At 37.6% G+C, this 121,896-nt stretch overlaps 1 long non-coding RNA gene across 4 annotated transcripts; it reads left to right on the forward strand.

Moving 5' to 3' along the window:
• Positions 1 to 77,639: 77,639 nt before the first annotated feature.
• Positions 77,640 to 117,452, forward strand: LOC122241362. 4 transcript variants are annotated; one of them, XR_006221455.1, is made up of 7 exons: positions 79,006 to 79,156; positions 84,694 to 84,761; positions 87,951 to 88,031; positions 104,879 to 105,114; positions 109,257 to 109,340; positions 116,905 to 116,993; positions 117,103 to 117,452. It is a non-coding gene; the product is annotated as an uncharacterized LOC122241362 (long non-coding RNA). The 4 variants fall into 4 exon arrangements; XR_006221457.1 differs by lacking the exon at positions 116,905 to 116,993; XR_006221454.1 differs by lacking the exons at positions 116,905 to 116,993; positions 117,103 to 117,452 and having other exon boundaries at positions 109,257 to 109,540.
• Positions 117,453 to 121,896: the final 4,444 nt, after the last annotated feature.

Genomic DNA, 121,896 nt, shown 5'->3' on the forward strand with positions numbered 1-121,896 from the left:
ACAGCAAACTGGAATTTGGGCCCCATCCTTAGGAGGTTCCACAGTGATTCATGCATTTCAGCTTGTTCTTGGTTGTCTTGATCTGATTTTTCTATTGTACTGTGTTGGTCAGCTTTGCTGCGCTAATAAGCATCCCCTTCATGACAGTGGCTTGAACATCAAACATGTGTTTTCATTCACATTACATGTATGTTTCTGGAAAGCTCATTTGGGCTCTACATGTCTCCTCATTCTGGGACCCAAGCTGATGAAATAGCTCCTAAGTGGAAACACAAATTTCCTCTTAAATATTCTGCTCCAATATGACATTTAGCAGGTCTCTTCATATTCTATTGCTCAAAATATGTCTTAAAGCCAAATCCAAAATCACAGAGGCAGGATTAATGACTTTTCCCACAAAATGAATTAAAAGTTTTATAGAAAAGGAAGGAGTGAATGATAGTAAATTATAATTCAACACACCACAGTATTATAAGAGGTGTGAATCTTAATTTTCAAACTCAAGTGTGCAAGAAATATAATTTTCTTTAACATCTCCAATAAAATGTCATCTTTATCTTTAAGCCTCCAGCCACTGAGCTAAGAAGACTTAATCAGTTTTTTCTGGTTCTTCCTATTCTGATCCCACTCCAGATTAAGCTCCAGTCCTTAATCTTACACTATGCCAAGGTTTTAGGCAGACTATAGGCCTCATTCATTTGTGCATCTAGGATGTGGCTGAGTCATCAGGTGTATAGGACTCCTTCAGGTTTTTCAGCTCTTGGCAACTTAAAAAAATTTTTTTTAAATATTTATTTATTTATTTTGAGAGAGAGAGATCAGGGGAGGGGCAAAGAGAGGGAGAGAGAGAATCTTAAGCAGGATCCGTGTTGTCAGCATGGAGCCCTGTGCAGGCCTTGATCTCACAAACCATGAGATCATGACCTGAACCGAAATCAAGAGTCGGACACTTAACCAACTGAGTCACCCAGGTGCCCTATCCTTTGGCAAATTTTACGTCAAACTTTGGGCATGGGTATTTTGTGAATTTGCCTACGGCCCTGCTTACCTAGACACACCATGAAAGCATTTCATCCCCAGGGTCTTGCCATCATCATCATTGGTTTCTTTCAAGAAACAAGGTGCAAGCCATTCTTCTCCCAGATCCAATGAAATGTTCAGTTCTTGCAGCACCCCTGAAACTGCTCGAACGTTAAGTTGAACAAAAATCAAAATGGCGGCACTAAGGCTTTCCCGAGGCTCGGTTTTAAACTAAGTAACATTTTTCCTCTCTTCTGCAAACCTTACCCTTCCCTTTTTAGACTTCTGTTTCAGGAACCTGATACCACCTTAAAGACACAAGGAACAAGGCTGTCAGTGCATACACAACTCCTTTAGAAATTCGGCTAGATCCTATATTTCCCTATAACCCACCCTAGCCCTTGGGTGGGGTTGGGGTGGTGAGGATTGCCTCAGCCTGCTGCAGCCTCCATTGTCCTGCAAAGCAATAAAGCTATTGTTCCTTTTTTATCCCAAACTCTGTCTTCACGTTCTATTTTGGTTTCAAAACACAGAGGTACGCTTTCAACACCACCACCTGTATCTTTGGTCTAGAAGTAAATACAGGTTACCCCTGCCTTCCGATCCACAGGTTTCTTTGTTTCTGTCTTAGTCTGGATTCTTTCAGGATCAGACCTTGAAACGAAGACGTAAATTCAAGGAGTTTATTGGGAAGTGTGGAAAACACTAGCGGGTATGACGGAGAAACAGAATACAGGAAAAAGAAGACGGTAGTGTACATGCTGTTAAGCCCATGGAAGATTGGAGTTTCATCTTACATGGAAATGCTGACAAAAAAGTATTCCACCTGAGGAGGAGAGAGGGAACTGTGGTATTTATCCACTAACTGGAGAGATTCGGTGATATGCTTAGAAGTGAAAGGGAAACCCACAGCTAAACCAATGACTCTCAAGGGCTCCTGGGGCAGGCTGATTTCTCTGTTGATTCCTCCTCTGTGGATCAGTAAGGCTTCCAGTATTCTGGGGAAGCAAGCCTTAGGGGGCAGAGATGCAGATTCGGCAGTTCCTATGTAACAGGATTCCCTCACGAGTCGTGACACCGAGGCCTTTCTCTCCAGGAAGCAGCTTTATTCATGCCAGCACGGCTCAGTTGGGTCTGTACCCAAAGAACTGAGCCCCAAATGCCATGTAGTGTAGTTTTTTATACATTTTCTACTTCTTTGTCTCCCATATATGGTAACACACAAACATGAAGTCTGATTATGTGGTCTCTTGTTACAAGGTCCTGAGGGATGTTGTCATGTATGCATATAGCTAGGTTGCCTTGAGGTTTTTTTTTTTTTTTTCTTTCCTTAAGGTGGGGACCCTACTATACCTAGTCAACTAAAGTTCCTTCCAAGGGTGAAGGATAAGGACAGGAAAAATACTTCTGGCACAGCTTGCGGGACCTTCTTTTCAAACCTTGGGAAAGCCATTTTTCTTCCTCTTTTGGACTGAGACCATCTACCTACAGTCACAAACTCTCCTTGTTTTGGCCTTAGGCTTTTGTCAGTAAAACAAGGCAGATTCATAAGCTAATTTCTTTTATTGTCCAGCTGCTTCCTCCCCCCCCCCCCCCCCCCCCCCCCCCGCCAATCCTCACCCCAAGGCCACCCTCCAATCCTTAGACGTCCACCCTGGGAAAAGAAAAGGGATGTACCTGAGTAAGAAAGACAGAATGAAAGACACAGAACAAAAAGTATAGGTTGGGGCGCCAGGGTGGCTCAGTCAGTTAAGCATCAGGATTCGGCTCAGATCTTGCAATTCTGTGAGTTCAAGCCCCACATCAAGCTCTCTGCTGTCAGCATGGAGCCAGCTTTGGATCCTCTGTCTTCCTCTTTCTGCCCTTCTCCCACTTGCAAGTGCACTCACTCTATCAAAAGTAAATAAACATTAAAGAAAAAAAGTAATATAGGTGAACATCTCAAAGTTGTATGTTGTTGTCATCTTATACCTCTGCAGAGTTATAATGTGGGAGAGTTAAGTCTTTGGTGGACTGATTGCTAATAGCCACCTAGTTTCTCAGTGGCTTCGCACAACACAGATCTATTTCTTGTTCACAGAACAATCTGTTGCAAGTCTTGTGGGGGCCCAGGTGGTGAAGACTGTGCACCAGGCAGTCACTCAAGGACCCGGGCCCATCCCATCTGGTGATTCTATCTCTAGGTGCTCATAGGTATCTCTAGTCATTTTTAAATTGTGAAAGAATATGGAGGATGATGCCTGGGAGACTTTTAAGGACAAATATGAATTGGAGTTCATTATTTCGGCCTACATTCTATTGGTTGAACTTCGGTCATAAGGCTGCCTGGGAAATCCAGTTTATCTAAATATTTAAGGGAAAAGGGGAGACACAACAGTAAGTGACAAGGCAATCTTTGTCATGGTGTGCAAAATAATTTAAGAGAAAAAGCATGAACTAGGGATATGAAGATATTATTTGTATTTATTCACTCACTATCTCTGTGACTCCCAACCTAGTTACTTCATCTGTAGCCCTCACCTATTGACCTGTACAACAGTGACAATCATATGTGTCCTGCTTTAGACTCAAAGGGGCATCAGATATCACTGAGTTTGGCATCTTTCTCTAAGTCTACACTTAGAGAAATGTAAGTGTCTACACCAGACACTAAGCAATGTCTGGTGTAGAAGGGCCTTGGGGTCTGCATTTTATAATTATTCCAAGTAGTTCTCTATACAAAAGTTGGAGATCCACTGACTTTGTTTAAAACTTTTCATTTTGCAGCTAAAGAAATCATAGCTCAGAGCAATGTAGGAGAACTCATCAGACAGTTCTAGTTAGTATAGACTAAAGCTGAAATCCCTGAGTTACTATCCAATGTTTTTTTTCCTTTTTTTTTTTCCTAAACCACTCTATCCGGTGAAGATATTTTTGAGGATCAGATCGCATAATGAATGTAAACACATTTCCTTTGAACTATAACTCATCGTATTGAAAACGTTACTTAATTTTGTAGCCAGTGGTCAGAAAACACCCTCTTTAGTGTTTATCTAGTTTTTGAAAATATTATTCAGCATTTATGAAAGATTAGAAACAATATGTGGCAACATTGGTTTCATTCTTGAACTTTAGAATTTACCTATTATTTTTAAACAATTGTTTCATTTCTAAAATGTGCTCTAGACCGAGGCAGCCATGCTCGGATGTGTTTCTGTATGTCTGGTATCCACCTCCAGCTCATCTTAACCAGGCCCTGTCTATCCAAATTGTGGGCTTGCTTAGAATTCCTACAACACCTGCCTCTGTCTGTTGCTGGTCTTAAGTGGGCAACCTGCCATTCAGTAAAACATCCTGGGCTTAATATGGCTGCCCATCCCTTCCTTGGGGCCAAAGTGTTTTGGTGTTTTCTTTTTTCTACTTTTTATGGTACATAAAAAAGGTGTTTCCTTCTACCTCTTCCCCAGAAGCAGTGCATTTCTGCCTGGGTGTTAGAAGCTGCAGGTCAGAGGGTCTGCTGCTCCCCATCCCAGTGGTGGATGGCTTTTCCTTCCTACTAGCAGTGGGTCTAGTGAAGTAAGAAAGGCTTTGTGCCTGTTCCATAGCAGCTGCTGATTGTCTCTGACATACAGCATCTTTTGCTTTCATCTGGAGTCTTGTGAACACTTAATGGAGTCCCATGGACTTATGATAAAGTATGAATTTTCCTTCATACTTTAGTATGGGATTCCTAGCTATTTCAAGCTATATTCTAGTTTATAGTTGGCCTTCAACAATTCATTAAAATTTTAACTTCTTGGACCTATTGTATGGCCTCCACCTTTCCCATTCAGGTGAAATTCGTGTGTGTGTGTGTGTGTGCCTCCTTTGAGGAGTTGTCACTCTGGAATTCAGTTTGCTTGGTTGTTTCATGAACTCAGCTCTCTCTGATGGACTTAGGGAAAATTATAGTTTTGTAGATTATCCAGACTTTTTGTGTTATTAATGTGAGATCAATATTCTCTTTGGCTGAGCACATGCAAAATTCCCCTTATATCCTGTATTATTTAATTGTGGTATTTAGTTGTCTGAATGGCTCTGGAAACCATTTGGTTCGAGGAAACTATAGAATACACGTATATGTATCATGACCAGTTATGAATCTAAAAAGTCATCACTGTGGCTTGTTCAGAAAGACTGCCCATTCCTTCTCACCATCCTAGGCCTACACAGGAGTTCTATTCTAAACCAGACCAATCCTAGTCTAAACCAGACCATTGCACATCATTGCAAATCTCTGGGCTTAGTGATCTGCTCTGGAGCTGTAGGGTCTAATTGTATAATCTGGGCTCAGGGAAGTGAATTGTGGCCTGCCTAGCTTTGCAATATACTAGGTTCTAATTTTTGAAGCTTATACAGACATGCCCCAGATCAAGTCTGGTTTCTTTTAGGCCCAAAATAGCCTTTGTAGTAATGGGGTACTTCATATGATGTTGCCTAAGTCTTAAAGATATAAAAGAATTGACTCATTAAATGTGCAAACCATAGCGAGCACCCACAGACCCAGCATGAGACTTGGACTAGACGTAAGCTGGTGGGTCACAAGACTATGGCATTAGCAGGCAGCCACAAGGTGGTCTATGACTCCTAATGAATGCTGTTGGGCCTATTATGCCCCCAAATGACATAATTCCTTACAGAAAAGGAAAGGGGTGTTCGGCCTGAGCCCTTGACTTTACCATATGATCTTTTGTAGTCTCAGTGTTCTCATCTGTAAAGTGGGAATGATAATGGTAATAACACTTATCTTCTAATGTTATACGAAGATTAAATGAGTTAGTTCATGTGAAACATTTATGAGAGTACTTAGCATATGTTAAGCCTTCAATAAGTAAAATTTGGTGTCAAGCACAATGCTAATAATTATTCCTTAAGATTTGACATTTTCTAGTTTCCCATAGCTTGCTTTACTGCTATATTCTTTCTGCTTTCCGATCTACTATAAGGACACAACTCTTCAATTTCTGCACCTTTTTTTATCCTAAGTAATTTTTAAAAAGAAATTTCAAAAACAATTATCTATGAAGTTATTGACAACTAGATTTATTGTTCACTATTCGGTTTAAATCCTTGCTAAGACTGTTACCAAGAAAGTGAGTAGTGAAAATTGCATAATTTCGAAGGAAGTGGAATGAGGTATACTTCCTATAGCAAATATACATTATTTGTTTCATTTCAGTTGAAAATATCTCCTTTAAAGAATAGTCTATGAATCTCTTTTAAATAATGAGATACTTTATAAGCCAAGACAGACAAAATATATTAATTTAAAAGCGATTTTATCAAACAGTAAAATCTGTTAAACTGCATAGTATTAAAATCAGATACTACTATAGCTGGAAGCTATATAGATGCTAACATTTTAGCTAAGAAAGAAAAGAAAAGAAACATTTGTGTCAGGTAAGTAATAAATGAATTATAAATGAATGTTGAATAATAAGGATAGCAAAACACTTTCTGATACACAAAATATAGTTGCAAACACTTTTTGCTATTTCCTAAAATGACGTCCTGGCCAAAAATATTGCTGATCACTACTCTTGTGTCTCTGAAATTTTCTTAGGAATTTTTGGCGTTATTAACACAACAGAATTCAAGGCCATACAACTGGATCATTTCTGGAATGAGTGAAACCACTTGGTAATTTCATACAATTCAATGACCGATCATTTGTTCCTTCATTCATTTATCAAACAAGTCCTATGTGAAAGTTATGGGCACTGTGTTAAGGGTATAAAAAGAGGACTGAGATGCATTCCAAGGAATGATCTCACACAAATAATGGGCGCACCAGCAAAGGAGTGAAGCATCAACAAAAAAACACAGGAAGTGTGGTAAGAATTTGAATGGTTCAGAAATACACACAAGTTTCTATTGAGAGATAGGAGCACACTGAATTAATTTAATTATCAGAGCTGAATATTTTATTTCTTTCAGTTATAAAGCCAGTCTATTTTTATAACTGCCCTCTAAACATGAATTAGACAATAAGACTGAAAAATAGACTTCTTATAAATGGACAATGGAGAAAAGGAGGTAAACTTTTTGGTGAAGATCCTGTCTCCACAATTCCCAGTTAAGAGACAACATTATGAAAAACTGGGAGATCTTTTAAAACTAGGGTTTCCTTTCAGTATCCTTAGATGGCTTTGTAAAAAAAAAAAGAAAAAGAAAAGAAAAAAAAAAAAAGCTTGGTCCTACATTAGTGAACATAGAAAATTGAGATTCTTTTGTAAGATCTGGAACTGCTGTATAAGATAATAGTAAATGTATTTTACTTTTTAAATATTTCCAGCGAAGGTTTTCATGAGCTTCATGTGTAATAATAACCATGCAAAGAATGCATTTTAGTGAAACAAGAAACAACTCAACTCTTGGGATTGTTTCAGTAGCCAGTGAGAGGAACCTGCGTTCAAAAGTCACGGGAATTTAGGCTGAGAAAATGCTGCTTGTCACACATTTAAAATGCACACAACAGCAAAGGAAGTTGAAGGAAATTTAAGAGTTGAGGTTTGAAACAACGAAGGTTGTGTTTGATCACAACGAAGGCATAGAGTATGAACCAGACTTTTTCAGTCGTTGAAACACTAGACAAGGAGAGGCCTGGGATCTTTAAATTTGCAAAAGTAGATTGTTTCAAGAAATGCTGTGTTTTGAGACAAATTTAATCAGGAATGTTTAACTGGCAGAAATATTTTTACTTCTATTAATGTATTTAGAGATATTGAAATCCAAATTTGAGTTGCATCCTTTCTTGCTTGGATATTTGCTCTTAATTAAAACACTTTCTATCCCTTAATCCGTTCTATCCTTTAGCTTTTTTGCTATATATGAAGTTCTAAATCACGTAGAATTAGTGAGAATGTAAACTGCCTTTTATAATGGCTTTATTTTCATATTATTAAAATCTTATTAAAATGTAGAAATGTTAAAATATTAAGTGACTGTAATATGTGCTGCCAATATTAATTTTGGAGGGTTTAATTTTTGAGATGGATATTAATTGCTCTGAAGATTAAAGTGTTATTCTTTGATGTTTCTGGAATATATTCATCCCTTGAGATATGCCATTACACACCTTTCTTTCCCAGAAATTTTGCATTTAGGGACATGAGAGTTAAATTTACATAGTTCACTATTTTTTTTTCATTTTATTACTCTTAAATTTAAACATGTTCTGCTACTCCAACAAAATTTCTGTGGCTTCACAGAAATATTAAACACTAAAGGACAAAGTTAATTCAAAACATGGCTGTAATGTACTTATGATGTGCTCAAGAATGACTTAGGACTAACTCAGAAAACAAATAAAGTAAAATGTTCTCATTCTCAGATTATTGACAATATTAACAATAAGATGATTTTCATGTAATAATTATCAGAATGATTGATACTCATAAAAATGAAGTCATACGAAGGGAAAAAGTTCTGCAGACTAGAATGTTTGGCAAACTGTGATGTGCAACCTGAAGGAAAAGGTAGCATTTAGATTGGAGAAGACATTCCAAAACAGAAGATTCAGCAAGAGTTTTGTGAAGAGAGTTTATTTCTGGGATAGTGAGAAGCAGGTAACCATGTTGGATGGGTAATTTAGAGTCAAATTCTGGAGGGCCATAATGGAAGCCAACAGAGGAAAGAAGGAGAAGTTGATTAACAGGAAAAAAATGCCATGTAAAGGTCGAGGAAAATTTGGACTGAGATGGGGCCACTGAATTAGGTGAACTCCAGAGTGAAGTTTCAAAAGAGCATTAAGAATCGAAGCCACATTATAGAAGTCTAAGAAGAAAAACAGTTATGATAAATGGTGGCAGCAGGAATAGCCCACTCATCTGAGGAAAAGGAAAATTAGGGTCAAGGAAAGTTGTAGAGTAAGTGTCTGTGTGTGTGTTCAGGATAGATAACACATTCTATAAAATGTGATCAAATGAAAATAAAATATCTAGCATGAATACATGGAATCTAGTATGCTTCTCAGGTACAGTGAATGAGTAGAATTATGTGATTAATTGCATTCGATAAATTTAATATCACAAATTCCTTTGGCACACAAACGGCCTCGTGTGTCCTCGTGTTTGAGGGATATATTTTCGATAGATGGCAAAATGCAGATTCCTGTTTTCCTGCAACAGGTAAGTGCCAGGAATGACAACGTGCCGCTCACCTGAGCAACCCTGAGCCATGCTGGGACAAACAGTGCAGGGACTAGCCTGCTAACCAAGCAGTTCTGTGTAAGCATCTTTCCGCTCAGGTTCTGGGGGACTGAGGTGTGTGAAAACTCACTGCTCCCATCCTTAGAATGTAGAGTACCTATTGTGTAGGGTGTTTGTCATTTTCAGTCTGTTTATAATCTTTTTTTTTCCATTTAGTGAAGGCTCCTTTTGACTGGAGGTGGTTAATCAGTAGTCTTTATTATCCTGCACCTCACCTCCATCTGCCAAACACACACACACACACCACACAACACACACACACACACACACACACACACACACACTCCTAACACACAAGTTATCATCTGATCGAGGTTTGCCAATCAGATTCACCATACCCCTGGTCATAGCGATGGGTGATCAGGTCAGGGTCAATGGGCATGTGACCAGACCAGGGCAATCCGAGTATCCCCAGGGCTTTGACTCTTGATGGCTACAGGAAAGGAGTATACTTTTATTTTCTCTGAGATTGCTAGGCTTAAAGGACAAATAAACCTAGACCTGCCAATTATTTTTGCAATCACATCAGAGAAACATTCCTGGGAACAAAGCCCGCTCAGAAAAAGCAGAGCTGAGAGATAGAGAAGGACAGAACCCTGATGAAATTGGTTTAAGTTCCAGGATCCACTTATGGTTCTATTTCTGTTATGTAAGCCAGAACATTCTTTTTCTTTTCCTCAGTTCGTTGTTGTTTGCTACTTTTCCTCAGTTCATTGTTATGATGTAACTCCTGAGAATAGTTGGTCAAAATGTAAGGAGAAAAGGTATGAGCAGGAGAATTATAACTATTCCCTTCTCCGAGTATCTAGACCTCTTTAATATTCATTTCTATAAGAAACACGCACTTCACTTCCTCCAATGTGTTATGGCCTTTCATGTACTTATTTTTATTTCTGGTACTAGAATGTGGACTTCTTGAGAGCAGGGATAGTTTCTGCTGTTTGTTTGTTTGTTTGTTTTCTGCCATTCTGTTGTGTGGCAGACCCTATAACTCAGTAGCCCTCAGGCGCCTCAAGCTTTTCCCCTTGTTCATCTCCCACTGCAGAGACTGGCAAAGGCCAGATATTCACTTTCTGAGAAAGTGCTACTGCTAAGACTGATAGTGCGTTTCAATTCTGCTCATTGAGGTATAAGTAGAAATGTGCTGAGAAAGATGGTTTATTTTCCAAGAAAAGTTCTGTTTTTGCCATTACTTCTTTCTTTGTGCTTGGAAAGTGGATGTGCAAAAAGACAGTGTCTTGAGCTGCAGCAGCCATATTGTGATAAGGAGGCACGAGCATGAGGGAAACAAAAAGCCAACTTGCTTAAAATAAAAATTGTACCATGCCTGAAACTACCTGCATTCAAACTTATTTTTACTCGATCAAGTTTAGAATACACAGGCCCATGTTTATCTAGACCTTAGCTTAACAAGTTAGTGATTATGTACCAAACTTCTTGTTTCCTGAATGATCCATCAACTTCAATCTAGACGTTAATGTCTATGAATCTCTAATTTTGAGGCTGGCAAAATTTTGTGTTGGAAAGCACATAAGCATTAAAATCAGAGGAGGTGAGCTGATTTCTATTCTCGGCAGATTACTAACTGTATGATAGGACCTTATAAAAGTCACCGATTATGAATTTCTGCTTCTTTTTATTATAGTGGCGATAAATTATATTTCTTAGGTGCTTCACAGTTTGGCATAAGGATTTAGTTGGAAAATGTATGTGAATATATTTTATAAGATGTAAGATGCTAAACAAATGTTAATTACACATTTTTAATTTAATTTCTTCATGCAGAACTGTAGATATGTAGATTTAGTTGGAAAATGTATGTGAATATATTTTATAAGATGTAAGATGCTAAACAAATGTTAATTACATATTTTTAATTTAATTTCTTCATGCAGAACTATAGATATGTCTTATCCTTCATGCAGAACTGTAGATATGGTAAGCAGCAAAGATTCCCTAAGAGAATATTATTAATAACTTATTTTGCATAAACTTAGTTATAAAGTAACATTATATTTAAGTTAAAATACTTTCCACTGTGTGAAGATCATGCACTATTTTGTTTGTAAATCATATACTTATGACGGCCTGTTTATGTTCATCCTCCACGATGACGAAGGAACAAAAGAAATGCCTGGAAATGTTTTATTCGTAATGCCATAAAAGCCCAGATTCAGTGTGGTTATTTCAACAGAGCAGAAGTGCTAACATTTTAAAGTTAAGCATTGAAGAAACCGCACACTATTTTGATACTGTTACTTGAAAAGTAATATGGCAGAGCCTTTGACTATGTCTAGAATAATACCTGGAGAATCCAGCATCTGTGTAAAATTTCATAGGATCAGCTTTTAAACATCAGCCTGATTAAATATCAATACATGTTTTGCAAGCATTGTAAATTTTACCCTATTATTGTCTCGTAACATAATTTTCCACTAGTAAACAGATTTTCCTGAAAGCAGCCAAATTATCGTGTATCATGTCCTCATCCCAAAATGTAAGGGTGTTCTACCAAAACACTCCAGGGAAAATAGCAAGTTTCCATCTGCCTTGTCCTGCGTACCAAAGATCAGAAAGTTCACCTGGCTGGTTTTAAAATAGCCTCATTCCAACAATGCAAGAGAACTTAAGCCTTTTCTTGGTCTTCTTAGTTACAAAACTTAAGCTTTTTTTCACTATGCATTATCTAAAATAAATAACACATTAGTGTAACAAAATACAAACTCCAAAAGAACATCGTCTAGAGGGAGGCTTTTATTCTTTTTTTTTTATATTTGTATTCCAGTTTTCATATTTCCTTTTTCTACTTTAAACATTTCTTAATTCCTCCAAATATTATTATAAAAGAAAAAAGATCTTTCAACTTTGACCATTTGAATTGTAATTACCTAGTGCTCGCTACTTAGGGAAGAATACGTAATAATCATAGTTGTTTTGGGTTTAAGGTACAGTATGGTTTACTTCTTAATTTAACTTGATTAGAAATGAAATAGATAGATATTGGAATACATTTGAGATGATAAGCTCCTGCAAAGTAAAGAGTGTACCTTGTCCCTCTTTTGTAACTTTCTAATAATACTAAAATACTAGTCTGACAACTAGTAATGTGGGTCAGTACTTGTTTGATTAACCTATACATCAACATCATTCAAACTTGTTAGTACATCCCAAATAAAAATCACAATTAAAAAAGCAAAAATTTGCAACATAAATATCATAGGGTGGTTTTTTTTTTTTTTTTGGTATTTTTCCTCTTTTATCTCCAGTTGGTATCAGAGAGATATAATTTTATAAATGATATTTATACCTATTAGTAGGTATAAACTCTCAAATTTTATTCACTTAACCCTGGTTGATATAAATAAGTAAATGAATAATGAGTAAACAGACTTTTTAGGGCAATGATAAAGAGTTGAGGATGAATTTTCTTCAATACTGATACTAAATTGAAAATCAATAGTGTTTTTGCCCAGAGAGGAACAAAATTAAATCAATTTCCAGACCAAATTGGTGTTGTTGTTGTTTTTCTTTTAGTTCTGAAGAACTGATCTGATTTTTATTCATAAAAGAAATTTCATGTATTAAATTGTCTTTCAGTCCCTCCACTTCAATTATCCTAATAATAGGAAAATATACAGAAGGTAAACCAAACTTATTTCTATCCTAGTTAACTTTGAACTATACATACTGTTAGAATTCTAAAAGATAATATTTTCAGTGTGCATGATTTCAAAGCAACATAAATATATTTTATACAGTACGTATTTTAAAAGTTGACAGTGTTTTCGTACCATTCGTATGCTGTTCTGGAACAAATAGCAAAAAAGCAAACCAAAACAACAACAACAACAACAACAAAAAAAACACAAGAACCAAAGAAAAAGAAAAAGAAAAGAAAATGAAAAAAGAAAATTAGTGTTCTCACCAGACTGCCAAGAATTCTCCTTATGGATCCATGCAAGCCTCTAATTTTTAGCGGGTTGCTTTTATAGCTTTTGGAATGTTGCCATTGAATTTTCCCTTAATTTATTGTCAGACTGTTTCTAGTAGATTTCTCTCAGTGGTTTGCTGAACTCTCCCCAGCAAACTGCCCTCAAGTCACCTGAGCCATAGCCAGCAGAGGACTCTTATGACCCATGTCTATAGGCTGTTGAGCTCAGCTCAGGGAATTGTGCATCCTGACCGCCAGAGCTCTTCCAGGTAAGGCCAGTCCACTTCCAAAGAGTTGCTGGACCTCTCCCAGCACATTGGCACACTCTGACGGCTGGACTATTCCCAGTCAACTGGCAGAATATAATCAGTTGGCTGCTGACAATGGAAATGTAGCCCTCACTACTCAAAAGATGACACCTTTCTTCATGAGGCAATTCGGTGATACAGGGGGAAAAATGTGGCCATGGTTATAGCAAACCAGTGTTTAATGTAGAAACAGTAACTGCTTACCACAAACCCTCAATACAACCAGTAAACAAATTTACAAATTAGAGCTGAGTTACAGATTTCCCACACATATTTCTTCTATCCAGCTTTTTTAAAAATAATGTTTATTTATTTTTGAGAGAGAGAGAGAGAGTGGGGGAAGGGCAGAGAGAGAGGGAGACAGAATCTGAAGCAGGCTCTGCTGATAGCTCAGAGCCCGATGCAGGGCTTGAACTCACAAGCCGTGAGATCATGACCTGAGTCAAAGCTAGAGGCTTAACTGACTGGACCACCCAGGTGCCCCTATCCAGATTTTTTTTTTAAGTTTATTTACTTTATTTTGGGAAAGAGAGAGTGTGAGCAGGGGAGGCAGACAGAGAGGGAGAGAGAGAATTACAGGTAAGCACTGTGCCATCAGCATAGAGCTTGACTCCGGGCTCCATCCTGCAAATTGTGAGATCATGACCTGAGCTGAAATCAAGAATTGGATGCTTAAGCAACTGAGCCACCCACGCATCCCTCTATCCAGCTTTTTGTTCTCTAGAGCATTTGTCTCAAATTTTAGTCTACTATTCTATCATCAAAATACATTTTAATAGTTTTAGAGATTTTTTTTTGCAAATATGAGTTACAACAAGTAAAGACTTACCATTATTCTTTTTACATTTTTATGGATTTATTAACTATGATAATGGAATCTTCACAATTTCATCTTAGCTTGATGAAAATAATTTTTAACAAGCTTTCAATAAGCATTAGTTAGAAATTTTCTACCTATCCGTTTTCTTACCTACCCATAGTGCAATTATAAAAACCAGGAGGTAAACACTAACATGACATTATTAGTGAATTTATGGACCTTACTCAAAACTCATCAATCGTCCCCAGAATGTCTTTTAAATGTAAGCCATTTTATGTATTTTTTTAAATTTTATTTTAAATGTAACCCATTTCAGAAATAGGGAATGGAGCTGTGTAAAGTATGATTTTTTTCCACAATTATAAAAAGAGAGAAAAAGGGATCAACATGGAAATTCTGATGCACAATGATCTTATACAGTAAGGTACAATAAGCAACATTTGAGCCGGAAATATATATGGTGTAGCCCAACAAACTGTATTTGTTAGTGTCATCAAAAAACCTTGTTGTGGAGGGGGTGGGGCACCTGGGTGGCTCAGTGGGTTGAGCTTCTGACTCTTGGTTTCTGCTTGGGTCATGATCTCGTGGTTTGTGAGATCCAGCCCCGCGCTGGGCTCTACACTGACAACGCAGAGCCTGCTGGGAATTCTTTCTCTCTCACTCTCTTTCTGCCTCTCTCTCTCTCTCTCTCTCTTTCTCTCTCACACACACACACACACACACACACACACACACACTAAATAAATAAATAAATAAATAAATAAACTTAAAAAAAAAACTTGTTTGGGGAAAGCTGTCAAGTTGTCTCCCGCTTTTGCTCCAACTTACCTCTGAGGTTCAGTAACTTTACCTTGAACATAATGTTATTTTTCATAATATTGTTGATCTAAATTGCTAATTTTCACAACTTTCTCACTTGTTTTCTGGCTTCTAATTTTTCATACTGTGTAAACTTCAATATGTTATCTGTCACCTTGGCGTCTCAGTTTCCTTATCTGGAAAATAGGAAATTCAACAGATATTTTGCTTATTACGATTAAAAGTGATGAAATATTTAAAGTCCCTACCTAGTGGAGTCTGGCACATTTCAGGGGATCAATAAGTGTATTTTTCTTTTCCTTTTGAGTCCCAGAGTGAAAGCCTTAACACATGACAGCTGGCTCTACACATCAGCAGAGGAGACTGTAACTCGAATGGCATGAATTGCCATCTACTCAAAAAGCGTCAGGCTTTAAAATGCCTGCAATTCCCTTTGAAGACTCATGCCTTCCATACACCAAATGCTTCTGTTAAGACTCACATGTTTTATCTGAGTTGTGGGAGGGGGGACTAACATTGATTCATTATCATCTTTCGGTTTATGGGTTTATGTAACGATCTAGTTACATGGGAATGGACCATGGCAGAGAGTCTAAAGAGGGCAAGTCAGGAAAGGGCTTCTGGTGGTCCTCTGAACGGAAAGGTGATCATCTCAGGCCCGACGACCTAGAAGAAGGGAAGATCTCTAAAGCCGAGGCATAGATGCAGCCAGGATAAATAAGAACCAAGACTAGATTCTCGAGTTTTTACATTGGACTGTAGAGTAAGTCTTGAGTATGACCCAAGTTACTGTTTGTCTTTCTTTCTCTTTCCTAAAAACAAAATTCACTGTGTTTGTTAGTGGATACTGATGCCTTCTCTTAAGTGCTTTAAGCTAGATATGAGGGCGAGGCACAGGGTAGGATGAGACTAGGGAAAAATACTTTAGGGCGCTGTGAAAAACACCATCTACCCTGGTCCAAACATTAGGTTACCGGGTGTGTGACATGTTGACTCCCATAACATTTATTGCTTTCACCTGCACTTTGTCTTTGACTTGTCTGTTTTTCCAACTAGATTTTAAGCCTTTTACACACAAGTATTTGTCTCCATCTTCAGGGCCTAGAATAATGCCTGACACTTAAATTAGGTTGTTGTGATACTTCATTTTATGTGTCCACTTGACTGAGCCTGCGGGGACCTAGACATTTGATCAAACGTCATTCTGGGTATTTCTGTAAGGTTCTTTTGGGATGAAATTAATATTTAAATTGGTCACATGGGTAAAGCAGATTAACCCCCTCCCCTCCCAATGTGGATGGGCTTCATCCAATCAGCCACAAACCTGAATAGCACAAAAAGGTGGGCCCTCTTTCCTTCTGCCTGACAGCTTTCTAACTGGGACATAAACTCTTCTCTGCCTTTAGACTAGAACTAAAGTCCGACTCTTTCTGGATCTTGAGACTGCTGGCCTTTGGACTACAACTATATCATTGATTCTCCTTGGTCTCCACCCAAGGGACTCACCCTGCAGATCTTGGGACTTGCCTGCCTCCATAATCACATTGGTAACATTCTTTTTCTTTTTTTCTTTTTTTAATTTATATCCAAATTAGTTAGCATATAGTGCAACAATGATTTCAGGAGTAGATTTCTTAATGACCCTTCCCCATTTAGCCCATCCCCCCTCCCACAACCCCTCCAGCAACCCTTTGTTTGTTCTCCATATTTAAGAGTCTCTTATGTTTTGTCCCCCTCCCTGTTTTTATATTATTTTTGCTTCCCTTCCCTTGTGTTCATCTGTTCTGTATCTTAAAGTCCTCATATGAGTGAAGTCATATAATATTTGTCTTTCTCTGACTAATTTCACTCAGCATAATACCCTCCAGTTCCATCCACGTAGTTGCAAATAGCAAGATTTCATTCTTTTTGATTACCGAGTAATACTCCATTGTATATATATATACCACATCTTCTTTATCCATTCACCCATCGATGGACATTTGAGCTCTTTCCGTGCTTTGGCTATTGTTGATAGTGCTGCTATAAACATTGGGGTGCATGTGTGACTTTGAAACGGCACACCTGCATCCCTTCGATAAATACCTAGTAGTGCAATTGCTGGGTTGTAGGGTAGTTCTATTTTTAATTTTTTGAGGAACCTCCATACTGTTTTCCAGAGTGGCTGCACCAGTTTGCATTCCCACCAGCAGTGCAAAAGAGATCCTCTTTCTCCGCATCCTCGCCAACATCTGTTGTTGCCTGAGTTGTTAATGTGAGCCATTCTGACAGGTGTGAGGTGGTATCTCATTGTGGTTTTGATTTGTGTTTCCCCGATGATGAGTGATGTGGAGCATTTTTTTTGTGTCGGTTGGTCATCTGGATGTCTTCTTTGGAGAAGTGTCTATTCATGTCTTTTGCCCACTTCATTACATTAGTAAAATTCTTATAATAAGTATCTATCCTCTATCTATCACCTATCTATCTACCATCTATTGGTTCTGTTTCTCTGGAGAACCCTGACTAATACAGTGATCAATAATTTTGTCTTATTACTTTTGAATAAGTAAATGAGTAGGTAAACTAAACTGTTAGGCAAAGTGAATCCACTTTACTCCTGCAATGAGGTGTTTGGGCTAATGATGACCCCTTTTAGCTATAACGTTTTTAAGATTCTAAAGCCTTTCGTCTTCTGCTTATTGTATTTTAAAATAACCAGATAAAGAAATGACATACTTTTCTTCACTGGTTGAGGAAAGGGAAAAATTGAAAACAAAAGCAAACCTTTGCATCGATAGCAACGTCTGTTTGTCACAAAGTGTGAGTAGACGGATGTCACATTTCCATCTTGGAGGACTGTGAGCAAGTGCCTATTCTCTCATTTGACATACTTTCTTCTATTTCCTGGCATATATCTCATTCCATCCCATCTTAGGTATTGCATTTCTTAAAAAGTGTTTTTTTTTTTAAGAATGATAGTGCACTAGGTTTTATAAAATCTCTTGCACCAAAAACAAAATGGAAAAAATGGTCCAAAGTAAAATACAAATGTTACTGGTGTATGGATATTGTAACTATTTCAGATCCCAAACATTGTCCTAATCAGGAGACTAACACTCAAAGGGATGGATTTTCTTCTTTAGGGTTCTCATGTGCCACTCGAGGACCAAGAAAGATGTAGTCCAGGTAGAACCATAAAAAAGGAAATAACTAAATTATGTCATATTGCTTAAAAAAGAATAGCAACATATTCTGGCACTGCTCTGTGATAGATATTGTTTTAAGAAGTTTAACGTATATTAACCATTTAATTCTTTAACGTATATTAACCATTTAATTCTGATTACAACTCTATTATCATCATTATTATTTTATAGATGAGAAAACTGAGACACAGAGAGGGTGAAATCAACATGCGCACCGTTGTTAAGTGACAGAGCTGGGACTTAAATCCAAAAAACTAGGGACCAGGGGTCAAATGCTAAACCACGGTAAGCTTCCACCTGGCATGCGTGGTTTGATACTTACTGTGTCCTTTGAAGCACGTTTGAATGCCCCCACTTAACAGACGAGGAAGCCAAGTATCAGAGTGTTGGTACCTCATCAAGATACCTGTGACAGGATGGAGATGAGATGTAAACATGGATTTTGCCGATTTGGGAGTCCCTGTTCTTCTATACCTTGGTACACAGGTTCTGTGTTTCTTTTTCATCCTTCATCAGTATGCTTTTAATTTCATGTCTCTGGGTCAAGTAACCTGCCTGGCAACTTCCGATAGGATTCTTTGTCCCGGGGAATGCTTGTGTTTTTTTCCCAGAGATTTTCTAGAGATTCAGTGTGTGGTCTCAGGAGCCACCAGCCTCCAGTGGTGATGTTTTGACCACAACCATCTTTAATTCAATCACGTATTCACCCTTAAATACTCTTATGCACCTACAAGGCGCTCGTCTATGTGGAACCGCTCAAGGTCTTCGCAGGTTCCCGGCACCATGCCAGTCATGGTGGTTACGGGATAACCAAGGTTAAGTCCAGGTTTTAAGGAGTTCACAGCAAAGTAGAGGATCATTCTCATTCACAGAAACCTCTTGTTTGAGTACAGCATGTAGAACAAACCCTGTTACATCCCCTTGTGCCTTCTCCCCAACTAACCCCCTAACATCATCTGTGAATGGTAGTTTGCTACTCTCACAGCTATAAAAGAACGAAAGTCAAGGATGTCACAAGTGCCCCAAAGTGGCTTTTTGGTCACCTGAGATTTATTATATCATACTCTAGAGAAGGCAAGAGAGGAAATAATAATAACAATAACAACAGGAACAATTAATGCTTCCATTATAAGTGCTTGACGCTCTCTTTAAGCCAGCCATAAGGCAAATTTACCATTCTCATTTGCTGAAAACAGAAACAAAGACACAGTTTCAGCAAATTGCTCAAGGTCGAATGGCCCGTGGTAGCATGGGCGGGATTTTAGGCAAGGAAACCTGAGGCCGGAGCTGAACTTCTTGGCCACTAAAGTAAAAGATTTAATAAGAAAAGTGAAACCTGTGGTCTCTTCTTGCCAGGATCTTAAAATAGGGGACATAAAAATATTAAAAATCCATTTGTGAAACATCATAAAAGGAAGTAAAAATACGGTGCCAACTAATTAAGACTATCCTCTGGACCAAGAAAGAACCTTTATTGATTACCTGTTAGAATGCTGGTACTGACGTATCTCTCCAGCTCCTGCCCGCACTCCTACAGGCCACTGTAGAGCCAGGCGCTTGAACCACACAGAGCTCAGGAGCTGTTCTCTTGCCCAGCCCATTACTCTTTCTCAGTGATTACCTTTTAATTCACAGTTTGTAACCAGCAGGCTGAAACCCCTTGAGGGCAAGCACTATACATGTTTCTATGTCTAGTGCTAGGAGAATGAGACTAATTGAGGAATGAATAAATGAATACATCAATTAGATACTATGCCTATTTTTACAGTTGAGGAAATGACCACAGAGAGCCTATGCGTCTCATTCATGTTACACGGCAGGTGCCTGAGGGAATGAACACCAGTCCCAGGTGGCCTTGGCTCTACACCTTGTCATCTTCAGGTGAGCTTAAATGACACGAACACAATGTGAATGAGGTGGCATGGAAATCTGTGTCAGAGCGGGAAGAAGTGGATGGTTTGGTCATGAGACTTCCTCATTCTAACTGGAAAAAGAGTTACGGGGTACATTTTTAACTTTTTAAAGTACTTTTAAAGTTTATTTATTTTTGAGAGAGAGAGAGAGTGAGTGAGTGGGGCCAGGGACAGAGAAAGAGAGAGAGAGAGAGAGTAAGAATCCCTAGCAGGCTCCACACTGTCAGCACAGAGCCCGATGGGGGGCTTGACCTCACGAACCCTGAGATCATGACTTGAGCCGAAACCAAGAGTTGGACGCTTGACCCACCGAGACACTCAGGCACCCCTATTTTATTTTTTGTTTTCACCTCAAGGACATGAAAAATAAGAAGTTGAGATGAGCACCTTCCATGGGAGCAGAGAACAGTTTGGATCAGCGAACGGTAGGACAGTCACCATTGCTTATACCCAGTCACACTTTGCATTTAAGACTCGGCTGACTTTTCCTGTCATGGGCTTTCTAAGTGAAGCGAACAAATAAAAACAGACTGCTTCCACTGCAACACGGCTGAGTGAAATCTGTGCCCAGCTCAGGGTTCAAACGCAAAAGGAAATGCGGAGAGTTGCATATTTTAACGTGTCATTGGTGATTGGCCTGGAGTCTGTTTTTCCCATGTGAGATTAACCCGAGGTCTGCCCAGGTCTCTTTGGCTGCACACTTCCCACTGGGCTTCTGGAGTGTCTCCGGAGCAGCAGGAAGTTTGGCCACCCCGTCTAGCATCATGAGGCACAACACCTTTTCAGTCGGCTTGATCTCACTCTTTGAGCAGCTATGTGGTGATTCAGAGGCGAAGAGGCAGATAATTGGATAGTGGAATTGAGTCCTGTGTGGTATAAAGTTAAAAAAGAAATTCCTTCCATACGAACTTGGAAGCGAAAAGAAAACCCAACAAACAGAACCTTTTGTGCACAGCAAATGAAGCCAAAGAGAGGTTTTATAGGCAGCCCGGCTGTGGGTGAACCTGAAGGCCACTGGCCAGAAAGCTCAGGGGTGATACTCCCGATGCCATGTTGCTATCGAGTAGAAACCTATTTACAAAATTACCATCTATTATTTCCCTCACCTGCTTACTCAGGATAGCAGGTATACCATAAAATCACATATGAAAAGTGACTTGGGCACAAAATTTTATATTAGTTCCTCTCAGTTTCTCCTAATTTTTACAGAAAAAAATCAAGCTTAAGCAAAACCACTTCCTAAGTTCTCTTTGAAATGACCATACGCGTTGCCTAACCTACCAGGTAAATTCTATCTACTACAATCAATACCATCACTACATCACAAACAATACTGTATCTTAAGTCAACCAAACATAAACAGAAGTCTGGCATACTGAATAACCATTTATTTTAAAAGGATGATTAATAGGAAAGGACACTCCATTTTTTAAAGCCATATTTATACAGAATTTACCACTCAAATCAAATGCCAATTTTTGACTGGACTGTGGTCAAGGTCACTGTTGAATATACAAGATAGAATAGACATAGTTCCACCAATTCTAACTTAATAATTTTGCTGATTTATTTGTCCAATTTCTTATTTTCTCAAGAAAGCTAGTTAATCAAAGGCAAAATAGATCACAAAATTACAACAAAAGAAGATCAAACTATATCTTGACCAATGTGGAAAATTCCCCATAGCCCAGTATTAATTTTATTACTTAGAATTAAGCACACGAATTAACACAGACATTTCAGTGTATCACTTAATTTAATCACAAATATGTTATATGCATTTTAGTAATGAATTCCTTTTTCTTCCTCAAACCTGATGCCAAGTTTTAGGTCTACATTTTCAGCATGGACTTGCTAGGTGGCAACGCCGTGTTTGGAAATATCCTGGTGGACCTATAAACTGTGGTATGCCCAAACAACACAAAAGAGATGTATCTGCCTTAATGCATGACCACACACTTAGTGGCTTAAAACAACACACATTCATTATGTGTCGGTCAGAGTCTGACATGGGTCAGACGGGGGTAAAATGAAAGGGTTGGCAGAGCTGCGTTCCTTCCTGGAGGTTCTGGGGGAGAATCCATTTTCTTCCCCCTTGTTCTTTCTTACTTTCAGAGGCTTTCATTCTTGGCTTGTGACGCCCTTTCTCCACCTTCAAAACCAGCAGCGTCGTCTCTATGTCATGCTTCGTCCACTTACGTCTCCCTCTGAACAAAGGGGAGAAACATTCTCGCTTTTAAGAACTCGTTTGATTAGGTTGGGCACACCTGGATAATTAAAAGTAATCTCCACATCTCAAGATCCCCACCTTTAGCCACTTGGGCAAAGACCCTTCCACCATTATGTATTCATGAGTGCCAGGGATTTTTAGGACATGCGTGTTTTTGAACGGAGTCGTTTCCTACCTCCTACAATAGACCTTTTTGCTTTTTTTTAAATGAAAGAATTGTAAATTCTAACTCGTATATACACAAGACTCTTGCAGATTTTCGCAAAATTTTACTCATTGATTCATTCATTCACTCGCACATTTAGGCAACATTAACAAAGCATCTAGTATAAGTCATATACAAATGCAAATACAAACAAATTAGCGTCCTCACTATTAGGTCTCCTAAACTTTTTCTACCTACAGCCTTGTGTTAAAACTGTTTCTTCTGCCTGATATACCACCTTTACTCTAATACAAAGTAAGTTCCTAAATAAATTCATTAAGACTCGTTTCAAGGGACACCTGGCTGACTCAGTGGAGCACGTGACTCTTGATCTTGGGGTTGTGAGTTCAAACTCAATATTGGGAATAGAAATTATTTAAAAATAAAATCTTAAAAAAAGACTCATTTCAAATACTACCTCTTCCATAAAGCTTTTTTTTTCCCTACTATCCCAACTGTAAGAAATCCCATCTCAAATTTCATAATACTTTACATTTATAATTTAATGATATGTTAGCCTTTTTGCCGTTATTTGTATATATTCCTTTCTCCTTTTAGGGATTGTAAGTTCCTTTATATCATGGACCATTCATATTTGAATGTAGGAGGAACCAAGAATGACAATCAGTATAGATGGACTTACATACATATCTGTGGAAACTTTCTTTATCAAAATAGATTTGCTTATGACTAAAACAGTGGAAGACATCAAAAAAATTAGTTTTGTTTCAAAGTTTTACCATATTTCTACAGGAAGAAAAATTGTAAGAAAAAGAGCAAAGTAAATTAATTGGAGGTTAAGACCCTCATAGCAAGAAAAACCCTCTAGTTTGCCAATTTATGAAGCCAAAATGGAGAATTATGTAGAAATTTCCCTGCAGATCTCTTGCTCCTGCCAAAGCAGACAGCCAAAATGAGGTTTATAGTCACTCGTATTTTTCAACAATGTGCCTCACACTGCCAATAGAGAAATGCCTCCTCTGTGACCTTGAAAATGGCCTCATCTCTTTATCAGCTTTCCATCTAGTAAAATTAGATTCTTTGCTTTTACAGTAAATTTTTCCCCAAGTTTGCAAAACACAATTCCATTGATGAAGAAAAAAATGCACATTTTTTAAACCAGGGAACTGAAGCAAATAAAGAGCTGGAGACTCTGTTTGAGACATGTACTTATAAATGATTTTATTTTATGGAGGTCTACAAATACCCATTCCCTTTCTTATTCATTCTAATGGTCTCCTCTGCTTGGCTCACCTGTTGAAGACTGGTCATGCCACATGCTCTGCTTTCTGCAACATCATTTTGAGTAGATTTTATACTTCTATTCACTTCGACACATTTGTGTGGGTGTTGATTATGAACTTCTTTGAGATACGTCTCTGCATCACTGAGTAGGTTGTAAAATTTAAATTCTATCTTTAATTTTGAAAAGAAACCAGTTAACCGTCTGATTTTGACTCGTGTTCTCATTCTTGCGTAATTTAAAATCTCTCTTGTTAATTTTGTGCCCAGGCAAAATAATTGTGATTTTATAACAAAAGTAAGAATTTAGAAAAGGTATCGGGATGTTGGGCAGTAGTGACTGTTTTGATCCATATCTGAAGATCTTTTTTAAGAGCTCAAATCAAAAAGAAATTAACCTCTGGCCTTCGGTGTCAGAACTACTTTGGGCCAAATCCCAGCACTTCCACTAACGCTAGATGTAAATCCTTTAACTCGTTATTTAGTTTCCTGATCTAGAACATGGGAGTGATAAGAGTTCCCCCTCACAGGGATGTGAAAAGCATATGAAGTAATAAAGGGAAAGTGCCCTCATGGTTCCTGACACACAAGGACTAATTATATCACAGGTACTGCTTCATCCTGATGATAAAACAATTCCTTTCCTTTTAGACACATGTTAAAGTGGCAACAAATTTAAAGGAAAACACGATCTTTACCAAACTGGATATTGATTAGATTTATGGAAATGTATGAGAAAACTTTCTTGGGATTACATCATTTCAGCCAGGGAGATAACTTTATTTAATACAAAGAAGTAACACAAGTAACGACAGTAACCTGTATTTGGAAAAAATCAGTACACAAACGTCAATGACTTTTCATAATAGAAACAAATATCGATAACGAAACTCCCCAGATCCTCACAAACATTTTAATATCATAATCTCAAATGGATGATATTTTATTAACACGTCATCAACAACAACAAATCTAAGAAGGAAAACTGACTTGCTTTATTAATATGAAGTTGATAAAGTGTCTTTGATCTTTTGGATATCCCTACCACTACTTTTTTTTTTCTTTAGTTAATGCAATATATTCCCTGTTCAGAGTGGGGGGGACTGTTTCTTGAAGAAAGAAAGAAAGAAAGAAAGAAAGAAAGAAAGCCCCAGCAACACCAGTTTTTATGTTGTGCCCTATCCAGCTGACACTGTCCTTTTGGAAAGCCAATGACTTGTTAGTACCCCTACCAGCAGTGTGAACAGATGCGTCCCTGACAGGCGATGGATGGTCAGGGTCCATCTGGCCAGTGCAGCTCGGACAGAAATGATGTATACAGCTTCATCAGCGAATGACTGTCATCAATCGTGGGCCATGGGTAGCGTAAATGACAGCTACGCCGCAGCTGAGACCCCAGGTGTGAGACTGAGGAGGACTGATTTAAGAATGCTGGGTAATCAGGAATGTATAGGCTCCTGGACTTTAATTTGTATCTTTAACCTCCTATAAATATCCTGCTATACTGTAGCAGGTATGTGTTTTTTAGTGTCTCATCACGAAATTAGCTTCAAGATGACGGCTGTTCTTTGCTCCCTCTTAACTACTGATGACTTCAGTTGCCTGTCTCCATCACCAGATGCGTGCAGTGTCCTGGCTGCCGTACGGTGTGCCTCACAATTTAATTATTACCCCATTGATTTTTCATGTATTTCAATTTTCTCTTCTTTTAAGTTGCAGTGGCCATCCTGTGGAGGTGCTGCTTATTTTGCTTTCCAAGATTTCCTTTTGGAATCATTTGGAGTCAAAGAGGTTTTTGTTTGCCTCTTCTCCTCCCTCTGTTCTGCCCCCACCCCTCCTCTGGAATGTCTAACTGCAGCAGTCTGGAGGTGGGCCCGGACATGCAGACAATCCAGAAAAGAACCTTCCCGGTTTGCAAGAGATCTTAAACAGAAAACAATATTCCACTGCTTACTCACCAACAAAAGGTACCTGGTTTTTAAACGGTCTCTCTTTAGTATGCATTAACGATCATGCATAATTTGCATCTATTAGCATTTTATTATACCACTGGCACTGGGGAAAGGAAAATGAAAACAATTATTGTATCCTCAGAGGACATTTCTTTACTTATAACTATTTTACAATAAATCATTTTTGTTTATCAGTGTACTGGATATGGCAAACGTAGAAACACTGGAGACTGAGAGGGTTCTAAAAGCCTAGGAATTTATAGAGCGGCCCCACATGTTTTCACTGAAAGCTCTTCAAATACTTCTAACTCATTAAAATGAATTATGTCAATTACCACCAGTAGATCTGGAAAACATTTGAATCCGATACAAGAGGACTTTTTTCCCCCCTCCAAGACCACAGAAATTCAGCTCTCCCTAATATAAGCAAAGTTAACGTAGCTTAGACAATATCTGGATGAAGAAGAAACTGACCTACAAGAATACTTTCCTCAAAATGGGAACGAAGTTGGCTCTCTTGTATTCTGACCATGTATGAGGGTGTGAGAGGTTTGGAGGAGAACTCAAAAGACCATCTGGTCCATTCCACTGCTTTCAGAGAGGATATACCAAAAGCATCCCAGACCCAAGAGAGTTTGTGTTTCATATACTCTCAGGGAGATTAGCACGAGAAATAATGATGCAAGGTCTTTAGGCATCTCCCCCCTGACACCCCACAGAATTTTTTTAAAGGTATGATATTTCTACTATTCGCCACTGGTCTTAACGATGTCCAAGGGCAGCATCCCAGTCCAGAAAACAAAGAATCCATCTTTTTCGTTCCCGTTTTATTTCTTGTAAAGATGATTAAAGCATTATTTTAGTGGCCAGTGCAAAATTTACTATATCTTACTATAGGAATTGCAAACAGAAATACATAGTTATGTAAAGTTAGAAGCAGAGATAATGTCAGAACAAAGCAGCAATAGTTTGGAGACACATTTTAAGGATACGAAGTGCCTTATTTGTGAATTATAGAATAGCATTAGGATAGCAGAATCATCACATAAATCAATACTTATGATGGTGTTGAGAGATAGGGGAGACAAAGAGAGAGAAACAGAAAGAGGAAAGAAGTCTTGTTGAGCTAAAAAAAAATGCTATAGATATTTAGTTTTCAGCCTGAAAAACATCTTGAACATAGCTTTAAGGATAGTATATCTCTCACTATGAAAGATAACACATCAACTAATACCTGAAGCTTAGAAACAAGACTGAACAAATTAGAGAAGTCTGTTTATGCTATTGAGCAGAAATAAAAAAAAAAATCTGTGTCTTAGGATGGCAATAATAAACCTAAGTGAATGAAGAGGTATTTCAAATATAATTAGTATCGCCATTCTCAGCAGTGATCTGTGTGGCTCACAAATATTTTCATAAGCTTAGATAATCCCTAAAAGTGAATTTCCTACAGTAAAAAATGGTGATCTTGATAATAAAAGATCCTGACTTCATGAATTCGCTGTTTGGGTTGGCTTCAGATATTACTTCTATTTAGGCAGAGTCTATATAATTTCAGTATGACAAAAGCAGATGTTTGAGAACATAATTTAACAGACATTTATGGACAATGAATTGCTTGTGCAACTATTTGCAACCTAAGGTTTCCACAGTTTCTACACTAAAGATGCTCTTTAGTATAAAAATACTAATATCTTTAGCTAAGACTTCAAAAGTTATTCATTAGCTCGGGACCAATTTCCTCTCCCTGTCCCATCGCTAAGTTGGAGAATGATTCTTCATCTGTTTATACTCCCTCACCTACGGGGTAAGAGTAGCATACCCGGAGATATACTTCTGCTACAGGGATCCACTGCCCTTCCCAGGCCATGTTCTCCTCTCCGTTCTCTAAAAACAAAGTCCTGATAAAGATTAAGAACGGACCATAGAATATTCTAGAAACAAAATTTAAACATTGCACTTTCTTATTAAGTGCTCTTTTTTTGGATTTTTTTTTCCTTTCTGAAATTTTTTTTTTTTAATTCTGAAATTTCATTAAACTGCTACTGTATCTCAGACATGATTTTTCCTCTTTGTTGGTGTGGCTTTCGTGATGTAGAGAGACCTAGTAGGATTCAGTTAGTTCAGCAAGAATTCAAAGAACAGGAGACATTAAGGTCACACAAGTCTGTTTCTAGTTCAGACAGCTGGAATCTTAGTGACACCCTGGTCCACTGTAGGAGAAAAGAATAGGGGACAGTATAAGGATGGGGGGCTATAGCATCTGCTAGCAATAATGTACCTATTAGCCGAGTGTCTCCTTTGGGAACACGAAGTAGCTGCTGAAGGATTTGGAATTTCTGTCAGTACTAACGCTCTGTTATTCTATCTGAAAATGGGAAAACATTCATTTGTTCAGAAGAGCTGTGGTATTTCAGAATCAAGAAAGAGACCCAGACTCTCCTCTGAGATGGTACCAAGTAGGTTGTTTAGTAAGGACCACTGAGGGCTTTTACATCTGTGCTTAGGTTTATTCCTTTAGGTGATCATTTGAAAAAATTTATGGAAGCACATGTTTGCTCTTTTCTTAGAAAGGAGTTGGAAAAAGTCTATAGATCCATTCAAATTGGCAGAGACTTATACCTCAAATACTTGCAAAAACTTAGTGCAAGTTTAACAGAAATAGAAAATATGATCTGCTTCTGTTTGACCACTTCCCTTAAGTGGAAATTCTGGATAGATTGTGAAGACGGACACTTTTTTCATGTAAGCAGGGACATAGGAACAGCAGCAGGAAAACCTGCTGAATCAATTTTCAATAGGGGAAGGCACAGAAATTTGAAATCCTTTCAATTCAGTGTTTAGAAAAAAAAGAACATAGAATAAAGCAGCTATATGTAGATGAACATGAAACATAGGCAGATGCTTTCTCTTTTACTTTATCCTCACATTCAGGGTGCTTACCACAAAGTCAAGCCTAGGTGCCTAATCAATATTGATTAACTATATGATCTGGCTTTTCAAACAATCCAAATTATTTAATTCATTGCATTAAAGGCTACACAAATCTTGTGTTGTGTAATTTTGTTAACTCAGTATATGAAAAAACTAAGGCTGAAACTAGGGGCTGATGGCAGAGTGAGCTGTCTCACTAGTTCAGAATGATTACCTCTGAGTCCTGTTCTAAATGGTGGTCAATCTTAAGAAATGAACAGAGCTGGCAATCAGACGGGCCTGAGCACAATTCTTCAGAAGATGGCAGCTACAATGCAAGAAAAATGAGTAGTGAGACCTTTGCATTAGTTGGGATTTAATGATTTTTAAAATAAGCTCAGAGAAGTCTTAATATTATCTAATATCAGAAGGGATTTTTTTTTTAAATATTGGACTTGGTCTCTATCTATTGAACTATTGAATCCATGTCATCCTTCAGTTTCAGAAACTTAAGCAAATGGACCAAGAGAATTGGACACATTTAGCAGTTCTTTTTTATCAGCCCAACACCCTTTAGCCAAGAGCCACTGGAGCCCAACATCATGGCACATTTCCCCACAATATACTCACACTCAACCAGCACCTAGGAGGGAAAAGTGCGAGGGCTATTGAGCACTGAGAATTTTTCCAATGAATCACAATTATGTGAACACCTGTGCTAACTAAGTTTGTGCTGATCCACGGTGAAAATTTGCAAAGTGCTCAACAGCCCTGAGAATTTCTCATTTATTATCTCAGGTGGGGTGGTCGGCAACTGCACATTAGGTTGCGGTATGAAGCATGTAAGGACACGCATTCAAGACCTCATCTAGGACCTTTTCATTCTACCTGCAGGGTACAGCTGTGCCTCGTAACAGGCCAGAGTTCTGCTTCTGAAATTCTGCCCAGAGAAGTTAAGGGCAAATACAAGAACCCTTCATCTACAAATGAAATGAGTGTAGAACATGCGATACATTTACTTACATTTCAAGGTGAATTTACCATGGGCTTTATCTTGGGAAGAACCTGATGATCAGTGATATCTTTATGAATATAAGACCACTGTATGTTAACAACCTGAAAAAGTGTCAAAACTCTAAAGGATGAGACAAGACTTTACCCCTAAACCTGACTTTTGAGCTACCATGAATTTATTTTTTCTTAAGAGAGAAAGATATAGTGAAACCTGTCCAGATCCCAAAGAATCTATAGGCCAGTTTATTTTTAGAGTCCATGATTGATGAGAATAGGAAAATAATTTGTGAATGAAGTCATCAAAATAGCTTGTCAAAGGCTGGATGTAAGCAGTGACATTGAGATCAGTGAACATGCTGGATACAGGGTCAAGTGTCGATTCCACAATAAAGGTTCCACATATGCCTGGGACAGTGGCTTTCTTTGAAAGTATTTTCTGTCTCCAGAACTATAAACTACTGTGTGGTCTCTGAATGTTAATCCAATGGGAAGAATAGAGTTTTTCTGTGTAGCTCTGTAGACAAATTGATATATTTACCAAAGATTCTTTAGTGAAATATACATGTGTTACGTTGAATCATTAAGCTTAAGAGGAGTCAATAAATTCAAGGATAGGAATATAAAGACCGGGGCCTACCCTGGCAGCGCAAAGCTTTATTTATTAAGTGATATGCTAGACTCTGGAACTTAATTCTTTCTAACACCATCGTGTTCTTACCGGTGGGATAATTGCCCATCGTATGCAGTGTCAGTGCAGTTGTCATTGAAGATAGTGTAGTAGGAGATAATGGAGGAGATGATGAAAAAGGAAATGTGCAGCTATGGAACAGTGCTGGGGCAAGAATGTCAGTGGGAGACACTTGGGAGAAGCACCCATGCAGGGTACCCTGGCTTAATGCCAAAGATTTTCCTCATAAAAACTAACAGTCTTCTGCATCTGGGCCCATGACGCCCTAAGACTTCCTCTAAGAGAGCCAAGTGTGAGGTCAGGTGAGTGTATGAGGAAGGGAGAAAAGCATTAGCAGGTTGGACTAGATCCATGTATCACCTACTTTCACCTAAAGATTAGATTTATTGGGTTTTATGAGCACCAGCCATATGCTAACTAACTTAGCACACGTTATCTCATTTAACCTTCATAACAGCCTAAAATAGAAATGGCTTTTATCCTATTTTGCAAACTAAAAAAAAATAATTAAGCTTAGGTTAACTAATCCACATTTATGTTAGAGTCAGACTTGAACCCTTGACTAGCTGAGGCCAAAACTCAAGATTTTAACTACTACACAATACTGACTCCCAGTGGCTGAAATTTGGTAAACATTCAAGGTTAGCTATTGAAGCTGGTGTTTTTCTTAGGGGAAACTGATCTCTGTCCCTCAAATTTAGCTCCGTATCTCAAAGGCACATAGAAAGTGGCCTTGCTTGTCAGAATTATTGAGATAATATATAAAAGTGGCTGGTTCAAACCAAGTTCCAAGCGTGACTGCAAGCAAACAAATAGGTGACGATATTGTTTATGAAGCAAATTCTTTGAATTAATTCCTACTCAAATACCAAACTGCTTGGTGTTTACCCGAAGCATAATCTGCGCAAACAGACTTCCAGAAAACAAACAAACAAAAAATCTGCAGGATCAGCATTTGAAAGTTGTACTTCCTTTATTTGCCAAGAAGCATAAAATAAAGCAAAACGTAAAAAGAGTAATAAAAACTCAAGGAAGAAAAAAAGCCACATTTGTAAAGGCTATGATATATGTATTAGTTCATAGAGTATGGCTTGAGTGTTAAGGGCAATTTTTTTCTGGAGTTTTAAATTAGAGTAAAGATAAAATAATACGTGCGTAAGAAGGGACAAGGCTTAGTTGTGCACAGAAAGGCTCAGCCAAGGGAAAAATCCTAAAGTAGGTACTTTTCATGTATACACCTCCTAACACACACACACACACACACACACACACACACACACACACACACACAGAGTTGTTCTTCAATGCCCTTTTCTCAACTCTCAGTATCCTCTCTCCTCAGCTTCCAAAGCATTCACTATTTGGTATTTCCTCTGGTCCCTATTCTCCTTTACTTCAAAATCCCACCAGACAGCTTCTTATAGTATAGACTTTTCTCCTCTTCACTCATCATAACGTAACAGAGAACTATTCCATTTTCCCCCCAAGACATTGTTAAGTAACTGGTTAACAAACCATATGAACATATTCCTACTAAGATCTTCATGAATGATAAAAGTTTAATGTGTTATTTTACTTAATAATATTTATCTCACATTATGAACTCTTCTAGATAAAATGCCTGAAGTCAAAGGAATTAATTTCAGATGAAGGGAATTTCAGACCCTGTGGCAGCTTGGTGGGAAAGAGATTTCTGCAAGGCTGTTTTGCCCCCTATTCCTTGAAATATGTTTCAAAGGTTGATGTTAACTTTACCTGTGTTTAAGACTGACCGTAGTGAGCAGGTGCATTGAAAGATTATAATCCCTGAGAAGGGAGGTCACTGATAAAGGTCACTACTGGTTCTTACTTCCTACTAAATGATTCTTCAGTATGCAACATGCTATACTTGATCTCTGATAAATGGATATTAGTGACCTTGATCACTAATCTTTGCCTTCTTTAGACAACTCATAGAACTGTAACATTTTAAAGTTATAATTGTGTTTACTTTTTAAATGGAGTTAAAAGTCTTTAAACTAGATAGATTGAAATCAAGACACAAAAGAGCCTGCAAATGCGTGGATTGACATAGCACACCAGTTATAATATAACCCCTCAGTTAATGCATTTGAGATAGCAGAATCATTAGGATATACCACATTAAAACATAATTCAGGGCCTTTTAAGTATCTGTGAATCATTGACATGATACATTGCCACATCTTTGCCATCCATCATGTCAATGCATTGTTCTTATAATATTTTTTAAATGTTCATTTATTTTGAGAGAGAGTGAGAGGGTGTGCACACATGAGCAGGGGAGGGGCAGAGTGAGAGTGAGAGAGAGAGAGAATCCCAAGCAGGCTCTGAACCCTCAGCATAGACCCTGACGTCTGCTGGATCCCATGAACTGTGAGTTCATGACCTGAAATGAAACCATCAGGAGCTTAACCAACTGAGCCACCCAGGCGTCCCATTTTTATGATACTAATTGAATCTGGGCTGTAAGCTTTGAAAGTTTCTGAACACACTTCTTCGTTTGTTATGAAGAAGATCCAGTTTCTGGTAGCTCTAGCCTTTACTAGACATGGCAGAAACTTCCTTCCTTCATCCTGGCTTCTCTCCCCCCACTGTGGCTGACATCTTCACTGGCTCTCCACATTTACACTTACAAGACTGCCAAGGGATGAATTCTTCCAGGGAGGGATGTGAATTACTAAAAAGGCTTATTGTGTTTTCACGGGTCATACTTTGTAACATTTTAAAATGTGGTTTTAAACAACAAAGGTTTTTCGTATCAAAATGAAAACATGACAGGCTAGAAAGGAAAGGACTCCTCCCCTTCATCCCTTAAACTACACAACATGAGCGGTCTTGTTCTCTGTTGGGCAATGCATCTGTGAATCATGTTATATTCGTATTCATGATGGAAGTCTATATAGCAATTAAAATAAATGAACCAATTCTACATGCATCAACACAGATAAATCTTGAAAACATAATGGTGAGTGAAAAAGCAAGTGGCAGACTGATGACATTTATGTAAATTTAAAATCATAGAAGAGTATATTATTTATGGACACATACACATGTAGTAATCATATACACACAGGGACATGAAAGTTACAAACCAGTGGCTATTTTACCCTTGGAAAGAAGGGAAAATAGTAGTGAAGGAGCTTCATGGCATCAGTTCAGGGGACAAAGTGTGTTATCAACTCTCTATAACATTAGGAAGAAAAAAAAAGTCTTGAAACAACTATGTAAAACTTTTTATAGTGCATTAACATTTCTTAAATCTTAGTGAATATATGAGAGGTTATTCTCTGTACTTTATGTGTTTGAAAATATTTCATAACAACAATAATGAAAATAATAAAGGAAACTTCCAGTTCAAAATGGAACTGGCTAGTCATTCTCAATACTGTTTCTTCCAACTTTTCACTCACAGTTTCTTCCACAGGAGAGATGAGAGAGGATGAAAAGCCACTATTCAAACTAGGACAAACCAACAAGTTAACTCTAGAATCGTAGAAACTGGGAGGAGTTGGTTCATAGTAAAACTGGTATGGGCTGAATGGGGAAAAATCGCGCGGTATTTAGGTAGTAGCATATGTCGGCTTTGTCTCCTGGGGAACGAGAAGTGTGGGTGCGAATTAGTGGAGCTGTGGGTGTGGGTGGAGATCCCCAAAACAAAACTTTTAAAAAATAAAATGAAACATGCTTATTGGAAAATGTTAGAAAATATAGAAAGGAGAAAGTAGGAAAGAGGAAACTATGATTATACTGTACAAGACCAGCGAGTCCTGTTTTCAGCCCCAGAGCTATTGTGGCTTCTGGCAGTAGAAAAGGAAAGGAGCCATTCAATGGCACTTCTGTGATGGATTGTACAATGAGGAGGTGATATATACATATACATGATATACATGTATGATATATGTGTGTTATACATACATATATGTGATATATGTGTGTCATATATGTATGTGGTACATACATATATATATGATATAGATATATATATATATATGTATCACGACAGAATATTTTCTCTTCCACATGAAATGTTTTTTTGAAATCTCTTTGTTGCCTATTCCTTTCTTAACTTTAGTTCCCTATAGAAACATTCAGTGTCTGGAGAATAAAAAAAGAGGGGAAAAGGCTTTCTAAATTAAAAAAAAAAAACACTAAATGCCACCACATTGTTGAAAAAAACTAAAATTACATTTTAGCGCTCTGACTTGAATTCAAGTGACTTTATTTGCATAAAGGAATATCTGTGAAAGAACGACAATACCAAAAAGAATTTCTGGATGTAAAACTTCTTCCCCTACTTTTATATCGAGGATTTTTTTTTTATGATCAGATCATATATTCCTCAAAAAAAAAAAAATGGTTTTAAAGGAAACTCTGGTCCACCTTTATCTCTAATGGCCCGGTTGGGAGTTGCTATAATAATCCTTTTGCTTTTATGTGGCCATCTGGAGGCCTATTAAAAGGAGTATCTAAAACAGACTCCCCAAGTGTGCTGAGTTTGTACGTGTTCACCAAGTCACCAAAACAGGAGCATTTTTCCTACTGCAGGGAGAAATGACCCTTTACAGAGAGGGGTGGGGTTGGGGGGTGTGGAGAGAGAAAAGACACAGAACCAGCAAGAGGCACAGCTTGACCTTTCACCCTTGCCATTGTGCACAAGTAGTAAGAATAGTGGTTGATTCTGGTGCATGTATTTCAAGGGTACAAAGATCTACAGCAAGGTTTCTGTACACCTCTGGGGCTCTGTGATGAGATGGAAGAGGTTAGGGAATGTGGGAACGGGAAACATTGAGAATTTAATGAAGCATCATGTTTCAACTGGATAATATTCCGTTTTGATTTGTGTGGAAAGCAAATATGAGGTATTGAAATAATATTTCAAGTCCCCAGTTTTGTGGCTCAAGTAGATATATTTTTCTTGCCTTTCTGAAAACTGCACCTTTCATCAAAAGTCTAATCCAACAGAGTTTAGGACATAAGGGTAGGTTGTGAAATGGAATTAGATAAAAGTTGGCATTTGTCTTCAGTAGATTATTAAAATCACCACAGTAAGAAATCTGCTCATAAAGACAGAACAAGTTAGCAGGGGCTGGATATCATTTGTCCAAAATAGAGTCTTTTCTCTACACTCATTAACCATGGGGCCCAGTAATGTGGTTGAATCCTATTAAACCTGATACATCAAAAATTAAAAAAAAAAATTTAGTTGCTGTCTCAAACTGCACTACAACTCAGATCTAGGACCAAATAAGATGCATTAATTGCTTTACTGCTTCACCGCAAAGCCACTCTTAAAACATAATTCCTTAATGAAGTCCGTTAATTTGTTCATGGCAGTACACAAGCTGTTCAAAATGACACAGAATTGCACTCTGTTTTCTAACCCCTGCAGTTTCTTCTGTTAGTCACTCTGTCTTGTGTTGTTATCCCATGGATAGTAATTATTTTATAGTGGCTGTAATTAGGAGAGAATTAGGCTTGGTAAACAAAACCTGCCTTCTCCTGTTAATAGCTAAGGATAATAAATTTGGCTCTGACATTCACTATATTTGGACAAGCCTTGGCCTACTTCCAGTTTTCCCAATAAGAACTTTATTATATAATTATGCCTTGGAGGGGCTCATATTACAAGGTAATTTTTTTTTTGTAAAGACACATATTGCATGGCTTCCAGCCAGTAAATGATATACTGTAATATATGCCTCCAATAAATGTTTTAAACAAAATCTCTCTAAGCAATATTCTGCTGGAGCTACACACTGCTCTTCGGCATATATTATTTACAGAATTTGTTTGTCGAGTTTTTCATAATGTGAATTATTTCCTTTACTCACATTGTCCAATATTATGACTAGTTGCTAAAAAGGGGGCCTAAATTATTTCTACCAGCAAAATGACATATTTGGGTCTTCGATTTCCCGTATCCCAGTTCCTGATGGTGGTGTCCCTAAAATGGTACCAAAGTAGGGGTGTTTAAGCAACGCTCTGTTCTTTTGTAAAGACTGGCTGTTATTTTGCACAAGTTATGTTAAATTTACTTGAAACAATTGATCTTCTTTTCCATTTGTAACATAAGTGAAATAAAATTATCGTGTCCCACTGCAAGCTAGATCTCCGATGATTCATTTGCCTTTGGTTGAACCCTTACTGAAAAGGTCCCTCAAACTTGTATAGATCCACAGTAACACATGACATCACAAAATGCTAAAGTGAAGAGAACAATATTGCAAATACGTTTAAAAACAAAATCACAAAAATACAACAATCATAAAATACAAAATCAATACATAAAAATACAAAAATCATGAGAAAAGAGGCAGAAGTGTCATTAATTTGAAAGCCAGAAAAGAGTAAATGTACATGTAAAGTAAATGGAAAGGAAAGATATAAGATACTGGGTGTTTTCTTTTTTGAAGTTAACTCTAAACAGAATAATTCTTACTTTTTTTTTAAATTTTTTTTTAACGTTTATTTATTTTTGAGACAGAGAGAGACAGAGCACGAATGGGGAGGGTCAGAGAGAGGGAGACACAGAATCCGAAACAGGTTCCAGGCTCTGAGCTGTCCGCACAGAGCTGGACGCGGGGCTCGAACTCACGGACCGCGAGATCATGACCTGAGCCGAAGTCGGCCACTTAACCAACTGAGCCACCCAGGCGCCCCAATTCTTACTTTTTTAAATATTCAGCATAAAAAGGTTGCAGAGAAGGACAATAATATTTTCAAAGGTACTCTGGAATTTCCCCCCATTTAGACTATATATAAAACCAAATGTAAGTGAAAAATTTAAACAGCTCCCACATGTAAGAATCCACCCCCTTAGCCCCCAAGAAACAAAGTATGTCTTAATCATCTGCAAACTAAAGATCAGAGTTTTTTCACTGGGATTAGCTTGGGTATCTGTCGCAGTTACCCCAATTTCTTCAGCATGTGCATCAGCGCCACTCTTAAAGAAGGAGCCGACTAGTTTCTGAGATGGTTATTAACATTGATTAGGGCTCCCCGATTTATTTGGTCAGACTTAAGGGCCCTGATGTGGAAGTTCACATGTATTATGCATAGTCAAAAAGTCTTCCTTCAAGTGAGATTCCGTTCTGATTCTGGCCTCTCTGTTCCCATTTCTGGAGAAGACAGTAAGCGACTGCCTTTATTCTTCTGCTAAAGTATAACCCTCACTTTAGCAGAGGGTGACTTACATTGCGTTAGATACATTCTAGAATCGGAAATCTCATAGACCTCCGTTTTCCCCATTTCCGCCCCAGTGTTGACCACAGCAAGGAACTAAGAGAGCTCTCTAATTATTTTACATAGTTCTCTACTCATTTTCACAGTCGTGCACCTAAAACAATGATGAATAAGTGGCTATTACATTTCTGTTTGCCAAATAGCAACAGAGTTTTGGCATTCAAATTTAATGCTTTCTTTAGGAAAAATGATCGTAACTATTATTCAGTTCCAAGATTACTATTCTCTGTCAACAAGGTTAAACTATCAAAAATGTATATTCTAAAACTGACATGATTGCTAGGGTAATTATTGATAATTCAGTTCAGCTGAGAATTTATTGAGTACCTACTACATCCACTGAAATATCATGAAAAACAAGAAAATTTGTAAGTGGGTAAGATTTGTTTTTCTACTGGTTTAAGTGGCTCGAAGTCCTTAATGCAAAGATCTTACTTACCCTCAGGAAATCCCAGAAGGATGTAGAGGGGAGTCCTGTCTCCCGCACTGGTAGTAGCTGTTACTGCTGCTGCTTCTTTTCTTTTTTGCTCTTCAGAAGAAACAAAAGCACAGTGAGACTGAGTTGCACTCTCAAAGCAATGCTATAAATCAATGATGAAAGATTGCCCAAGACCAGTGATTCAGAAGCCAGTCTCCTATGTGTAGCTTCTGTCCTGTTCTGCGCTTTCCTTGTCATATTAGAATTAAGCTGATAAGAGCTCTAATTAGAAAAAAATATATTAATTTTATTACTGCTGATCAGTAGCTACTAAATCTTCATTCCTTACAGTAACAGTTATCACAAAAATAGGGCAAGAAAATGGGGAAGTATGGCAAGTTTGCATGTGCCAGCACACTTTTCCCCCCTAAGAAAAATGACCATTATGGAACTAACATCATTAAATGGCAGTTTTCACATTTTGGCTAGAAAAAGAAGTTAGGTTTCAGGTGTGGTTTTTTTTTGGGGGGGGGGGTTGTTTTTGTTTTCATAATGGGAAGTACTTTATACGGATGCAAAGATTCCCTTAACTGTACTTCCTAAGTGGCTGAAATAATTATTTTGTTGAGCCTGTAAATAGACTGTCAGAGAGATTCTTTTGTTTTTGAAAGCATATATTGGCACCCAAAATTTGACTTTTTGACTCCATGATGACTTTGGGGGAAAAAAAACACACACACAAAACACAAAACTATTGACTCAAAAAATGACAGAATCAGAGCCACTAGACATTGGAAAGACCTTGGTAGTCATCTCATTTAGCCCAGTCATGTAGTTCTCTAGAAGACATTTGTGCATTGACATTTAACCACATTCTAGAATTGTGTGTTTCACTTCTGAGGCGGCACACTGTATCACTTTGAGGAGAGCAATCTTATGTTTTGACTTGCTAATCCGCCCTGGTCTTTGCCCTGTACCCAACATACCAACTAGGTGCAGATCTTTTCTTTTCTTTCTTCCATGACCTATTATGTCCTTGAAATTTCCTGCTTGCAAAATTCCCTTCTAACTTCAAAGTGTATGACAGTCCTATGGAGTTGGGTCATGATTTGGCCACTCTATTAAGTTGTTTTAATCCATCCTCATAAATCAATCCCCTTAGCTCCTCCATCATGGCGGTGGCTGTTTTGTGACATCCTCCTGTTGTTTGACATGATTCTCATGCTGGAGTCTCTCCTCCCCAAACAGAATTCTGGGTCTTGGCAAAGTACAAAGTAATCATAATGTCCCATCATTTTACAGGTATTGGTGCAGTAAGGTGTAGAAGGCAGAAGCTCCTGAATTGAAAGAGGGAAAGAGAACCTCAGTCATCGTATTTTGCTGACCTATTATCCTACACAGTGCATTCAGTACAGAAAGCATCCCCATCCTGACACAATACACAATAATATATGGTCTGGCTGGAAAAGACCAAAAAAGTCAGTTTGTACCAAAGCAGTTAACTTGGCTTCCACAATTCCTCCCCTGCTGCTCTCCTAGTCCCACTTCAGTTGTATTTCACTCCATTAACTACAGCAACGGGTATTTGCTCTCAATAAATGTGTGTGGGTGTGTATGTGTGTTTGTATTTGAAAAGAGTTTATGCAGACAACTCCAAATAGCTCCAAAAGGGATCGTACAATTAAAGAAACGATTTCCCTGCTGTTGATGGTTATTTCTTAAAACATCATCTGTCAGCCTAAGCTACTGAGATTGATGTTCTGAATATATTTTTCTTTTTAAACCCTAAGGAAATATCTTCTTCATGTCTCTGCCCTAACTTCATCACTCTTATCCTCGATCTTTCTTGTAGGCTGATTGCGAGATTAATTCCCAGAGGGCTATCAACATCCACTGCGGATGTTAAAGAAACCGGTTCAGGTTCAGGTCTTGTAAGGTTCTGAACTCTCTGCAGACTGTTCCGAGCACTTTGAACTGAAGTTTTGAATTTTTCTATTAGCTAGTGGAAATGGTAAAATAAGCTCAAACACAGTGACTTCCAACTGCGGTGAGCTTAGCACAATCTGATCTGCTTAGATGGGGCAAAGGACAATTTGGGGTTTACCTGGGAAGGTTACTATAGTCACAGCATGCTTTGGTTTTTGCTGGAAAAAAAAATAGTATTTTGGACACATCTTAATGCTAATAACCCGACATGCAAGTTGGATCGGGTCTGTTTTATACTGACAGACACATGTATATGATAGAAGTTCAAAAATTTGCTTGAGAATATCTGTGGTCATTGAGAGAAGGGGAGAGAGAGAACCCCAAGCAGGCTCTGTGCCATCAGTGCTCGGTAGGTAATAACACAGAGAGGTTAATACCTTTGTCAATTGAAATTTTGAGTAAATATTGAGAAAAACAACACAGTTTTAAACTGGCATTCATATAGAAGGCCAGTCATAGGCTTTGTAATATGTACCTGAAATGCTGTCCTAACGTTCTTAATAGGGAAAGATGAGCTTAAGAATTTTGGACAACATCTCCTTTTTAAAAAAATTTTAAATGTTCATTCATTTTTTGAGAGAGAGAGAGAGAGAGAGAGAGCGTGAGTGGGGAAGGGACAGAGAGAGAGAGACCCAGAATCTGAAGAAGGCTCCAGGCTCCGAGCTATCAGAACAGAGCCCAACATGGGGCTCGATCTCATGAACCATGAGATTATGACCTAAGCCAAAGTTGGACGATCAACCGACTGAGCCACCCAGGTGCCCCAGGAGACATCTCTTTACCTAGCAAATTTTTCTCCTTTGTTCAACAGTTCCTAGGGTGTCTTCTATAGGGAATAACGCCTTACATACCTTAAAGTGAGGTTTATACTACAAATACATCCAGCAACATTTTAGTTTAAGCTGTAAAATTTATAATGTACAGGTCTTAATGAGGAAGCATAAAGGCCCCATAAGAGGTATCATTAGGACAGAAAAGAAAGAACCATCATTCTAAGGACACAATTCAGACTTTTCTTAATTGCAACTTTCTCAGATCAAAGATTAGGTGACTTTGAGAAAAAAATCATTTCTCCCTGAACCTCAGTTTCATTTTTAAAAAAATTTTTTTTTACTGTTTTATTTTTGACAGAGAGAGACAGAGCATGAGTGGGGGAGGGGCAGAGAGAGAGGGAGACACAGAATCCCAAGCAGGCTCCAGGCTCCGAGCTGTCAGCACAGAGCCCGACGCGGGGCTCGAACTCACAGACCGTGAGATCATGTCCTAAGCTGAAGTCAGATGCTCAACCGACTGAGCCACCTGGGTGCCCCAATGAACTTTAGTCCCCAATGAACTTCAGTTTCTTTACCTGTAAAATGTGAGGTTCGAGGTGATCCATGCAGTAGCTCTTTTTTTCCCTTCAATATGAAAACCACACCTCCTTCTTAGGTAGCTTCTACCCTTTGGACTACAAGCATGAGAACTTACCTTCACTGGCCCAATCTGAGTCTTTTTCTAAAGAAGCTTAATTTAAGCAAAGGCATACAGAAGTAGGAAAGAGTCAGCTACCTCATGAAGGGGGCACACAGAGTGAAGGTACACTGACCAGTCTACTGCTGAGGTCTGCACCCCGTTTCTGTCTTTTTGGGGAAAGCGGTGTCAAAAGCAAACAATATTGGGTTCAAATCCTACCTATGCACCCCTACTCATGTAACTTATTCTGTTTCAAGTTTAATTTCTTCACCTAATAAAAGGGGATCCTAATGCGCACCTTGAAGTGTTAATGCGATTATTCACTGAAAACAGCAGCTCTATGAGGCACCTTTGTTTGTTCACCTTCTATCAGTGCATAGCTCACAGTAGGCTTATCCCAACAAATGGGGGTTTCAGTTTCACATGTACTTTTTCCCATCTCCATGATCCTCAGCAAGTGTTTAACACTTCTCAGTGGCAGTTTGCTTATCTTTTAAATAGGAGATAACAGCTACTAACTTTTAGTGTTACTGTGAATATTCAATAATACGTAAACATGTAGAAGCTGATATTATTACTACTAATACATACAAGTGTTTGCTAAAACAATTGAAAAGTAGAATTTGAGAATCTACCCAACAAATATTACTTGTCAGAAACTGTTCTAGATGCCTATCATTTCCATTTCATTGGAAAGATTATCTCTACTGATTTCTTCCCATCCTATATAAAATATTAATAGTAAGCTTCAAAAGGGTTATGCACATTCTAGGGTGTCTTCTTAAATACCTGCCATACTGGTGTTCTGCCCCTTAAGAGAGGTAAGTTCAATTCTGCCCCTGGGCCTCCGTGCTTGCTGATCCCTCCATCATCCGCTTTTCCTCCAGCTTTTCAAATAATTGGCTTCTCTTCTTTATCCAGATCCAACTTTGTGTTATCTTCCGAGTCATCAGTCTTTCCCTTTCACACTTACAACTTTATGTCTTCCATTGCACTTATCCCTATATGAAATCATCTTTGATTGTATGTTCATATACATACATTCACATACCTGTTCGTATATATATGTTCATATATATCTCCTGTGTCCCTCCACCAAATTATAATCGCCATAAAGATAAGGATTATATTTGCTTTGTCTTAAACAGGTCCCAACATGTAATAGTTGCTCATTAGCTTTTTTTTTTTTTCAAAATGAATGAATCAATGGTTGATGAATATAATTTTGGAGAATGCTTAGTTTGTACTTGACAGCTTATCAGTTGTTTGGGGCTAGGAAATACCGATTTAAAAATCCTAAGTCTTTAAATTACTCTCAGAGAAAAAGTAGCAGAGATGACTTCCCTCACTTGATGGCATCTGAGCAGAACCCCCCAGAAGGCACAGGGAGCACAGCGACCCGCCCTCCAAGAAAGCAAACGTGTGTGTGCTAATTTCCTTACATCTGCCCCGGTGCTGGCAGGCACAGCAGAAGGTGAGTCTGTTGACGGTTGGAGGAGAAAATGTGGGGTCCCTGGCTTGGTAAAAAGCAATCCTCATCCTCCCTACAATCCCCATGGGGTTCATTCACGCGGAAGAGTGACATCGGTGCATTCAATGGAAACTACCGGATTCAGTGAGAGGAGCCCCAGACGCAAGTGGCAACCACATGTTTCTCCTTAGTGATGGTCCTGGCTGGTGACCAGCTCCGGAAAAGTCGTGTGCAGGCTGGGCACCTGAAAGGCCAGAGAAGCAGCCATCTTTTCATGTTTATCATAACAGATAATAGAGCATTGTGAAGATGTACAAGGGAGAAGGATGCCAAGCAGGGCCCCTAAAATAAAACCGAGAATTCCCGAAGCTCCCGAGGTTAACAAAGGGAAAATGCAGCTCTTGTGAATGCGGTGTGCGTCCAAATCTTCCTCCCGGTGCGTAGGGGACGGCTTCACTTAGCCACTGCTGTCCCTGAGCAGAGGTGAGAGAGAGGCTGGTAATAACAAAGACAGTCCCCGATGATGGCAAGTCTAATTACAGGAGGAAAAAAAAAAAGTGCAGGGAAAGAAAGAGTTTGGTTTTCCCAAAACGTCATTTTATTACCGGCCTGACACAGCAACTTTCAGGGTCATTTCTTTACGGTCACTAAAATACCAAAACAGTGGGAAAAATATCACAGAGGCCATAGCCAAAGCCCCTGATGCTTCATTTCTGAAAACATTTTCCCACAATGGCAGCTTTTAAAAATTGTTTTTCTCCTTTTAATTAAAGAAACAATTTTGTTCCTCTGGATGTCTGCGAATAGTCAGCAGCATAAAAAGAAGAGGTAGGGTTGAAAGAGAGAAGTGAAGAAATAAACACACACACACACACACACACACACACACACACAGAGGTTTAAAGCATTAAGAAAAGCAAAATATGAGACCGTTTTTTAGAGAAATTTTCTGCAAAGTCGGAAAATGTCTTGCCGTGTACATTAAATTAGATTTTTCTTGAATGAGCAATAATTTTTTAAAATGTCCGTTCTTAATCATTAAATATGCTAAAAAGAAAAAGATAATGAATGTTATAAATCAAGAGAAGATTCTTTTGAAATTTTACTATTTTCCCACAGAATATTCTAGTAAAAGGCATTGATTATAGTTATCACATGAATGAATACAATGTCCTTTTTCTTATATGAACCATAATTTGCGCTTTTTATTAACTCAGACAAGACAACTTCAATTAACCTGAATTCATGAGGATTTACCATGTACATTGTGAAATGTTTAGAAAGAGGAGGGAAACTCTGTGTTAAGCACTATACTGGAACTACAAATATCCCCAGAGAGTAAGTATCTTCTATAGGCTTGCTTGTAAAGCAAATTTTCGCATATCAAATCCCACAATTCCATGTCTTCCTTTCTAAAATCTGACATGCTTCTACTGAGAGAATGGGATCACAGAGCTTCCAAATCACATTTAATGGTACTGCACACCTTCACTCGTTGCACAGGAATTAGCAAGCCTGATTTTTTTCTGATATAATAACCATGATCAGCACTGAAATTGTATAATACAATGTATCTTTAAGTGTAAATTCCCAAAACCATGTTTTGTATTTGTTTGCTTTTGTTTTTCCTCCATGCCTAAATGGTACTACAAGATGTGGCATAAAAGTGAAAATCTTTAGACCCTTTGCTGTAATAGGCATATCATTTCTCTACCTTAGGTAATTGTCAGTGGAGAAAAGCCGTATCAGGAGAGGTACATTTTTATTTCTCAAGTATCTTGATTCAAGTAAGTTCTAGATTTGCTTTCTTTTCTCTCTGATGCTGGTATTTCATTTTCCTTCTACAAAATTGGACAATTCATCTCCTATATGTTAAAAGCATATATTTTAGTTTCAGGTCCTATATGTTAAAAGCATATATTTTTAGTTTGTAGATCTTTAGAATACTTTTACATTATAAAGCTGGCTTCTGACTGATCTCCCTACTTTCATTCTCTCCTCCTCCTTCCATTATTCTGTACAGTGGGGCTACAGTAATCTTCTTAAAAAAAGAAGTGAGATTATGCTATTGGAATATTAAAAAAACTTACAGTGGGTTTCCATTGTTCTTAGAATAAAATCCAAGTTGATTTCCATGGCCATCAAGGCCCTGATTGATCTGCCACAGTGTGCTGCCCCAGCCACTTCCCCCACCACTCACTTCTCACTGAGCTCCTTTCCTTCTCCGGGATGGAGCTTTTACTTCTGCCTCTGACTTTTATCCTCCTTTTCCTTTGAATCAAATTTCAAATGTCACCTCCTCAGACTACTAGAGTAGTTCCTTCAGTCGCTATGTCCTCCCCTAGCTATTTCCTCCAGCTGTGCTCTTCACAGTCTATACTTTTCTTGTTTAGTAATGTGTTTGCTTTATATTGTCTGCCTCTCCTAGCCTATCATTAGCATAAAGCTCCATGGAAGGAAACGCCTTGTCTGTTTACTTCTATACTCCCTAACCTAGCATGGTGCTAGATACACAGTAGATACTCAGTAAATGAATTAATTGATGATGAGAGAGCTCTATAATTTCTTTATGAAATCATTGAATCTGCAAAGAGGTAGACTTGTACAAGGTAAGACTTCTTAAATCCTAATCAGATCCTACAGACAAAGAGATAAGAAAGAATGTTTATTTTTATTGATATGATTTAAGCTAGCTCTTTTTGCCTAACTTAGAAAAGCTTTTCATTTTCCTTGAGGTCTTTTGTCACAGAGCTATGAATGTCTGTGGTTTTCAAAATGGTCATATTCTTGATACTATAAGCTCAAGAGGCATAGACACTGGTGATAGAGCTGATTTAACACCTATCACTACTCATCAGTGGTCTTGCACCAGTGATGATACACCACTTATCATATTTGGAACCCAATCCTTTGTAGAGATTTATCACCAGTAATGTTAATAAATGAATATTCCAATGTTACCCAGATATTTCTGGTTCCAGGTTTTTGTTGAGTGAGATTTTAGAGATGGAAGTGACAGAACCAATAATGAATAAATTGAAATAAAAAAATAAATATTTTTGTTGGATATATTGAGGTTTTGATATATCTATCTATACATTAGGGGAATGAGTGATAAGACTGCCTGTAACCGTAATGAGATGGCTCATGCTGAGCCCCCAGATAGCTTTTGGATGGTGACTGGTTACCAAAAAGACCAACTACTTGATTTAAGAGTTGAAGCTTTGGGCCAGTCCTAACTTGTTAGAGGAGAAAAGAGGAAGATTGAGTAAATGGGGCTGGAAATTGAGTTTAAGCCTCAATAAAACCCCAGACACCATTTTCTCCCATTTCTTGTCCTATGTGATTCTTCTTTTGGCTGGTCTTCCTGATCAGTATCTTTTAAAATAAAACTATGATCTTACTTTCTTGAAATCGATGAGCTATTCTAGTAAATTATTATATTCTGGTGAAGGAGTATGAAAACCCCCACAATTTTGGCCAGTCAGTCAGAAGTGCAGGTGGTCTGGGGGTCCACAAAGTGAAGCTGGTGTCTGACAGGACAGTTCCATGGGGACCTAAGCCTTCAACTGGTGAAGCTTGATCCTAACTCCAGGTAGTTAATGTCAGAACCAACCGTACTGCAGTACCCCCAGTTAAGGGTGAACAGAATAGTTATCTATTTCCTTAATATTTTAAAACTAATTTAAAATTTTCCAATTTATTTGTTCTTTAGAACTGCAGGAAGTTCATTTCCTTCTCTAATATTTCTAATGTCTCGTGCTGAGCTCCTTACAGTTGCTTGTCTTTTAGCAGTTTGAACTCATGTTCCCTGATCAATTTGCATTCCTTTGTCCATTCAACAAATTTTATTCAGCACTTATTAAGAACTAGGCACTGTGTTAGATCCTCAGGATTAGGGTATATCAGTGCGTAAGAGAAAAGTGGTCCCCATTCTAAGGGAGGTCACAGCCTATTGGCAAAGGCCGAGATACTCCGATAAACAAATGTGAGTGATTATAAATAGAGCGGTTTTTAATAGAGGGATTTTTCTCTTTCCTCAACAATTCATTTCAAATATGGTTACATCTCTTTTGTCTCTTTATTTCCAAGTTTCCCCTAACAGAGTGTGTCTATGTCTTAGAGACTTTTACTACTGGTTTGGGGATAGTGCAGGGACAATACTGCACAAAGTTAGGAACAACTTAATTTAACTATCAGACGTCACTCTTTCAAAAATTACTAACCCATCATCACAGAAATTCTACACAGGAAGTCCATTCTGGGCCATCTTCCTCAAGTCCTTAACATGTCACCACATCGATGTGTCCTGCTTTCTCCTTTCAGAGAAACCACTTCTCTCTTCTCCTCACTTAACTCAAAAATCCCTGCCTCTTTATTTTGAAAACCTTTTTCATGGCTCAATCTCTTTCTTTCAGACAATTCCAAAATAATGTTGCTACCTGTGCGCACCCAACAGATTCATTAAAGTGTGTCCCTACGTAAAATATCAGTCTTCTTGTTGTTACATCCCCACCCCAACATCAAATGCAAAAATATCTTCAGGGTAAAAAATAACATCACAATACCAGAAATGTGTTACAAATATCAATGCTAAAGGCTTTATTTTTCTTAAACATTCTTCCTTATCTATTGCATTATTCTCTCTCCTTTTTTCTGTCGAAGTTGAAGTACCTAAGATTGCTCAGAATATATATAGATTCATATTTAGTTTACCCATTTGTTAATGGAAGTGTAATTAATCACACGAATGAAGATTATGGATTTTGTTTATCCTGTTTTTTTTCCTTTATTTACATAAGTTATTTAGACATTTACATCATTTATATCTCTCTATATATATCATCTATCAGTGTATCTTTCTTTATATGGAAGAATGTGTGTAAATACACATACATAAATTAAAAAAAACATATATTATGCTATGAAAAGTTTGGTATTAAAAAATGGCCTATTCTATAGAAAGTTTGGTATTGAGAAAACAAGATGAAAGGTCATTAGGATAGCTTTATTTTATTTTATTTTTTTTCCTCAGTTAGGTATTTGTCACTTCTCTAGGCAAAATCATTTAAACCATCTTTTTTCAAATGGTCAAATAAGTGACTGAATGTTTATTTTCTTATAAAAATAAAATTTTATTTGCCTTACTTGATTAATCAATTTTGCGTAATGTAGACATAGGTATTGCCTTAATATTCCCTCTTCCAAGTACACTTCCTTTTGAGATGACGTCAAAGGACTTTGCCGTGTGGACAGACCCATAAATCTACCTAGTTTCATACTGAGATGAAGATCTCCAAACTCAAATTCGGTATAGGTCATAAGCAGTGCAATGAATCACATTCTCCAAAGGCATTTGACCTGACTGCAAATTATTTCCATGTTTTGTAGATGCAACAGACTGTCTAAGGAAACTTCGTCCCTCTTGCCTCTGATCCCTGGGAGATGATGTATGGGCATTCTGTGCCCAGGTAGCATGGATACTGGATTCTGACTTGGGTATCATCTCCTGGACTACAATGAATCAGGTTTTATCTGACTACATTGAGCTTTCAAGAAGTGCTTTTTAAGTGCCTATCTTGTACCCAGCACTTGAGAGCTGAGAGGAGAAACCATCTTTGGATTTTCAGTAGTCAGTTGAAAACAACAGCAAAAAAGAAGAGACTAAAACTCAGAGTTAGAAATTCTCTTCTCTTTTGCAGGAAGTGGCTCACTGCACTTCCTTCTGTGTAATACTCTAACACGGTTGGTTGCCAGACACTTTTTAGCTATTATCATCCAAAGCAAATAATGTTTAAGGCTAGCAGTTTCCTGTTTGTAAAGAAAACACAGAGCATATAGGAAGAGAGGGGCATATTTGGCGTTGGATAAGGCTTGAATGCCAAAAAATGAAATACTAATGTAGACCAAAATAAACCACTATAAAATCTGCCTGTCAAAACAGGAGTTATGTCTGTGCTCTGTAGACGCAGAAATAGCTCAAATTTTGAATGTTTTCTCCTACATAGACCTCCACAAAAGCTGCCAACAGCTGTGGAGACAGTGCCGGATGAATTTGATGTTGGAGTCAGACCATCAACTCTTTCCAAAAGAGTTTTGATTTATTAAAGTTAGATTATGGCTATATCTGATTTTCTTGTTAATGTACAAATGGGGACAAGATGTCATTTTCCCACAGCTCTCTTTCCATTTATGTACTTTAAATGCACTTTAAAGCAGAGAATCTTTAAGTGAGAGAGCAAGCTTTACTGACTTTGGTATGTAATTGTTTACAATCAGTGAAAAGTGAGTACAAAGTGGATGGTGAAAAAAAATTAGCCTACTATTCCATGTCTATAAAACCAATTCTTATTTATCTCCAAATAAATCAATTAATGGAAGATACAAGATTTAGAAAAGGAAATACATTATCTGGGCAGCTTTTCTGAAGGCATCCAAACCTTAAGGGGAAACCCATACTACTTTGGTTCTATACTCTGAGGTGAATGTCCCCTGACGTATATGCAACTTAAATGCAATGTGTAAAAGTTAAGGATAATTGGGTCCTAACTCGGTCTGAACCTTTAGCTAGCTGTGTCACATTCAGTAAGTCCTCAAACATATCTGGGTTTCGCATTCTATTTGAAAATAAAGGGATTCAGTACATTGGTTTCAGTTGTGCTCTGGGGGTCCAAGGAGTATTTTCATTAAGGTTACGGAACATGGGCTAACAGGCAAGGTTCCCCAATTCTACTTCAACCAAAGCAGCTCTGTTTCCCTCAGAATCATTTACCTTGCCTTCCAAATAATATTTTGTTTGGCAAAGATTTTGACAGTAAAAACAATTAGAGTAGCAGTGATGATATCTTTCTACTCTTAAAGTATATGGCCCTTCCTCTATGGTCTCCAGACTGTTTTTCCACTCTGAGCTACCAGTTCTCAAACAATTCATCTTCCCTCCTCTCTGGTAGGGGACTAGAACTGGGTAAAATTAAACCAAGTAGGTGGGTTTCCCTTAAGAGGTGATCCAGATTTCATTTTCACAGGAAGTCATGAAAGCTGTCCAACTCTTGGAAAGGAATCATTAACTGTAATAAGATAGCTTTAGAGATTTTATAGTGGTTTATTTTAGCCAACATTAGTCATTCATTTGTGGCATATCAACCCCCACTAATGTCAAGTTGAGCTCTGGGACTTTTGCAAAATAGACCACGTTTAAGCATATTTTCCAGCTCTCACACGATATGGAACATTTGTGCAGGATTTTGTCCAGTCTTACACAGTTAAAAAGATATATTTTTGGTGCCTGAAGTACTATCAACTATCTTTCTATTGCCAGATACAGAGCCCATTCTCAGACCCATATTTTCCAACTTTCTAAGACATATGTCAATGACAGTTCTCTATCATTGATACAACTCATCGCATGCCATTGTTGGTTCCTTATCTTCTTCCTTTCTCATGGATGCTTCTTTTGCTTTCAGTATAAGTATTAATTGATGGCTTGAATTATTTTCTCTTTCTGTGCTCTGGTAGCAGATCTATGCTTAACCTGTGTTCCCTATCCTCTTTTTTGATTCCTCGCAGGGTTTCATGTCCATGTTGGATGACTCCCACAGCCACACCTTAGCCTTGTCTTCTTACCCAGTCTCTAAGTGCTTATTTCTTTTTGGATCCATGATATCTTCAATAGATGCACACCAACCTCTCAAATTCAACTGCCTCAAGCTAAATTTAACTTTCCCTACTCTTCAGCCCCACATTTCTTTTTTCTCTCTCATGTAGTCTATTAAAACCTATCTGTGGCACCATAGATTTTCTATGTCTTTTGTTCCTAGAAAAAGTAGTTTTAGACTCACCCCTCAAAAAATACCTATTACATATGTTATTCAAATTTAATAGAATAAACCAATAAAGGTGATAGGATAACAGTTCTAATTGAGGCAAAGTTTGGAGGAGCCCTACTGACTAACATTTTTTCTCCCTCCCTTTCCTCCATATCCCTGGTATTGGATGGAAGTTTGGAACCTACTCCTCTGCAGTTCATAGCTCATCGTTGTTTAGCTTCACCTTCTTTTTCTACTTTGTCACCAAATCATTTTTTTTATTATGACTTCTGAAGTTTTTCTTTTTAAATCGTATTTTCCATCCTTACTCTTTTAGCTGTCACCAGTAGCTCTATTCTCAAGATTCCTGTCACACTTAATTTATACTATGGGTCTTAACACCTACTTGTTTTCAAATTAGATTTTGAATGGATTAGTTTTGTCTCTAATCCAGTAAGTATTTTAAGGGATTATTTTTCCATCCATCCATCCACCTCTATACAACCATCTCTTTATCTAGAGTATTTATTGAGTCTACCATATGCCAGGCACTGTGTTGAGCACTGAACTGGAATTGTAATGAAGACAAGTAAGATTTCTGTCTCCATGGTGATATTCTGGGTTCCTGACTGTAACAATCCTTGTATTTGGAACATAGAAAATGTGCATTTGATGCTTGCTAATGAGTTGAATACACACCGATTAAATATCTTTCTGTTTTTCTAAAATGAAGCCTTTACATTTTCTTTCTATGCACCTTTGTATCAGGGCTAGTTGAGTCTAAGGCAGTGGTTCTTGACAATGGCTGATTTTGTCCCCACCCCCAACCCCACCCCCACCCCCACCCTGGAGCATTTGGTAATGTCTGGAGACATTCTTGTTACAACTAGAAAAGGGTAGGGAGTGCTGTTGGCATCTAGTGTGTAGAGGCCAGGAATGCTGACTAATATCTTACAATGAATAGGACAGCTCCCTACAATAAAGAATTATCCAGCTGAAATAATAATACCAAGTTTGAGAAACTCTTATCTGGGATATTGAGGTAACATAATTTGTTTTTCTTAAATAGTAATGTGTTTATTTCATTTATTATGCACTCTTGTTACTATGATTTTTGCCAAAAATCATGAAATACTTCCACTTTTAATGCCATACTTTGAGCTTCTTTGCTGTTACATCTAGGCACTACTGAAATTACTATTCCTCAAACATAGGAAAAATGCCAGATGCTCTTGGATATAGGCTGCTCTGGCTGAAGGTAACATAAAACCCTAACAAACCTGGCATAGATAATAAGAAGATGTATTTTTTTTCCTTTAAGCAAGCCAAGGAGAAAAGTGCCTCGGCAATTGGACAATTTAGTAGCATAATGTTGAATTCAAGGGCTTAGGATCTTTCCATCATTCTACTCTTCTATATTCATCATGTTGGCTTTGTTTTCAGATGGCTTTCCTCCTGATTAAAAAATTCCTGCTATGGTCCAGGCATCTCGTATAGATATAAAATATATTCAGTGGAAGAAGGGGGACTGATTCCTCCTGTGTATATCTATTTTAGAGCAAGAAAACTTTCCCAACAGATCTTTTTTTTATTGTCATATTGTGTAGAAAAGAGTCACACACCTATCCCTAACTAATCTTAGGCAAAGGGCATGAAATACCATGATTGGCTTCGACTAATCAGAATTTATCCATGAGTCATCTGGGAGATGGGTGGACACTTGAACATACTTGGGATTCTGCCAGCAAATAAGGGGAAGGTTACAAATGGGCACCCATTTTAACTGTAAGACCTGTAGTTGAGGCCCCAGCAAATCATTGTTGTTGTAAGTCTCAATGTATTTTCAGAAGAATAAAGAAATTAACCTTGGCAGTTTGGCTACATTACAAACTGGATAATTGCCTTCAGTGTCTGAAGTTTAAAGAGGAGAAATTATTCCGTTGTATTCTTTAAAAGCATGAAAACACAATTCGAGCTTAGTAGTGACTATCACAACCAGGACAAGGATGAGGTAAGTAAATTACCCAGAACGCAAAAATTAAGGGGATATTCACACTTTAGAGTACCCCCTTAAATTTTGTGCCCTAGACACCACACTTGCCTCACCCTTGTCCAGGTCCTGATAACCATACTATAAGATGGGCTTTAAATGGCCATAGATTGGGGCGCCTGGGTGGCTCAGTCGGTTAAACGTCCGACTTCGGCTCAGGTCATGATCTCACGGTCCGTGAGTTCGAGCCCGCATCGGGCTCTGTGCTGACAGCTTGGAGCCTGGAGCCTGCTTCAGATTCTGTGTCTCCCTCTCTCTCTGACCCTCCCCCGTTCATGCTCGGTGTCTCTCTGTCTCAAAAATAAATAAACATTAAAAAAAAATAAATGGCCATAGATTGAGGTTTTAAATATTTGAGGATAGACTCAAGACATTAAGCCTACAATACAACATTTTTTCCCCCTATGAAACACCTTGAAAATAATTCCCTGCTCATAGAAAGACAATTCTGGCCATTGGGTATATAACAAAACACGGCAATAGTTTTTTGAGCCAGGGAAACTTGGTTACAAAACGATTTTAAAAATACTTTTCTCTTGAAGTCTTGACATGATCAGCACTGGGCGTGACCTAAAGATGGAATGAAGAACATGAACGGATGACTGTTTCCTTAGCAACAAGAACCATATGTTTCCTTTGAAACATGAAACCATAAGAAACGGTTCCCCTATATTTTTTCTTCCTCCAGTTTAGTGGCTTAAACTGTAGTGGTGTAAAATTTTAATATTTATTCAACCAATATTTATTGAAGACCAACCATATGCAAAGCAATAATTACATTTAAAAAATTTAAATAGGACGTCTTTTACCTATTATCCATTCAGCTACATTATTAGATGTATAGGCAACTCTGCAATGCAAGTAATCTGCTAAAATCTCAGCTCTGGCAGCACATAAGGATTGCCTAAGCAGCTTTCGAAAAACAAAGATGCTTAGTCTCCAACAGAATATGGTTGTGTTGTGCTCATCCAGCATCGGCATTTTTTAAAAGTGCCCCCAGGTGATTCTAATGTGCAGCTAGGATTGAGAACCGCAGCCCCAAGAAAATTTATGGTGTTCATAAATCAGCTGAACAATTTGAATTACATCGGTTGGAGATTAGAGTTTATAGAAAATTTCAGAGCATGTAGTTCAAATTCTTCCTTGATTTATTGTTTTTCAGGACAAGGTTTCAACAAAACTAATAAATCAGTTCCCCCACCCCCCAATTAGTCAATTGTTATATCTACCTTGGGATTTTGGATAGGTAAAGAGCTGATGGCGGGACTGTAGCTGACACCAAACCCTGCTTCCCTACAGCTCCAGAACCTTCTCTAGGGGAACAACAAACTGAGAGGCTTCTGCCTTAGTTATGTCTCCACTAGATATGCAGCCTCAGAGTCCTCTGAGAAGGGATGGTCTCTACCACCTGTCTGGTCCCTTTCTGCGAAGGCTGAGGCTCTCAGAGACTGCTCAAGTTGGCCATGATCAATTCCAGAAGTGTGAGAGTGTAGAGAAGATTTGATCTTCTAGTTCTAACCCAGAGTCTGGGTCACATAGTGGATAGAGATAGACAAGACTCTGAGTCTCAAACCTCTTCTTTGTTTCTGTTTTTGAAACACTTGCCAAGTAATAAAAGACAAAAATCATTATCTCTTTTAGTTTACATGCTCAAATATTAGCAAGCTCCTCTTTTTTTAGGCCTTTTTACAATCATTCATTGATCTTTTGTCCTATTCCACAGTGTTTCATGTGTGTCTACTATATGTCTGGGCTGTGTTAAGTGATGGGGGTGCAGATATGAATAGTGTATAGTTCTAACTTGTAAGCACCACAAAATCTAAATAAGGATGCAGACAGGCACGTAGTTTGTTTGGTACACGTGTGATAGAGGTAAGTCCACGGACTATGAGAATTCCAAGAAATAATCTATTAACTGGAATTGGAGGATGAAATTGGAAAATAACTCAGCTAAAGGTAAATAAAAAATAGTAGGGGACATAACGTACTAATTTAACCTACTATTAGTGAGTTAGCTACTAAAAAAAGTAGTAATATGTATTAAAAAAAAAAAAAGATGGGTGTTACAAGCCAATGGAAAGCACTTTGCACTTAATTAGTCCAGCAAATACTCATTAAGCACACAGTATTTGAGAATACATGGACACAGGAATAAAACGGTTGACATGAGGGGTTAGTCCCTATTTTTAAACTGAGACTGTGTTTAGTAGTAAAGGAAAATATTAATAATAATGACATGGTAATAAAATAACATTGATAAAAAAATAACTTTTAGGTGCTCTAGAAACTTCCTACCAAATGATGGTTCATGGAATCCTAATACTGGCCTTTCCAGAGAACTCATGAGAAATGTAAGTCCCATCCCAGATCTGCTGGATCAGAATCCTCATTTTAAGAAGATCTCTAGGAGAATTGTATGCACACTTAGGTTTGAGAAACAGTGATGCATAATATGCTAAATGTTTTACAGGGATTACCTCCTTAAAATTGCACAGCAACTTTATAAAGGAGGTACCCATTTGTACCCTCATTTGATGATATCTGAAGAACTTGAAGGTTAGCTACGGTAACTAAATTGCCCAAGATAGTACAGATAGCAAAATGACAGAGTGGTTTGAATCACAGTAGGTTGACTTTCAATCCCATGTGCTATGTGTCTACAAATAAAATAATACTTAAAAAGCAACAAGAACTAATCCGACAAGTAGCTCAACATCTCGGAAGCTGATCTGGATTTATTCTACAACTATAAAAATCAGAGGCAAATCATCTTTTTATTCAACTACCATAGCAATTCACCTGCATGATGTCACGAGAAACTGTACTGGACATAAAAAGCTGTGGAGACATAGGAAAGTCGCCATGGGCCCTGTTAGAGTCAATGGATCCAACTGCTTCCGCATTAGATCTTCCCCAGAGGTTTTGAGAGGTTGAGACTGCTAAATCATCCTGAGTGATCAAAGCCCTATGCCGAATTTCATGGGCTAAAGCAGTCCATGGACACTGGTGGACCTGCCCCGATTAATGCCTCAATTGTAGTTTATCTTCTTTCTACAATTTGTTGAGTTAGTCCCAGATATAGGCAACATCTGAAATAGCCATTCAAAATTCTATCAGCTGCCTGAATGAAGGTGGAGGAAGGAAGGAACTACCATGTAACAAGGGGAAAATATTCCAAACAATTTCTCAGCTAGTTTCAATCAGCCAAGGAAGAAGTTCTTCTAGCAAAAATCAAAACAAAATAGTTTTCAAAACTGTCTTATCAGTTAATGGCACAACCTTAAAATTTCATTTTCCTAAGGTCTTTTCAAATTCTAGAGGTGACACACAGGGAAAAGATGTCACATTCACTTGTTTTCTTTAAAAAAGAGAAGGCAGCTCTCTCCCAGTTTGGATGACTGTTTTGAAGTCCATTTCTAAAAATGGCTTAAGAGAAAGGTGATTGTAATCAAAGAAGAGATGTGGCAAAATTCCAGAATGAAAGAACATATTTTACCCTTCTCAGGTTTTGAGGAAGTTAGGCTGGATAATCCAAACAATTGCTTTTGAGACTGCACTGTCCATTTCTACACGTTTCATGTGTAGAGGGACTTGATCCATTATAATCACAGTCCCCTGTAGTTAATGTCTCTTTCTTCCATCTAGGTTTGCTGGTAACATCCATAAGGTTGTAGCCGAACATTTCTTTTAACAGATTCAAAAGGTTTGATTTACAAGGTATCTCAATGGTGCCAGATCACATTAAATTGTTTTACTTTTTCAGGGGTAAAAGGGACCACGTGCATTTTTTTTTTTTTTTTTTTTGTATGGCTGCAGTGGGAATATCCTGTAGGTGGTTGATGGTGCAATTACACAGAATTTTTCTGTGCTTTTAAAGATGCAACTAACATGAGAATAGAAATGGGGAAACATCAGGTTCTCAGCATGTGGCCTGCTGGAAAAATTATTAACAAAATGTGGAGCCTTAGGATTGTAATTCTCTTTTGTACAGTAAAAATAGAACAACAGCCTTCAAAAAGGATATAACTGATGGTATGGGACATGTTTTGCAAACTTATGCCAACTTAAATGGATTGTAGTGGGTGTGGTGCGTTATGTTGATTTCAAGCTATTTCAAGACTCTGAGGAAAAAGAAAGAACTCAGGGATCCTTTTTGAATCTCTGCTATGTAATTGTGGTTGGGGATGGGGATAAGGGTGGTTACCCACATGCCAGAATATTTGCCATATCTGGCGTAATACCTTGTTTCTCATTCGACTACAAAGAACTATATATACTTTCCTTTTTCCCAAAGGCTTTTGCACTATTATCCACATTGTGCTGTCCCAACCCCCTGCACAATTAAGTCAGGAAGCCATCAGTGGCTTAGCAAAAAACAAGTTGATGCAATCTGAGCAGTGAATGGCGATTTAATTCTCTTACTGGGCCCGTGCCTAGAAGAGTTTGAAAAGCCTTTTATGTACCAATCATTATACGTAAAACTGAAATCTCTATCGTTTTTCATGGGAAGAAATCCAAATAAGTCATTTGGATGATACGATTGGAATGAAGTACACCTTCCTCATCCCCAGCATCCTGGCCAAAATGGATTGATCAGAGCTAAGAACTCTCAACTGATGTGGGACAGGCCCATGGGTGGTAATGGAATGAGATTTTAGCTGAGTCGAGAGTCTAGTCGAGATTTTAGCTCTCAAGAGTCCAGTGCTCTAAATGGCCTGATGGAGGACAATCCAGGTAAGCAGTGAGTGCCGGAAGACTAATGTAGGTAGTTGGCTGGGGTGGGCTGGGGAGAGTGTTGGTTAATGGGTCAGAGTTCAGAAGCTGGAATAGATTTCCTAAGCCTATGGATATTCAAAAATTGGGTTTCTACATTTCAGGTCCCTCTTGTCCGTGTTCTTGCCATTTGCTGCCCAACCACTGAGGTAATTCCAAATATTTTAGGATATGTATGTTTTTCTATAGTTGAATCTCATTTCAGAGTAACTTATATCTAATAGTTCAAGCAATGCTAACTGACATGACAAATAAATCGCAAAATCTTAGCGAATTAATTCAAGATTTTTCCCCCTTCTTCACATAAAGTTCAATTGGCTACAGAAAGAAGTAACTGTTGCCTTCTAGCCATCTTAGGTTGTCCTGAATTTAGACACATGGCCATCTCTTGTTACAAGGGAGACTGGAAAACAGTAGCTGCATGATTGGAAGGAAAGCGAATAGGTTGGACATCTAGCCTGTGCCACAAAGGCAGAGATTGTTCCTCTGAGCTGCTGACCAAGTATGTCAATCCTTGCCTGTGTGTTATATAAATATAATGTGTCTTGTCCGGATAGTTTTATTAATTTGTCAGTTTTGTCAGTTTTCTTGCTTCATGTTGCACCTTCAAGTCTTTGACTTATGAAAATCATGACTCTTCTTTTATAGTTTGCTTTATAAGGCAACCTAGTATGCTTTTGTGACTAAAGAGATGATGATATATCTTCCATGACCACGATAACAGGAGACATTCAATGAGTAACACCTGTCCAATTCTGCACACACCTCACAGTATCTCATTGTGCATTTAAAACACTCTCACATTTGAAGACTTATATTTATATTATCTCAATATCATGCCAAAAAGAAATGGACAGGTGGTACCTGAGTATCTAGAAGCAACCTCAGGGGCACCTCGGTGGCTCAGTCAGTTAAATGTCCGACTCTTGATCTCGGCTCAGGTCATGATCTCACAGTTCATGAGATCAAGCCCCATGCTGGGTTCTGTGCCGACAGTGGGGGGTCTGCTTGGGATTCTCTCTTCCCCCTCTCTCTGCCTCTCCCTGGCTTGCTCTCACTCTCTCTCTCAAAATAAATAAATAAATACTTAAAAAATAAACAAATAAAAGCAACCTTAACATCCGAATGCCTGAATGATGTCACACGTATTAAGGAGTGGTGTAAATGTAGCAAAAAAGTAGAGTCAAATTGAAATCCAGTTTGATTGCCTTCTCTTCCCTCCCATTTATTCTTTTTGTTTTCTCCTTCCATCTCTACTCCTATGGTTCCTCTTCCTTCTCCGTCATTATATACCAGAAACAAAGGCTTGAGGGAAACCCTGTTAGTTGCCAGGTGGCATAACTTTGGAATATCCTGAGAATAAGACGCAGAAAGCCTGACATTGTGACCGAGATTATTCTTAGTTTGATTGAAGCGTGTACATGATGTGACTTGGAAAGATTTGAGAACACCGAGCCAAATAGTTTCATAATTCTCCATTTGAACCAGCTCCGTTCCTGCAGCATATTTTATTTGTGCCATGTCCTGATGGAAGCAAATAAATGGTTTGCGGCAAGCCAGGACTGGATTTGTCATGTTCCACAGGACTTGGAAGACTAAGATATGCTTAAATGATGTAAGTAAAGACCTGGCTGTTTGCCCTTCTGACTCTTTCTCCGTTATAGGACAAATCAGTTTTGAATTGGTACAGCACTGTCAATATGAATGAGTTCATAAAAATATGTAAATATAGCATTTAATAATTTTTATGAACATATCATTGCTTTAGGAAATTTATAACATTTTTCCTCAGTTGATTTTGTCACCCCTTGGAATATTTATTCATTTAAAAATAAAAAGTGTGAGTTCTTTTTCAGTTGGCATCTGGCCTGTACTCAGCCCCTAGTGTTACTTTAAAAATGACCCTGACCTTCCAATCCCTGACCAAAATCTTAGTGAATATACACTAGAGATTTACAAGATATACTCAGAGGCTCGCTTTATTTAAAACTCATTTTTAATGGTTTGATTCTGGAAAGTAAAACTTAAAACATCTTGTCAAGTACTTCTATGATGGTTATTAAAAATACATTTGTATTTCAGGGTAGATCTAAACCATATGTTCTTATTTGCTCCCATTTAGCACGTTAAACTACTATTTTGAAAGAGACAATCAAAATCCCAAAAGCCGCAAGAGCACTCTCTTAAAAATAGTTTCATGTGTTTCTACTTTTAGCATAAAGTAACACTTTTTCCCCACCTGCCAGCACTGAACACACCTGGAAGGGTTTATATTTAGCCAAAACTTAGAACTCATAAAACCAAAATTATATTAAGCCTTGGCAAGTTTTTATTTGTTTGAATGAGGACTGAGTTAGAAGATAGAATGATGTCTTAAATTTCTTTTGGCCATTTTTCTCTTCTCTCCTCTTCTCTTCTCTTCTCTTCTCTTCTCTTCTCTTCTCTTCTCTCCTCTCCTCTCCTCTCCTCTCCTCTCCTCTCCTCTCCTCTCTTCTCCCACTCTCTCTCTTTGCCTCAGCTATTTAAACAACTAGAAGATTGGATATCAAGCATCATTTATCCAAGTATTTTAAAACTGTGCCAAAATAAAAGCTAATCATTTTGTAATCATTTTGTAATCAGTATGCATAGAAGAGAGGAAGGAGCAGTAAAGCAGTTGCTGCATGTTTGCTGACAAAATATTGAATCCAAACATTTAATTTCAATCTGCCACTGTTCTCAGTCAGTATAATTACTTTAAGCAAATACCACGTTGGAAAGAATGGTCCCAGCCACTGAAATGTAAATAATACAATATAATCATGGCCACACTCAAATTCATATACTATAATTTATTTAGATCAATTTCATAAATATGGGTGTAATAACTGTTTAAATTATTATAAACATGTGTACCTAGGCTACGCTTATAGGACCTGATTTACTCTTTCCCGTCAGCTACTTATACCTGAAATAAAGACTTGCTGAACAAGTCAAATCACGTGGATCTTCTTACAATATCACTGGGGATAGGAAAAAAATTAGTGTTTTAGATTTTTGCCATTTTGTCAAGGTTAGGCAAAGCCTATCACTTACAAGAATAGAAATTATTTGCACAATATGTATTTGCAGAATATGTTAAATATGAAAAGTATATTTAAAATAAGAGTTTCTAGAAATATTATAGAAACAACAGATATACATTTTACCTTAAAAGAGGTCGCCATCAATAAAAGTGTTCATTTTTAAAGACAAGGATCAATAAAAATATGATGGTATGAAAATAAATAAACTACCTTAGAGCAAGGCCTTTGTTTTATTTATTTTTGTGTCATTGGCATCTACAAAATGCTTGGCACATAGAGGGTGAAGGTCTGGGGTTGTGCCCATTATGGTGCCCAATTTGCTTTCAGCCATTTGTGCTGAATCTGCCTTCCCCACCTTTTCCCCACAGGCATACGACATTTGAAAATTCTTTGTGAAGGAGCGGTCAGTTATTGGATAAAAGTGACCAGCTGACTCAGGCTGGTCAGAAACTCATAAGATAGTCTGATATTTAGGGCTTTTCACACAGAGCTTGGAACCAATCAGATATAGTCTCTCTAAATTTAACTAAAATAATAATCAATAAATACTTGTTTCATTAATTAAAATAGTATATTTTCTAAAGTCTCTTTAAAAACTAAAAACTTTTAAAATATTCTTATGTCTATACCTCAAAATAGTTTGGGAGCAGGGAAATGAGTGGATATTTAATTTTTTTTTAATGTTTATTTATTTTTGGGAGAGAGAGAGAGAGAGAGCTTGAGCATGGGTGGGGCGGAGAGAGAAGGAGACACAGAATCTGAAGCAGGCTCCAGGCTCTGAGCTGTCAGCACAGAGCCTGATGCAGGGCTCGAACTCACAAACAGTGAGATTATGTCCTAAGCTGAAGTCGATCGCCTAACCAACTGAGCCACCCAAGCGCCCCATGAATGAATATTTTAGATGAAACAAAATTGGTCCTGTGTTGGTAATTGTTAAAACTGGTGATGAGTTTATAAGTGTTTAATGAACTCTTCTGTCTACTTTGTACATTTTTAATAGTTTTCCATATTAGAAAAATTTTAAACTCTGTTCTTCTGCCTAGAATCAGCCCTGGGTCCATACAATTTAGGGACTTTTCCTCCCTAGTCTATTAAATATCTGTTTGCATACAATTCCAGTGTTTTCCAGAGATATGTCTGCTTTTGCACTTCCTGTTATCAGATATTAAAGTTAAGAGAACTACTGTGCCTTCGACTACTTGTAACAAAACACCTAACTAAATGTGATGTATACATAAGGACCTTTATTTATCTCAAAAAATATCTAAAGATAGATATTTTTAGGGACAATTAAAAATTGTCATCATGAAAGACATCTTACCATCTTTGCACCTTGTCAACCTCAGCGACAATTTTGTGAAAACTTTAGACCTCATAAATTGGGCTAGTTTTATCAATCTCTTAAAATGGCAGCTGAAATTCCTGCTATGATAGTATACAACGTCAGATTAAAAGAGAGAATTTTTTCCATGCTTGTTCTTTTACTAAATTCTTTTGTGTAAGACCGTAGCAAAAGTTCCTTAACGTCTCTTTGCCCACTGACTAGGCATAAGGGAGACTGGAAAATTAGTAGTTGATATTTTCAGCTTCTACAATTTAAGAGAGGTATTCCGCCATAGATAACATGGTGAGGAGGTGTGAAAATATTTCTTGTATAGATAGCCAACAATAATTCCTAGTAGATCTCAGTAAATGGCACTAACATGGCCTCTGTATCAGTTATAGAAGCCACAATAATGCTGAGTAACAAACAGCCACACAATCTCAGTGCTATAAAATACACCTTTTAAAGCACATATCTATAGGGTTTAACTTATCTAAACTGAGCTTAATGTCATCTAGCCTCATTCATGAATCTATGGTTAGGGGCAGGTTGGCATGTTGTCTTAGCTGGTCATGGCTGATCTTGGTTGGGCTGCTCACATGGCTGATTAGTTGTCTGGTAGATGAACTAGGATGGTCTTGGCCGGGGTGGTCAGGGAGATGGCTCTGTTCTCATGCCCTCTACTCCAGCAGGCTGTCCTAGACATCTGTTTATGGCTGCGGCAGAGAGACAAAAGCAGAGGAGCAGGACCACACGAGAATTTTTTTCACGTTTATGCATGTGTCATATCTGTTCGCTTCTCAGTGGCCAAAGTATTACCTAGGTATCAAGATGTCAGGACACGGACTCTATCTTCTTTCTAAGAGAAATGACAAAGAAATACGACAAAGGTCGCATACAGAAAAAAACAGCAAAGAATTGAGTCTGTTGTTGTAACTCAGCTACCAAACCAAACTTTGGAAAAGCTAGACATTGGTGGCTAGCCCTGACACTCCTTTTTCCCTCAACTCCCATTTCCAAAACGCTCAAATCCTCTCCATGTTTCTCCTTAAATGTCTCTCTGTTTCTTCTGCTCTCCATTTTATCAGCAATACCGTAGTGCAGGCTCTTAGGATTCTGCAATAAGATCTCAGCTGGGGCCCCTGTGCAGTGCCACACAATAGCTCGAAAGATGTTCAAGAAATGGATCTGAACACGTGACATTTTACCATTTCAGTGATTCAACATTGCTCTCCAAATAAAAATAGAACTCCCCTCCAAGTTCCTGACGATTTTGGACTCTACTTAGCTCCTCCATTTTGTCTTGGACCATACTCTCCACCTTTTAATTCCAGTGTCTTTACAGTCCCCGGTGCTTGCTCTCTTCCCTTCCGTCATAGTTTCTTTGCACATGTTGTTTTTTCTTCCAGGAATACTCTTCCATCTGCTCTTTGCCTAAATAGCTCCGACTCATTCCTCAGATCTCTGCTTAAGTGTCACTTTTCAACAGTCTTGCCTGACCTTCTTTATTAGAACCAATCACTCTAATACAGATTCTCATCATAATATAAACAGTCCCTTTGTTGAATTATCCTAATTAAAATTTTATATTAGTTTTGGTGACCTTTTCAATAACCTTTATATTTTAAAATAATTTTAGAGAAACAGAGGAGTTGCAAAGATAGCACAAAGAGTTCCCATGTACCCTTTACCTAGTTTCTTCTAATGTTAACATCTTATATAACCACGGTACATTTAGGGAAGCTAAGAAATTAATATTGGTATAATATGGCTAACTAAATTACAGACTTTATTTAGATTTCATCAGTTTTTTTTTCACTTACGTCCTTTTTTACTTTTCAGAATCCAATCCGTGATACCATGCTCTATTTAATTCTCTCTCTAGTTTCTTCTAATTTTTGGCATTTTCTCAGTCTTTCTTTGTTTTTCATGACCTTGTCACATTCCTAAGATTTCTGGCCAGGCATATTTGAATGAAATTCAATTTGAATTTCCCTGACATTTTCTCATAACTAACACTAGGATTATGGCTTTTTGGAATGAACATCAATGAACTTTGGAATGAACTTCAATGAGAAGCACAGTTCTCATTGATATCGAGGCACATGCTGTCAACATGGCTTATCACTGGTGATAACTTTGGTTACGTGTATACAGAATTGTTTACCAGCTTTTTTTCATTACAAAGTTACCATTTTTCTCTTCCACACTCTACTCATTAGAAGTGAGCCACTAAGTCAAGGGCACACTCAAGTGAAAGGGAGTGAAGTTTTATCTCTTGGAGGTGGGAGTATCCATAAATTTGTAAACATATGTTAAAACCACCACAATAATTATTAAATGCTTGGTAGTTATGTAAAAATTCTCCTTAAGTTTTCGCCTACTAATTTTAGAATTCATCTATGGATCTTGCAAGCAGAAATTATTGTTGTGATATTCTAATGATCATTATTTTATTTCCCTCATTTCTTCTATATTTATTATCTAATATTATTCCATCTATTTGGAACACTTCCCTCCTCTCCTCCATTTATTTAGTTATCACATATATATTTATTTTATTCTTTGGGTTGTGATCCAATACTATCATAATTTATCATATTGCTCACATTGTTACAGCATCAGACATAGGAAGCACATCTAGATAGGCTCCTATGTGCTTTTTTTATGACTTCATCACTTTTTTTAGTGTATCCTGTATGACTTTATGTTTTCAGTTTTTATTCAGGTTTTTGAATGGGATATACAATTGAATGATGCAAAAAGAAGCTATATATATAATATACATTAGAAATATAATAATAATATAATAATTTTACTAAAATTCATGTTCTCTGAAATTAAGATTATGACCTCTGCATCTTTTATGTTGCATTTGCCTGACATGACTTGGTCTGGCAGCTTCTTTTCTTTTCTTTTTCTTTTTTTATTTTTTAAGGTTTATTTATTTTTGAGAGAGAGAGAGAGAGAGAGAGAGAGAGAGAGAAAGAATGAGCGAGGGAGGAGCAGAGAGAGAGGGAGACACAGAATCCGAAGCAGGCTCCACGCTCTGAGCTTTCAGCACAGAGCCCGATGTGGGGCTCGAACTCACCAGCCGTGAGATCATGCCCTGAGCCAAAGTCGGACACTCAACGGACTGAGCCACCCAGGCGCCTCTGGCAGCTTATTTTCAACCTTCGTGAATCTGTTGTAGGTCTGCCTTTATAGACATTGGATTTGCTTTGGGAGCCAATGTGTACATTTTTCCAACTGGACCAGTGTGGCAGCCCGGAGGTACTTATGCTGATCAGATCTCTCACCAAGAGAGAATCCACCGCAAGGAGTGGAGTTAGGTACCTTCCTTGGCTGCCTCCACCGGTGGGATTTACGGCAACAAATATCTTCAGCATGCTCTGTCCACACTGCTCCCAGCCAGTGGTTAACACAACCAGAACACTTCTGCTCAATAGGACACTATTTAATATCAATCTTTGCTGGAATTGCACAAAGGCCTGTCTGACACTATCTCACAGATGTACTTCAGTCTGACATGTCTTCTGCCTACTCCCATATCCTTCCCTTTCTCCTTCATAGGTGTCCAACCTACATCATGGCCTCCCTTCTTATTCCTGGTTGCCTCTCCTGGAACATTCATAAGTGTCCCCTACAGTTAATCTCTTGCATTTCTAACTCCATTTTGGTATCTGTTTCCTTGAGAACCTCAGCTAACGATGCATTTCCCTTTACATTTATCAATATGAAAGCGAACTTTGCTCTTCGTTGTCTCTCAGTCTTGTCTAGGATTCTACCAGTTTATGTTTCATCCCTTCCTGTCATCTTAACTTCTCTTCCCTGAATTCTTACATTTCATCTTGGCAGTCTTCCTTCATGAATTCACTCGCTTTAAATAAGTAACAGGACTTGGGTCATAATTTTCAGCCGCTCCATTCATCTTTTTGGTGAATGCTTTTTGTCTGCTGGTATGTTTTCCTCTTCTCTAATCCTTTTATCTTTACAAAATCGTTGCGTTGTCTTTATAAAATCAGGGCTGCTATGCCACTTTATCTTTCATTATTCATTATTGAATGAGCTTTTCTTTTTTTAAGACAAGATCTGGGAAGAAATATGGTGTGTGTGGGGGGGGGGTGATTATTTCTGAAGCCCGATTAATACTTTATAAAAAACTGGGTCTAGGAAGGCTCCTTCTACTCACTTGGCATTCTCAGTTCTTGCAACAGTGTTGCAAGTAAAGGACATTGCTTTTTTCACTTCAGAGTATATTCCTCTCCATGATACAGTGTAATTTTACCCTATAATTTGGTCTTATAATATCTACTGCCACTGCACTGAATTTCTTCTCTTCCCTCTTCTTGTTTCTCTTGTGCCGAATCCCGGATGCTTTGAAAAGCCTTTATCTATATTTTCAATCTGCAGATAGCTCTTATTATTACTCTGCAAATGGAGTTTGTAAGTCATTTTGTATTCTCCTTCTTTTGTTTTGCATAATATGTAGGAGAAGAACTTGCAAAGTGCTACCATAGACAGCCCTGTTTGCACCGATAGCCTTTGCATGCAGAGCAGTCTACTCCAGTAACAAGGATTCCCAATGACGGCAGTATTGACAATTTGGGTCAGATGGTTCTTTGTTGTGGAGACTCTCCTGGGCATGGCGGGACGGTTAGCAGCGCTTCTGGCCTCTAGCCACTAGATAAGTGCAAGTAGTGATGATCAAAACGATCTCCATCTACCACCAAATGCTCCTTCACAGGCAAAGTTGTTTTCAGGGGAGAATCACTCCACCAGACCAAAAACCCAGCGAGAATTGCAATGTCTTCTTTGTTAAACTTTCTATTCCCATTACTTAGCATAGCTTAAGCCATAGTAAGAATTCAAATGCAATATTTTGATGGTATGGATGACTAAGTGGAGAGAATACCATTGAGTTTATTTGTCCTTCTTCAGATCTGCATTATTAGGAGATGATACCTTATGATGTAATCATATTTTGACCAACAATAGGATTTTCCCTAGTGAAAATACACACAGAATTCTATATATGAAGGGGCCTTGAGGATGATCCGGTACAAAGCTATTATTTAATAAACAAAGAGATTGACATCCAGAGAGTTTGTGACTTCTGCCTTATTACACAGAAATTTAGTGATAAAGTTGAAACCACCTCTCTACACATCAAGGCTTTCTCAAAAATACTATGATGTATTATTTAATCCAAGACTGCTCTTAGTAAATACATATTCTGTAGAATAAAACCTCTGAAAATCAAAAGAAAATTAAATAAAACTCGTGTCTGTTTTCACAAGTAAGAGAATGGGAAGAAAACATCACAGGAAAATATTTGGATTTAGTTTATGGGAGAAAACAACACAACTGTTTTTCTAAACATAGTAAATTATCAAGGAGACACATGCTTTAATGGCAAAAACACAGTAAAGAGTCTTAGCCCTGCTAAGAATCTTGATTATTTTGACAAAGCATGATTTATTTTTTAATAAAGAATCTAAACTTAGTGTCACTAAAGGAAATTTAAAAAGCTGTCTGGATAAAAGGTATACACTAGTATATTTTAAATGACAATAATTACAGCATTGGAAAATGCAATTTTAAAACTCTTTTAAAAACATTTAAAAAAAAAAGCACTAAAACAGCCTGTGAGATTCTCAGGAGTGTTGTTCTTTGTTACTAATGTGGGATGGGACGAGGTTATGCCAAGTTAAATGGCAGGCTGACTGGCATAAGTATGACCAGGTTACAGGCAGATACTATAACATAGTTCATGAAAAATATGACAGTCACACTTGCCTACATTGTATGGTTCAGTGGTGAGGAGGAGATGGAATATTCTCAACCAAGACTGACTTTTTTTTTTCAGTTACTGAGTCAGAAAGAACCCTTCTCTGGCAACATCTTCTGTGGGAACCAATATTTATCCTTCAACCACTGCGTATAACTACTGATTTCTCATTGATTCACTTGGTTGAAGTAGGGAATTTGAAAAGCTCGCAAAATCAGTCTGTTATTTGAAGTTCTATAAATGGATATGGAACAATTTCTCACTAATAGAACTCAAAACTTGCTTACAAACAGCCCCGTTCCTAAGAGCAGAAACTGCAGTGTTTTTTTTTTTTGTTTTTTTTTTTTTAATTTTAATTGCGACAGAGTCATTGAAAGTGTTTATATGAAAATCTCCAATGTCTTATCAGGAGATAGCAATTTCTAGGTCGAGGGGAAATGTTAATTGTGCTAAGGATAAAAGGAGTGGAAATGGTGTTTACTGTAAAAATAGAAACAAAACTCTGAAATATATCAGATGAAAATTATGGCCAATATGAAGACAATTACTGCAAAAACAACACTAAAGTTGTGAACACCTTGAAGGGAAGGACTGTGTTAGGTGCCTTTGTGTCTTTGATGACAAATAAATAGGTTGCCATTTAATGGGCAGTGAATAAGCGTCCGTAGAAAGAATTAATAAGTATGCAAATTAGGTTATTACAGATTTCTGGTACCAGATTTTCAAAGAGAAAGTACATTCTAAAAACAACCTCTTTTGGAAGTTCTTTTAGAAAAATAACTCACTTTTAGTGTAAAAAAAATTAGAGATTACAAAAAGAAAAAAGATAAAACTTTCCTGTATCTTACTATCTAGATATAGCCAGTATTAACATTGGGAAGTATACTCTTCTAGACATTTTTCTTGTCACAGCAGGCTCTATAAGTGTTTCAAAAGAGATGAAGAGTTAGAGAAGAAATAGGTTGTCTTAAACACTTATTGTCACTCATTCACTTGCGGAAGGCTGCTAGGTGGGGCTGTTGGGGAAGATTTACTCTGAAGAGCATGCCACAGGAGAAATCAGGTGCTAACCCCCTTCCTCGGTAGATTTTCTCAGTGCGCACCATCATGATTTTCTCCTTTAGGGGAGAAGTTAGCCTTACTGGCAACCAATACAAGACAAGAGAGAGAGAGGGAGCACTCTGCTTTTCTAAAAGAATAAGGACCGCTTGATTTTAAATTTCCGGTTAACCATAATAAAGTTCTGCTGAGAAGTAAAAGAGTATTCACTTGCTCTAAGTAAATCAAATAGAAAACATCTCTTAAAACTATTGACCTTGTTAATAATTAAAATTAAACAGCTTTTACCCAATTTCTTTGTTTTCTCCTTCCAGCAAGACTGTAACTGAAGAATGCCTGGGATTTGCATCACACAGTGCCACATAGTGTAGAGTCAAAAATATGTGAACAAGCACCACCAGAAACTATCAGGCATATGGCATGAAACACATTTTCATTCATCCTCCAGAGGGGAAAAATACATTTCAACGGAATGCAAAATATCGTGCTCTGGTTTACTTGCCAAATAGAGAAATGTATGAATTCTAGCATGGAAACCAATGGCTAGTTTGCATTTGGGAGGTTTTAGAGTAATTCCTCCACAAGCAAGTAATTTGGACAGGTTAGGTGTTTGGGCGTGGGAATTTAAGAGTTTCTTAGAGGCTGCCTGATTTTCCTTTTTATTTGCAGACTGAAAGCTTTTGCCCTGATGAATTTCACTTCTGTAGCAATCCAGATTTCTGCAGAGCTGAATGCAAGGGAGCCACTGCCACATTCATATACCCTGGTACTCCTCTATCTTCTAGAGATTTCTGGACTGTTGCGTGTTCATTGTTTTATGAAGCACCATAGATAAAAGAGATATTCATCTCTTTGTTTATAGAATCTGTTTCCTTTTAAATAGAATTACGAGCATCAGCAATGTAACTGGACAAGACTGGCAGACATAAAATATTCAATAACAGCCTGCACAAATCCTCACAAATAACCAGTTTTAATTAGTTAACTGGAAATGCATCATCCTACAGGAAACAGGACAACTGGATCAAACGTATTTCAGAAAGCTGCATCGGAGTCATGTTACTGGCAGAAAAATTACAACCATAATTCTCAGAAGTAAAGGGTGTGATTCTGTTGACTTTTTAACCAGACTTGCCTATATCATAGGTCAAGCACGCGTGTCAAAGTGACTTCTGCACAGCAGTGACTTCTCTTACTTACCGGATTTGTTTATATGAGTAAACAGAACTCATCTCCTCTGAAACCCAGCTCAGAAGAAAAGGCGGCATCTCCAGTGGTGAGCAGGATAGGAAGAAACCGACAAGGGCAGAAATAGATCTTTATTTATTGCTCCCAGCAGGTGTCAGATGCCACAGTTTCTTTGCAACCATCAACACCCTGGGGCTCTTTAGTTCCACATCCAAGACTAAGAAGAAGGAGGATGGTGACTAACCCCAAGGGATTAGGTACCTGAATCCTATCCCAACTACTAGCAGACTCCAGCTGCGTTTAAATATATTTTTTTAAAGAATTTCTGATGCTCAATGGTTGCTGATTACTTCCAGATTTTAGTTCTAGCCCAGTGAAGATTTGCCGGAAAGAGTTTATCTGTTATTGTTAAAGTTGCCATTGCTACAGGAAATGTCTTCTCTTAAGCCAGTTCCCAAAACCTGAACTTTTACATCAGTTAAACAAACAAACACAACACAAACTGAGCTGACACAATCTTTAAAAATGCATTCATGGCACTGAGGGAAGAGGGAGAGGAAATGTGTGGGCAAGACATGGCATTCCTTTAGGATTCTTATCAGATATCTTCAGAAACCAGTTTGTCATTGCTGAAGTCACTATATTAATGCCTTTAAAGGACATGAAGATGTGTTCTTTACTCACTTAAGTCTAAATTGACAGGCAAGGTTAACTTTTGAACCCAGGATAATAGCCCAACTATTTAAGGGGCATAACTATTCAGAGTTTCTCGCCACCCCTGCCAAGTTTATTCAGAATCATTTTCCTCGATAGCGAAACACACACACACACACACACACACCCCACACCAAAAAACCACACTCTCAGACACTCAGTAGTTCATAATATTTCATAGAAAATTTGAATCAGTTAGGGACCCAAACCATTTTCTAGGATGATAGGGTATACGGTATATGTGTATGCGTTTACCTCAGTAGCACTGGGTGTTGTATGGAAACGTTGAATCACTATATTGTACACCTGAAATTAATATTACATTGCAAATTAACTAACTGGAACTTAAATGAAAACTTTTAAAAAGCACTGAAGATGCCCAATTGACATGTTTAGAAGGGGTAAGATCTCACAACACCCCGATGCCCTAAATATACCCTTCCATGGATCAGACATGTGCTAAATATCTCTTCGTTAACACTTGCCTCTTGTGTCGTGGCTGCTGCTGCTTTTAGAATCCTGGGTTGCCAGAGATGCTTCTTGGAGGTGTGTTCTGCCTGAAGGATTTTCCTCTGGGAAAATTTCCTCATCCTGGATGTCAACCAGGCCTATCAACTGCCCTTTGACTACCACTCATTCTCCTCTCAACTACATTGAATACATAGAGTTTAAGAAGTCCTGTTTTTGCAAAACTGATGAGAAGTTTTTTCAAGTGAGTGTATAGACTAATTAAGCACCATGTGACAAAAGTCAATATTTTTCAAACATAAAACCACCCCATTCCAGAAAACAGACATTTTATGTCCTCCCAAAGGAAAAAAAAAAATCCACTCAGCTTATCCATGGACACTATCTTCAATCACTCTTTTTGTTGGCATAAATCACTCTTTCTATGGTCCCATTAAAGGACAAACATTTGTCTAGGTCTTATTTATTTCATCAAGCTTGCAACATAAACATACAGTCTGAATTACAAAAATAAATGGAGACCATGTCGATACATAAAACATAAAATGAAAATTGAGATAATTCAGCTAATTGTGATCATTCCTTCTTCACCATTCTTCTTTGAGATGATCCAGATAACTGAGGGAAAAGCATGGCCTCCTTTTCCAGATCATTGTCTCAATTGGCTCAGTTTTCACGTGTGGATAAGAATGGAGTCCGCTAACAACGTATCTTCTTCATATCTTCAGGTCTCTACCCATTCTTTCTATACCTTCAAAGTATATCACCATGGCCACATCTAGAGTAAGAATGCTGGCTAGCTATTGCGTCCTCTCAGGTCTTCACAGTAAGCCTGTCCCAATCCTAGAACCTAAAGAGGACAATGTTCTGTCAGAGCCTACTGCTCCTGCATAATAAATTCTTATTAAGTGCCGCCTATGGTTTTCAGTGTTACGACGCTTGAATTGTCTGGAAAAGGATTGCATCTTGCGAAATCTTATAATAAGCTTCTGTATCAGGAAGTACAAATATGGTCTTGCCATTGCAATTTGTCCTTCTCCTGTGTGGTTTATAGCTAATTGAAGTCAATTCATCTCAGAACATGAGATCTGCACTAAAGAAAAGATGACTTGCTTTAAAAACAAATCAGGGAGTAGAAATGAGGATGAAATACCCGTAATTTTTACAGGATAATGATCACATCAATACCAAAATAATTATGTTCCTTATTATATCGTATCTATAGCCCACAACACATTACACATTATCTTTAAACATTAACAAGCAGGAGAACTAAATGAAAAGTTAAGTAAATAAACATTTATTTAATGCTAACTACGCTCAACTTGAATACTAAACACAGCATTAATGATTAGGATATGGATGTTGATTTATAGAGCGCACAGTCTGATGAAGAAGACAGATACAGATGTGACTAATGATCAGATGAGGTAAATCATAAGAAGACCAGGGGCAGACAGCTTCTGGACTTAGATGAAGGATCAGTCATCCGAATGGGAAATCGTGGCTGCTGGCACAGAAGAGGAGACGTGGGAATTAGGTCTCATAGTATGCACATGAAACATAATTGCGAGTCATAATCTTTGGTTGCTAGGGTCAGAAATATAAAACTAGTTTTGGAAACAAAATACAAGTTTGCCACTTCACAAATTGGGACTTTTAAAGGTAAATCTGGAGATGAAATCTAAAGCGGGAACTCAAAGCCTCGACGGATTTCTTTACCCTTCTCATTTTGTCTGATTGTGTCTCAGTTTCGTTCCACCAAAACAGCTTCCCTCTGGGGCTGCAACCACAGCCAAGAACTGCTTGAACTCACGGTTACCACTTTATGACCAGAGAAGAAGGTGACTTCTCTATCCTTACTACATTCTGAAAAATCCACTTTAAAGCTCTTACTGGTCCAGCTTGTATCACACGCCTAACTTTTAGACCAACTACCAGGGCAGGGTAGGAAGGGTTTTCAGAGAAACAAAGATAATAGTTTTCCACCACAAAGAATTCGGAGAAAATGGGAACTTGATTCATTAAAAACACTTGTATAAGTCTGTAGATGAAAAGGAAGAAAAACTGAAGGAAATATTGTAAATAACACTGCAAAGAGATTTGGAGGGCAGATTATATGGCACACTGAGTGTGATTCATAGTGCTTAAATATTTACCAATAGAGCACAGGGAAGCATAAGATATCTGAGGACACGATTACCTCTGTCATAAACCATAGATTCAGGGGGTCACATAGAAGGAAAAAAAGAGGGTAAGGAGAGGATAAAGAGGGGAAGAATATGAGATGAAGGTCAAGAAAAATAGTTTTCTAGTCCTGATCTGCCATAATTTAGTTACATGACTTTTGACAAATCACCTCTCTTGGCTTCAGGCTTCCACATTCATAAGGATAGAAATCAGAACATCTCTTCTACCTTCCCATTAATGTTACTAAGAAAGAATGATCCTGATTACCCTTGAATTAGTTAGAAGTGTTAAATAAATGCACAGTGTTATTATTTGTAATACCACTGCCACTCCAATTTTCATTTCATTAAGGAATTCAAGACCTGGTTCTAAATTTGTCAGCATGGATCACCGCTGCTTGTTTGAATTTCAAACTCATCCAGGAAGTACATAAAATGGAGGAAAATAAAGTCTCGTTGCAAATTAATAAAAACAAATAATGTCAGATATGGACATCTCATTCTAATTGCTTAAGAAAACAAGTCTCAAACAAGGGGGAAAAAGTCAATATGATGTAAAGGAAGATCTTGGGCTTTGGCAAAAAATTTGCATGGCATTTAGTACCTACTCTACACTACACATGTGACTTTGGGAAATAACTTGATCTCTATGAGCCAAAACAAATGGAAAATAAATATATTTCCTTGGGTAATAAATTACCCTTTAAGCTTCATCTGCAAAATAGCAATATCTTGCAAAGATTGAAAGTAATGAAAGTCCAGGGGTGTCTGGGTGGCTCAGTCAGTTAAGCGGCTGACTTTGGCTCAGGTCATGATATCATGGTTTATGGGATGGAGCCCCATGTCGGGCTCTGGGCTGACAGCCCAGAGCCTGGAGCCTGCTTCGGATTCTGTGTCTCCCTGTCTCTCTCTGCCCCTCCCTGGCTTGCACTCTGTTTCTCCCTCTTTCTCTCAAAAAGGAAATAAACATTAAAAAAAAAAAAGTAACAGAAGTCTTAAGAAAGTATCTGTCATTCAACGAACATTAGGTCCTTCATACATTTGGTTCATCACATTGCCCTCAGCTTTCCTGTTCTAATTCCTAACCACAAATATTAATCGAATATAGTAAATAAAATCAGTTTTGTACATAAAAGCTATTCATTAAATTGAGAGCCCTCGGAAGATCTCTCCACACCCTTTCAAGCAAATATTCATAATACATCTACTATACAAAGAGTGTTGTTTTCATTGATCTTGATATGCTTATCAAGAAGAAGTAAGCAAAAAATTATTGGTCATTTCAGGGGATAAGATAAATAAATATAACAAATTAAAGAAAAAAAGTTTAGGCGGAACTCATTCTTTCTTGCTTTTATACCAGGAAATTGTTGTATATTTTGAAACTGTAAGTAAAGGTTGGGGTTTGACTTAAGCATGTGTTTTTCTTTCAAAAAAATTGTTATTACAAGTCACTAAAATCTGATCATTTTGTTTTCAGGCATACATGAAATCTAAGGCCACTATTTATTAGATGGTCTTAGATTGCAGTGATAGGAAAGCTAAAAGCTGGCTAAGATAGTTTGACCTTTTTCTCTCCACCTTTTAACTTTTTGATTCTGGCTTACCATTACACAGAAAATGATTGTAAATTATAATATTTTCCACTGTGTAGGGCACACTTAAATGCTTGTAGAGATAGTGCTTCTAAGAAACTCTACTGAACTTTTTAAAACTGTTTTTGTTGTCTGATCGAAGTTTGGTGATATTACAGTTTTCTACTTTCAAAAATACTTTTATACTCTTAATTATAATTTGAGAGTTCAGTGATACTGAACTCTGCATGGTAAATAATATTTGAGGTTTCATGTTTTTTTACCAGATAGATAAGGATGATTTTTATAAACCCATAATAATGGGCTGCCCATCCTCAAAATATAATCTCCCTGGAATAGCTATATTGACTTCTATTATGGTATACCACAACATATCTATATTTAATCCTATGATGCTTTTATATTTATCTGGTATGTAACAAGATAAGAAAGAAGGAGAAAAATGTAAGAATAATTTTTTCAGATTAACTTTTAATGTATTTACCATTGATGATGTTCTTTATTCTTTCCGTCTGATGTTGGGGAGATACTATCATGGGCAAGGAAAAGAAAGTAAACAAAAAAGAGAAAGACAAAGAAGAGGAAAAAGTAGAAATAGACAGACTTCTAGAAACATTATCATCTGGTCTTCAGAAATTCAGTTGAAACGACTGAAGGAAGAAAAGAGACCCGACTGTTCTCTTTAACTTCCTACTCTTAAATTTTGGTCACCCTTTAAATAATAAGACATCTTGGAACAGGTTAATTTGAGGGGAGGTCAGAGGAGAGACTCTAATACATCTGCTGTTTATCACAGGAATCAATAAGAAGGGGGGGGAAGTAACTTCACATGATCCACAGTGTGCCAGAATACTGTGAAGTTCTTTGAACTCTTGTCACGTGTGAAGTGGGGCTCGAAAGGGATATGAACTAGTAGAGTTTCTAGATGATCAATAAGGCAAGTTGTACTGAGATGGCCCATGAGCAATGCTATTCTACTAGGTCTAAAATATGAATATTCTCACTTGGAACAAACCTCTTTGAAGCCTACAAATTAGTAGCATCGTAGCATGAAGGGAAAGGCAAACTTTTGGGACCCAAATCAGACATGGGTTCTGATTTGTCGCCACTAATTAGTCGCCACCAATTATCACTCATTTAACATTCTGCAAGTTATTAAAATTATCTGGACATGTTTCTCTAGTTGCTAAATTGGGGGGGGAAATACTTAACTCATAGTGTATTTGTGAGTATTAAGTAAGATAATGTGTACAAATAGTTGTGTAACAGACTTTCAGTAATTGTTTGTGTCATTATTCTGCCTCCATTTTCCCACTCTGTTGCACTCTACTCTACCTATCCAAGAGACAGCAACAGGCTCTGCAGACTATCTAAGTTCAAGTCCTGATTCCACTTAGTTTACTCATGTTTATAATGAGGACAAAATGAGTACCGTCTCCATAGGGACGCCATGAGAAATAAATGAGGTGATATGTATAAAGCGCTCAGAAGAGAGACCGGAGCATGGATGTCAGGACATAAACGTTTGATATTAACATTTATTTAATTGTTAATCTCCAAATATTCTCAGAACAGTTTGGCTGTGTGTTCCTCCTTCTTTCTTACTGAAATTTGAATCACTCTCATTACTCACAGATACGGGTTTGTTTTCCACTGCTTCCTTTTACAGTTAATCTGTTTTTTAAGAGTATTGTGACAAAGGAAGATCTATCCCACGAACAAAGACGTATCCAGTAACACATTCTTCTGGGCTGACAAATTCTGGGAAGACCACACCTGGTACCTGTTTCTAAAGCGGCTAAAGCAGGTGTTAAAATAATGTGTGCACATGATAAAAATAAAGTTGAAAGGCAGAATGTTGGTATCTAATTTTCATCAACTATTAAACAAGGACAAGAACCAGTCTCACAGTGTTATTTACAAAAAAAGAAATAAAAATTTTATTTTATGTTAAATAAATGCAAGGTATTCAGCCTCTGTATTCTGATATATATAAATATATATATTCTTATATTTTACTTATATTACATTATATGTTATATATCATGTATTACTATGATAATAATTAATGATTAATATATAATTTAATTTAAAGAATTAATTTGTGGGATTGACAAATCCAAAGCCTATAATGTGGAAACTTATGCAGGAGTTAATACTACAAACTTGAGGCACAATTTCTTCTTTTCCAGGAAACCTCAGTATTTACTCTCACAGCCTTCAACTGAATGGATGAGGCCACCTGCGTATCAGGGGTAATCTTCACTCAAAGTCAACTGATTGCAAATATTAACCACATCTACAAAACACCTTCACCGCAACACCTAGATTAGTGTTTGATTGTATAATTAGGTACTATAACCTAGCCAAGTGATACATAAAACCAACCATCACAAGTATTCTTAATATACTCTTGCTAAAAAATAACAAAACTGTTTTTTTCCATGGTACCCAGGGTTCATTTACTTAGGTAATGTCCATTGTTACCTACGAGAGACATCATTATGTGGTGAATGAGGCACGGGCCCTGGGGCTGCACTAACTGTATCCATATCCTGGCCCTACCATTAGTGGTGTGACCTTGGACAAGTTACTTAAGTTCTCTGTGTCTCAGTTTCCCTGTCTGTAAAATGGAGTTAATGAGAGTATCTACCGCATTATGCTGTGAGTGTTGATTTAGCTAATACTTGAAAAGAACTTTGATTAGTGCCCGCCATATAACCATAAATGCCCTTATAAAAATTGTGAAATAATGCTTAGACTTTAAGGGTCAGGGCCTCTTGAAGCAAAACAAAGTAAGAATGACCAATTGTAATGCAAATGGTGTGAAGCAGATATCAATTCTATGAGATTAGAGGAAAAAACTATTAATTCTGCCTGGTTGCTAGTGGTGGACATGGTCTCTATGAAAGTTTGAGTATGTATCCAAACAGAAGAGGTATAGACATGGCAAACATACGGATAAAACTTGTATTTTGAGATTCTTAGGGGATTTCTTAAACCTAATAAGCTTTCAAGTTTTTTCTTTTTTTTTTTTTTTTTTTTTTCAACGTTTTTTTTTATTTATTTTTGGGACAGAGAGAGACAGAGCATGAACGGGGGAGGGGCAGAGAGAGAGGGAGACACAGAATCGGAAACAGGCTCCAGGCTCCGAGCCATCAGCCCAGAGCCTGACGCGGGGCTCGAACTCACGGACCGCGAGATCGTGACCTGGCTGAAGTCGGACGCTTAACCGACTGCGCCACCCAGGCGCCCCACTTTCAAGTTTTTTCAAAGGCAGATACATGGACATAGTTAAGATTGTCTGCCTATTCTAGCACGTTAAAAACAAAATTTAAGAGTTACTACTCTCAGATTGTATATTGATTCAAAATAATGATGCTCACTTCTATTTACATAAAATATAACTTTCTTCATGTTATATTAGAGAACAAACACTATAGCAGTCCTGTCACTAATCATATGAAGTGGAACATCGGTGGGTTACATATACACCCAAGCCTAAGTGGTCCCCCTTATCCACAGAGGATATATTCCAAGACCCCTGGTGGATACCTGAAACCACAGATAGTACTGGACCCCATCTATACTGTTTTTTTCCTACACAGACATACCTTTCATAAAGTTTAATTTCTAAATTAGACACAGTAAAGAGACTAAAAAAAGAACCAATAATTAAGTAAAAAAATAATACCCTATAACGAGATAGTTAGGTGAATATGGTCTCTCTCAAAATATCTTGTGTGTCCTGTATACACCCTTCTCGTGATGATGTGAGGTGAATACCTACATTATGAGATGAATTGGGGTGGGTGGTAGCCATTGTGACATAGCCTTAGGCTACTTTTGACCTTCTGATGATAGTTCATAAAGGAGGATCATCTGCTCCCAGACTGAGGTTGAGTGTGGGTAACTAAAGCTGCAGAAAGTGAAACCATGGATAAAGAGAGGACTATTGTATTGGAATTCCTAGATGGCCCGAGTTACTTAAGCCAGAGTTTCAAATCACGCAAAGCAAACACCTGCCCCCAGGCACACATTCCTGTCACCCACTGAACTCACCGAAGTGATCATGAGGTTGGTTTTAAAACTGCCTGTCGTTTTTGCACATTGTCTTTGTATGCACCACCAATTCAAAGAATCTATTTATTGGTTAGTTAGTTTTTTGTCAGTTTTCCTTACTCTATTGAAACTCCATGATAACAGCGTCCATCAGAACGTCAGGACCAAAAGTTGATCCATTTCTGTTATAGACTAGTGTTTCCCAATTCAAGAAATATATGAACCACTTCTAGTGGGATAAATTACCTTGAACTTGAGAGATTATCTGTGCTAGACCCAAGAGGGCCAAAAATGGCCAGTTTAAAACTAAAGTCTTAGAATAAGCAAATATCTTTTATTATTTTGGCAAAATGAATGTTTTCTGTTTCTAACTAGTTAAAAGTGTGTGTGTGTGTGTGTGTGTGTGTGCTTAAATTCTCATAAGAATGAAAATACAACATTTAGAAAGTTTCATGGGCTGCCCAGCAATATGTCCTCAGACTTCTGATGGCTCAGACATCAGTCTAGAAAACAGTAGTGTAGACATTTGCAAGTTCATACTGGTAATTGTGTCAGGGGAGAAATATTTTATTCACATTATGAAGCAGCAATGATAGGTGCCAGAGTTAATCCAACTTTCTAATATCTTCTGTAGTGACAGAAAGAAAGGAGTAAAATGAGTCTACCTTACCTAAGGTTAGGTAGATTATATGAGTTAAATAATTTGAGAAAAATCTCTTCAGTAAACAAGCTGTCATCATCTCAACTTTATTATTATTTCATAAACATTATGGGAGAGAACATTTGACCAAATCATCACCACTCTTCAAAAATTGTTCCCATTTCACTTATATGAAAGTTAACTTAATATTTACGATTCTAGGGGCGCCTGGGTGGCTCGGTTGGTTGAGCGTCCGACTTCGGCTCAGGTCATGATCTCACGGTCCGTGAGTTCGAGCCCCGCGTCGGGCTCTGTGCTGACAGCTCAGAGCCTGGAGCCTGTTTCAGATTCTGTGTCTCCCTCTCTCTCTGCCCCTCCCCTGTTCATGCTCTGTCTCTCTCTGTCTCAAAAATAAATAAATGTTAAAAAAAAAAAATTAAAAAAAATATTTACGATTCTAGGTAGCAGAGAAACATCAAAAATTGGCCAATGGAAGATAACATGAGTAGGAAAACATCTTAAATGAAATTGAAACATAATATCAGTAATTTCTTTTTTTTTAGTTTTGAGTTTTTTAGTTTTTTTATTTTACTTTTTTTTTTACTTTTTTTATTTTTATTTTTTTATTTTGAGAGAAAAAGCACGCATGAGAAGGGGAGGGGCAGAGACAGAGGAAGAGAGAGAATCCCAAGGTTCTTCATTGTCAACATAGAGCCCTACGTGGGGCTCAATCTCACAAACTGTGAGATCATGACCTAAGCCTAAATCAAGAGTCGGACCTTAACCAACTGAGCCACCCAAGCACCCCAATACCAGCAATTTTTAAAAGACCTAAGGAAAGCACTTTGATAATGAAAAGATGTACACTGAACTACTATTATATATCTTAACTTAAAACAATTTAAAGTTGCCCAATACCTTTTTTTTGTATTTGTAGATATATAAAAGAACTTGATATAAATTTATATTTATATGAATTCGAAAATTTGGTTCTTTAGACCAGAGATACAATGTATGAATGAAAAGGCAGAAGATGAAAAATCTAGATACTTCAAAGAAAATAGTATCTATTAAAATTAATAAATACTGAAAAGTTTCTTTTCTTTTAAAAATTTAACACACCAAATAACCTTCATATTGTTTTTACTGCTATCATGTATTCAAAAAAGCTTCAAACACCCTGTTTTACAGAATATAAAAATTTTATAGGAAGAGGAAATGCATAGAAATAAAGCAAACATATAATAGCAGTAATAATTAAGAGAATTAAACCTTTATATTTGTTTAAGTGCTCTCTGAAGAGCTTAACTACTCCCTACGATAACAGCAGGAGCATAGAGAGAGGCTGGGATCCAGAGTGGTTTCTTAGCCTGTAATATTTATTCATTCAAATATTTGTCGATTGTTTAGTTTTGCCTAGGTACTACAAAATGATTTGAGGTTACTCAGATGGAGAAGATACCATCTATGCCTTTTGGAGAGGGTGGAAAAATCACTCATATTAAAAGCAAATGCAAGGGAAAAGTGATATGTGACATATAGGTAAAACTAAAATTCTAGGAATGCTGAGTAGCAGGCTCTGGAAAACAGAAGTCTTCATGGAGTATGAGTACATGGCCTTTGCTTTGAAGGATGAGTCCAATTTGACCTTTGAGAAGAGCATTCCAGGCACAAAGCTAAGGGAATCAGGACAATATATGAAGATTATAGAGTTTAGTATGGCTAGAATATTCATTTTACATCAGAAGCTTAATGCTATTAAAACAAATCCCTTACCCTTCTGTTTCTTAATTTAGTCCCTCTGTAGTCTACCATGCCGACATAGTTATCGAGTGTTTCCTTAAAAAACACCCCAAAATGTAGTGGGTTCTAATAATAACCATTTCTTCTGCTCACTATTCTAGAGATTGGCAACTTGGATTTCCATCAGAGGTGTGGTTTTCTGCTTTGAATCAAACTCTGTGTTTTTGTCTGGGCTTGCTCGGGAATTTGTAATCAGTCAGCAAAGTCAACTAGAGGCTGGGTCCTCTAGGAAGACCCCACTGGGATCACTCAGCTGTGTCTGATGTGTCATCCTTCAGCTGACTAACCCGGATTCTTCACATGGCAGCTGGGTGGGTTTCAGAAAGCCAGTAGAAGCCTAGGCAGACTATCACTTCCATCACATTCTATCAGCCACAGTAAGTCCTGAGTCCAGTCCAGATCCAAGAGGTGGGGAAATAGAATTAACCACTGATGGGAAAAGATGCAACATCACATCACAAAGGCTATGGATACAGAAAAGGATGAAGAATCGGGGCCATTAGTAATCCATCTGTCACACATGCAGTAAAAAAAAGACAAGTTATTCTAAAATATTTAGAAATAGTCCATTTTTCTAAGCTAAATACTGGATTTTACTTCAGCAAGTATATGTACACATAAGCATGTAAATGCAAACACAGCCATTCCACACTCTTATCCTTAGAAAATTGGGCACTGTTTCTGTCTGCTTTATTTTATAGCTAATTTTTTTTCCAGTCACTGGCAGAAGCAGTAAAGGACTGGTCAAAGTGTTTTATTTTCCTTCTTCAATTCAGTGTCTTTTAACTTATCAACTGTCGTTACAATAAAGGAACATCAATTAATGCTAAATTACAAAGGGATTCTTGTGGGATTGCCTATTATAGCTGCCCTGATGCCAAAACCATTCAAAGTGATAAATGTTTTACACTGAATACCAAATACACTCATAATTATTTTGCCATTTACTAAAAGTGTTGCCAATCTACCTTTGATTCTAAAGAAACTGCACATCTTTATCCACTCAAATATAAAATCTTGTGCTCATGAGATCTACACAAAGACCCTTTTATGTGGGTCAAAAGGATGCTTCCCCCATGCCCATTTAATATGTTTTCTCTGAAGTTCTCTATGCTGCCCTTAGGGCCATCCACATACTGATGATAAGCATGTAACTTGCATAGCAAACTCCCTCCCTCCCAACCTCACATCACAATATCCAGAGTTCAGTATGTCCCATAACAAAATGATATATTTTTGTATGCTCTACACATACAGCTAAGGTATTGCTTTGTGAATAGAGCCCTACAATATGGATACAGTTTACCAGGAACTTAGCATTTAAACGACTTTCATCTTGACAATGACTGACATGTCTCGCTGAGAATATTATATATTTAGAAGATACTTTTTTTGAAGGCTCCGTACTTAAGAATCATGTCTCATCATATTCAGTGAACTTCTGAACTAAGTCTTAAATGTTTAAAGAAGGGTCACAAAGCCACTCTGCTACAAAAGTCTGCAACTTGCACCCAACTCGTATCACAGAAGAAATTCATGCATAGAATAATTTTTCCTAAGTTTTATTTCCATTTAAAGAAAAAAAAGGGGGGCTCTTCTACTTTCAGCTTTGAATATTTATTACTGAGAGGAGAGCTCGTGCTGGAGTCAAACAAAGTGAAAGACAAACTCTAGGGGGGGAAAGTACATCACACTCTTCATAAACTTTGTAAGAATTTCTCCAACACATGCTTCTCCATTTATACAACAGATCAAGGAAGGCTAGAATCCAATTTCAAATCAAATAACCCCCATATCGATGTGCAGGATAGTTGACAGTGCACTCTCATCAACTCTGTGCTTTCTGGTGGGTAATGTGCACAGTGTAACTTAGAGTAGCCATTTGGCAGAAAACCGCTCTAGTCAAATTGAAATAGCCTTTAGAGGCTTGGTTAGAATGGAGACCATAATGTATGCTTGTCATTTGATGAAAAATAGTGCGTTTAAATTAAGGGGAAAAAAATCCTGTCGTCCAGATCCGAGCTTGTACAATGACACGAGTGTCAAGATCTTATTTAAAAGTGTTAAGGTACAGTACTGCTTGGCTGCACAATTTGCAAGGAAACACGGGATCATGTGCCGGGGACTGAAGATTTGCTGCCTGATAGCAGCCATCGGGAGTGATAAAATATGTTTCTTCCAGATAATTACTTGCTGCTCAAGGAAAGTGGCATTTCTAAATTGATATTTCAATGCAGCATAAACAGATTATGCGGCACAGGTAGACACGGGCTAGTTTTTGTCACGCGATTGGACTTGGAATCACTCAATGCCACATAAAACTAATTCTGTTTTATGCTTACAAAGCAATACAACTTCTCCGGAGTTAAGAAAATGTCCACTTTTGTGAATATAATGAAAGATTTGAACCTCAGATGGCAAAAGAAGAGAAGTTGTGGGTCTTTTTTTTTTTTTTTGACAGTTTAAAAGGATTTTAAGAATATTCATGCTAGTAAAAGCTCTATACACATCTAGAAATGAAGCAGTTCCATGGTATTTAGGATTTCTCAGTTTGGTTAAGGAATGATTTATCTTCCAGGTACCATGCTAATGGATTTATATGCACTTTGTTTAATTCTTAAAGCAGTCCTACGAATCAGATAATAGTATTATTCTCATTTTACAAGTGAAATACCTAAGGTGAAAGACGTTAAGTGACCTAAGGTCTCACACGTGTGAGGCTAGACGCCAAACTCAGGTGTCTGACTTGAAAATTGTGTTATCTAATATTACGCACTGCGTATGTTCACAATTAGAGTTACCAAGAAATATAAGCTTGTTATCCGTGTATATAAGCAAACATGCTATGAGCAAAGAATACTAGAGAAGGTAACAGCTTTTCCCGCTCTTATCCTAATATCTTCGGTAAGTAAAAACTCACTACAGAATGGTGCTAAGTACTGTAAAATCCTCATTTAAAGACAGCCTTGGCCGCCCGAGTCTGGACAACTACCCTACTTTTTTCTACTAAGAAATCGGTAAACATTAGAAAGGTGGAGTAATACATACTCCAGCCTTACCAGCGTGGAGAACAAAATATGATATTGTTTTCATTATTATTTATTCAAAGGAATACAGTTCTGGGCCCTCAGCCAATCCTCTTTCAGCGAGAGCGTCTTTTCTGAAGTTGCCATTGATGTAAGTTCCTCAGGATACAACGTGAGGAGGGGTTCCAGCGGCTGCCATAGGCCAGGTTCCATCCTTCCAGTTCACTTCCCTCACCCCCAAACACACATAAGAGCGGACTCCACTACCCAGACCGCACAACCGTAAGAGTCCATATCACTTAATTACACAGAGCAACCTCCACTCTATTCCAAATCGCTTCCTCTTGAGGTCTGCCTTGGTTTGCTCAGGCTGCCATAACAAAATTCCAGAAACTAGGTGGCTTGAACCACAGACATTAACTTTCTCACAGTTGTAGAGGCTAGAAGTCAAAGATCAAGTTCTGGTTTCTTCTGAGGCCTCTCTCCTTGGCTTGGAGCTGGCCACCTTCTCACTGTGTCCTCACATGGTCTTTCCCCTACGTGTGTACTTTGCCGGCATTTCGGTGTCCACATTTTCTCTTCTTTTAAGGACAGCAGTCATTTTGGATTAGGACCCATGCCAATGGCTTCAGTTTTACAGAACTATCTCTTTAAAGGCCTCATCTCCAAATACAATAATGTTGTGAGGTACTGGGGGATTCAACATATGAATTTTGTGGTGGGAAACAATTCAGCCAATGACAAAGTCCATTTCTACCTTCTTTTAAGATTCAGTTGGACCCATTTTAAACCACACTTACCATTTGTCATATCTATAAGGTAATTACAAATGATCACACTCTAAATGGATATTTGACTTATATGTGTGCAAATAAAGAATTTGTCTTAATGTGTTTCCTGAAACAAAGATACTATGTCCAAATATAAATATATAGTATCTTTAGGTCCTCCAACAGCGAGTCACTTTCAATTGTCGTTCTCTTGAGTGGAAATGAGGTCCAACTTCAGGTAGTATCTTACTAAAGGGACAAAATTTAGTTATGTGATTTGCCAGCTGCTAAGTGTTTTTTGTGCAATTTTATGGTGATATGAAGGAGTGAACTTGAACATACCACTTAATGACTTGATGTCTCAGTTTCCTTGTCAATGACATAAAAGTTTTGGATTTTGATGACTTCCAAGACAGTTTCTAACTATAGAAGTCAGTGATTTGGGACCCAGGGCAAGTGATGTCTACATTATTGTATCCATTTTTGAGAGTGAAGCCCAGTTGGCTTTCTGAATTGCTACCCCAACTGTGACATAAAAAAATAAGCCTATACATGAAACTAACAACTTACAGAGTTACAGAATTCTCTCCAAAATTAATGGTGAAAGTTATTTTGGTTAACTTTAATTATTCTGTTAGATAAAGATAGGTTCCCCTCTAAGAAACAAGTAATTATTCTTGTATCAGTTAATTCGCTCTTAAAAATTCCCAAGTACTTGGGTTCAATTATGTAGATATATCTTAGTGAAATTCATGCCTTTTTTTTCCTTATAAGAATCAAAACATTGATTAGAATTCACAGAAAGAAAGTTCTTACCCAAATGTCTTACTCCACATCTCTCTACCAATCATTTCTGTTTTCCAGTGATAAATATCTTCAGCAATCTTTGCAATTTCTTCTGGTATTTACCTCACTATCTTACTTAGAAATGCTTAATACTTCTATCAATTTTATTTTTTATTTGTTACATTTTCAATTGAAAAACTAGAGAGAAGAGTATAATGAGGATACATATACTTACCTACATATTTAACTATTATTACATTTTCCAATTATGCTTCATTTTTTCTGTTTTGTTAAAAATTATTTTGTCATTGCTTGATTTTTTGAATGTTTATTTTTGAGAGAGAGAGAGAGAAACAGAGCATGAGCAGGGGAGGGGCAGAGAGAGAGGGAGACACAATGCAAAGTAGGCTCCAGGCTCTGAGCTGCCAGCACAGAGCCCGATGTGGGACTCGAACCCATGAACTGCAAGATCATCACCAGAGCCAAAGCCGTATGCTTAACCTACTGAGCCACCCAGGTGCCCCTGTCATTGCTTGACTTTTAAAAATTGTGACTTTCTACTTTAGATGATTTTAGCTCTAGTATGTTCTCCACCTTCCCTACAATTATTGACTTATCTTTCCATTTGTTTAGTTTTATGTAACCCACTCTTTCATCCCTAAATTCTCCAACAGAACTCAAAACACAGTTTTTGTATATTCAAACATATCAGGTTTAATTATAGCTTAAGTCTGGACTGGTTGCCAGGACTGTAACACGGCTATTGACCTAGTACTTCCTGTATTATTTCTCTGGGAACATTTCTCTCATTTTTTTTTTCTGGTGTTTAATTTATGCCTTTCTTTTTTTCCCCCTTTTGGTTATTTTGGTGGACCGTGCAATTTAGAAACTTTCTAGAAAAATGGAACATAGAGATACCATATGTTTTCACTCTTATGTGGATCCTGAGAAAGTTAACAGAAGACCATGGGGGAAGGGAAGGGGAAAAAAAAAAAAAGAGAGGGAGAAAGTCAAACCATAAGAGACTCTTAAAAAACTGAGAATAAACTGAGGGTTGATGGGGGATGGGAGGGAGGTGAGGGTGGGTGATGGGCATGGAGGAGGGCACCTGTTGGGGATGAGCACTGGGTGTTGTATGGAAACCAATTTGACAATAAATTTCATATTAAAAAAAAAAAGAAAAATGGAACATAGGAGGTAAATATTTTGAAGTTGTGCATGACTAATTAATGATAAAATGACTTTACAGTTGATTGATAATTTGGGTAGTTATAGAATCTTGGGATGGAAATATTATTCCCTTGGAATTTGAAAGGATTTGGTCCATTGGTTTTAGTTTCTGGCAAGGCTGTTGACAAATTTGATGCTATTCTGATTTCTCATCATTTGCATAGGTCTGTTTTATATTCTGTTAGCTTTTAGGATCTTGTCTTAATTGCTGCTATAGTAAAATATCACAATAATGTGCCTTGGTGTGTTTGTTTTATCATTCATTATACTGAGTCTGTTCTAACCGTCCATTTTTGTCTTTTTAGTCTGGAAATTTGTCTCTAACTTTTTTACTGATGATTTTCTCCTTGCCGTTTCTTTTGTTCTCTCCTTTTGAAGTTTTCATGATTCTATGTTCGTTTCTCTTTTTTGCTTCTTTCTCTCTCTGTCTCTGAGATTTCCTTGACTTCTTTTTTTAAACAACATTAAAATATCTACTAACATATTTTGTATTTTCCCAAGTTCTCATTTTGCTGGAGCCTTTCTGCTCATCAGTATCTCATCTTTTATTCTAGATTACAAATATTTTGATCTCTGACACTGTGTGAAGTGGATGGAGGGTTGGAGAATGCTCAGAATTGTCAACGTTCTTCGAGGTTAGTGAGCTCAACCATTTAATATGTGGACTATAAATACTTCTTTTTTTTGTAAGCCTTCTTGATATCAGTTGTGTTTAATCTCACAAACCCAAGTTCATGATGACCTGGGAAGAGTACTTACCTGGCTAAATGGGTAGAAGAGAATTGGGAGCTCATTTGTTGCCTATAGACTTCATAAAACCCTACTGTTTTCCTCAATTCTTTTCTCCTGAAGTCCCTAGTATCTTTAATTTTCAATCATATCCAGGATTCTGCTTTGTGTTTTCGCTTGTTCTTTGGCTTCTGGCTCTGCAAGCAGTTAGTTTTCACTTTTTCCAAACTGCCAAGTCCATTATGAATCATTCACCCCCATTTGACTTTCCAAAGTCGTGTTGACATCCATTATAGATGATAGAATATTCTGTTGTGTTCTTTTCTTTTCTTTTTTTTTTTAGCCTGATCTATTTCTTCTTAATTTAAAAAAAAAATGAGCAAGTAACCAAGCTTTCCTGACATTTTAGTGAGGTTTTGGAGGGAGCAAGAATAAAAAATTCAAGAAGTGATACTTAATATTAAGTATGTATTTTTTCCTAAGGATTTCCTGGAAATTATATCAAAGATAATCCATCATAGGTTAAGATATCAAAATAAGAAAAAAGCTACACCTTTAAGTTGAATCCATCCCTTTAGCTATTAATGTCTCATTTAATGAGACACTAAAGTGTCAATAAGAGATTTTTTATTAACTTTTTCTAAATATTTAGAAATGTCTCTTCATCCTCATATCTTACTTTATCCCATCTCTTCAAAAGGTAGTTGGCACTCAGGGTCTAACTCTCCTTCTTTTGGTCATTAAAACCTGAAGTCAAGTTCATATCATTTCGAAGCACTCATCAATTTAAACTGCTCAAGCCACAAGCCTATTTCGAGCCGTGATTTTTTGCCCCCTCTGAACACTTGATACCTTTCTGCTCTGACCCTTCAGAAGTATCTTCCCTCTTGCTTTCTGTTCATTCTGGTCCGACTTTGCCTAACTGCCTTTCTAGTCCTCAAAGCTGGGCTATTTGCTGTTTACTGTTCCCCCGAAAAAAATCCAGTGGAAGTCGTTGTCAGTGTCCCACTCTAGGTCCCCTGGAATCACTCTCACGCTCTTATTATACATAGTCTGAATGTTTATTCATTTTTGACGGAGAGAATGGGCAAGCAGGGGAGGAATAGAGAGAGGAAGAGAGAGCACCTGAAGCAGGCTCTCCGCTGTCAGCAGAGAGCCCAGCACGGGGCTCGAGCTCATGAACCGTGAGATCATGACCTGAACTGAAGTCGGATGCTTCACTGACGGAGTCACCCAAGTGCTGCCTCGTATACATAGTCTAAATTACAATCCGTCAGTAGATAACTTCCAAACCCCTTTTTTTTTGTATGCTTTTGCAAACCATTCACTTACGCTCCAGATCATCTTATCTGTGAGGGAGTTCCTCATAAATGTTTTATCAAAAGCTCAAATTCAATATACCTAGAGCTCCATCCAATCTTGCAAGGATAGCCCACGTCATCTGTGCTAGAGCTGGCTGGTGCAAAATGGCTTCCATATCACGTCTGGTAATTGGCATCAGATACCAGCTGAATGCACTGAAGTGATTGGCCGTGGATCACAAGCAACGTTGCCCAGGCTTCTTCACATGATGGTCACCGGATTTGCTGGAGCTGCAAGAGGAGTTACACCCCAACACTTCTTTTTTTTTTCTTTTCTTTTTTTTAAGTGTATTTATTTTATTCAGAGAGAGAGAGAGAGAGAGAGAGAGAGAGAGAGAGAGAATCCCACGTGGGCTCCACACTGTCGGCGCAGAGCCTGACACGGGGCGTGATCCTATGAATTGTGAGATCGTGACCTGAGCCGAAATAAAGAGTCAGATGCTTAACTGAGTCACCCAGGTTCCCCCACACCCCAAAACTTCTTAATTATCTGCTTATGTCGCATTTACTATTGTCCAACTATCCTAAGCAAGTCATATAGCGAAACTTAGAGCTGACATCAGAGGAGCCTATTCAAGGGCATGGATATCGGGAGGCACAAGCCAACTGGGTACCATTAATAGCAACAGTCTGCATCCCTATGCAAACCACGGTGTTCTCATACTTAATGTTCTCACCATCCTCCTCATCATCCAAAAGTGAAACTTCCATATTTCACCCTCTCCTAAGCACATCATGAACTTTCCTACCTTGAGTTTTAATTCATGAGATTGGATTCACAGCAGTTCTTTCTAAAGATGCAGCTTCATGAGGCTCACTCAGGTGTTTCAATTCATAATCGCCATGGGTAAATCTCAGAAATGTCCCAATTTGACTGGGCCCCTAGAATACTCTTATGCACAATGAAGTTTGAGTATCCCTGCTCCAGTCTATTCGTGTAAACGTTTTAAATATAACCCAGGCATGAGATTTTTAACTAACTTGGGAGTCACAGGTTTTTAAGGCTATGATGATGTTCATCAGAAAATATAGAAATCTCCTACGATTGTAAACGGTGTAAATGTGGGTCTATGTAAACTTTTCAGTGCCCATAATTTAGATTTGGCCTAGCCTGCTGGTTTGCTCTTGAATTCCTTTATTGGCCTCTCATGTTTAGTCACCCACCGAATTCAGTCTCCAGACAAGTTTAGAACGGTGCTGTGGAGAACAGTGTTCTTTCATTTAAATTCCATTCCTCGGGTCTCTCCCCTGCCCTCCCGCTCTAGAACTCAAGAACAAAACTGTTCTACATTTGTAAAGGAACCAAAGTTGCAAAGTGCTTTCACATATGCGTTAACTCGTCTGATCCTCCAAATCTCTCTGTGATGAATTAAATCAACTCTAAGTATTCCATTTTATAGAGCAAGAACCTGGATTCCTCAAGGGCTTGTTACTAGTTGCAATAAATTGAAATAGGATTCAGATCTCCTGCCGTGCCTAGCACATGACTGTGCCTAGAACATAAAGGGTCTCACTTAAGTCTCCACAAATTTGGACTCACCACAAAGGTTCCTACTTTTCAAATATGTGGGGAAATCCCACGGGGAGAAGCAAGAATTGTAACATTAACACTCAGCTCTTCGATCCAAACTCAAAATAGTCCACCTTGAGGAACATGTACTGCAATTTATCACCTGCTGCGAAGGATAGACGTTTCAAAGCAAAACAATTGCTGCGTAGGAAAAATGCATTCAAAAGTTTGGCGTTAGTCCATAATGCGTGAAAAGGGGTGGATGCTTTTTTGTTTTTTAAGGCTGGATGTTTTTGAGGTTCGAAATTGTCTCTGTTCTTCTACTACCAGTGCTGTGTTTACAAAAGAAAGAAGAAAATAATTTCCAACGGCACAACTTGCTACACTGTATTCAAAAGCACATGAAACACGCTAGAAATTTAAACCAACTATGCAAACCATTCAAAAGGACGATGTTATACCAAAGTGCTGCATGTTGGGCTGTAAGTAAAGTTTGTAGCAGAAAGTAGGCATGTTGGTCCCCTCTTAGCATAGGTATCCCCTCCTTCCTGTTTAGGGGAACCTAGATCTAAAATCCTGCTGGAAATCATATTTCTATAGGCTTTTTTCCCCCTAACTAGACAGACTGGCATTTCTTAAGCTCTTGACAGCTGGACATTACAAATGTGACAACTCAAAGATGTGCAATAAGTCGTGTAGGAGAAAAGACACCTGATAGCTCTACTCAAACACTCCAGGATCACCTGAAAAGGAAAAAAAAATACCATCAGTGGGCAGGAACAGCTGAGTTTTATCACTTGCTAATTTGTCTACTGTAAGGGATGTTAAAACTGTCATGTTAGAAACACCACTTGGGTTTTACCTTCAACAAATATTGCATAGATTGTTGAAAAATAAGTAAAGTAGAGATAAAATCTGTTTTTTATGGGAGTTAGATACTGGGAGAGGCCAGTATCTTGAACTCCACTGCGGGGCAGGCCATTGCATGTAACTCTTATGGACAGAATACTCTGGCACATAAGCCAGATGTGACCCAGAGAGGTGTTTTAACAGTGCAGGAGGTTTCCTTTTAAAAATAATAATATCTGTTAACATAGGGCTTACAGTTCCTCTATGGTGGAATAGGAATACTCCACTTTGCCAGAATTCCTACCCAACCTACCTCTCATTTAAGTTTGCCGGGCCCCTGTGGCTAATTCAAGTGTTTCTCATTCTCCATTTAAGGTAACCAGAGACCCAAGTCTCCTAGCAATTTCTCTTCCATCACTCATCTTACCTAGTTTGTAAGAGGTTGCTGTAGAGCTCCCTTGAGAATAGGAGTGTGTATGATGATTACATTATGAGGTATTAATCACTGTGTTGTTAATAAAAGCAAAAATTACACAATAGCTAACAGGGGATTGGTTAAATACATTAGGACATATCCATAAAATGGAATACAATCTTGAAATGACTTTTGAGAGGAACATTCATTGACAAGTAAAGACATTCATGAACACAGATGAGGGAATGGCCACCATCAGTACGTGGAGTGATGTGCTGGAGTGGCTCATATCCGCACGTAAGAACCACTGTGCACATCTCTCTCCATCTTGTCCTTCAATGACTTTATATTAGTAGCTGGAAATCAGCCATAGTGAGAGTATTTCAACACAGAAATTGGCGAGTGCTACAAATCAGAGCTTTATTTATTTTTCTGGAGAGTAGGTTGTGCAACATTGACCTGCATACCACGATCATCATATTTTTTAATATGGGAAGTTGGGTAGGTATATATGAACACAAGAAAATGGTGGGAGTGCTCTTTTGTGAAGCCCGTAATACTGTTATGGTATTAACAGTGGAGTTATCCTTTCTTTTTTCTTCTATTTGCTTGTCCTTTCCAGATATTCTTCAACAGGTATGTCACTTCTATATTTTCTTAAAGTGATGCAATTATGTCTAAATAAAAAGTGTCCCCTATATAATGAACTTACTAAATGGCAACACTTCACTGACCTATTTCTACATTTTGTGAATATCTCAAATCTCAACATTTCTTGGAGAATGCCTGAGATTTAGCTAGGAGCTAAATATCTCAAATGAATTCACATTTACCCACAACCCCCTAAGGTTTTCAATAAAGTCTCAAGTATAGTAGATGAGCTATCAGGAGGATAAGACTATGGAGGATAAAAAAGAAAGCAAAGCGCTCTTCTTTCAACAGTGCTCAAGGCTTGAGACAGCCTGAGCTGTTTGAAAGAGTCCTGACCCCTAGGGCTCTGGGTGGCTCAGTCGGTTAAGCGTCCTCCTCTTGATTTCGGCTCAAGTCATGATCTCACAGTTCGTGGGATCGAGCCCCTCATCAGGCTCTGTGCTGACAGCATGGAGCCTGCTTGGTATTTTCTCTCTCCCTCTCTCTGCCCCTCTCCTGCTCATGTGTGTGTGCACGCACGTGTTCTCGCTCTCAAATTTAATATAATTTATTAAATAAATAAACATAAAAAAGGACGTGTACTGACCTAGCATAGTTCTAGGTATCCCAGGGGTGCAGAGATTGTCCTGGTTTAAAGGTTTGTGGCATGTAGGCAGACCAGCAACACTGGTATTAGCAGGTTGGGAGAGGTAGCCAAGAAGGAGGGGCAGGCATGACCATGGATCATTTAGTTCTGGTTGTGACCACTTTGGGTTTCATTACTCCTGACATCAGTGTCAGGTTGGAGTCTAGTTTGTCCCCCACTAGACACGGCCTCAAATGACTCAGACCGTGTAAGTGCACAGCCAAGTACCCAGATCTAACTGTAAATTTGTTAGTTTTCTTTAAATAATTCCTGTGTATAAATATACCGTGACACGGAAAAGTGATCACAGAGATCCTGAGAGGCCTTTGCAAAAGCTTTTAATGTAATATATTCTGTAAATATTTTTCAAAATCGGGGTGCCAAAGGGTGTGTGTGGAAACCTTTGCCCAGTGCTAGATGTATGTAAAAGTAGAGAGAAACTGGTAGTATTTTAAGCAAGAAGAAACATGACACATCTCTATTTAGAATCTTAAAACTTTAAGCCCTTTTTCCTGGCTCTCTAAGAACACTTCTTAACTTGTTTTCAAAACTGTACATTCACTGATCTAAATTCACCCTTCAGAGAATTAGCCTTAAATTTGTTATCCCTGAAATGCTCTCTACTGGCCGCCACGTGAGTTCACAGTCCTGTGCACTGGTGGTTAATAAATAACCTCAGGGCATTTTTGTTTGTTTGCTTGATTCTTCCCTTCGGCAAAAATTTCTCTCGGACATTATTTTATCTTTCTGTATTCCCTATTCCGTTTTTCCTTGACTGTGCTGCTTTTTTGCCTCTTGTCATAATTATCTGTAATGCTGAGTCAATTTTGAAAGTAAGCCCAGATCTGCCCTAGAGGTGGCAGAATTTCTGTGGTGGGTAAGTGAAATGATTGCTCCATATAACTTTATAAAGTGTAAAGGCCTCTGAGATGAAAGGAGCTATATAAATGTAAGGCTGTCATTTTAAATTGCCATTACCGTTTGAAATTCTCAAGAGAAGCATTACTGAAATCCGGCGTATGTACCATATTAGATTGCTTAATATCATTAAAGCATGTGCAGCAAATGAAAATACCAATTTCCTCTTATATGTGGTGCGTGTTTAAGGCAGCGTATCCAAAGCTGGCATGTTCACAGCTCATTCTGGCATATTAATACTCACTGGAGGAAGCAGAAGCTAACAAAGTACGAAGACAATGGTGCTTCCCTAGCCTGGTGATTGCCGCTTGTGTGTGTGTGTGTGCTTGTGAAGACAGAAACAGATTTGTGAAACTAAATGAAATGAGACGTATACCACAGGAGGTTTGATATGACCTGCAGAGAAGCCCGGGCAGAAACCTATAGCATATCACTATGTGATTTATGTTTAGCTTCGGCAATAAGGAAACCGAAAAATAATATGTGTTTACAACAGCAGCAAAGAATTGTAAGAACAGAAGAATTATCAACATGGTGAAAATGTCCTGCCCTCAACGTGAGACCAGCTGTTTTTGTCACCTCCGTTTGCAAGTTTGTTTTAGGAAAGGAGAATGCTCCGTGTTATTGGAGCCATGCACAACCTAGCAAATGCCAAGAAATAAGCAAGTGAGAGCGAGGCATCGGTGGCAAATTGGAATCTAAGGCCTTTTGTGCTTGTTAAATGGTGGAATGATTATAATTGGAAAAAGTGATGTGCATTAGTTCTGAGTGAATGTACAAGAAATGACAAGCGTGTAACTTAATGATTACTTCACAACACTCAGGACTGCCTTCTAGTCTCGCACCGAAGAGTTCAGCCCTACAGCAGAGAAAGCCACATGCTTTCTCCTCCTATTCATGAGTATTCTCCACAGGTCACATGGAAATAACCCTGAAGTGATAAGTCTTGGTTTAGGAAGTCTGCTGCTTAAGCTGGTGTAAGTCATTGTGACAAAGATCGGTGGGATGTATTTTTTCTTTTCCTTGCCAACCATCACAATCCTTGGCAAGCGAATGGACAGGATCTTGTTTTAAAGGAAATAGCATATGTTTACTCTCCCGGGGATAGGGAGGATATGAGAAAGTTTCCTGAAAATCAAATCTAACATTCAAATGAGCGAAAGTGCACCACCTTTCCCTTCACTGGTAAGATAGAGGTCTACACAGAAGGGTGATTTTACAATAACATCAAAAGCGTGTCCTTAATTTTTCTGTATACAAAATTTACTGTATGTGATTTTGCTGTATGTAAGTTAAAAAGTTTGAAAAGGAAAAAAAAAAGATGATTTTCAAAAGGTTTCCGTGGTGACACAGAAGTATTCTTACAATGTTTAGAACCTAAAGTATAAATAATAACAACAATTAAAATAAACTCAATACACTAAATTATTTACTAGAGTCAATGAACACATATAAAGAGCCAGGATGCAGAGTCTATTTCGTTTTACCCTGGGGACTGGATCCGGAGCTGGTGTCTAACCGACGCTATGACAAGGGAAGGCTTGCATAGGTGCATTCTTCCTAAAATCCAAATCAAGTCAAAACGAGTTTATGATTGCTAGTTATAAACACAGCTTAAAGACTGGCTCTAGAGTGAGAAAAGCATCATTTAAGAGAGGAAAAACCGTCATCAAAGTGAGAGGAGTGTATGAAATTCTCTTACATACTGTAATGTGGAAGGTGAGAGTTCACCCCGAGATGTACTAAGGAATTTCAGAAATTCCTCACAAATGTTCACCAAGTTCCGCCAGTTGTCACGAGGTGGCATGATCTGTGACAGGGCAAAATCAGGAAAGCTGTTTTACTGAGGTCTTTTTCGGTGCTAATGATGTCCTCGAGCGAGGAATACTCCACAACACCGGGAGAGCCATAGATGTATTTATTCTCTCTATAATTAAAGTTTCATATTTTTATTTAAATCCATATCTTCAAAACATAGGATCCCTAAATGCTTTTGCCAACATTTTGAAAGGATGTCCCTTCTACTACTCTGAAAAGCCCAGTGATATTCAGTGTAGCAAAATTTAACAAGAGGGTTTTCTTGGCATAGAGGAAATAAAGTCCCTTATTATGTCTCTCTTTTTTTAAAAGTAATCTTCATTTAGATATATGATTTACTGTGGAAGGGTTTAATAAGAGAGCTTTTCTTCTCCCCTTTTTTAACATCTATTAGTAGGATGAAGTGAAGATAGTTATGATGGAGAATATATTATCAAGACCACCGTGCAGGTAATATCCTGCATATTGAGTCTAATCACCCATTTAAGTTAAAGTAAGAGTTGTTAAGAATATGGAGACTCTCACTGTAATGATTAGTGATGAGAATCACCTAGATAATGAAATTAGTATTGAGAAACATATTTTTAGGCAGAATGATTATCTTGGGAGATTGATTAAAAGGATAATTGAAGAACAATGTAACCTTTTTCATAGTTATCAAGTTGAACTTGGTTAAGGTAATTTATCATAATAGTGTGGCTATGACAAATCATAAAAGGCCCGGCCACTGCTTAAAAAGATGTTTATTATATATTAATCCAGACATGTTGTCATACCAATGAAATATCTTCAATAAAAATGTGGAGGATGATAAGTGTAGTGGAACAATATCTCAAGCTATCTCAATAACTCTTGAGAAGCAGCTGAAAGGAGTTTGCAACGTATGGAAAGAGGATTCCTAAAAAGGAACCACAGTTTAATGGTGCTGTTATCAACAACAGAAGAAACTAACTGCTTCAGTCTTGAAATATTAACAAAGATTGCATGATAATAATTTCCTACTTCGGAAATAAAACAAATATGAAATGCTTATTTCCAATCAGTCATGAGAATAGATAGAGGAATTCATTAACTAATTGAAACTGGAAGATAAAAAATGGCAAGATGTTCCTTGCAAAAATCTGCATTGGCTTCGTGCTGTCTATAACTGGGTTTTCTTGCCACTTACATTTTTGGATAACTGAATTATTATTCTTTCACCGTCTGGTTTTAAATGTTCGTTTTTTAATTAATATATGATGAAAGTTAACTTTTTTCTTTTAATTAGTGGACTTTTTAAATGTTTGTATTTTAATTACAGTTAGTTAACATATAGTGTAATATTAGTTTCAGGTGTACAATATAGTGATTCAACACTTTCATACATCACCCAGAGATCATCACAAGGGCCCTCCTTAATCTCCATCACCTATTTCACCCATCCCCCACCCACCTCCCCTCCGGTAACCATCACTTTGTTCACTATAGTTAAGAGTCTGTTTCTTGGTTTGCCTCTCTATGTTTCCCCTTTGCTCATTTGTTTTGTTTCTTAAAATCCACATGTGAGTGAAATCATATGGTATTTGTCTTTCTCTGACTTATTTTGCTTAGCATAATACTCTCTAGCTCCATCCATGTCACTGTAAATTTGCTATATATATATAGATTATCACATTCTCTTTATCCATTCCTCAGTTAATGGACATTTGGGCCCTTTCCATAATTGGCTATTGTAGATAATGTTGCTATAAACATCAGAGTGTATGTATCACTATGAATTAGTATTTTTTTTTTGTCTTTGGGTAAATAGTGCAATTGCTGGAACATAAGGTAGTTCTATTTTTAACTTCTTGAGGAACCTCCATACTGTTTTCTCCCATGCTGTGACTGCACCAGTTTGCATTCCCACCAACAGTGCGTGAGGGTTAATTAATAGACTTTATTTTTTTAATGTTTACTTTTGAGAGAGCACAAGTGGGGAGGGGAGGGTTGGTGCAGAGAGATAGAGGGAGACACAGAATCTGAAGCAGTCTCCAGGCTCTGAGCTGTCAGCACAGAGCCCGACGCGGGGCTCTAACTCACGAGCTGTGAGATCATGACCTGAGCTGAAGTTGGACGCTTAACCAACTGAGACACCCAAGTGCCCCAATAGACTTTATTTTTTAAAACAGTTTTACGTACAGAGAAATTGAGCAGAGGCTATAGAAAATTCCCGTATACTTCCTTCCTTCATCTTTCCGCACCACCTCCCCAACAGTTCCCTCTATTATTAACATCTTGCATTTGAGTAGTGTATTTGTTACAGTTAATGAACTAATATTTATACATTATTACTACTATTAAGGTTCACTGTGTTGTAGAGTTCTATGGGTTTGCCAAATGCATAATTTCATGCAGTCACCATTACAGTATCATACATAATAATTTCTCTGCCCTAAAAATCCCCATGTTCTACCTCTTCATCCCTCCCCCAACACTCCCAACCCCTAGCTGCCATTGATTTTTTTACTGTCTCTATACTTTTGACTTTTCCAGAATATAATGTAGTTGGAGCATAGAATATATGGTCTCCAGAGTTCCTTCTTTCACTTAGCAGTATGCATTTAGGTTTCATCCGTGTCTTTTTGTAGCTTGAGACCTCTTTTATCAGTGAATCGTTGAATCCTTATCTTATTATTGTCTGGATGTATCACCATTTACTCACCTAATGAGGGATATCTTGATTGGTTTCAAGTTTTGTTGACTATGATTAAAGCTTCTATGAACATTCACGTACAGAACGTTGTGTGGACATGTTTTCAATTCATTTGGGGATGTAGGAGCACAATTGCTAGATTGTATGGAAAGATTGGGTTTAGGTTTGTAAGAAACCGCCAAACTTCCTTCCAAAGTGACTGTATAATGTTGTATTCCTACCAGCACTGAATGAGTTTCTGTTGTTCTGTATCCTCACCTACATTTGTTATTTGTTTTAGATTTTGGTCTTTCTAATCAGTACATACTGATATAATAGTGGTACATATTGTGTACTCTTCTATGAATTTTAACACACATATATATTTATCTAACTATCATAATCAAGATACAGAACAATTCCACCATCCCAAAAAACTCCCTAATACTTCCTTTTAAATCATCCTCCTTTACTCCTAACCCTTGGTAACCATTGATCCATTCTCCATCACTATTCTTTTATCATTTCATGAATGTCATATAAATGGAACCCGACATCATATAACTATTTAGGTTGGCTTCTTTCACTAAGAATGATGTCTCTGAGATGAACCCAAGTTGTTGCAAATATCAATAATTTGTCCCTTTTTATTTATAAGTAGCATTCCATTGTATGTAGGTATCATAGTTGGATTTTCCATTCACCCATTGAAGGACATTTGGACAAGGTTGGGCTTTTTGCTACAAAAAATAAATGTACTATAAATATCTATCTATAGGCTTTTGTGTGGAAATGTTTTCATTTTTTCTAGGGTAAATATATGCAGGAGTAGAATTACTGGGTCATATGATTAGCATATGTTAACTTTATATATATAACTGTCAAATTATTTTCCAGCATGTCTCTCCCATTTCGCACTCCCACCAGCTATGATTGACAGTCCCAGTTGATCTACATCCTCTCTAGCACTTGATATGGTCGTTATTTTTATTTTAGTCATTCTAACTGTTGTGGAGTGATACCTTATCATGGCTTTATTTTTCATTTTCCTAATGGTTAATGATGCAAATCATCATCAGTGTGCTTATTTGCCTTTTCTATATAGTTTTCTATATACTTTATGCCTTTCTAGATGCCTTTTCTGTTTACTTTTTAAAAAGTGTCTTTCAAGTCTTTTGCTTATTTGGCTTGCTTTTTAAAAAATTGTTGAATATATAGTTCTTATTGTTCTTTACATATTCTGGATATATGTCTTATGTCAGGTATGCGATTTATGTATATTATCTTTTATAGATCATGTATTTAGTGCCATGTCTAAGAAATTTTTGCCTAACTCAAATCATAAGGATTTTACCAGATGTTTTCTTCTAATAGTTTCATAGTTTAACTTTTTAACTTTAACTCAATGATTTACAGTAAGACCTCATAAGAGTCCAGAAACATGCATGTAATCCAAAGCACTTGTATATCAAAGGGAATTTCAAGACTACTGGCTCAGTTGTGATCATGTGACATTCGGCATCACATACTACTTGTATTGCAAGACATCATTCATTTATCGAATTAAAATTTATCAGAAATGTCTTCTTGTCTTGTGGAACACTCGCAAAACAAGTTACTGGCAATCCAAGGTTTTACTGTACTTTGAATTAATTTTTGTGTAATGATCATAATGTAGTTCAAAGTTCATTTCTTTGTATATGGATGTACAATTGGTCTAACGTTATTTGTTTAAAGACTGTACTTTCTCAATTAGATTATATTTGTACCTTGGTCAAAAGGTCAAAAGGTACAAATATGTCAATAGACCATATTTGCATGGGACTTTTTCTGGATCTGTTCTGTTCTATTGATCTATGTCTCTACCTTTTTGTCAATATCAATCTGACTTGATTACTGTAACTTTAGAATAAGTCTTAAAATCAGGTAGCGCAATTTTATTCCTTTTTCAAAATCATTGTAGTTCTTCTAGTTCCTTTCCCTTTCCATATAAATTTTACAATCAGATTACCTATATCCACAAAGAGACCTGTTGGGATTTTTACAGGAATTGAGAAAAGTTTGTAGATTTATCTGGGAGAGAATTGGCATATTTACTATATCAAGTCTTCTAATCCATGAACTCAGTATGCCTTTACCTTCATTTCAATCTTGTTTTCATTTTTTTGTAAGCATTTTGTAGTTTTCAGCATGCAGATTCCATATGTAAAATAGATTTATACCCGTGTTTCTTGTTTTTTTTAAATGTTAAAATGAATATTTTAAATTTCATGTTCTAAATTCCTCACTACTGCTATATAACAATAGCAATATAATTGATTTTGGTGTGTTGACTTTTTTTCTGTAACTTTGCTAAACTCACTTACTATTTCTAGGAGGTTTTTTGGATATTCCTAGGGAATATTTAATATGAACAATCATGTTCTCTGTGAATAGAAATAGTTTTATATCTTGCTTTCTAATCTTCTGCATATTTTATTATTATTACTAATTGTTTTGCCCTATAGCTCTGCCTAGTACTTCTAGTATGATGCTGGACTGAAATGATGAGAGTGAACAACCTTGTTTTGTTCATAATTTTATATCACCATTAATTATTATGCTACCTTTTTGGAAGGGGCACAGGAATAGATACTATTTACCCAATTGAAGAAGCTCACTTCTATTTCTCGTTTGCTGAGAGTTTTTATCAAAAATTGCTATTTAATTTTGTCGTGTGTTTTTTCTGCATCAAGTGATATGATCATGTGGCTGTTCTTAGACTGGTAATATGAGGCATTAAATTGATTTTGAATACTAAGCTAGGTTTCTAGTCCTGGGGAAAAATCTGACTTAGTCATGGTATATTATTCTTTTTACATTTTTCTGGGGTTTTTTTAATGTTTATTCATTTTTGACAGGGGGAAGGTAGGTACCGAGAGAGTGGGAGAGAGAGGATCTGAAGCGGGCTCTGAACTGACACCAGAGAGCCCGATGCAGGGTTCAAACCCACAAACCATGAGAATATAACCTGCGCTGAAGTCAAACACTTAACCCACTGAGCCACCCAGGCACCCTATATATTTCTGAATTTATTTGCTGACAGTTTGGTGAGGATATTTGCATCAGTATTATCTATGTTATTCATTTTATACTGCCTTTGCCTAGTGTTTTAATATTAGGATAATGCTGGCCTAGTTGTGAAGTGATCTATCATCTTGCAATCTTCTGGAAGAGATTGTATAGCATTGATGCTATTTTTTTTTTCAATATTTGCTAGTGAAATCACCTGGCTATGGAGATTTTTTTTTGGAAGATTTTAAAATATGAATGCAATTTGTTTAAAGTTTATAAAATCATTCAGGCTCTTTATTACATCTTGGGTAAGTTTCGGTGGTTTATAGTTTCTGGGGAACGGATCCATGTCTTCTATGTTGCTGAATTTATGGATGAAGAATCATTCATAGTATTTCCTTATTGTTTTTAAATGCCTGTAGTGATACCCCATTTTTCCTTCCTGATACCGATCATTTGTGTCCTTTCTTATTCATTTTTTATTAGCCTCGCTAGAAGTGTATCAATTTTATTGAACTTTTTTAAGGGCCAGCTTTTGGTTTTATGGTTTTACCTATTGCTCTACTGTTTTAGATTTCACTGACTTCTTCTGCTTTTTTTATGCACTTCCTTCGTGCTTTGAGGTCATTTTTACTCCTCTTTTTCTAGTTTCTTAAAATGGCAGCTTAGATGGTCAAATTGAGATCTTCTTAAAAAAATAGCAATTAATACTAAAAATGTCCCTCTAGGCATCACTTTAGCTGTACCCATACATTTAGATAAACTGTGTTTTTATTTTCATTCAGTTAAAAGTATCTTCTAATTTCCCTCTGGACTTCTTTGTCTAATAGATTATTAAAACTGTGTAATTTCCAAGTATTTGGGGAATTTCCTCTCAACTATGTTATTAATTTCTCTTTTTATGATCACAAATCTTTGTATCAGAAATAATGTTTTGTATCATTTTAAATCCTTAAAATGCATTAAAATTTTTTATGACCCCGGATATCTGCTATCTTGGTGAATTTGTTCCGTGTGTACTTGAAAGGAATACATATTTGTGCCATTTTGGGGATAGGTATTCTACAAGTGCCGGTTACATCCAGTCAGGTTGTTGGTGGCTTTGAGTTGTTTTCTATCCTTGCTAATTCCCTGTCTGTTATTTTTGTCAGTTGCTGAGAGAGGTATATTTAAATCTGCAACTACCAACTGTAGTATTTCCTATGTCTCCTTTCAATTCTGTTAATATTTGCTTCATCTATTTTGAAGTTCTGCTGTTACATATGTAAGATCATGATGTCTTAGGGGAATCAATCCTTTTATTATTATAATAATGCACCTTTGTATCCTTGGTCATCCTTTGCTGTGAAGTCCACTTTGTCTGATATTAATATGACCATTTTAGCTTCATTTTGATTAGTGTTTGCATGCTATTGTTTCTTTCATGGTTTTACTTTTCACTTACCTTTACTATAACATTTGAAGTTTCTTGTAGCCAGCAAATAGTTCGGCCATATCTTTAAATCTATTCTGACGATCTCCTTCTTTGATTTGTATTTAGACCATGGTTTAGCATCATTATCGCCACGTACAGGTCTATCATACAGTTGTTTGTTTTCTGCGTGACTCCTCTGTTTTCTATCCCTATCTTCCTCCTTTCTTGTCTCTTTTCTGTTACTTGAAAGTTTTTAGCCTTCCATTTTAATTTACGTACTGTGGTTTAACTATATATCTTTACATATATTCTAGCACATGATCTACATATTATAATACATCTACTTGACATTTTACGATACATGGAATTAGAATTTCATCACTCCAGGTGGCATGTAGAAATTTTACCAACATGTAAGCCCTGTACTCTCCCCTGTTATGCAGTCTTACATATTACAGCAACATGCATTGAAGATCCCATTAGCAGCGTTATAATTTTAACTTTCAACCATTAAAATAGAAAACTTAAGAGAAGAATAACTAATTATCTTTACTCAGATATTTACCAATTCTGTTGAGCTTTCTTCATTTCTGATTATCTAAACTGATTTCTGATATTATTTCTTCCCCATGGTTTGAAGAACTTCCACGGTATTTCCATTAGAGGAACATACTGGTGATGAATTACCTTAGTTTTTCTTTATATTAGAATGTTTTTATTGCACTTCTTTTCTGAATAATATTTCACTGCAAATAGAATTTTGGGTTGATCTTTTTTGTACGAGTTGATAGTTCTATTCCTTCAAGACTTTAAATATATCATTATACTGCTTTATGGTATATATATTTGCTGATGAGAAATCTGTGGCCCATCAGATTGTAATTTCCTTAATAAAAGAAATACTTTATTTGAATCTGTATATAAAACTGGGAAAATTTCTGGGAACATACTAGTTAATTAGATATATCCCTGGAACTTGATTGGCAGTGGTTTCTAGGTAAAGTGATTGCATATTTTATAGTGTTAAAATCAAGACAACTCTGAGCATAGTGGGAATATGTTAACCATTTCTTTAGCAGAAGAAGCAAAAAAACAATTAGGATTCATGGTCACCCTAATTTTAGGCAATGAGGTGCCTTCTAAGGAAGGAAAGTATTAAAACCTAGTAGATATTTACTGTTTCTTCTTTTAAGAATAGAAACTCCCATAGGGGAAATCACCTTTCCCTCAACCCATGTTTTCAAATCTTATGATTTGAATTAGTGTTGCTATATTTCTACTGATTTTGCTGATCCTTCCAGAGATAACTTCTTATCCAGCTATGATCGATTAAAAAAGGTACAGTCCCCAGACACAGGCTGGGCCATCACATTACCTTACCAGATTTAATAAGCTCAAAGGTAGAATTCTGATGAATGCTGGATTATCGCAGTCTCTTACAGACTTATTTTGTTTTGTTCCTTTGTTTTTGTTTTCTCCGAATAGGAATCAGGAGACGAGACTCAGGTCTTCTCTGTCAGTGAAACCATGTGACTTTAGAGCTACTGCCCAGGTCCTCTGTCATTTGGAAGAAGTCAGTCTACTGTAGAAGTAAAAGAAGCATAGAAGAAAGTCTTAGGACTTGTGCTGGGAGCAGTAGTTTCCTAATTCCATTGTCCCTCTGTGCTGGATGCCTTCTACTGGTTCCAATGCAGGAACCCATAGTTCCTTCTTTTGCCTAGGTGAACTTTCTTTGGTTTTCAGTCTCTTACAACCAAAAGAAACCCAAATAATACTTATTACTCTTGTATTGTTTCTGAGACAGCAAGAAGCTCTTCATAAAATGATGAAGTAAAGATTACTAACAGGCACACAAGTACATGTATTGCAAATACTTACTTTTTTAAAAGTTTATTTCTTGAGAGAGAAAGCAAGTGCGTGTGTGCGCATGAGTGGGGGTGGGAGAGAGAGAGAGAGAGGGAGAGAGAATCCTGAGCATGCTCCATGCTGTCAGCGTAGAGCCTAATGAAGGGCTCAATACCACGAAGTATGAGATTATGACCTGAGCCAAAATCAAGAGTGGGACGCTTAACCGACTGAGCCATCCAGGTGTCCCACACATAATTATTTTTTATACTTGCATCTTATAACACTGTATTATTGTATTACATCTCTCTTATATTATGCCTCTTTCTCTTAATGCTTAAGTTTTAATTCTCAAGGATGTTTATCTAGCACCTAAGCTCTAAGAAGGTAAAGCATAAGACTGTTAAAATTGCTCTGTATAGTAACCACTTCATACTCTCGAGGTTGCTTATTATTCAACAATCACAGTGTAGGAAAAAACAACACGGTCTTGATTATTAATTCAATAAACATTTATGGTGCACCCATTCTGCTAGATGGGTGTGAAACAAAATAGAAAATGTCGTGGCACTAAGGAACTACATGCAACTGAACTAACTGCATGCAAGTTTAATGAAACTAGCAGTAAACAAGCAAACAAAGAAATAAACTACATTACTTCAGGTAGTAGTTAAGTGCTACAAAGACCTAATAAAACAGGGTAACATGACAGGGAGGAAGTGGGTTGGAAAAGTCACTTTAGAGTGGGGGGTTAAGAAAGACCACTCTGAGGAGGTCAAAGGCAGGCAGACGTGAGAATGGGGGAAGGAACTAGACTTTGGAAAAACAGTCCAGGTCCTGTAGCAGTAATGAGGTTGCTGCTTCAGGAAGACAGAAAGCCAGCAAGCTGGAATTATAGCAAAGGAGAAGAAGCGTGCTACAAGTTGACGTCACGATAATTGTTCTTTGCAGCGGTAGAGGAGAAAACCTAGGAAAATTTGAGGAATTTTTTGAGAATTAAGACTGCTCCTGTGTAGACTCAGAAAGATTCTCTGACTAAAGTAATTTGGCAAAGAAGAGAATAGGAGGAGAAACTCTTTCTTGCCTATGTATTTAATATTCCTACAGTTGGGCCTACTGCCCAATTGTAAAATTAGCTGCTCTTTGTCAGAAGTCTTCATTTGTTTGAAAACATGTTGTAAGTACTGTCAGAATTCTTTTTACCTGCGAACTCACCTTCAAATATATTACATATCTTAAACATGGTGTTATTCTTCCCTGGTTCTTTGTGACAGCTCGCTAGAGTCCCCATATGTAGGCAAAGTCAGAGATTCGAGGTGTTAAGGAAAGGTAAAGATGAGCTGGCCCGGTGTTTGTCAGTGAAGCAACGCATCAGAATCCTCTGTGGGCCCTTTTCAAGATAGCAACCGAGCTTCACTCTCCAGGACTCAGATTCACAGGACCTGGCAGAGGACTCTAGCACTATTATCTTGCAATGTGAAATGGTAAAGGTAGCAACATATTTTGACTTGCATCTCCTGCTGAGAGACTCGTTTCTCAGTAATACACAGGATGACCAGAGTGAAGACCAGAACCTTAATCTCTTGATATGGAAGTTTTTTGGTTTTTTTTGCCACTCTCCAGCCAACAGTATACCTTTTTCTTACTTTGATACGCTATGTTAAACATGTACAAAAATAGATTATGGTCCAAATGCTATTTTTTTTTTAGCATCTTTCGGTCATGCAATTCTAGAATTAGAAATCTTTGCGCCAGTTACCAGAACAAACAGCCAAAGAGAAGAAAGGAAGAAAAAGACCCCGAGTAGCCCAAATCCTGGATACAAATTCCTGGCATCAAGCTCATGCTAGTTTCCTGTAGTCCCCTTCTAGGCTCTTGGTTATTTTAGTGACTTTGTATCTAGACCCTATTTGGAGACAAACAAGACCCACACACTTGACTTGGTCAGGAAACATTTGCTTGCGGATTGATGGAGTGGTGGAAACACGGTGATTCCTGATTTCAACCAACTCTGCTGCAGCTGTAATTATGCTTATTAGCTAATGCTGATAACACCATTCATATTTTCACTAAAGAAGGACAACATTAATTCTTTTTCCTGAATGAAACATTGTCACCTGCATCCGAGGATGTAAAGTGACTTAAAATATAAAGGACTTTCCATTTCCAGACCAAATTCCTTAGTCTCTTTTTGGCTTTCAGTTGTTCCTGCCTCCAAGAAATGAGATACAAAAGCAGCTAAGAGTCGGTTCACTCCTCTGAAGCCAGAGGTAGAAGCAGTTTGGAAGACATTTTGTTTCATCTCTTTTTTAACTTCTTGAAAAATATTTCTGGAAAGAGTAGCTAATAATAAGATAGGTAGGTGGATGGCAGGGAGTTAACTAAAATGTTCAGAATAGCTCTGAGTACAATCGCATTTAAAAATAGAGAGAACAGGCCACGAACAAAACCCCACTAACTCAGTATATTTAGTTCAGATGTGGCTAATGTCCCTATTTAGCATCTTCAAGTTGCTTACACTTTCCTCACCAACCTAAGAATGTGCCTCTAGCACTGGAGAGCTTTCCAAGTCCAAGGACATGGGAATGTGAATTATCAAACAAGCTGGGGATGAAAGGTGCTGAAATCATCTTTTTACAATATTGCCAAAAACAGCTTGAGTTTCCAGGCTGCTAATTGCTGAAATATGTTTTAGCTTCCGACTTTGTTCTGAGCCCATGACCCACTCACCAAAAGGTAGGAAGCATGTTGTAAAAGAGAAAAAAAATGGCAGTAAGAGGGAGCAGAGTAAGGAACTGTTTAGCCCAGGGCCTCCTGGAAAGCCACGTTACATTAAAGGAAGTGTATCTTACTTGGGCCGTCTGCCCATACAATTTGATTTGACCACCAAAGTAATTCAGTCCTTTATTGCCTTTTCTGAACAGGAGTGAGTTAGCCACGGTCTTGAAAGTGTAGCAGTACAAATAGCTAATCTGAATTGGCTGTCTTCCTTTTTACCGTATTTCTTATTTAACTTTCTAAAAAGTTCTTTATGCCTGTTACCTCATTTCAGCCCCACACTGATTTGTTAGAGCAAGTAAAAGTCTCTGTTTTCTGTAGATGAAACTGAGGCACAAAGAACCAGAATGAGTTGCCTTAAAATCTCTTTTATTGGGGGCAGAATTAGGGATGGGCTAGGATCCCTTGCCCCTGCTGTGAGAATATTCCACTCCACTCCACTGCCACTAGTCATAAAAGTCCCTGGAATATGGTACAAAAGTAAGTTGCAGCAGCCCGTTTTGATATTTCTGAAAGAAAGCTTCAGCTACATTATTTTTCTGAAGTAGTTTATTAGCTAGCCCTGTAAGAAAACAGTTGTACCAGATAAAGGTCCCTTTCAACATTATGAATTTAATACCACAGAGGGACTTGCAGACTGAATTATCCAGACTCATCGTAGACACATATAGGCAGTCACTAAATGTGTGAATTAATGTTCGGTTATGGGTTTAGCAGATATAAATTTAAAGGTGACCCATAAGATATACTCAAATACTTTATTTTTGTTTATGCTTTTGGAGAAGTTACATCTTTACATGTGATATCTCTCCATAACATTTTTTAAATGACTTCTGGAATGTTTTTCACACGCAGGTTTAGTATTTGAACTTCATTTTGAAAAATGCCCTTTTCTTTTTTTTTTTTTTTTTTTTAACGTTTTTATTTATTTTTGAGACAGAGAGAGACAGAGCATGAACGGGGGAGGGTCACAGAGAGAGGGAGACACAGAATCTGAAACAGGCTCCAGGCTCCGAGCTGTCAGCACAGAGCCCGACGCGGGGCTCGAACTCACGGACTGTGAGATCATGACCTGAGCTGAAGTCGGACACTCAACCGACCAAGCCACCCAGGTGCCCCTAAAAATGCCCTTTTCTAAAACAAAACCTTCAGACTGAATTAGTTAAAATGATATATTCAGAGAATGGTACCAACTTATTATTGCCAACAATTATTACCTTTGTATTATTTTTTTTTTTAGGTCTGTGCTTGAATTTCATTCCGAAGATAGAGGCTCTGAAACAGCTAAAAATTGCAGGAAACGGTATCTGGTTGAGATGTCTGTGTATGTTCACACTTTGACCCACCATTTCTGCTCAAATCCATAACAAAGACAGGTCAAATCTGAAAAGAGGAAACCAAAATATGTATCTGTGTTTAAAAAGAAGACAAACATTTCTGTGGAGATAATGGAACAGAAATGCAAATTGGTGGGTGGAATTGAAGACACGGGCCTATTGAACCCACGAGTGTGGCTATCTGGGAATAAAATAGGTTAAAAGTGTTCGCTGTGAGATAGTGACACCAGAAATGGAACCAGATCAAACTGCTTGAAGCCAGGGGCTTGGGTAGGAGCTCCTCTGTTCCACTCGGGAAATAAGGCTGGGGGTGAAAAAAAAGGAACTATTGTTGCTGACCTCTTGGGGAGGTTGGACAAGGATATGGCCTCAAGACAGGGAAGGAGTAAGACTGTGCACGGCCTGCTTGAATACATCGACATATCATCGATATCCCCCCCACACACCAGGAGGATGAGTCATCATTAAAACACTTGATTCCACTGGGTGTTGTATGGAAACCAATTTGACAATAAATTTCATATATTAAAAAAAATAATAAAAATAAAAAAATAAAAAACAAAACAAAACAACAAAAAAACCCCACTTGATTCCAGGGGCACCTGGGTGGCTCAGTCGGTTAAGCATCTGACTTCAGCTCAGGTCATGATCTCGCAGTTCGTGAGTTCAAGCCCCACGTCGGGCTCTGTGCTGACAGCTCAGAGCCTGCAACCTGCTTCAGATTCTGTGTCTCCCTCTCTCTCTGCCCCTCCCCTGCTCATGCTCTGTCTCTCTCTGTCTCAAATATAAATAAAAACATTAAAAAAAATTAAAACACTTGATTCCAAACCAGGAATCCAGGGAGTTGACAAGATGGGTAGAAGTTGCTTAAGGAAGAAAATGAGTGATCAAAATTAACTAGTTTCCACTCAAAAAAAATGAGTCTGAAAGCAAATATCCCCAAAACATGAAAGCATCTAAGGCTAAAAAAGACAGTAAAAGATGCCAAACAATAGATATAAATTCTGGGACTTTGATCCTTGCACCAGAAACATCAGTATCACCTTGAAGCTTGTCCGACAGGTGGAATCTCAGGTGTCACTTCAGACCTGCTAAATCAAAACCCATGTTTTAACATAACTATTGGGCAACTCATATATCCATTAATGTTGGGAAAGCACTGCTGGAAAAGATAATATATTTATGGAATTGTTTGACAAGCTATTTAACATAAATATGATGAATTTGCTCAGAGATGATGGAAACAAGTTTCATTTTAAAAGACCAAAAGAATTAAGTAACACACACAAAAAAAGGCAGACGTGGTATATAGTAGCTGGTAAGACAATCAACCAACTCAAAGTCTTGAAAATGAGAATTATAGTCACTTGGGGGGGAGGCAATCAATAGTAGGTATATACTGTGACCAGACACAAGGGCAAAAGAAAATTAATGAGTTAAAATATTCTCCTAATGTATTTGGGCAGAACCTGGCCTGAGAGAATGAGACAAAAAGAGCAATTTAAATATGAAGAATAAACTGAAAACCTCCTACTTAAACCCAATAATGCCAATGGAGTTCTAAATAAGACTGAAAGAAAAAATACAGTCGTTTTTTGAAGCCATATTTATAATAATTATCCAGCACTGAAAGAAAATGTTACTTTAGGAATATACCATGAATACCAAGCAGGCTAAATAAAATGAATCTACATTTAGAAATACTGTAGGGGCACATGGGTGGCTCAGTGGGTTAAGCCTCTGTTTTCGGCTCAGGTCATGATCCCACAGTTTGTGAGTTTGAACCCCGTGTCAGGCTCTGTGCTCTCAGTGAAGAGCCCACTTCAAATCCTCTGTCTCCCTCTCTCTCTGCCCTTCCCCCACTCATGTGCCCTCTCTCTCTCTCTCAAAAATAAATTCTTTCTTTCTCTCTCTCTCTCAAAAATAAATAAACATTTTTAAAAAAGAAATGTTGTAATCTGCAGAACAATGATGATAATGAGAAAATCTTAAAAACCATCAAGAAGAAAAGAGAGAGAATCCAAACAACAACAATAACAATTAGACTGTAACGTGTGTCACCAGCAAAAATAGATGACAGAAGAAAGAGGAGCATTAGGTTCTATGTGCTGAGGTAAAATAGCTGATACCAGCTGAGAGGATGACATTACTGTTCCCTCCCAGTTCTTCATCTTTCCCTGTAACCTTGTCCCATGTCCTAGAACTTCAGTTTATCTCAGTAAACAAAGATTCATAAAATATTGGTAAATTTAACGTTCTGTGTGTTTTATTTATTTATTTAGAACACGTATGTGCACACGAGAGGGTGGGGGAGGGGCAGAGGGAGAAGGAGAGAGAATCTTAAGCAGGTTCCATGTCCATTGCCCCTCGTGGGGCTTGATCTCAGGAATATGAGATCATGACCTGAGCCAAAATCAAGAGTCAGGCGCTTAACAGACTGAGCCACTCAGGCACCCCAACACTGTGTTGGGTGGGTGACTTATGTTTTAGAGATAAACTTAAATTTTGAACTATTAAACCGAAATTGGGACTGTTGGGCATTGAGTTAATAAAGTATGTTGGGGGCACCTGACTGGTTCAGTTGGTTGAGCATCTGACTCTTGATTTGAAGTCAGGCCATGATCTCACAGTTCATGGGTTTGAGCCCTGCATTGGGCTCTGCGCTGACAGGGCAGAGACTGCTTGGGATTCTCTCTCTCTCTTTCTCTCTCTCTTTATCTCGCTGCCCTTCCCCCAATCACTTGCTCTCCCTCTCTCTCTCTCAAAAGTAAATAACATTTTATTTTTTAAATATTTTATATATTTTTGAGCAAGAAAGAGAGAGAGCACAAATGGGGTGAGGCAGAGAGAAGGGGGAAGAGAGGATCCGAAGGAAATTTCATGCCAACAGCTAAGAGCCTGATATGGGGCCTGAACTCTCAAACTGTGAGATCATGACCTGAGCTGAAGTCTCAGTTTAACCCACTGAGCCACCCAGGTGCCCCTTTTTATAACATTTTATTTTTTTAATGTATATTTAGTTTTGAGAGAGAGAGATCTCAAAACTAAGTAAATAAACTTTAAAAAATAAAAATAAATAAAGTATGTTGAGTTTGGGGATGTATCCAGAAGAAGAATAGAAATACTAAATAATTTTTACTTTCTTGAAAAAGGTTAAAGTTTATAGATAGGTATGTTAAAATTTAAGAAGAAAATAAATGTCATGTAAGGCTTCCAAATAAATAGGTGAATAAAAAAGAAAGGATTATGAAAAGCTCTTAAATCAACAAAAGATGTAAAAAAAAAAAAAAAAAGAGTAAACAAAACACAAAACTATATGGGAGATATAAGCCTAAAATTTTATAAAAATATTAAATTATCCTATTAAAAATCAGGTCATTGGATTATTAATTAACAAGCTTAATCTTATTAGTTAATAGGGAAATGCACCTAAATTCACATAATTAATAATTTAATAAAACCACGATAACTATAATAAGAACACTTATCATAGGCAAAAATGTTTCAGTTCAACAATATTATGTATTAAAGAGGATTTGGGGGGGAAGAACTCTTTTTTTTAATTTTTTAATGTTTTTTTTATTTATTTTTGAGAGAGAGAGAGATAGAACATGAGCGGGGGAGGGGCAGAGAGAGAGGGAGACACAGAATCTGAAGCAGGCTGCAGGCTCTGAGCTGTCAGCACAGAGCCCGACGTGGGGCTTGAACTCATGAACTGCGAGATCATGACCTGAGCCGAAGTCGGACGCTCAGCCCACGGAGCCACCCAGGTGCCCCGGAAAGAACTCTTTACTGCTGTTCAGAGTATAGAGTTAACTGGTTCAGAGAGGGATGGAAACTACCCAGTAACATTGCTGACTCAGTGCTTTCACTTCTCAGCTTAAGCCATTAATTTCATTAATGAAAAAGCAAAATTGGTTAGTAACCTGAATATACATCAACAGGAAGTCAAGTAAACATTTCTTCTCTTTTCTTATTCAGTGGAATATTACACAACAGTTGACATGGACTAGAAACCACACACGTCATTTTAATTTAATTCAATTGATTTAATTTAATTAAAGCTCAGAAATGTAATGTTGCTCAAAAAAAGCAAGTTGCAGAAAAATATGCATACATAATGAATACAACTATAAAATACCTAAAAACACGATAGGCAGCCAATATATTGTTTCTTAATTCCCACATAATAAACAACTCACTCAAGACAATGATTTTTCTCTGAAAAAAGAAGAGAGGGAATTTGAAGAAGCAGCCATAAGGAGCTTCACTTGTGTATATAGTTTCATAAATTTTAATATTTTAGTAGGTTTGATCCTTTCACAATTTTGAAAAATAGAAGCAAGAGCTGACAACCTTTCCAATAACCATGATTCTAGAATTAACTTACTCTTTTCTGCAAAAAGTCCAAATCTGATTTCAAATAGGAAACACCCTAACAGTGTGTCCTACTTATTAAAAATGTTTATCTATTAGGCGTTAGTGCTTGGAAGGTCATGTCAGGCATGGAAACTACAGCAATGAAGAAGAAAGATAATTCTCACCTCCAAGAAGCACCATCTAGCAATATTTAAGCAAAACATATTTTTGAACATTTGGGACACCAATCCTACTTAGCAAACTCATTCATTCATGTATTCAACAACTACTACATTCTATCACATGTTGAACACTCTTCTGGATTTGTGGGATACAGATGTGAAAAGCAGCAGTAATGGATACTTTAATAATGATAGTGATAATAATTCCTAACACTTAATAGGTACTCACTACTTATGAGACAGTGTTTAAATGCTGAGTATGTAAACAATACTCACAATAATAATCTACCCTAAGAGGAAAATATCATTATTACCATTCCAATTTCATAGATGTTTCATCTAATTTTCATTTCTGATAGCCATCTTTGTGTCTGAAAAAAATCATCCTCCTAAAGCATGGGGGAGAGAAAACCTCCAACTCCTCTGCACGCTGCCTTTTCTTCTCCCTACTCTAGCAGATCATTTTTTACTGAACAGTATGACCAAAGGAGTTCAAGAAATATTTATACGTAAGCATATATTTTTCTATAGGTACACTAGAGGCCTGTGGAATTACCATGAAACTTCAGCTGATTTCAGTTCCAACCAAAACCCAAGGGCAGTGCACAGTACGATACAGTGTCTTTAGGGGACAGTGCAGAACAACCATTTATTAGAGCCACTGAAATTTTCTTGTTTCGAAATATGACTAGGAGATCCTCTTAGAAAACTAGATCTTGTTTTTCATATAACAAAATGTAAATGCAACAGTGTTTGTTTTACTTTCGGCTGAGACCCCAGAGTAGGTGGCATCCAAACTTGCATTGCAAAACCAGAAGCTAGGTTCCTGGGCAGGGCTTCCAAAGGAGGTGGTTGTGAGCAAGCACGGCCATGCTTAGCTGAACCCCTACAACCGAATAATCTACCAAATAATATTGGACCGGTTGGAAGAATGAGACCGGAAATTAAAGGGAAGATTCTTTGAAGAGAGTTCGATGCATTCCTTCTACTTCCCTTATCTTGGTGGACAAGAGGGGACTTCCCCTTTAGCCAAAGCTATGTGAGAAAGGTTTCAAGACCACTCTTCAAGGAACTTGACTAACGTTTTAAGAACTGCTTCCTAAAAACTTTCCTAAAGACGAGTGGTTGTGGCTGGCTGGCTTCTGAGGGTAGCAAAGAGAAGCAGTTCTGTAGGGAATACATCTGAAATACACGGATGGTGAGTGTTTCCCAGTGGGGCAAGTGAGCACCAAGGAAGATATCTTAAGATCAACTTAAATGCACTTTTCCCAAGTATGGCACTTCATAAGAGAGAGACAGTCCATGTCAAATGGACCATAGGAAATTAGGGGCCCGTAGGGAAATACTAAGCTAGATGAATTCTTTGCCTGAATTAAAAGAACTGGGTAGGTCAGAAGTCTCCAGAACTGAAGGATCCTCCAAAGAACTCACGAATACAGTGCAGGAGAAAATAAATGACTCAAATTTAAGAAAATAGATGACTTTAAATGTAAAACATCTGCTCTCCTAGATGAAACTAATACCAAATTATCTGGGTTCCAGTCAAGGCCAATCTTCCCTGCCCTTTACCTCTCCTCTCTCTCCACTTGCAAACTGAAGGGGCCAGAGCTATTCACTGTGGAGGAGGAAGAGAAGGGCAGTGAGGTGTGGAGCCAAACAGAGGTGATGCTTCAGGCATTCTGCCCTCAGTAGAACCCTAACTGGGCCTGAGGGAGAAGCTTTAAATTAAAATGAGTTTCAAAGTATTGACTGTTAAGAGCACAGAGCATTCTAATTGCTCAACTAAGTCTACTTTTTGTGATTTAAAGATGTTTATGACAGGAAAGGGACCAAAAGTCATGGGATCCCTCCTAGATTTTACTCAGGGAAGAGGGAAGAAGAGTCCATAGAGACGGCTTGAGTGAGCATTGGGGGTAGGCAGTGGGGGGGAGGGGGCGGGCAATCGAAGCAGAGAAAATGTGTTTCCTTATTTCTTCTTGAGTCTTGCTTGTTCTGTCAGTCAGTGTTTCGCAGGGTTGTTTAAAAGGACAGTTGACAAAATCAGTTGTAGGAGCAGTATGGGTGACTAGGATTGTCTACAGAGAGAAAGCAGTGACTACGCAGGAAAATCTGAGGAATGTTTAAGGACAGGGGTATCTGGAATTCAGTTTCCAGTCATTTCTGGTATTAGACTAGGATGTAACTCCCAAGATACCCAGACACGAGGAATACTCTCACCTGTGTACCGTTTCATCTCTCCTACTGATTTAGGGAATTGCAAAGAGTCTGTGAAATACCTTTGGATGAGTACCAAATGGGGATAAGAGCAGCTGCAGGAGGGTGAGATTCAAGCCACATCAAGTATCTGTGGAACCAAGGGGCAACTGGGTGGCTCAGTCGGTTAAGCATCCAACTCTTGACCTCCCCTCGGGTCATGATTTCATGGTTTATGAGCTCAAGCCCCACGTCAAGCTCCATGTGGGGGTCAGCTCTGCCCTGACAGCCAGCACAGAGCTTGCTTGGGATTCTCTGTCTTTTCCTCTCTCTGCTTCTCCCCCACTCATTCTCTCTCTCTCTCTCTCTCAAAATAAATAAACTTAGAAAAAAGAATACATGGAAGCCAGAAATCAGAGCAAGAGGTGGTTAGAAAACTAAGTCTCAGAAAATCCCTGCTTTTAGACATTGTTAATGAGAAGCAATGACTAGGTTTTCTGCCTGAACAGGATGAGAGCTTAAGAAATTTATATTATAAAGCAAAGAAAGACTGAACCTAGGAAACTGGAAAATTTAGTTATGTCCAAGTAACTGCCACCTCTATTAGATATACAGAAAATATCTTAGAACAATTATGAGTAATCAGATTGATAGGGACATATTGTAATAAATCCCTTTCTAAGTAAAATATAGGTTAATTATGGGCTAGCACATATGCCCAACTGACACCCTATGCTATTTAACATTTATTCTATCAATCAGAAGAAAATCAAGGCAAAAATCACTGAGTGATAAGGTGCTTATTTATTTCTTCTAGTGCCTTCAATAGTGTTTTGGCTGCTGCGTAATCTTCATGAGACTCAGACATGCTAAGTGAAGCTAGTTTTCAAGTGTCACTCTTGGCAAGTGAGATTCCTTTTATAAAAATGTCTGCTGAGCTTTGACACTTAGACTGAAGTGTGTGTCCACATATCTGCTATAACGTGAATATGTCTTTGTTCATTCCGACTCACAGATCCTTCAGTCAACACAAAAGTGCTTTACAGATGAGCAATTCAAGACTGCAAAATCAAAGGTGGTATGCAAAGCTATCTTTCTCCAAGCACTGCTGATCGTCCTACCTTGGGGAACCGGTAACCCTGATGTTGCTATCTAGTTTCCAGATCTCCACAGAATGTTTATGCACGGTCATGTCATTGTCATTCTCTGAGAAGAAGAATGGTTTTGGAGACCAGAGACAGCACCAAATTAGCTGAGAATTACAGGAGAATGTCCCTTTTCTCTGTCTACCATCGGTATCTACCAAATATCTGGAAACTTTATTTCTTCTGTGGGATTTTATGAACCTCTTCACTGAGGGCTGGCCTTGACCACTTTATTAATGATGATGATGTTTGTTAATATATTTTCTAAATCACAACTTCTCCATTCAGATTCTCACATGCCACTGTTTCCTACTTTTAGTAATAAAAATAATTTCAAAGCGGAAGTCTATAAAACAATCCAAGACATCAGTATCTATGATAATGGCCAAGTAGTTACATCAAGACACCTCAGAATATTTTTAATGATTTTTTTCATACTTGATCGGACAAAAATGGTATTTGTGAGCAGATAGGATTTTGCATTTTCTCCATGGCACTTTTCTGGCAAGTCCCAAATCTTGAAGATGTTCAGAAGGTTGGCAAATTGCTAAAACAGTGATGACTCTGGCTAGAAGGCAACGTCCAGAAATATTTTTGTAAATATCAAGAAGTCCGCCAAATAAGAGTGAGCTCAGTATTTTGGCTTGGGTGTCTAATCTCCAAGCAGCAAAGCCCATTAAGGAAACAGCCTGCATTTTCAGACATAATAGTAAGGAAGAAGTTATACCTGTCACTGAGTACTTAGTTTCTTGGCTTGCATGTCGAAAACTACCTCTCTTCAATTTAAAGGTGCCCTAGCCTAATTCAACAGGTCAAAGGTCCTAATTTCTAATTTGCTAAGCAATTTATCACATATTACTTACACCCTCTCAAGTCAGATCAAAAGCTACCACCAAATCATGGCAATGAATCCAGATGTGAGGAACTTTGTGATTAATTCACTGGGAGGGTTTGTTGTTAAATATCAGATACATACCTTCAATTTGAAGCATAATGTTTGTATTCTAGCTTGCAATTATTTAAATAATATTTGTGCAAAAATATGGAGAAGGGAACAGGGTAAATCCTAATGTGTCTTTCCTGAAGCAATTACAAATGAATTAAAAGTTATTTAGAATTCAACTTCAGATAAAAAACCTCTTGGGTTACGCATAGAGGTTTCTGGGAGTACTTAGAAATGTTGCATGAATCTTCCCACTAGGAAGATGCTCTGAAATAACAGACCATATGTCTATATTTAAGAAATAGAGATTCCCTCTGTATCTGAACTGCATAAGGGGACAGAAGGCAGACAGAGCAAAAATTATGTTCTAGCTTTCTGCTCAGCAAGAAGCACTGATGTCCAAAGATTGCTACCTCTGGAGCCAGACAACATGGATTTGTATCCCTGCTCTGCCCCTTATTAATGCCTTAACTTTACAAGCCCCAGCGTCCTTACTAACACAAGTGGGAGATTATTGAAAAAAGTGATGATTGTAGTCACTGTCTCACAAAAATGGAGATGGAATGATTGCCCACAGTATTGTTGTTATTTTTATTGTGAAGCCCCAACAACAAAATTTATGATAAAGGTGATGATATCCCAATGCCCCACAACAAAGTAATGATAGTCATCAAGTAGAAATGGTGATGGACCATGAAAAGCTGAAAATTGGATATTATAATATGTGAGTAATTGGAAGGTCAAGCATTAATTAAGAGTCCTAACAGGTATTTATCTATATCTAATGTTATTGGTTAGGTATAGCTCTAAGCATAGAGTGTCAGAGAGAAAGAGTATTTTTATTCATTTGTGTATTTACTTTTCTCTCATGTAATTGCCTCATAATTTAACAGTTAAAGTATTAATATAAAAACTAAGCAAATTCTAGAAATATAAGTTTTCCCCAAATCTCTCTAAATAAGCCATTTAGTTTAGTGAACACTGAAAGTAGATCTGGATTTAAATTATGATTTTCCTCTTGTTAATTTCCATAAGTTACTTCTGAGTCTTAGTTTTTTCATCTATAAAATGGGAAATATAATAGCCACTCTGTTGAGCTGTTACAGGGTTGGATGGAATAATACAATAAAGCTCCTAATATAGTATCTAGTCATGATTTCAATTCAATTAAGTTAGTAGTAATTATTATCCCTGCTATTAATATGATTATTATCAAGAAAAAACCACAAAAATCATGTCTTCTGTCATCAAGTCTAAAATCCTAAAAATTAAAGCTATTTTCACAAGTTCAGCTTATTTCAGTAAGTCCTATTCAGTTATTTTAATTATTGTCTAGTGGCAGTAGATATCCATGCATCCATCAAACACATTTTATTGAACATATACTATGTGCCAGGCATGTGATAGCAAACAAAATAAACTTGGCCGTTGCTCCCATGGTGCTTGGAATCTTGTGAGGAAATTAAAAATATGCAAAGAGACAACTACAATAAATGATGATTAGTGCTACCCTTGGAGAAGTACTAGCGAAATGGGAGCACCTGACCCAGACTCGTAAGGAAAAGCTGAGTTTGAATATTGTAGTAAGAATTACCTAAGAAAACAGAAGAATACAGTTTTTCTAGGAACAACACTGAGAAGGTTCAGAAGCTACATAGAATGCTATACATTAAAGTAACAGGAAAAAAAAAGACAAAAGTATTTAGATTTGTACAGTGTGGAAAAGTAAGAGGTACTAAATGAGGGTAGAGAGAGAATTTTGATGCTGATATCTCAGGGCCTTGGGAATCTCAAGGAAGTAGAATTTTCCATAAGAGTACTGTACAAAGAAGGATTAGAAATAAAACTACCACGGGGCACCTGGGTGGCTCCCAATGGTTAAGCATCCAACACTTGGTCTCAGTTCAGGTCTTGATCCCAGGATCGTGAATTTGGGCCCTGTGTTGGCTCCTACCTAAAAAAATAAAATAAAACAAACAAAAACAAACAAACAAACAAACAAAAAAAAGAGCTTATAACTACCATATTATCCAGTAATCCCATATCTGGCTATTTATTCAAAATAATTGAAATCAGAATCTCAAAGAGATATTATCACTTTGGTGTTCATTGCACCATTATACACAATAGTCAAGATGCGGAAACAACCTAAATGTCCTTTGACAGGTGAATGGAAAAAAGAAAATGTGATATATACCTACAACGGACCGTTATTCAGTATTAAAGCAAAAGAAAATTCTGCAATGACATAGATGAACCTTGAGGACATTGTGCTAAGTGAAATAAGTAAGTCACAGAAAGACACATGCTGTGATGTGATTCCACTTATAAGAGCTCTCTCGATAGTCAGATTAACAGAATCAGATTGCAGAATGGTGGTTACCAGAGACCGTGAGGAAGAGGAAATATGGAGTCATTAAGTAACAGAGATAAAGTTTCAGTTAAGCAAGATGAATAAGCTTTAGAGATCTGCTGGACAAATATTGTACCTGTCCTCAAAAATACTGTATTTGTACTTAAAATTTTGTTAAGAGAGTAGATATCATGTTAAGTGTTCTTATCAAAATAAAATAAAGTGTTGTTTTTTTTTTTTTTTAAAGAACAATCAGGGCTTACTGTTCAATTACGTTTTTAACAAAACTTTTTCTAAAGCGTGTTTCATAGATCTAGAGATACTTATATAAAACTTAAGGTTTGGAATCTCCTTCTATATGAGGCACAGTAACACCCAGGCCACCAGAATTCGACACTTCTAAGCCTTTCAACTCTACACAAAACAATGTTTACTTTGAAATTTCTCTTTTAATACCAAGGTGTGCCAGCGGCTTTTCTAATGGGTTAACGGCAGCTTCTGTCTCCTCAGAAGGGGAATATCAGAAATAAGCTGTTTTCTTTTGTGAGTCCGGCTATCAGCTGAACAGGGACAGAACTTTTCAATTGGAAGCCACTCAAATGGTGACACCAAGCCTGAGCGCAAACAAATGCTGACCTCTGCCTTGGTTCTAAAATGCTGCTTCCTTTCTCCACAGCCAATAAGGCAATATTTTTATTTCCTTCAGAAACACCTGATAGGTTTCGGTGAGAAAAAGTAATTCTGCAGCAAATTGTGCAGGCAACGAATTGAAGTAAATGGGAGGTCCTGTCCATTAGCTCATTCCAAGGCCAGGATAAAAGAAAACTGTGGCTTTAAGAAGAGATGGAAAAATTGGACCAGACTCTTTCTGGATTTTAACTTTTAAAAAGTCCACTTTCTGCTGATTCAGTCGAATAAAGCTTTTTTGCCCGTTGCCTTTCATTCTTTTCAACTCTTATTTTTTTTCCTGTCACTCCATTCTATACAAACTGGCCACTTACATTTCATGTTTTGAAATAATCACTTACTTTTACGGGGAGAAAAAGTTGTCAGATATACCATTAACATCCTGAATAACTGATAGAAGGAAGGGACTTGAAATTTTGCTTTTTGAGATTTTCTCCACCTTGGAGAACTAATTAACATAAATTTTTCCAAGCAATACAGTTCAAGTCCTATAAACTTTGTTCTCTGATATTCACACTAGTCAGCTTATCTTATCTTAACTTAAATTTTCTTTTCTATCTATTAGCCTTTTCAATCTCTTAAAGATTTCTCATAAATTGTTAATAATTCCCTTTAGGCTTTAGGTTCTGTTCCAGCAATCATAGATTCAAATTAAGTCCTGAAAGCCTTTGTTAATTCAAT

This window comes from Panthera tigris, chromosome C1 (genome assembly GCF_018350195.1).
Source record: "Panthera tigris isolate Pti1 chromosome C1, P.tigris_Pti1_mat1.1, whole genome shotgun sequence".
NCBI lineage: Eukaryota > Metazoa > Chordata > Mammalia > Carnivora > Felidae > Panthera > Panthera tigris.